Below are 127132 nucleotides of genomic sequence, written 5' to 3'. Positions count from 1 at the left end.
GGTGATCCATTTGTTCATTAAAACTGGAGAGCCATAGGTAGAAGGGATTACTGTTCTTAACTATTCATTTAGTTATGTACGAAATAAGAGGTTTCAGTATAACATCTTTGTAGAGCATATCTTGTCTCTTGCTCTTATCTGCCAACCTCGCTGCCTTCTTCCATCTTCTCCTCCCGCTCATCTCTTTTCTTCATTTAAATGGTCTCCTTTCTTCACTCTTTGCCACATATGTATGTGTTTATATGCAATACAATGTACATTAAATATAATATATTATATATATATCAGATATATACATATACACACACACACACACACACACACACATATATATAATATATATATATATATATATTCTTTAAGTCCACACTCTGCACAAGAGAAAACACATAAATAGCCTTTCTTGCCCCTATCTCTCTCTCTTGTTCCCCTCTCCCATCTCTCTCAGACCTAAGAGGACTATAGAAATGGAGCAGAGAAGCAATTGGGGAATCACTACCAACACAATTCTCTGACACGAATTCAGTCTCTTGACCACGTATTAAGACCGTCCCCCCACCAGACTCCCAGAGAGTTGGCTTACAGCAAGGCTTGAAAGCTTACATTGATGTGGCCCTGTGGATTATTATTTTTGACACTCACACTTACTTCAAAGTTTATTTCAGTACCGAATACTTTTTTTTTTTTTTTTTTTTTTTTTTTTTTTGGTTTTTTCGAGACAGGGTTTCTCTGTGTAGTCCTGGCTGTCCTGGAACTCACTCTGTAGACCAGGCTGGCCTCAAACTCAGAAATCCGCCTGCCTCTGCCACCCAAGTGCTGGGATTAAAGGCGTACACCACCACCGCCCGGCCAGTAGCAAATACTTAAAAAGAGTAGAGTTCACAGAGTGAAAGAAAAGAACTGAATTTCTAGCTTCTCACAAATCATATAAGAACTGGCTTTCTAGGGCCTACAGCCATGATGGCAAGCAGCTGGTCAACAGGTCTTGTTTAGTCATTTATTTACCTGCCCTGATGGAAGATAGAAGGCCTCAGAGGATATGTATGTATGTATGTATGTGTATGTATACGTATACATACATATATATATATATATATATATATATATATATATATTTAAGTGACTTGTCACTTAATTTGCTGCACAGTGCTTCTTATGTGCAGTAACAAGGACAGTGGATGTCAGCATTTGAATGGATGTGGAGAATAGCTCCTTTAATTAATTATCAGCACATAATCTCTTCTGTAAAATCTCATCGGTCCTTTTAAAGACTGTTTTCATCGTCTTCATTTTTGCATGTGTGTGTAGTATGTATGCATGTTCAGTCGTGTGTGCATGCAGGTATACATGCATGTATGAATACGTGAATGTGAAGACCCGAGTTTGATGCAGACTATCTCCCCACCTCTTCCGAATTGTTCTCTGCCTAATATACTGAGGCAGGGACTCTCACTTGAAGGCAGAGATGGCTGATTTGAAGAGCTAGCTTGTCTTACGGCCTCTCTCTCTCTCTCTCTCTCTCTCTCTCTCTCTCTCTCTCTCTCTCCATTTCTCTCTTCCTCTCCCTCCCCCCCCCCCACTCTCGGCCTTCTAAGTATAGACATTATAGGCAGCTGTCACACCCACCCAACAAGTACACAGGTGTTGGAGATGTGCTGGAGATGTGAACTCCAGTCCTCTAACCTACATTGCAGTTTTAAACCAGCTGAACCATCTCCAAGCCCCCTTACCCCAAATCATTTTGTTCTCTGTACTTTGAGATAAGCTTTAGATTTGCCATATACATTTCTTGGAGAATTCATCTTTTGAGCTTGCATAAATATGTAAAATATGCAGAAGATGTAAACTTGCAAATACAGGTTAAAGAATTTTAATTTGAATCCTGCCAAGCCTGGATTCAAATTCTTCTCTGTTGAATACTTTGGAAACCTGGCCAATAAAGACTCTGTCTAAACTTTTTTACTTATGATAGACAACCCATGGACAATGCTCAGGATGGAATGAAATAGTACAGGCAAGCATCTGCCGCATCTGGCACACCCTCTAGTTCTAGTGCCATACTTATTATTATTATTATTATTATTATTATTATTATTATTTGTATAATATATTAAATATATATATTGCATATTTATTATATATAAGTACTATAATATATAGTATTTATCTAGAGATATATAATTCATAAAATTGAGACTGAATGTCATTATGTAGCCCTGGCTGTCTAGGAGCTCTCTATGTAGACCAGGCTGGCCTTGAACTCACAGAGATCCTCCTGCCTCTACCTCTCTGCCTCTACCTCTCTGCCTCTACCTCTCTGCCTCTCTCTCTGCCTCTCTGCCTCTCTGCCTCTCTGCCTCTCTGCCTCTCTGCCTCTCTGCCTCTCTGCCTCTCTGCCTCTCTGCCTCTCTGCCTCTCTGCCTCTCTGCCTCTCTGCCTCTCTGCCTCTCTGCCTCTCTCTCTGCCTCTCTGCCTCTCTCTCTGCCTCTCTGCCTCTCTCTCTGCCTCTCTGCCTCTCTCTCTGCCTCTCTGCCTCTCTCTCTGCCTCTCTGCCTCTCTGCCTCTCTGCCTCTCTGCCTCTCTGCCTCTCTGCCTCTCTGCCTCTCTCTCTGCCTCTCTGCCTCTCTGCCTCTCTGCCTCTCTGCCTCTCTGCCTCTCTGCCTCTCTGCCTCTCTGCCTCTCTGCCTCTCTGCCTCTCTGCCTCTCTGCCTCTCTGCCTCTCTGCCTCTCTGCCTCTCTGCCTCTCTGCCTCTCTGCCTCTCTGCCTCTCTGCCTCTCTGCCTCTCTGCCTCTCTGCCTCTCTGCCTCTCCTCTGCCTCTCTGCCTTCATGACAACCTCCTAAATGCTGTTTGTAAAATGTGCTGAAGTCCAGAACCCTTCCTTTCTTTGTGGTAACTTCCGTAGTTATTCCTATGAAAAGATAAGCCCAGTGTTTGACACCCTCACTCACATGATCATTCGAATACTTGGATTTCCTAATGTATGTTCTATGCCCTCGTGGCTAATATCTTAGAAATGTAAAATATAACTATAAAAAAATGTACCTTTTCTTAATGGGATGCAAATAGTTAGCCATGCCCACTGAAAAAAATTGATGACCTGGTGTATATCTTGACAAATAATCATATTTGGAATATAACAAGAAAACGATTTAAACAGGGATCCTGCATGGTTTGTTTTGGTCAGGCTTCTCACCTATTTAAACATATGAGCATGTGTATACACTAAGGCACAAGACCTGTCTTGTGAATAATAAATGTATCGGACAGAAGAAAAATTGAGCCAACTTAACCTCCAAAATTCTGTAGTTCTGTATAGTTTATGTCAGATGACAATCAGTGGTCATCTTATCCTTTTTTGTGCATTTGTACTGATTGTAGAAAGATGGGTCTGGTGAACGTTTGTCTTTTTATCTTTGTACGTGCATTTGAGACATTTTTTTTAATCTTAGGAGTGAGCCATCTCTTCCTTCTTCTGTCTCCTCTGAGAACAATACAGTGGACGCCATGCATGAAATTACATAGTTGTAGAATACAAGAGTGCTCGCTGGATCCCTGTGCCCGTGATGTTCATTCTGCCAGCAACACATGCCTGTATAAGATCTAGAAGGCTGGGCTCTCCGACAACTTGCAATGAATGGATAATAGGGCCTTTTTTAGTTTTCATAATTTTAACACAATAATTCAACGGTCCCTATTTGGAAACAATGACCAAAAACCCAAAATCTAATAATGTTAATACAACTCTTTTCTAGAATTCAAACTCTGACTCCACTTCCTATAATCCAGGCTATTATAACAGGGAAATCAATGCCGTTTAGACATCCCTTCTGTAATATTATAAGGGGAAAGGCGATACTGTTCTGAGAAACAAGATAGGGAAGTTCGTCTTACAGTAGAGCCTGTCACCGATCTAGCTTTAGAACTGAAAATCAGAAAAGCCTACCGGAAACAGCTCAGAGACAGGTGGAAACAAAGACTCGGAGGTAGGCAGAAATAACGACTCCCGGAGACAGGTGAACTCAGATGAGGCCCCTTTCCGTTTTCCTCTGGGCAAAACCAAGGAGCAAAAAAGCAAGTTAACCAATTGGTACAGAACTGGAGGCTGACTTCAAAGCACAAACATGGCCTCCTCCTGACTCAGAATGTTGCCAAGGTGACACTGAGTCGCACCCTTCTCCCATGGTGTTCTACCTCAACAGAGGCCTGATCGATGGAACTTTCTGAAATCTCCCCTGCTTTCCCATCTCAGTGATGAAAAGCTAGAATAAGGATACTTGCCCTTGAGAACCAGTCACTCCTGACTAATTCTGAGAGGATCAACAACCTTAACACAGTCAAATTTAGAAACCGAGGACATCCGGATGGCTCTGCTCCGATCAAATCGTCAAAGGGATATCTGGACTAGGATGGCAGAGTCTTTGTGTGTTTGAAACTACATTCCAAGCGTGGAGCTGACCGAACTATTGTTCCTTCAGCTACACTTTTATGCCATCTGCTTTGCCAGACTTGCGCAGTTAGTGGACGGAAGGTAAGCTAAGAAAACAGAAAGCATCATGGATTAGGAAAGAAAGATCGAAGTGACGTGGAGTATGGGTGAGCAGATCATCTCTACCCTCCATGACCACTCACAAGCCAAACAGTACTGTGCGGACCTCCTCCGCTGTGCCACCTTCCCAGTCAGCTGGAAAGCCCCAGCTCCGTTGCTAAAGTGTCCTATGAGGAGGTAGGCACGGGCTTTGATCTTATAATCCTCATAACATTCACAGAATTAGTCATTTAAAACTTTCTTCCAAGCAAAGGAGCCTGTAAGAGTAAAAGTCCCGCTCAACATACTGAACATTGAGAACCCATCGGGACAATCTCGGTTCCATGGCTCGTGATCAGCACAGCATGTGCAAACACGCAGTTTTCATTCAAGCGTCCTGGAATTTGACACACCAAAACTTAAAGCCATAACCATTTGAAAAGTACAACGCGGATTTGGGAGGCCGGCTAAACATTCGGGAACTTCGTTTCTATTCTGTCTTGCTCTGCCTTTCCATTCTGATGCACGGCCAGCTATCTGGCCTCTCTATCATGCTCTTCTGTGTTCAGAAGTGATGCGTCTATAAAGACTGCCTGTATCCTTTTGCATGTGTGCAAGTGTGACGAGATATTGATTGCTCAGCCAGCAGGGCTTTTTTTTTTTCCACCCAGCGATTGTAGAGATGCGCTCCTTGGGTTTATAGCTATTGTAGCATCTAGTAGCCTGTTACTGTTTATGGCTCTGGGCTCTTCACCTTGTATGCTACCTGACACCCTCACTCCTAACAAGTGACCTACTTTTTCACTTCATGATCCTGAGCTGCAGGTTCCTGGCGTTTTATAGCCAGGCTGCCTCATCTGAAAGCTTACCTCTGAGTATCCTCATAACACCTCCTCTGCCTGCAGCACTTGGCTCTGCTTCAGTTCCTCAGACACTGACACCAGGGGATTCTGTTGTCAGAACCAAGGCCACAGGCACTGGTGAAACTCAGACTTCTCCGAATCCCTAAATATCTTAGAACAACCTGTCACAAGACTTAAATTCCTTAACTCCTGAGACACTAGCAATTTAAATCCAAACTTAAGAGATTAAAAGTTCCCATGAATCATACATGGAAACAATAAACATTATATAGTAGCAGACATTTAATATAGTATATAGCATGCATATTGTATAGTATATAGCATGCATATTGTATAGTATATAGCATGCATATTGTATAGTATATAGAATAAGCCTAATATACTAATAAATATAATTATCTGTTAGAGTCCCCCAAACATGTGTGAGATTCTTTCTTTGTTTTGTTTTTGTTTTTGTTTTTGTTTTTCGAGACAGGGTTTCTCTGTATAGCCCTGGCTGTCCTGGAACTCACTCTGTAGACCAGGCTGGCCTCGAACTCAGAAATCCGCCTGCCTCTGCCTCCCAAGTGCTGGGATTAAAGGCATGCGCCACCACCGCCCGGCTAGAAGATTCATTTTTGTCCCCATTTTGCAAAGGAAAAAGCTGAGGCTTCTAAAAGAGGTAAGTTTTTCTTTTCTTTTTCTTTCTTTTTTTTTTTTTTTTTCTGAACCCTACATCTTACAAGTGACAGGGTGAGATTTGAACCCAGGAGTATGTGAACCCAGAGCCAAGGTCATTACCCTGAACATTAATAATATATCAAAAACAACCTTGATCAGGCCTTCACTTCCAGCACATGGGGTGGGGGTGGGAGGCGGAGTGTATTAAAAGTTTGATGAATCAGTGAGCAAGTGCCTTGCTGTGAATTAGTCTACTGGATTGGTTTTCAATTACCTGGTGTCCTAGTTTGCTTCCTGTTGCTGTGATAAAACACTGACCAAAAGCATGTGGCTGGCCTGGGTGTTTCATCTTATACTTCCAGGTAACAGGTCTTCACTAAGTGAAGTCAGGCAGAAACACAAGGCCAGAATCTGGAGGTAGGAGCCGAAGCAGAAACCTCAGAGGAGGCTTGTGAATTACATTGTCATCTATAGCTCACTCTGCTGGCTTTCTTAGACACCCCAGGACCACCTGCCCCAAAGTGGCACCGCCCACACTTGGGTGGCCACTCCCACGTCAACCATTAACCTAGAGAATTCCCCAGAGATAAGCCTACAGGCTAGTCTAATTCCTCGGGTGAGGTTGCTTCTTCCTCCTATTTGTGGAATGTCAGTGTAAGGTAGATCTGTGAGGCTCTGACCTGGTTAGTTGGATTAGTGTGGGGGAGGGGTGGAGGTGGGCGTGGTACAGGAGCAGAAGATAAAGCACCAGTGGGCCTTGCTGAGACACAACGCAGAGAAGCCAAGAGATCAACAAAAGCCTCAAAAGTGTCAGCTTGGTCAAAGCATGGTGGTGATGTGAACAGAAAATAAATGACCTGGCAACGACACAGCACCAAAAATAAGGGGCGCAATACTGTCACCTGCTACCTTGGCCCCTTCTCCTGTTTACCATCTCTCATGCAGCATTACACAACTAGGCAGCCTCAAAAATGACACTAGGAGCCCAGAGATTTTTCTCACCAGGAACTACTGCCTTCTGAAGGCACGCACACTCAAGTCTTGAATGTGCGACATAACGCGCTCAGAGCCGTAACGCGCTCAGAGCTGTATATTTCTCACGAACATCACTTACTGCTTCAAGTGTTCTTTGTGTTCCAGACCTGACCCATAGAACAGACCATGTTGCACTTTAAGGAGTTCTTTATTTCATCTCCTTTCTCAGCATCCAAAATTCGTGCAACAGTGTGAATACACTGCAGAACCCACTGGGGATCTCACCCTCCTGTTCTCTTTCACAATAGCGCAGTGGAAAATACCAGGTCATGGACAATGGCCACCTAAGAAAAAAAGGGTTAGGGGGAGGGAGGAAGCAGCGGGGAGAGAGGAAAAACAAGACTGAGCGAGGTGAAACAAGTGGATCCTTCTCTGACCTGAGTCAGGGAAAGTAAGCTATGGTTACTTGGATATCTGTTCTCCTCTGTGGAAAAGCAGTGTCGGGAGAGACATCAGCCAATGATCTAACACCTTGAAATGAGCTGCTCTGAGGAGTGCGATGAACCATGAAGAGCAAAATGGACGGAGGATCAGGTGGTTGGCTCAGGAGGTTGGCTGATCAGAGAGCAGCCTCCAGGGTAGCCTGGGGAGACACAATACAGAACTCTACCTTGAGTCCTGGTATCAGACCCAATCTAAAACTGGTCAGAATTCTCAAAGATTGGGGACTAGTCCTACACCAGGAGACAAGATGCATCTGGGCAAATCTGAACTTGGGAAACCCTTGCCAGAGAGTGTAGGTGACTGCCCCAAAGGGCTCCCTGTTTCTTTGCACTAGTCATTGGTTTTCACGGGACTCTTCCCTGGAAGGACTTCTGCTCTCTCTATTTTCTTTTCAATTTGATTTTGTTTTGAGACAGCATTTCAAATTAGCCTAGGCTGCCCTGGAACTCACTGTGTAGAACAGGCTGGCCTCAAATTTGTGGTATTCCTCCCGCCTCTAACTCCAGTGTGCTGGGGCCATGGCCTTAAACCTTTGTACTCAGCTGTCACTTACTGTAGCAAATACTAGATACCCAGTGCTCGTTGGAAACTTTGTTGCCCCACAGAGAACACAGAGGAAAAAAAGGCGGACAAACGTGCCTCTGTGGAGGTTTGGGGCTTGTCCCAGTCTACCCTTCAATGACCTCGATTCTCCACGGATACTAGGTCACCCACAATGGACATGAAACAGCAGACAGATGCTGTTTCCCCAAAAGGAGAAAACCATTTAGGATCTGTCTCTGAGAACTCAGAACAGACACACCAGTGTCATTTCTGAGCCCTTAAGTAACAAAAGACAAACCAGAACTGTAAATTCTGGGGAAAGGGTGGATTTCTGCCCATATGTTAGTCAGTTTTTCCACAAAGTAGTCATCAAGGAGAATTTAAAACCTTTCAAGATAATGAAGACTTTATGATTTCTTACATAATCTTACAATGCATCAATATTTAAGAAAATGTAATTCAGAAAAAAATATATATCATAATACTTTCAGTTATCTTAGATGCAAATCACATTAAGGACTGAAAATTCATTTTTAAAAGACATGATAGTTGAATTGGGGGTGGGGAGCATTTGAAAGATGAAGGAATCAAAACGGGGAGTAATAGGGGTAGATTTGATAAAGACACATACTATAATGAAACCCGTTATTATACATAATTAATACAGTGTAATGAGACATTTAAACTAATACTAAATACACTTAAAATAAGCCTCTAAAGGATAAAGGGGTGTTTATGTCTTGAAGGACCTACAGTATTTAAAAAACAGCTCTCACTTAGCTGCATTTCTGCAAAGGAACACTTCCTGGGTCTGGCTGATTTACCTCTCTGGCAGAGCTAGAGGGAACATTTGCCCACTCTCGTTCCCTACAGAGAATATAATACCAACTAACTTTAATTTTACCATTAAAATTATCTGTGCCTCTCTCTGCTGCCCAAATTCTTACAAACTGTGGTCTAAACTTCAGAAGCCAAATGGATTGTATAACGCAGGGGCCCCCAGTGAGTAGTCTGCTTCACATGTTCTCTCTTGAGTCACTAAAGAACTGGGAAATGAAGAATACTCCTATATAACTGTTAAAGCAAAATGCCTTACTGACATATTTGTCTCTGAAAACTGAGGCCAGAAACAATGGTTTAAATAGAAGTTACTTTCTTAAAGAACTAAGCATAGACATAGCCATGCCACAGTACAAGGTCTGTCACAGAACCCACAGTCATCCTTGCCCCGGTTTCTTTCCATTTGGTGTGTTTACCACCAAATGTATAGCTTTGTGTTATTTTCTGTTATTTTGCTCTTTTTGAGACAGGATCTCTTGTAGCCTGGGATGTCCTTAAACTCTCTGTGTAGTTGAACATGATCTGGGACTTCTGGTCCTCCTATCCTCCCAAAGGTGGGATTACAGGTATGAGTCACCACCTCCAAGGCATCAGGAAATCAAACCCCAGAGCTTCCTGCAGGACCCGCAAGCACTCTGGCTACTGAGCTACATCCCCAGCCCCTGTTTTGTTTTTGGTCTGTTTGTTTGTGTGAGGTAAAGATTCATGTAACCAAGGCTGGCCTTTTACTCACTGTGTAGCTAAGGATGACCTTAAACTCTTCATTCTGTGTATATCACCCAGATGCCACCCTGCTGGAGCACTGCTGTTACTAATAACATAACTGTTAACTGTTAAGTCTTTCACTGGCATGTCCCCAAACAAAGGCCACTGTTCTAGCCTACTTCCAAAAACAAAGGACACATCACAATCTTCTGATAAAGCCCTACTTATTAGAAGAACCTAGTAGGAAAGGCAAATCCATTTTACATCCTATAGGAATGCTTCAGTTCTCAGGCAGCTTAGAATGGACATGAAACAATTTTATCTTCTCAATGTTGTTGAATGTTGCTTCGGCCCCTCCCATTGATATCTCTCCTCCTCCTCCTCCTCCTCCTCCTCCTCCTCCTCCTCCTCCTCCTCCTCCTCCTCCTCTTCCTCCTCTTCCTCTTCCTCCTCCTCTTCCTCCTCTTCTTCTTTTCTTCCTCCTCCTCCTTCCTCTTCTTTCTCTTCTTCTTCCCCTTGTTTCGCTTCTTCTTTCCCTCCTTCCTCTCCTCCTTTTACTCCTCCTCCTCCCTCTCCTCCTCCCCCTCCTCCTCCTTCTCCTCTTCCTCCTCCTCCCTCTTCCTAAATTGTTCTTTTAAGACACAACTCCTACCAAGCATGGTGGCCCAGGCTTTTAATCCAAGCACTCAGGAGGCAGAGGCAGGAGCATCTCTGTGAGTTTGAGGCCAGCCTGGTCTACAAAGTAAGTCCAGGACTGTCAGGGCTAGTTACACTGAGGAAACCCTATCTCAAAAAACAAAAGACAAAAACGAACAAACAAACAAACAAACAAAGACACACCTCAGTAAAAATGGACAAACAAAACCCTGTTATACAAACTTGGCTTGTATTTTTCCCCCCATACTATCTCCAGGACAGATTGCAAATTCTGAGCCCCAAATTCTTCATGCATGGACATGCAGAAGTCCATTATAATCTTCAAAATGCTTAAAGACAAAAAGAAAAAGAAAAGAAGAGAAAAGAAAAGAAGCTGTCCGGCTGTTCCCACAGTGGACTGATAGTGGACTGATTATTAGGGAATGTCTCTTCCACTCCTCCACACACCATTTAAACATCAGCAGGACGTTGTTAGTTAGCAACATTTAAAAAGACAGAAGAACACTTTGTGTTCAGAATGGTTCCCAAGTATTCACACTAGCCGTTTAAACCAACCCTGCCCACTGCTCAGGACGGTTAGAGACTATGAAAAGAGATTCAGAATGCTGTTGCTGAGATAAACAACATGGTGGGAATCCCACTAATAATCGCCTCTATGATTCCATCTATGATTCCACCTATAATCTCATATATAATCACATACGTAATCACATATATGATCCTAAATATAATACATTAAACCCATTGTGGCTGTGTGTCTTCTCACACTTTGATTCCCATGTGCACATTTTTCATGATCAACAGCTCTTTTGAAGCAAATGCCTCCCATTTCTTTCATGAGGAAGGTACCTATCACCTATTAGGGGCTCACCAGGGAGAGCAACATAGATATCGTTGCCTTGAAGTGGTTGGTATTCTCCAACCAAACATCTTCTGTTTGTTCTGTCTTTTCAATGGCTGTTTCAAAGACTGCAGAACCTGACTGGAACGAACGTATCTCATTTCTCTAAAGTGTTTATGGTCGCTTGATGTCTACTGTGGAACATTAGGAGTTATAATTACATGCAAATGATGAAAGTTACTTAATGTTTTTTCTTCATTTTATGGCTCAGTGAGTAATTTTTATTATTCAATGCTTTATGAGTCTAACTGTGTTATATAAGACACAGTAATAGTGTGGTTTTATGAACACACTAAAAAATCAGACTTGGATAATTGCTCTTGTTTAGAAATTCTATTTTGTTGGCTTCATTTCTTTATTTACTTATTCATTCGACAAGGTCTTATGCAGCTGAAGCTGGCTTGGAGCTCCCTATGTAGCTCTGTGGACCTTGAACTTTGGATCCTCTGCCCCCACCTCCTGAGTGCTTGGGTTGCAGATTTATACCACGAACCCCAGTGAGCACGGGGGTGGGGTGGGGGGGGGACTTAACCCAAGGTCTCTGCATGTGCAGCAAGCACCCTGCAAACTCAGATACACCCACATCCTCTTGGTTCTATTCTTTTTTTTTTTTTTTTTGAAACATACTTGAAGTGGAATTGTATGGTTTCTTTGGAAACTCCAAGCCTATACATAACATATAATAATATATTGTACTGGACCTGATGCTAATTTGCATAATGAAACCCAACCCATGTGGACACATCCTCTCTCACCCGGTTTCCATGAGCACATCAAGACATCAAGATTGCTATGTGGCAAGAGCATAAAGTAAGCACAGAGAGATTAAATAATTTTGTTCAAGGCCACACAGTGTCTATCGGGCTTTTAACCCACACTGGTGGGGTTTCCCTAACAAAGCCTAAAGCAAGGAATGCAACAACTTATTGTATAATTATTTAACACAGAAAGTAAAAAAGAATTCTCTTTTAATGAGTTTTCCATCAGAGAAACAGTGAGAAGTGTGTGTGGCTCACACTGACGCTGTGCTTGCTCATCATGTTCTGTTCTATTGTATACGGAATTTACAGGTGCTCTGATTTGTTAAAGTGTCTTTATCTGACAATGGACCAGACAGGAGAGGTCAAAGTCCTCTAACAGTCAAAAGTCCTAATCTACTAATTGGATATATATATCCAATTACATATATACATTGTATATGTATATACAATATACATATATATGTATATATATCCAATTAGTATATGTATATCCAATTAATATGTGTATATATTATATATACACACACATATATATATACATATCAATTGGTCAAATTTGCATATATATAAATATATCAATAGGCCAACAGCCAAATATGACATATATGACATATATATGATATATATATGATATATGACATATATATATCATATATATATATATATACACATATACATACACACATACATACACACACCAATTGGTCAACAGCCAAATATGACATACACATTTTATACATATCATTCTTTTTTTTTTGTTATACTTTTAAAATTGAAGTGGAGGTTTGTTTGTTTGTGTTTTGAAGAAAGTCTAATTTCTGACATTTGGAAACTGAATGTCATCCTGAGCCTGACGTTCCACTGTGACATCAGTGAGCCAGAGCTGAACCATAGATACTTCTTTTAAATAGAGCAGACCTGCATGCATTTGGGTTTGTGACTTCAAATGCTTAGTTCTAACTACCAACTAAACCAGATCTTAAGTCTGTTTTTCAAGCCTGAGATCCTTCTCTGCTTTCTTGGAAGACGCTGTGGCCTTGAGATCCCTCTCTGTTTTGGTGGCTCTCAAGCTTTTGTGGCCTGAGGAAAGCAACAGTCTGGCCAGTGCAGTTTTGCATACACTTTCTCCTAGGAATGTGAAACTCAGGCTTAAAGAAACAATTTAATCTCATTTGCAACTAAATTACTTCACAGGGTCTCAGTCTAAAAGAGAAAAGTCTTCTGAAATATATTTAGAAGGAAGTTCAAGGAAATCTTATTAGAGTTTGAGAGAAAAATAACAAGGCAGGCAAGTCGTAAATTTCAGTCATTGCCAAGACAGACAAGGAAAAGGAGAGCTATGATTTTGGGTCACAGTTATGTCCACAAGCAGCTTCAGGAGGGTGACAGTGTGGGGGACCTACAGATGGGCAACTCTCCATCATCTGACCCACAGACACTGAAAGAAAAAAGGAAAAAAAAAAAAAAAAAAAAAGAACCTGAAAGTTTTCCTCCTTTGAGCCTTGCCTAAATGTAATTCGGAGGATGGGAAAGTGGTCGAACTGACAGCCATAGAGTTGTTTTTCTGGAGGAGAGAGGCACTCATTGCCAGTTTAAGGGTTTCCTGATTCTGCTTGCACACAAAAGTTGCAAATGCAGGCTTTCAAGCAATTGTTCCTCCTTCCCAAGCCTAGATGACCTCAAGTTAGACAAAGTTAAAGCCAGAGAGTCAGTCCTGCTAACTTGATCTCTTTGATCCCACTGCCTGCCACATGCCCAGGATCTTATAGAATTTAAAGGTAGCAGATTGTTTCCCCTCTGACAGCACTCTGAGGAAGGAGAGGGTGTTTTTTTGTCAACACTTCTCAGTCCCCATTCTCCCTGCACAGTCCTGAAGCGATCAGACTCATCTGGACACAATTATAAGGTTCTGAGAAGGACAAATGTTCTCAGTCTAGCCTGATGTCACTGGACTCAACTATGAGCCTCCAAATAATTTGGTAAATGTGCTTTTTAATGTTGTGGTGTTTCATGATGTTAAGAAAAAAATGTGGATTTTCTTTTTTTTTCTTTTTCTTTTCTCTTTTCTTTTTTTTTTTTTTTGAGAATGGGAAAGGTGAATAGAAAGCTAACAAGCCTAAGAAGTTCAAGAAAGAGAAGTAGCACAGTTGTCCCTCAGGCCCTTGTAGACTTTACAGAAACTACTGTGTCTGCAGAAAGAAAAAGCAAGGACTTCCTGGAGGATAACAGGCAGGGTCCAAACCTAATTGGACTCTCTTCTTCTCAGGCGAAACACACAATGGTCCTTTCTAAACATGGATATAGAAGTTATTTTTTAAAAATTTCATCAGTATGTTTTTTTTTAACAGTGTCAGCTTCTGTAATCAACAGAACATGAATCAGCTAAAAACCCTGCAAGTGAACCCTACAATTTTCCCTTTGTGTAACAACAGTACAGTTAAAACTGGTAAATCAGGATAGACCATTATGCCGGGAAGAACTTGTTGGAATGAAACACCTCCCAAGGAAGTCCCTAAACTCAGATTTTATGAGGCTAATCCATGGGTGTGAAGATCTATTAAAGAAACAGTGTCACAAGTTATGTGCTAGATCACAAGTCCTAGCACATAACTTTCGTGTGTGTGTGTGTGTGTGTGTGTGTGTGTGTGTGTGTGTTCTCCACAAAGAAAAGCAGTTGCTGGCCTACTTAGTGGCTTATTTAAAATGGATTATACTAGAAGAGGGACTCCATACCTTGTCATTATATCATTTGCCTGAATAGCATTTGTATTTTAGTGTATTATAATTTTATATGTTTATTAGTCCAAGGCTTTAAAATCAAGACCTACCTAGCTTTCTACTTATGAAGCAGTAGAAAGTGCACATAAAAATGAGCAATAGAATTAATTTCCACAGGGGAATGCATGCTGATAAAAGCCTACAGTGAGGAAGAACGTCAACGCTTACCTGCTGTTTCCATAGAAATGTATTCCAGGTAACTACGAACACACATTTGATTTGAAGCAATAAAAGGCTAACCTGAAGCAAAGCTCCGTTAATGATTTTCAGGGGTAGAACTGACCACAGAGAGATATTCAGGTCAGGCTCAGTAGCTCAGTAGTTTCATACTCAGTTCTTCTGGGGAACCAGAGAAAGGACAATGAGGTCTCTTAAAGTGCTATGAGCCTCAATTTCCAGAAGAAAAAAAGCTACCCCACACCTGTTAAAGACCTAAGAAGGTTGCCTGACTGATCAGAACTGCCCGATTGTGTAGGATTGTGATATTGTAGGTCCCAAGACAAATTATCTTGGGCCATCCCATGGCCACTTCTGAGTCTGACCTAACATCCATCCTTGGAAATGTGCAGACCACCTAGCTTCTCCCATTGAAAGCCTAAAGATGTCCTCTTCAGGTAATATCTGAACCACTGGCAGAAATTTTCCCCACTTTGGGTTTAACCCCATATCCCCACCAAATATATTTTAAAGATGATTTGTGATTTTCTTTTTTTCTGCTACTAACAAAAAAAAAAAAAAAAAACATTTCATAAATCTGTTACCAAGTTGGAACATAATACTTGGGTTTCGGTGTCACCTGAATTTGTGCCCTCTCCCCTGATAGTAGGGCACATATTTGGGGGGGAGGTGAGAACAGTGGTTTTGTGGGATAGTGACCAATAGAAAAGTGAACAGCTTAGACTCAAGTCACGGGTTAAATGATGGGGAACTCTACAGTCTCTTATTTTAAAGTGGGCCAGGAGTGATCTTGAACCCCATCTTGCTTTGCAAATGTTTAGCTGCTTTATCTTTCGCCTTAAAATGGCCTTTTCTTTACAGCAAAGGGTATGTCTTTTACGTAGAAAGCGTTTGTTTGGGGAAATGGCCATTTCCCCTCTACTGCATTTTGCGGCGCGGGGTCGATGTGGTGTGTGGTGGACACACTGTACACCGCCACAAGGTGCATCTTGGTGAGGCACAGCAGCAGAGAGGCGGGGAGCAAGAGGCAGGGTCATTGCCGGGAAAGGGCGGGGCCAAGGCCTGGAGGGGGCGGAGATTGTGATGACAGGGAGGGTAGCCAGTGAAAGAAGTGGGAGCGAAATCCTGGGCGGGACCTACGCCGCGCAGGAGAACGGGGCTGGTGCTGGGGGCGGGACTGAGGGTCGCGGGCCGATGACGCGCAGGCGGAGCCGCTACTTCCTGGATCCGCCGGCCGGGGCCGCTGCCGCACCCTGCGCGGGAGCCGGGAACCCGGGACCGCCGCCATGTCCCACCAGACCGGCATCCAAGGTAACGGCGCCACGGGGCAGGGGCTCCCGGGAGGCTGCGGGCCCGAGCGCTGGAGGCGCGGACGGCATTGGAGCTGCTTTGGGTGCGACGGCCCGACTGTGTCCCTCGCGGCCCTAGCCGGCGGCCGCCACGTATCAGGCCGGTAGCTGCCAGAGAGCGGAGACAGGAGGATGCACGGGGCGACCCTGCTGCATCCCGGCACCCTTGCCGAGAGCAGGAAGATCCGAAGCTGACCAGGCTCCTTCCGCCGGCCAGCTGAGCGACTTTTCCTCAGGACCAGCCAAAGGAGATTGTTTCAGCGCTCATATCGTTTGAACACCAAACAGATCCTACCGCTGTAGGGTGCCTCCCGAACTCCCCGGATTTTCTCCCAGAACGCGGGTGTGCCTTCCTTTTGGAGAAATCCTGAGTAGGAAGTGTTTTTCCATCTTTGGCTGCTTGCTCCGCAGGCAGCTGAAAAGTCTGATCTGTGTGGCTGCACCTCATCACCCCGTGGAGACAGTTGAATGTGCAGTTTGCTTGTGTGTCTTACTCGCCATTATTATTTCCTGGTTTGAAAATAGGCAACTTGGACGTACTCAACCTCCTCGGAATCAAATAATATATCCAGAGGTTATTTAACGAGTTCCAGTATAAACTAGAGCACTTCCTGGAATAGTTAACTGAGTCCTCCCGGTGACTACTTGATAACTTGTTTTGTGTTTAAGGGTATTTGACACTACCACTTAATTCCGTACACACGCAGGCAGAAATAGTCTCAGATCTAAAAACATTGAATTTTTCCCCAGTGTAACTTTTGACATTTAAGTATGTCAAAATTGTTTAATGTTTGAGCTTTTTATCTAGCAAGACATAAATAGTAGTCTTGCTCGGCAGTCAACAACACAAGACCGAATTTGAAGCAGTAATGACTACACATTAAGTGTTTATTTGCTCGATGGCTCCTATAACTTTTTGACAAAAGAGATACAAGAAAAATAGAATCATTGTAAGATCTAGTGTTTTACAAGTTTTTTCTTTAATCAGTATATGAGAATTGATCCTGTTGTTTTTGATGGACAGAGACAGGAAATGATTTGATGAAGGGGCTATCACAAACTTAAAATTGGACGATAGAAGCGACTTTTCAACGTTTTCAGACACGAAGCAGTTTGTCCATTACTGGGTTTGACCTAAAATATTCACCCTAGTGTTACTTCTGCTTCAGAGTTCTGTAGTGAAAATGTTAAAGTTCCTGTACTTTCTAAATGTTAGTATTTACTTTTTACTCATAGCCAAGGCTTGTATCTTATGCTTCTGTTTTATAATAACAAGAAGGGGCATATGCTCCACATTTAATTTATGTTTTTCTTAGGTAAATACAAACTAAACTACTTCTAAGTTTAAACAGTCTTTTTCCTTTCTCATTTTTCCACAGCAAGTGAAGATGTTAAAGAGATCTTTGCCAGAGCCAGGAACGGGAAATACAGACTTCTGAAAATATCTATTGAAAATGGTTAGTTAACATTTCTAAGAGACTATGTGCCCTTGGAGTATTAGCTGTTACAGTTTCAGATTTCCAAGCCTTATTAGTAATTTGAACTATTAATCAGCGTGAAGCAAGTTCAGAGTTTGCCTTTCAGCCTGTTTTCCTTTTAAATTGGGGGTGGATGTTGGGGAAACAGCAGAAGCTTTCTGGTGTGGTAGCTTCACCTGTGTGCCTTTCTGCAGCACAATCCATGTCTAACATGGAAAAAGGTATCCTTTTCTAGAATGAAAATCAGTAACTAGGCAATTATTGAAACCAAAACTAATTATTTTGTGAGTTATTCAATGAACTGTGTTTTAAAGTAGAAACATTTGAGATATTTATTTATTGCCTGATTGGACCGTAGAGAGATCCTATCTCTCTGTGTTTGAAAACATTCTAAGAACAGGGCAAATTATAAATTGACTCCTTAACGATAAATGTGTGAGCAGAAAAACTGGCTGAGAGGCTACATCTGACATAGATGGAATTAAAGAAACTGTTCATACTTTTATGTTGGAATGACTATGCCGAGAGTACTCTGCTGGCCTCCTCAAATACCCTAACACATTTTGTTTTGGAAAAATAACTTGTAGTGGAAATAAACCAAGTTTGTTTTCTATTTTCTGCTTATATATTTAAATGTGAAACTACTTTAGAAAATCGTAACTTCTGTAGGAACAAATGTATATACTTCAGCTAAATGTGAATGTCCGTAAGCAAAATGGGAAGATAAAAATGTATCTAACTCATATTTTAGGAAGAAAATTTCTTGTTTCCTAAATATTTTCAAGGTTTTTTTTAATCTTAAGAAAAATATTAAATTAGGAAATTTTAGAGAATGAAAAAAGTCAATACCCACTTCTTAAATTAATGACCTAGTATTTTATAGTTTGCTCCAGACCTTTTTAATTGTTACTGTTTTTCTAATGAAGGCTATCTTTTGACAGCTGTACTTGTTCCCCCCTTGGAGCAGCTGCAGTTGGAAAGCTGTACATATATAAATGATCCATCCTCTTTAGCACATAATGCTGTTTTAAGTTCCTATAAACTGCATATTGTTTTATTTTTGATCTTCACTTCTGGGATTTCTGGGGGTTTGTGTTGCCAGCCTATGATTGTTTTAAACCATGAACAGTGTTTTTATCCAACTGTACCACGACATGTTTTCTTCTGAGGAAGGTGGAAGCTGTCATAGGTTTGCCCTGTTGCTGTGCACTACTGATGGATGTACTGTCTGTGGGTACAGGTGACTCTGGGAATACTCCCTTCATAACCTTACTTAGTTCTACAAGACAGCACTTAGAACTGGGCGACTCCCAGTTCTAGTTCGCGTGCTTAGGCAACATTTAAACCAACAGTGATGTCACATAGGAGCTAAAGCTTGCTTCATAATTCTTTACAATTAAATATTAATTTTAAGAATTATAGTTTTGAGTTGTAAATGAAGTTGTATATATGGTATAATATATTATATATCTATATACAGTAAGTTCACATTTTAAGAAAAGAACTCTAATTGACCTTTACTTGAACATTTAACTCAGCTATTACTAGAGTAAGTTATTCTAAAGTCATTCTTGTCTTCATCACATTGGTACTTGGTACTACACACCATCATTCGTTTCACATTCTCCTTTTGTAGAGCAACTGGTGGTCGGGTCCTGTAGTCCGCCTTCAGATTCCTGGGAACAGGATTACGAGTCCTTTGTCTTGCCCCTGCTGGAGGACAAGCAACCGTGCTATGTATTATTCAGGTTAGATTCTCAGAATGCCCAGGGATATGAATGGATATTCATTGCATGGTCTCCAGATCATTCTCATGTGAGTAATTTTTTGTAGTTTTTGTTTTGTTTGTTTTGCTTGTTTGTTTGGCATTAAATGCTAGGAAGAATTTTTTTTTTTTTTTCTGAAGTATTTGCAGGCTAAAGGAAGGGTAAGAAGCAACAATCTTTTCCCATAGAGGGATAAACGTCTCCCCAAACAAACAAAAAAAAGCTGATAGTAAACTAAGATAGAGTGAAAGGTGGAATTGGATGTAAACATTGCCCAGTGTTTTAAACAATGTGGGGATTCTTATAAGAAGCTAATTTTTAGTGCTATCTAGATTTTCTCAAAAGATTACCCATTTTTAATTCTGTCTGGAAGAAATAGCAGATTTCACTATTTAGAATTATGAAATTCTTTGTGTTGATGAATGGTATTCCCTGAGAGCTGCTGAAGCTCTTACTACTAGACTGCATGTCTCTATCCCAGGGTGCTCCTCTAATGCATCTGCCGTCCCGTAGTCCCGGAATATCTGATTCTCACCGAGTAATGTCTAATCCAGCTTTGAGTAGACTATCACTGCAAAAGTTACTTTGGCCTGATCTCCCCCCTCATATTTTAAAATAGTACTTTAGGTTATTTTTTGTTCTTGCAACTAATTTTGCACTTTGTAAAGGTAGGAACTTATTTTGTATTTTAAACAGCATACTACATAATTTAAGACCGACTGTAATAGTCATTAATGGATTAGACTCCCATTTTACAGCTGTCAGTGTCAGCCTGATCTGTTTAAATACTAGAGATTTTAATATAGTCTTTTATAATGGTATATTTTATAAAGTTAATACTGTTAACATGTAAAACCTTCACAACTATAGGTTCGTCAGAAAATGCTGTATGCGGCAACCAGAGCAACTCTGAAAAAAGAATTTGGAGGTGGCCACATTAAAGATGAAGTGTTCGGAACAGTAAAGGTGCAAAACTTAACATTTATAAAAAAGTGTACATTTATTTTATTTTATTTTTTTTATGTTTTAAAAACAAAAATAAAACAAAACATAAACCAAAGCTGGTGAAGCCAGGCATGGTGGGCCGAACCTGTAATGACAGCGTGTGGGAGGGAGGGGGCATGCTCTCTGAGGGTGACACCAGCCTAGTCTATGTACCGCGTTCCAGGACAGTCAGGGCTACACAGTAAGGTCCTGTCTCAGAGTAACAAACACAAAGAGGTGAAAGAAGATGATTGATAGGAATTTCAGTGTCTCAGTCTATAAGCGTGAGACGGTTATTGTTCTCGCTTGTGATGTGCAAGTTTGTGCTAATGAACGTACTTGTATCTAATGTTGAGAATAAATGCTATTGAAATACACTTACCCTTTAATTTGTGTGGTACATTGATGCATTTATGATTATATTAATGAATTAAGATGGTTAGAATATACTTTTGAACAGCTGGCTTATGGTTCAGTTTCAGAAGATGACACGCTTTAGCCAGTAGAAGAGGTGTTTTCTCTCCCCTGTGAACCAGGAGGAGGGCTGGCCTCGCAGCTTTTCACTGGCAGCTGTCCAAGAGCGGCATCTTATGAGTCCTCCTCTTTGACATGCCTTGTGTGTGCTGACTACTTCTGCAGATACGATAGAAGTGGCTTTAATCTAGAATTTAGACTGAGTAAATTACTCAGAGCAGCTGCGGGACAGTTTTCTGCACACGGTGAGTTTCAGGTGTCCTGGAGGCTTGGTCAGTTTGTTACTTGACTGACCAAACTTAGACAGGAGATTTAGTGATGATGAAGAGGATACACTTGTTCTGAAGCCTGCGACATAGAGGATTCAGGACGGCTAGAGGAAAGCCTTCTGCTGTGTGCTCTCCCTTGATCTTCTTTTCTAATGTAACCTCACCATGCTTGTATTTCTGGGAAATAATAGTTTATTTCTTTGCGTACAGGAGGATGTATCACTACATGGATATAAGAAGTATCTGCTGTCCCAGTCATCCCCTGCCCCGCTGACTGCAGCTGAGGAAGAATTACGGCAGATTAAAATCAGTGAGGTAGGTCACAACCTAAACATGGTTCACGGTTTCCATTGTGTCAAAGTAGCGTGTTTAATGCAGGTAACTGAAAAATCAGAAGTTGGGTTCGTTAGCTTTATTCTGTTTAGGTTAAAATAGATCTCTGTGCTTTACGTGTTTTCAGAAAAAAAAAATTAAAACATCCATATTAAAGTAATCGCAGTTGAAGGGCTGTCCCTGAGATACACATTAAAACAAACTTCCTGCTAGAAGCTCTGCGCCGTGAGAAATTTTTAAAGAGAAAAGTATGTTACCCAATGATTGCAAAGAGCTTTATATCTACTACAACTGCATAAAGAAAATTTTTTTAAAAATATATTACTTCAGGGACTGGTGTTTACTAAAGAGAATAGAATTAAGATGTCAGAGAGTGCTTAGGATCTTTGATTTCTGTGACCTTGGATGGAGGCCTGCACGGAAGGCCGAGTATCTGTCATGCATACTGAGGCCAGGAGACTTGGAGCCATGATGCTAATGCTTTCTCTGCCATCTTAATTGGCTTTTCTAACCACTCTTTTTCTACTGAAACTTCACAGAGAAGAACAAAGTGCCCCAAACTTCTGTTTAGTGTTTTTCATACTAGCTTGGACCAGGCTGGAAATGGCTCAGTACCTTTACTATTACCTTGGTAGCAAGGATCTAGCACATATTTTAAACTAACGTTGAGTAGTGCTTTTTATGGTGACTTTTTTTTTTTTTTAACAAGTTTGATAGTCTGTTTTATTCCTTGCAATGAGAACCCAGAGGACTACATTGGGGTATGCACTTGCATATGTTCTCTGATGTTCTCATTATCAGTGTCATGCTGTAGATTCGCCATTCATTTCTTAGTGAAGTTTGTATTCAACTTTCTGCTGCAGTATTGCAAATGAGACCCTATACTAGGTGTCATTTATCAAGTAGAAAATCATTATGCATGCGCACTGAAAAGCTTTCTTGAAGTACCTCCTTCCATCATCTTAGTAAAGAAAGCCCCACATCTGGAATGTGCACAGTTGGAGCTTGTTGAGCTGTGTGTTTTGTCTGTGCCCTGTGTCCTTCTCAGTTCAATGCATGAAGTATGTGTTCTATTTTATGTCCAGTAGAACAGAGTAGAGGCCTGTGAATATGGTAGACATTTTACTGTTCAGAAATTCTAGCAAGAAACGTTTGTGCTTACAGAGGTAATCTGATGATACTTTTGAGTATCTGTAGCTACTTGAACTGTGCCAACCTGAGCTAGGTACACACCTCCAGAGCCCTATAACTGCCGTTCAGGCACCCCATCCCCAATTGTTCAAAACCGTGTGCCACGCGCTCTGCATGTCCACGGTACACTAGCAGGACAGGAGACCAGTGTGAGAAATGATTTGCCTTCTAAGTTAAAAATGTTTTAAGAATTTGAACCATATGCTGGGACAGGGTAAATGAGATTTATATGTTTTTTAAAGTGGAGTTTTCTTCTTTGTGCCCGTGGACACTGCTGAATACTGAAGCATCCTCAGTCAATTGTATCTGTCATACTTAGGTACAAACTGACGTGAGTGTGGACACAAAGCATCAGACACTACAAGGAGTAGCGTTTCCTATTTCTCGAGAAGCCTTCCAGGCTTTGGAAAAACTGAGTCGCAAACAGCTCAACTATGTGCAGTTGGTAAGAGACACAATGCCTGTATATGCAAAGTCAGATAACCCACTGCTGGGACTTGCTGGCTGGAAAGGGTTGAAGGGCACAGCGTGCAGGCAGAGATTGATGGCCTCTGGCCTGTTAGCTCTCTGTTCTGTGCTTCAGTAAGAGATGTAAAACTTAGGTCCTATTTACTCTATAAACTTAATACATAATTCTCTGGCAGTTATGCAGCTGGGAATTCAGTAGAGGACTTACTGCTAGTGTTCCTTTCTCTGGTGAGTCAGCCAGAAGCCTCTCGCTGGCCAGGAAGCTTGTTAACTTTTTTTTGAACCAGAGAGAAAAGGGAAAGATGTCATTCACACAGACGTACACACCCAATAAAGTAGAAAATGGCTGTGCTGCCTTTTGTTACTGCTTTCAGCCTTTTATATCCGTAACACAAAAAGTTCTCTGTGTGAGAAAAACTTAGCTGGTAGATAAAATGTTACATAAAGGGGAAAAACAGGATATCGGTAACAAGTTCAAAGCAGTGTTTCAGTCTGTAAATTCATTATAAGTTCAAAGCAACAGTTTTTACATGACCTTGTCTTAGTGCACACCTACGGCTTCATCCTTGGACCTAAATGTTTTTTCTTGAACACAAATTTGTCCCAAGGCTATTACTCTTTTTAGTGTAATTATGAAAGCTCATTGTATTTATTATGCAGCCTTTACTGTTATGAGAAATGGGCACATTCTATTCTTAATTCTAATATTATTACATCTTTTTAGAAAAACAACCATCTCTTAAAACTTTATTCCTAAGATTATTTGAATCAAATCAGAAAGTTTATGAAATCATTAATTCATCTAAATAGCATTAATTCATGAAAGTTCATCTTTATGTTGATCTGCAGGAAATCTACTCAGTAGGATAGGCTAATGCCTAGGGATTATTATATTAATATAATGACAGGAAAGACATTTCAGCTGCAAGAAGCAATCCTGAGATGAAGTCTCTTTGGAACCTTGCCTCTCAGAGCTCTCCCATCTTAGTCCATGCAAAAAGTCTGGCCACCTCCAGGAAGGCCTTGGTCTTTCCTAGGTGGCCCATGACAAGCCACGACTGTGTGCATCATCTTTGACTCTTGTTTAATTTAATATATGTTCTACCTGTTTCATAAATGCTATTTCTTTTTGATAGGAAATAGATATAAAAAATGAAACAATAATTTTGGCCAACACAGAAAATACAGAACTAAAAGATTTGCCAAAGAGGATTCCCAAGGATTCAGCACGTTACCACTTCTTTCTGTATAAGCACTCCCATGAAGGAGACTACTTAGAGTCCGTAGGTATGGGACACCTTACCTTCAACATGGTACCTTCAGTTTCAGCACTGTGTGCTTCTGGATTTCTTGCCAGGAGCTTAGATGCAATTTTAGGAAGTTTATAGACTTGCTTTAGTTGATATTTCTAATTGTTGTTATTTTAACTTACAGTGTTTATTTATTCAATGCCTGGATACACGTGCAGCATAAGAGAGCGGATGCTGTATTCCAGCTGCAAGAGCCCTCTGCTAGAGATTGTAGAGAGGCAGCTGCAGATGGAAGTGATCAGAAAGGTGGGCCTTGCTATTTCAACATACTGAAGTTGTTCAGGTCAGCTTGTCTTTTCCATCTGGTACAGTGTGGTGCCTCTCCAGGTGCTATGGCTTATACATGAGAATACTAATCTGACTGTTGTCATCCTCAGACCTTAGAGCCTGCCAAGTGCCTAGGGATGGCCTGGCATGAGCCCATCCTTTAGATACGTGCTAAGTAGTATGGTAACTACGAGCCACGGGTGGCTGTAAGTGGAAACTTGTGTAAAATATAAAGTTTAGTTTCTTAGTAACACTGATAGTTGCAAGTGCTCATTGGCCATCTGTATAACATTAGGATTGCAGCGTATTTAGAACATTCCTGTCAGTTTACACAGTGGGGTGTTGCTACCAGGTCTCCATATACATTCTGAAATGCAGATAGGGTCTAAGCAAAGATACTTCCTTTTAAACTGCTTCTGTTGGGGTTCTGAGCCTGGGGCAGTTTCGATTCTGTCACTCAGTGTGTGCCAGCACCTTTCACAAAGGGTCAGCTGACACTGCACAAGACCAGACAGTAAATATCTTAGGCTTTGCCAGCTGACATGGGTGTCTTTCCCGTGTTGTTATTGTTTTTGAAGCCTCCTAAAGTGTGAATTGCTCTAAAGTTGGGCTAGAGATTTGGTCTGTGGGCCATCATTGGCCTACCCCTGTCTCAGAGCGATTCCAGGTAGCACAGTGGATGAAGGAGCAGGTGCAGTGTTTGAATTTATTAGGCAGGGTAGCTGGAGGACGCAGTGCTCACCGCTGCTGGCAAACATTACGAACATGGAGCTGTGAGAGGCAGCAGACTAGCAGGTGACTGGCCGACTGTTTAAGCCAGTGCTTTAGTGTCTCCCAGAAGGGCTGGAAAGGACCCTTGCTTGTTCTCCATGGAAGGTGTGTGGTACACTCCTGGAGGCGCCCGTCCGTACCTGGGAGCCGGCTCACAGTGCGTCAGTTCTGAATGCTCCCTGCTTTCCATTGTTTCTCACTGCTGACTTCCTCTGTTGCAGATCGAGATAGACAACGGGGATGAGCTGACTGCAGATTTCCTTTACGATGAAGTCCATCCCAAGCAGCACGCACATAAGCAGAGTTTTGCTAAACCAAAAGGTCCCGCGGGAAAGAGAGGGATCCGAAGATTGATTAGGGGGCCAGCGGAAGCAGAAGCCACTACTGATTAAATTTGTCTTATTAAATGTTGCAATATAGTTTTGTAAAATTTCCAGCTTTTAGTACAAGGAGAACTGAAATCATTCCATGTTGATATAGTTGGGAGGAAAATTGTACTTTTTGAAAAATAGCACTTTTCACTTCTATGTATTTTTTAAATTAATGCTATAGAAGATTCATGATTTTTATTTTTTAGTTAAAGCTAGACAAGGTTTCAACATAGTAATGTTTGGTTTTATCACACTGTTTTCATAGCGTGTTGATTCCACACTTTCACATAATCTTCAATATTTTCCACAGGTGGGCCAGTTACACAAAGCAAAAGGACTTGCTTTTTAGAACTCTGTAGTGAGTTCTGTTTCCCTATAAAGAGAAGCGGACAGCCCTGAGATACTTGCACTTCCTGAGTATTGTTAAGGAGCCTGGGAAGAGGCAGGCAGCTGCTCACTGTGAGCATGCTCAGGTGGGGCTGTCTGCCGTGATGGAGAATGGCGCACTGCAGCAGGGCTTCCTGCCCCACCTTTCCATTGTAGTACCATTCAGATCTCAGAAACACAGTTCATGCGCAAGCTCAAGAGGTACCAGATATCCAGGCTTTCTCATGGCACTGGAAGACTAGTCTTGTGAGGTCTTTGCACAGCTTTTGAATTGTCTGTTTCCAAAGTGACTCCATAAGCACTGTGAAGCCAGTTCATGTTCAGATCAGAATTCAAGTATTAGTCAAAAAGAAACAAACCTAAAGTAAAAATGTTTGAAGTTTCAAGTTTTTTTTCTCTTTGAAACCATGCGTCTTAAAGCAAATTGTCATATTGCTTGTGAGCAAGTTTTCAGATACAAAATTATTGATTTCTAGTACTTAGTAGGCTACCACAGGTAATACGTATTCTTAGGATCTTGTTTCAGTTAATAATGTCTCTCAGAACACAGGTTTTCTGAAGCTTTGTGTTTTCACTTACAACCTAGAGAGTTTTGAGCCTCAAGAGCTCTTTGTTACTTGAAATAGAGGGAGTTAGAACACTTGGTATTTAATCTGCTAAGCCTGCTGCAGAGCCATAACTGAGAAGTTTTTAAGTGGACTGTCGTGTCCAGGATTTGGAAGTCCTTGACCTGAACTTCTTCATGCTGCACAAGATGTCAGTAATGTACATTTCATGGTATGAAATATGAAGCGCTCATGCAAAGCCTTATTACCTAAAGTAATACACGCGCCTTTCAGAAATTCAGTGTGTATTCACGTACACCATAAGAGGAATTACGGGCTGATGGAAATTTTTAAAAATAGATTTGAATATTGTGTGTTTTGTTTGTTTACAAATATGTAGACTTTACTACTTAAATATGCAGGACAGTTGACAGTGATGTCGCACTTGTTTACGCGAGGTAAACTTTAGTTGTGCGTGTGTATATGTCAGTTGCACGCACCGTAGAGTGCTGCAGTGAGGTCCCGTGTTGCAGACCATCACCAGAGCTGCCATTTCAAGCAGAGGGAATACTATGTGTCCTGGATCCATAACCAGCGGGGACTTTTCCGAAGCATCGTGTGCAATTATGCTCTGAAGTCTATTACACTACATCAAAGTCAATGCACATTCCAGAATATAGATGTGATCTTGTAACCTTACTAATAATTAAACCAATGATTGCTGAGAATCACGTATGCGTTCGTTTTAGGGTATAACTCATTGTTTACAGTATGTTTTAGGCGACAATAGATGTGAATAACATTCCCAATAAATTTATATAGCAGTGAAAAATTACATGTCTTCTGTGGACATTTTATAAGTGCATTTTATATCAATAAAATTTTTCTCTTTGAGTTGTGTATGTTGGCTTTCTAGTGCATTTTAAACACTTGGATGACTTTGCACAATCCCATGCCTGGCGATTCTGTGTGATGATCTCATTAGTCTGCTTAAATTCAAAACTTTTTAGGCAGTTGAAGACCTGGGCAAGAACAGTTCTGAGCACAGGGTGCTTCATGGAGATGAAAATTACGCTACAGAAATGTAGCAAGAATGAAAACACATGTAGTTGCTGAGTTCCCTCCGTGATAAAAAGCACTGCCTTGAGGTGGTGGTGGGTGCCTAAACTTCCAGCACGTCTAGAACAGCTTTAGGTACACAGACCCTGTCTCACACCCACACCCCCAGAACAATAGGTGTCCAGTGTGCTTGGCAGGGGTTTTAAAGAATTGCTTATTTCGCAGATGTAGAGCTAGGGAGCTCCAGATGAAGGTGCAGCTGTGCTCTCTGTGTGAAAGACTGGTCCAGCCTTCTCAATTCACTCAGCATTTCAGTATGAAGTCCTTTGAGGGGCATGATACACAGCAGATGTTTTTGGTAGCAATTTTGAAAACATCTTAAAGAGCCGATTTAGGGCAGTGAGATTGTACAGCAAGTAAAGGCACTTCCCACCAATCCCAAGATGGATCCCCAGGGCTTACCACACAGAGAATTCACTCCAAGTGCTCTGACCAGCGTTTGTTCACTGATACGCATGCCTACGCACTACATTCCGCAAAGCATCTTTTTGTTTGGAGAACTAAGATGCTTGGCCCACGGCGTGCACTGTGCCGACTGTTGGAAATCATTTCCTTTGCGTATACAGTGTGTGGGTAGCAGGTTCGTTTTCTGTCCTGGGCTCTTATTCAGAGGTTCTGCTGTAGTCATTGAGCCTAGCAATCAAATAGCTCCACGGGTGATGGGAACACTGCCTTAAATGACATTGTGGCTAGAAAGCTGTGTGGTGGTATATAGTGGTGGTGGTAGTGGTGTGATCCCGAATAAGCCTCTGCTGTTTACTAGCTTCTGCATCATGTGACTCAAGACTTCCTAATTTCATCACTTGGCTCAATTGTCTGCAAACTATGACCTCAGAAACATCCTTATCCTGGATCACTCTAACCAGTTAGATGCATGTCCTTTCTCCCCGTCCAAAGCAGGTCTCCTCATGTTCAGTCTCCCTGGCCTCCAGTTTCTGCATTTCGGCCTCTACTTGCTGTATTTATTTTTATTTTTTTCTTAGCACCTAGGCAATGTGTCAGTCAGGGTTGTGTCAGTGTAATGAAATATCTGAGAGAAATGAGCTTAAGTTGGGAAAGATAAGGGTTTTTCCGGTACAAGGGCATCCTGGCCGCTGGGAGCCAAGAAATATCAGAAACTCAAACCATGTAACCAACTTCACAGATTTATTGGGAACAAAATGGCAGCTGCCTCTGAATGGGAAGAGAGCAGAGGGCTGAGGGAAGGGGTGGGGTTTTATAGGGTCTTTGGAGCATGCCCAGTGAGCTAGTGGAAAGGGAAAAGTGCAGCCCGAAGTATTGCTTGGCATTTAACTCTGAAACATTGTTTGGCCCTTAAAGCTGAGTCGTGGCTGGAGATTTCCAAGTGTCAGAGCTTGGGTAGGATGGGGGTAGGGTAATTTGCCACTGACCTGTTACCCTATAAAAGATTTATTTTGGCTCAGGGTTTCAGAGTGTCGCGTCTGTGGTCACTAGGCTTCATTGTGATTGGGTTTGAGAGGCAGGACACCATAACCTTTATCATTTTACTGTGACTGGGAAGCAAAATGAAGGTGTAAGGAGAGAATTGTCTGAATCCAAGCATCTCAGGGACAACTTCTCCATCTTGCTGGCAGGGTCAAACTGAGTTCATGGTCCCAGGCCCAGGAACCAACTCTTTTGTTCCTTTATTACTCTGAGATCTGGGTCCAAATGTCTAGGAGGATTAGCTAAGGGCCTTGAAACCAGGTGCCCTGGATAAGACCCGGTCTCCACCGGATAACCTCTTGCTTTTAACTCTTAATGTCAAAATACTATTGGATAACTCTGAAGCTCACCCCAGCCCCCCTTTGCCCTGGCTTTACGGTTTCACTCTTTAAATATGCTGTGCGACTTCCCTGCAGGGATGCAGTCAGCTCCCAAGTCTGTGCTGTTGCCCCTGACTGGTCAGTTTTTGCTGCCTAATTCAAATGAAGTTCTTGCTTTTGCTGGACTCCCGTGCCTCCTTGGGTTGTTTTGGTTTTTCTGACCCTAACAAAGGAAGTTTGGTTTTGTACCAAAGCCTCATAGAACCCAAACTAATATTAACCCATTCTTGAGTGGCACCTTACCAGTGGCTATGTCACTAAAGATGTTTCTCCCTCTTCTAGAAATCATTAAATTCCCTGTAGATAGGAAGGGTGGGGTCTTGTAATCCACTCCCCCACCACTTCCCAGTCTAGTTACCACTGACTGATTAAGAGAGAGGTAGGAGGATCCTTTGAGTCCATGTGTCTTCCATAGCTTGGTTGACAGGCCGGATCTTGTGCAGGTCTGCACAAGGTAATTATAGCTGCTGTGACTTCAAGAGAACTCACAGGCTGGGGAGATGGCTCAGCAGGCAAAGGAGGTAGCCACACAAGCCTGACAACTGAGTTTGATTGCTAGAACCCACTAAGAAGGCAGATGTGGTGGCACCCATTGTAATTTTGTCTCTCCTGTGGCAAGCTGGGAGACAGAAACAGCTGCCTTAATAAGACAGCCTATTGAGCCAGTTGTCTCAATAAGGCTGAAGGCAACAACCGACTCCTGAGATAGCCATTGACTTCCGCATATGCTCCACAGTATGCTCACACCTGCACGCAACTCAGAATAACTTCAGGAAGTCCCAGAAACCGAGTAGATTCACTAGAATGAACAAGAAAGACTGTTAGGAGTCACTTTCAGAGATGCAAAGCTGCAAAGAAAACTCTGAGACCAGACAGGCTGAGGGAAGAAGCCAAAACCAGCTCAGCTGCCTGGAAGAGGCTGAGACCAACTGAGTCACTTGGAAAGGACAGCCTTCAACCTGTTGAGCTGCCTGCAGGCTATGCAGTGTGCTCCACATCCCCAGCTTTTGTGAGCTGTCAACCATGCCGGGGAAGGCTTTGGTAATACAGCTGTCTTTGAGCCATTTCTGCCCCCGTGAGTAACCCCTCACCCATATTCCTATGAGTAACACCAGTAAAACTTACTTGTTCACCAAATTGACCTTGGTGATATTCATGCATTGGTCTGTCGGAGTATCCCTATTTGCAGTGAGTAAACAAGTGTGTCCTTTCTGTCACCCCCAGGAAAAAATTACTTTGTAAGAAACATACACTTCCTGCCAAGTTACTCTGTAGCAAACATAACACTCAGGAACCACCTCAGAGTAAGACAATTGATCGCAATTCTCAGTAGGGAAGAAACACTTAGTGAGTTCCAGCTTAATTGCTTTGTGTCCAGTGACCAGAATGTATGGTGCCATCAGCAATGTGGTATTACCTTCTAGTGCTGGTGAGCAGTTAACAGGAGTGGCAATTTCTGAATTGTTTAGGGGTCTCAGAGACTGTAGACCAAAAACTTACCGGAAGGTAGCCTGACTCTTGCCACTGGGATTTTCTTTTGACCTTAGGATTCTGGAAAGTAGCTTTTATCCACCTGTGCAGGGTACCACCGTTCATTTAATTTTATTTTTTAATTGGATTACCAAGTATCAGATTTCCTTATGGTATTTTCTTAGGACCTAGTTTTGATCGACCCTTCTGTCCAGCTCCTATTCCATCTCCCCACCCCCATCCTACTTAACCCTTCCACTCCCAGTACTTCCTCTCTCCTTGCTTGTTAAAGATAATACTTTTTATTTTAATCATGCGTATATGTGTATGCATATAAACACAGTGCCTGTGAAGGCCAGAGGAGAGCGTCAGATCCCTGAGAGCTAGAGTTACAGGCCGTTGTGAGCTGCCCAGTATGGGCTTTGGAAACCAAGCTCAGGTCCTCTACAGAGCGGCACACACTCTTGACAGTCATCTCTCCTGCCCTGTCCCCTCAACTTACCCATTACATGTGTTTACTACCCCCCCCAACCTGAAATCCACATTCCACGGCCTCTTGTGGACCCCTTTCTAGTTTCCTGGGCTCTTTTCACACTCCCAAAGAGATGCAAACAGAGCAAAATTAGAAATTAGAACCCACCGAGGAGAGAAAATATTGCAGATCCATCTTTTTGAGCCAGAGCTGTCTCAATATACTTCCCACCTCTATCCCTTCTTCTACAGATTGTGTTTTTCTTTATGTCTGAATAAAATGCCATATTTTCATTATCCATTCATCTGTCAGTGACATCTAGTCTGATTACATTTCTTTACTATTGTGAGAGAAGAGGCTACAGACATGAATGCACAAGTATCTTTGAGCCCTTTAGGTCTACGCCCAGGCTTGACACCTGGGTTACATGGTATTTCCATTTTTAGGTTTTTGTGGCATCACTACATTAATTTCCACAGAGGCAGTGCCAGTTTTCACTCCCAACAGCAATGAAAAGTGAAAAGGCTCCCTTTTCTCTGCATCCTTGTCAATCAGCATTTGTTTTACACACACACACACATACACAAACACACACATATATGAGTATGTGTGCATGTATATATGTATACATATATGTGTATATATACATATATGTGTATCTGTATATATATATATGTACATATGTGTATATATGTATATATACATACATGTGTGTATATGTATATATGCATACATGTGTGTATATGTATATATACATACATGTGTATATGTATATATACATGCATGTGTATATGTATATATATAAATACATGTGTGTATATGTATATATACATACATTTTTGTGTATGTATATATACATACATGTGTATATGTATATATATAAATACATGTGTGTATGTATATATATATACATACATTTTTGTGTATGTATATATACATACATGTGTGTATATGTATATATACATACATGTGTGTATATGTATATATCCATACATAAATACATACACACATCTATGTATATCATTGCAACTGGGATAAGATAGAACCTTAGACTGGTTTTAATTTGCATTTCTAAAGATGTTGAACATTTGTAAAAATAATGTCTTACTTTTTGGGAGCTACCTATTTAGGTCCTTAGCTCTGTGTGTGAGAGTTGTTTCTGTCTTTCTACTATTTGGGTCCCAGAGATCAAACCTAGGTTCCTAGCCTCAGTAGTTAGCCCGTTTTGTTAGTGGGGCTATCTCATTGACCCAGAGGAGTTTGCATCAGTGTTCTTCACGGACATTCAGCTGTAACTTTTGTTGTTCCTTTATCTGGTTTTGATTTCAGGGCAGTGGTGGCTCTGTAACAGAAGTTTGGAGGTACTCCATGCTTTGCTGTTTCATGAAGTGATTTTGGAAGGATTGGTGCTGGTTTTGAAAGTCTGCAGTGAGTCTGACTTAACTCTCCCTGTGTCAGCATCATTGCTTGCCGCAGATGTATTTTAAATGTTTATCTCATTTTGCTATGTAGAGCATATGGGTTTATAAATTCACCCGTTTCTTGTTAGCTTCTCCAATTTGGTGGGATATAGGTTTTTCAAGTGTATCCTTATGATTTTCTGAATGTCACTGGTACCTCAAGTTATATCTCTCTTTTCTTTCTCATTTTATTAATCTGAATGTCTGTTGCCTCTCTTCTGGTTACTTTGACTAAGAGTTTGTTAATCTTGTTTATTTATTTTTTTTAAAGAGCCACCTGTTTACATAGAGATTTTTGGTAGATCACATGTTTCTATCTTATTACTTTCTGCCCTGATCTTGTGGTTTTCTCTTGTCTACTTCTTTTTTTTTCATTAATTAATTTATTCACTTTACATCCCAATCACAGCCCCCTCCCTCTTCTCTTCCCAGGCCTACCCCCAAACCTCCATCACCATTACTCTCTCCCCTTCTCAGAGGAGAAGGGTGTCCCCTTCTTGCGGTGTCCCCTGTCTGAGAAGGGAAGTCCCTCCCACCATCAAGTCCTCAGCAGGATTAGGTACATTCTCTGTCACTGAAGCCAAACAAGGCAGCCCAGCTAGGGAAATGGGATCCCAAGGGAGGCAAGAGAGTCAGAGGCAGCCTTTCTGCAGAGGGGCAGGACCTCTGAGGGCTACCATAGCAACCAACTGCCGGTTGATTTCAGAAATCAGTATTATGGGGATGTTAAGGAAAAATGAGAGTGTGGTCCAATGTACCATGAATAAAAATCCCATTTCTTCTGTCAGTTACTTTCTCAAAAACCTAATGCTGACTCCAGCTGCATGAATAGAAGCTACTTCCTTAGTTACCTGCCACTATCCACAATCATTTCTTCCTGATAGAGTGTGAAACAGCAGAGGTGATATGCTTTCCCACTTGCCCCAGGCTCAATGGGGGTTGGGCTGGCTCTGGTTGCATTGGACTGGCTCAGGGCCTAGAGGAAACTCAACCATATGGAACCTGCTGTGACCAACACTCTCCATGGAGCTAATTGTCTCTGGGCCAGGCTGTGAATGGTCACCCTCTCTCCTTTGGCTACAGCTTGCTACTGAGAGGTCTCTAGGTTGGGCAGACACTTGCCGCTTTCAGCAGAGGAGTATACATAGAGTACTCTGGTTGGAGATGGGTGTGACATTACCATCTCGGGGACAAATATATTTTGTGCTGATATTGTGGACATTTATATATTAAACTTTTGCTCTAGTCCTTAAAGCTTCCCAGAGGTTCAAGAGCAATGGTTTTTGCTCTCATTTCTTCCTAAGGAGCTCTGGCTTGACACCATCTGGTACAATGAACTAGGCATGCGACACTGCCCCTCTCAGGCCTGATTATTTTCATAACATCTGTCCTTCCTCTACTGTCCTTAGTTCCTAATAGTCAGGGGACTCTCAGCTGGAGAAAACTATGCATCCATGATAGTTCCTGTGAGCCACCAATCAGAGCCTGATTTCCCTCACGTTGTCTTGGAGGATATAACTTTGGTCATAAACAGGGATGGACAGTTATATTACTTTCTGTGCTTCCAAAATGTCAGGCTGATTCCATTTGTGCCCCTGTCCTACAGTTTTATGAGCAAGGCTGTGGCTGATGCTCATTTAAAAGTACCTCCCAAGTCATGGGGTTTACTGGCACAGTATTGCACGATTATCGTGCTGGGTCATTCTTAAGGTCCTGGTACACCGTGGATTTTTTTTCCTTCCTCTGCATCAAAGATGGTGCCTGAGGGATATCTGAGGGTTATCTTTCATTTCTCCTTCCTCCTCCTCAATGTAAAGTTGTCCCTGTCAATTCCAGGATTGGGGATCCCAAGGAGGGCTACTTAGCATACACATAATTGTTACTTTCTTTAAGTCTTCTCCTCCCAGGCAGGAAATGGTAAGCTAGCACATCCATCTTGGGTCAGGTAGAATGCACTAATAATAAACTCAGTTACCAATAACGTGTTGGTGTTGCATGAAGGACAGAAATCAACACAGCACTTCCCTTTGGTGTCCTTGAACAACAGTGAGCCCAGATGTGAGTTCTGTTCTCTACTTTGCTGGTCTCTACTTTGCTGTCTTGTCTCTTCCATCATCCTGGTCTGCCTGTTGTCTGAATCAGTGTCTGCCTAAATGCAGTTGTCCCTGTCCTATGCCTGTATTTCTCTCCCCCTCCCTCCCTCCCTCCCTCCCTCCCTCCCCCTCCCCCTCCCTCTCCCTCTCCCTCTCTGTGTGTGTGTGCTCCAGAAATCGTTAACAGAGTTTTACAAGGGATTAAGTCACTGACTCCAACTGGTCCCAGCTGACTCTGATAATAAGCAGTTTTACACATATCCCTGTTTATTGAGCTATACCCATGTGTTGTCTTCAGTGGCTGCGGATGTTCGTTGTGTAAGATTGCTTTTAACCTACATTTGCCGTTTTCAGCAAATGATTACCGTAACACACGCAAGGCATACACACACACACACACACACACACACACACACACACACACACACACACACACTGCTCTAAGGTCAGGGGCCATGGAAGAACAAAGAGAAGATTCAAGCTGCTCATTAGCTTTGGTTGGGAATCCGAGGCACGTAAGGTTGATTACTACATTGTTCTCTTGAAGGCAGGTTAAGCAGGCTGCGCACACAGTCGGATAGCAGTCTTAAGTGACCTCTGACCTTGGAGTACATTATTAACTGGCTGTGAGGTCTAGAAGAAGCTCCAGTCTCTCTTGAATGTAAGTGACGTTAATCATTCTGCATTGCCACACCACTTTTTTAAGAGCAAGAGTGTGAGAGAGCTAGAGAGAGGGGGAGATAACTATGTAGCTGGCCTCAAATTCACAGAGATCTGCCTCCCAAGTGTTGGGATGAAAGGCATGTGTCACCAAACTCAGTCTCCCTCTCTCTCTTTTACTTTCGAATACAGAATACAGAGGATAGTGCAGAAGATATGTTAGTATTCTGTCTAAACTCCACCTCCCCAGTTAGCTGGCAACAGCCAGGTATGCTCCTCCCCACAGTTACCTGGCAACCGCCAGGTAGGCCGATCCACTATAAAAGGGGCTGCTTGCCCCCTCCTCTTACTCTCTTATTCTATTACTCTCTCTCACCCTCTTGCCTCTCTGTCCCCTCCCCCACCTTCCTCTCTCTCCACGTGATCATGGCCGGCCTCTACTTCTCTCTTATCTCTTCCACCTCCCTCTCTCCACCTTTGCCCTTCCCCCTGAATAAACCTCCTCTCCCTTGGAACCGCGTGGTCCCGAGTGGTCTATTCTGAACTGCGGTTGGATTTCTTATAATCTGCATCTTTCTCTGATTGTAATTCCCTTCTTAAACAGGCAAGCTGGGACAGACAGCTCAGCTTTAGTGGCATGTCTTAGTGATGCCACAGGGTGCTTACCCCATCGTATATGTGCTGCCTTCAAGCACTGTAGTACAGAATGGCTGATTCCGTTCATTAAAGAGGCATGTCATTGCCCACTGATAGAGGAAGATGGCCTCTCTGGAACTTTCCTTACAGACACTCTCCTGCAGGTGGAGTGGCTCTGTGGGAGTTACACGTCTTTCTACTTCAGCAGGATCGGTACAATGACTATACAGCCAGGGAGCCTCCCATTGTTGCCACATGGGAAAGGATGATGTCGGAATTGCCCCCTTAAATTCTCCCCCCTCAGACAGCTTGGCCTCAGTTACATGTCTCATCACCCATTGCAGAGACAATGCAAGATCCCCTCCCCACCCGCAAACACACCATTGGTTCCATCATGCCCCACATATAGTACCAAATATGTGATTTTTTTTTTTTCTGGACGAGACAAACAAATATCTGTTCATTCAAAAGAGGCCCCCATAACAGACTGAAGAATAGATTTCACTCATGTTTACACTGTTGAACCAATGAGTTTAGTTAGAGTTATAGGAGCAGTGGGAAAAGGTCCCTTATAGGAACCTAGAAGAGGAGCTATTTACAGAAGCATGGAGTTCATAACAAAAGATGAAAGCCAGCACTAAGGCTTAAAATAGCTAAGAGCGGATCCAAAGCTTTACAGGAAATCACTAGTGGGGTCTGCCGAGCTTCAAAACCACGATTCCAGGCTGGACGGTGGTGGCACACACCTTTAATCCCAAGACGCAGTAGGCAGAGATGGGCAGATTGCAGAGTTCAAGGCCAGCCTGGTCTACAGAGCAAGTTTCAGGACATCCAGGGATACACAGAGGAAACCATCACACTCCCCGAATACCCAAAATAACCCTAGTGTTCCTGTATAGCACAGTGCTGCTTTCCTGAATCTGGAGTTCACTGTAGTTTGGTGATGTTGCTGTGGAAAATGAGCGCTGCCGGGCAGTGGTGGCACACGCCTTTAATCCCAGCACTTGGGAGGCAGAGGCAGGTGGATTACTGAGTTTGAGGCCAGCCTGGTCTACGGAGTAAGTTCCAGGATAGCCAGGGCTACACAGAGAAACCCTGTCTCCAAAAACCAAAAAAAAAAAAAAAAAAAAAGAGCGCCATACTAGGTAGGCGGGGCCAAGTGCTACCACTCAACTGTCACTTTTGTTGCATGCCAACACATCCATCGACTAACCAGTAGTACATTGCACCATGCTGCCTTGGTAAAAACAAAGCACATTTAGGAAAATGAAAACAACAGGCAGGTGAAGTAGCTCAGTGTCAAAGTGCTTTTCTTGTCTTCAGGTAAAAAAAAAAAAAAAAGATGTTTACTTCATTAGCTTTAAGCAGACACCTCTTGTAGCAGCTGTTGAACCTTTCAAAAGGAAAGAGAACAAAAGAACCAAGTTACGGGTGGGTGGCTTGAAATGGATACTTAGTAAAGGGTAACGCAACACACCCCTTCTCTGTGTATGTGGATTCAGAAGTGAATACCTTTGCAATGTCTGGCCGTCTGTTTTTCTTCTCATGCAGACACTGACTAGCGGCAGAGTACATGGCTTCTATGGAAGCAGGGTCTGCATCGCTCATCTTCTCGTCGGTGTAATCTTCAATAGTCTTCTCTTCATCTTCAATCTCTTCTTTAATATCCAGCTTGAAAACGATATTAAAACTTGGTTAAAGGCTTCAAAGGTAGAGAAATCAGAATATACATTTAAATTATTTCTCTCTCTCTCTCTCTCTCTCTCTCTCTCTCTCTCTCTCTCTTGCCTCATTTGCGATTGGAGCCGTACAGGTCAGATGTTACGTAAGGAAATGCATACATAGGCACACATTACAGATTTACTGGCTTCATTCACATGTGCGCCTGCCCATCTGCTTTATAATTCTTGTCTTTCTGGGATGAGCTAACTGCTCGAATTCTTGTTGACAGCGTTTGCCAGTTCAGGGTCATCAGTTTCTTGATGTATGTCTGAAAATGGAATTCCACCTTCTGAACCCAGGCACCCTGTCTTTATCTAGAGGGACTCAGATGGATGAATGGAAAACAAGGACCGGGAGATTGGGAGATAAATGAGGAGGAGACGGCGCTGTGGGTTGAATGGTAGGTTGAGGGGTGGCTCCAGAAACATGGATCTGTGTATGTCTGCCTCCTGGTTCCTGGAGTCCATAAATATTGACCTCATGTGGAAAAAAAAAATCTCTGTAGATCTCTGAAACGGGAGGTCATCTTGAGTGTAGTGCTTTGAACTAAATATTCGCATAGGTTCTTGGTTTTCAATTGGTGGTGCTCTCTGGGGGATGTGTGTGTGGCCTTGGTGGAGGAAGTACATCACTGGGGGCGGGCTTTGAGAGCTCAAGGCCTTACTTACTCCATTCCCAGTTCACTCTATGCTTTGTGTGTGTGGTTTAAGATGCAAGTCATCAGCTTCCTGCTCCTACAACCATGCCCGCCACTTGCTACCTTATCTCCCTGCCACAAAAGACTCTGGAACCAGAAGTCTTGATATACCCTTTCTTCTGTGTGTTGCCTGGATCATGGTGTTTTATCAGTGCAACAAAACAGTGACTAAGACACTGGGTTATCCAACTATGCTCTAACTTCGATGCCAAGTGCATGCATATATGTGAGACGAAAAGAAAAAGACCCAGGAGAAAAATGTGACCAGCAGCAGCAGAGACCACATCGACTGTTCTATAAGCCAAAGCTACTAGAAGCCACTAGAACCTGTAAGAGGCGACGAATAGTCTCCGCTGGACCCTCAAGAGGGACTCATGGTCTTACCAAACTTTGACTGCCGACTTCTACCAAGAGACTATTTCTCTTTTACTTAAGGAGACCCGGTTCGTGGTATATTTTGTAGTAGCTCAAGGAAACTTGTATTGAAAGAAAGGCTTATAAGTGAGGGGTGGTGTATACTATTCCAAAACTCTTCCCAAAAGGATGGATTGTGAAACCACACAGGCGATGGTGAAAGGCTCCCTGACAGACCACTCTTAGCTGGGTTTACGTCACAATCTTAGCGCCTTCTAGCCACACTGCACTCAAAGGCATAATGCTTCCTGATTTCTATACGTCTGCTATTAAATGATGCTGTGCAAACTTGTGAGTCACAGAGATCGTGTGTTTCACTCTTATTCGAGCCAAAGTGGTGGCTTTTATACATTCTAAAGGGGAGAGAGATCTAGGTAGATGTAGGTAGGCCTTTCTATGGCAAGCTTGCCTGAAACAGAAGCCCAGTTTGGTGAGGCGTGGGTTATCACCCCAACCCCGTATCTCTCTCCTTGTCCTGGGAGGCTTTGTTTGTTTTGCTTTTTTTGGTATTAGGGATCCAGTAGAGGGACTTGTGCAAGCCAGGCAAGAGTTCTGCCAACCAACCCGCACCTCTAAATACTTCCTATAAGAAAGTAACTTTACATTTATTTATTTGTTTGTTTGTTTGTTTATTTATTTATTTATTTGGGGATGGGTGGAGGTCAGAGGACAACTTGAAAGAATCAGTCTCAGGTCAAAAGACTGAACTGAGGGCAGGCTAGGCGGCAACACCTTTACGTGTTGAACATCTCACTGGCTTCTGTATTTCTCATGTTCATGGTTTTAATCCACTCCCCACCCTGAACTTTATCTACATTTTTATACGAATAGCTCAAACACGAACATCTCTGGCTCAGGCCTCTCTCTTGACCTCCAGCAACTGATGGGACAGAGAATTTTATATTTCTGGTTAATGTAATATTTTACTTTTTAATTTGCTGTTTAAAAAAATTGAATACCGTTAGAATATTCTCATAAATATCTTCCAATGTAAATATTTTACACACACTATTTTAACATTACATTTCCAGCAGACCATGGACATCTTTGTTTTCTGGTGGATGTTTGTAACAATCTCACACACTCAGATTAGTGATGGCACTAAGACATTTGGTGTCATTTCCAAGTTCTACTTTAATTGTCTTTTTGTATCTCTGTGTGTCTTTATGTGGGCATGTGCACAAGTATGCAGGTGCCTGTGGAGGTCAGAGGCATCAGCCCCTTGAGCTCGGGTGACAGGAAGTTGTAAGACACCTAACATGGATGCCGGGAACTAAACTTTGGCCTCCAGTAAAGCCCTGTGAGCTCCTGGCTGCTGAGCCATCTCTCCAGCCCTGCTGCCAAGACTGAAAAAGGAAGTCAAACCTTCTGATGGTCTGCCCTAATTCTGGGACACGATCTAGCATATATCTACTGTCTGAATTATTCATAGTGTTCTGCTCTATTTCGGCCTGTAAATCAATTAGAATAAAAGGAATATAGTTGTTAATTTTGAGAAACATATATATACATATACATATATATGATATGTATCTAGATATTTTTAAAGATATATATGTGACATAGCATAATTTATCTGTAGTTTACTTACCACTTAGCTCATCTACTTATAAATTATCAATCGAATGTTCAATAGAAAAATTAGAAGGCTGGAAACGGTAGTGCAGAAGGGAAGTGTTTTAATTTTGCAAGTAAAACACTCCACAACAAAATACAGAGCCTTTACTGGCATTTACGTATGTATGCAGATACAAACAGAAGCTATGTTTGTTTTGCCCTCTCACGACCTGAAAGTAGTCTCACCACCCAGGGCCTGTACACTACAGATCGTAATAAACTGGAAAGTAATAAACTCCAGGTAAACGAGCTTTCTTCTCATTTTGCCCACAAAGACACTGGGACAAGGACTATAAGAATGACATTTTCAGGCATCACAGACACAGTCCAGCAAACCCAGGACTGGAAATACATCATGCTCTGTCAGCCTGTCAATACATATAGCCAGTATTATGTCAGAAAATGCCATTCCTGTGTGCCAGAGTTACCCACACACATTTAAGACCATAAAGGCGAGAGAGGAGAAGACGGGCAGAGAGGAGTTAGTTACTAACTAGTAGTTGAGGTTCACGGTTTTCATCCACAGCCGCAAGTCCGGTTATCAGCTCTAACAAAACCTAGGAAGCCAAACGGATCCATTAGAAAAACACTGGAGACTTCAAGTTGAAATTAAAAGAAACATGGACTGAGCCCAGGGACTTGAACCAGCTAAGCTAAGCTTTCTTGCACCACCACCAGTGGCCTGAAGCACAGAGACTGATGGGATATAAGGATCAAAGAAGTTCTACTAACATCTGTTGTGGGAACTCCGTGCTCTTTTGTCTTACGGGGCCCTCAGGAGCACCTTAATTTTCTAACCAGTAGCCACATTTTGCAACCCCATGCTTTAGCATTATGGTGGAGTGAAATTCCCATAAATGAAACCTATTTGGAGAACGAAGATGAAGACGAAGCCTCATTAATCTTAACCCGTCTTCCCCGCCTTTGGCTGTTAGACTATAAAATGACAGAAAAGGGGAGAGAAAAGAAGCCGACATTATGTGACATGATTGGACTGTGTGCTGGCTCAGCTTAAGCTTCACTTGGATTCATGGTGAGACAATATTTTCTTGCAGTCGTTAAAAAGAAATCAACTCAAATCTTTTCCATAGTAGGGAATCGCTCATAAACTTTCTGGTGTAACTAGAGGGCAACGTGAATAGTTTATATATTTATATAAGGGAGGAAAATAAAGACACATGCACTAAAATATTCTGATTTAATTCACGATTTAAAAAGAATGGTCTTGGGTCAGAAAGACGGTTTAGCAAAGTAAAGGCGCTTGTCACCAAGCCTGGCGACCTGCATCTGATCCTCAGAACCGACGTGGTGGAAGGAGAGAACTGGCTCCCTTTAAAAGCTACCCTCAGGTCTTTGGTGTGTGTGTGCTGTGGTATGTGCACATACACACACTATAAAAATACATGCAGCCCAATAGAGACAACGCTCACATACCACACCGAAGCTGTAGATGTCAGATTTGGGTGTTATTTCTCCTCGCAAAGCTTCGGGTGCCATATAAGCCGTTGTGCCCACAATTCTGCTGGTCATGACTGTCTGTGCAAGCTTCGCTGAAGCCCGTGCAAGCCCAAAGTCAGATATTTTGGCAGTAAAGTCTTTGTCTAGTAAGATATTTGCACTGGAAAACAAATTAAATTTGAAGGTGGAAAACATTCTTCTTACCTAGGATGTCCAGCAGGTTCTTAGGAAGAGGTATATGTAATATATATTGTATATTATACATTGCATATTATAATTGTATGTTTTATGTTATATATTATACATTACATATTAAACATTACATCTATACACACATATGTAGTCACATTGTGTGTCATTTTATATACGCAGTAGAGAAGAATGAAATATATTCATATCAGTCAATTATTCAGATGACAGCAAGAGAAAAATAATTGTTCTCCGTTCTTATCTTGGAGATGTTTAAGGGAATAAAAACATAATAAAATTTCCCCTTAAGGGAGGTGCATTTTCAGTATGTCACAGATAGGTGTTCACTAGCAACAGCACACAAAGCCTCTTAAATGGCACTGTCTTTTAAATAAATTTTTTAAAATGATTCTGGTGACTAAATACTCCACAGTTTCACTGAAGCTAGACAGTGGCTTTACTACAGAGCGATATCCCTAAGTCAAGGCATCATTTTTGGGAAATAATTTAACTTTCATTTTTTTTTAATTTTAAATACAACATTTTCAGATATTTACTTGCTCTGAAGAGTAAAAAGTAAACAATCACTATATACTGCAACATATAATAAAATGCCATCTGCCAAAATAACTTTATCATTTAACAAAACAAAGCACCACCTAAAAGTGGTTCTTTGTATAATTCAACTTTCCAGTGGGGTCTATTTGCCTGTCTTACGTAGTACATCGTGGCAGTTCAGTCATGTCCATAGTGTGTAAGAGTCATACGGGCCTTGGAAGCATGTCAGCCCCTACAGCCACCAGCCATTTTTATGTGCTGGGATTGTGTGTTCTCACAGTCACACACAGAGACCTCGCAGCCTGTCTTAGCCTATAGTTCTGCTGAGCGGAGGAAGACTCAGGAGCCATGGCTCAACCTTAATGACAGTTCTGTGTCCCCTCCTGACCTCCCTGTCCCTACCCAACACTCCTGCATTCCCAAGTATCCTAGGATCAGTTCCTAGGAATGAGTGAGAACATGCGACATTTGTCTTTCTGTGTCGGGGTTTGAGATGAGTCACAGGTAACTTCTTAACTCCTTTCCTACCATCTCTCAGTACATTCAGGAACAAACCTCAAACCAAACCACTGCAGTCTTCCACCTGTCCTTCCAGTGTACACCCTGGGATGTGTGTGTGTGTGTGTGTGTGTGTGTGTGTGTGTGTGTGTGTGGTGTATGGGATGTTTGTGTGTGTGGCGTAAGGGATGTGTGTGTGTGTGGGATGTATGTGTGTATATATATTATATGTATTAGATATATATGAGAAGACTGAAATATATTCAAATCCGTCAATTATTTAGGTAATGAGAAAAATAATTATTTATTATTGTATTATTTATATATAAAAATAATTGTATTACTTATATACACACACACTTATGTATGCACACACATATGTATGGACACACACACACAGATTTTTGAGACAGGGTCTCACTATGTAGCTCTGGCTGTCCTGGAAATCACTATGTAGACCAGGCTGGCCTTGAACTCACAGAGGTCTACCTGCATCTGCCCCATTAGTGCTAGGATAAAAGATATGTGCCATCATGCCCAGCCGCCGTACTCTGTGGAATCTTAAAGAAAAGTTATACACAGCAAGGTCTTCATCCATTTACCACATGCGTTCATTTGTACGCATTTTCTTCCTGAGAGCTCCTACAGTTCGGTGCACAAGGCTGAGAAGGTGGTTCTGATTAGGTGAACTGAGGAAGGTCCTAGAGAGCGGGTGAGAAGCCTTCTTAGTCTAAAGAGTATTAGATCAGAAGTGGATGGTTCTAGGAGGGAAGAAAGACATTCAGCAGGCGAGCGGATGACTGAGATAGTTAAAGCATAGCATATGCGGTGCTTACGGTCACTCAGGAAACCAGTGACCGTGGACCACATAGAGGAAATCTGGACTTTACACTGAGCACTGGGACACCCCTCAGGTTTCACATTGGGTGACTGTAGCTGCTTGTATTACAAATGCTAATTGTGTTCCCCAAAAACTGTTTGTATGAGGGTGTCTGCATGTAGCTTCTGGCCCGCCCCCAGTTGGTTCTGATTGTTAAATAAAGATGCTAACAGCCAATAGCTGGGTAGGCCTGACAGAGGTGGGATGTTAGAATTCCCAGGCTTGGGACCAGGAGGAGGGAGAGGAGGAAGAGATCCCCTTTAACCAGGAGAGTATGGAGGAGAGGAGAGAGCCGTGCCTGAGAAGAGTGCAGGACGGAGAGGCATGGCTGCCATGTGAAGGAGTCAGGAGTGCGCAGTCCTGAGTGTGGCCCAGTTGGCAGCCCTGTTGTCAGCCCTCTGGGTCCAGAGCGGCCAAGATAGAACACAGAATTAGTAGTAATAACGTGGGGTTAACCACATGGAGGTTAGGCAGTGGTCCAGCTATTGAGATGTCTAAGGCGCATTAAAATATAAAGACTGTGTGTGTGTGTGTGTGTGTGTGTGTGTCTTCATTCAGGAGCATAGAGCCTTGAGGTGGGTCTCGAACCTGCCGCAGGGATTTCACAATATCTATTTCAACAGGCAACTGGTGTTATCAAATATGCTTCTTAGGACAATAACCAGGCCGTGTGGTAGTGAACGGCTGAGGCCTGGTACAAACTCGTTCTATCGGGAAGGAGGGCTTGAAATAAAGTTGATCAAAGTTAACAAATGCCTAAATGGGTAGAATCTTGGGGATAGATGGGAGGTGCAGACTTTCAGGCACACCTGGTAAACCTTGCATTGGTAAGACAGAATACACAGGAAGAACAAAAGACTGTGAGCAAATTCCCAGCACATAAGAGACGGGATAGTCTCCGAACCAGCCCACTCCTCTGTGGCTCCTTGTTTTCTCTAAGACCTTCATTTATGGATTGTCTTGTTTTTCCTCTATTGTATCCTTTTGCTACCTGTAGGTCCTTCTCATGGCCCTGTAAGCACTCACTGGTCTTGGCCACCCTAAAGGTTTCCTAAATGACCTATCTGCTTTAGGTGTCACTCTACCATAAGACAGCATAAAACGCCTGTTTACATCTCCTCCCGGCTTCCTTCCACTCTCCCCTCCACACAACCTGGCTTCTGACTCAGTTCCTAACTGGAAACCGTTCTCCATAAGTCACCACTGACCTGCATGCGTGGTATTAACCCGATGGGTTCACTTTCTTCTGACCACCCCCCTAGGTAAACTTTATTTTATTTTGGAGACAGTGCATTCCAGCACTACATGTACAGACTTCCATCTACCTATGTGTCCATATCGTTTATTAGGTGTCTTTTGGGGACTGTTGTCCTCCCTTTGTTTGGGGATTATGTCTTAGGAGCCCTTGGGATTTAATCCTGGGCCCTTGTGCTGTATCTTTCCCTAATTGCGTGATAACTCTTCAAGTATCAGGAACATGCAAGTGCCATACATGTTTACATGTTCAGCTCAGACTGTATGTAGCATACTGTCTGCTAAGCCTCTGTGCTTCCGTATCTTAAAAGAATTTCAAACTCAGCATACATACCTCTCCTAAGCACACCCCAGCCTAGACCCCTTCCAGTCCTTTCTATTCAAGTGAGTCATGCCACAGTCATTTCCCTAATGCAACTATGGATGCTGTGACTTCAACGGTCCTTACTGAAAACCCCCCTTTCCTCGACCCTCTACAGCTCAGATAAAAACATGCCACCTTCATTGTTCACATCTGCTCACTTCTGCTCATGGGAACTTTGTCTCCCAAGGTGTCTATAGCAATCTAATTACTTACCCCTGGTTTTAAACTGCACCACCCTAGACGTGACTTGCCAGACTTGAATATGATGCTGTTGTCATACAGCTTTCAACAGCATCCTGTTGCATTTACGGTCAGACCCTTGCCTTCGTTGGCCAGGTGCTATAGGACCAGGGGCCTCAGTCATCTATTTAAATTCCTCTCATGTCTTCTACCCGCTACTTCCCGCACACCAGTCACGATGGATGTAATCATTTCACTTCCTGTGATTCACCACGCCTTCCCATTCCTTCTTACTGTTCACCCTATACGCTTATTCTTTCCAGAATATTCTCCTTATTTTGGATACAGCAACCCTCAACGTGTGTTTTCTTATTTCCTGCTCATTGTTCAGGTCTCAGCATAAACATTGCTTCTTTCAAGATCCTTCCTTTATACCAATACTGAGCGCTACAGTAAACACTTGCAACTCATTGTTTTCATGATTATCTGATTGATGGTGAACTCTGTTCTAAGCTACATCTGCTGACCTTATCATGTACAATGTGTAGCATATGGCAGGTAAATATTTAACTAGGTAAATAACATGAGTGGGGAGGCTGAAGGTGATTCAGGAAGAGCAGGTCATGGTGCTTGGACCGGGGACCATAGGTGTCTGCCCGCAGAGAGAGAGCTCTCCAGTGAAAGGGGAGACTCCAGTCACTGTATGTCAAGACACACGTGCAAATGGAGAGAGAGAAAATTATTCATTAGAGATGGCTTTCCGGCAATTCTGACGCTATCCTTACCTTTTAATATCTCTATGAATGTGATGATTTTCATGTAAAAAACTGATGCCACTTGCTGCACCCCGAGCAATCTTGCATCTCATGTGCCAGGAAAGTGGTGGAGTACCATCCTTGTGAAGAAACAAACTGATTTTAAACAATGGTTTAGGTGGGGGAAAAAAAAAAAAGAAATCCAGAGAAAACGCATAACAGTATTTTTGTTTTTGTTTTTTGTTTTTGTCAGCCGATAAAAGAGATGCATCACTAAGAGTTTAGGGTTATAATTTTTAAAGTCTGAAAAAAATATCTCAAACAAGATTAAATGGACTCTGAACATCTTGCTTGAATATAAAAACACACCAGAATATCCTCAGAATCTAGCCTTGACTGACACTTTTGCATCTTAACTGTGCAATAGCGGGCAACACATGAACTACGTCGTTTTGCAGAACGAGAAAATACTAGTTTAATGTGGTTTTAAAGTCCTGACCAGATGTGAACATTAGCAATTCAATATAGGAACAGAAAGTGAGATCACCGGTCCCAAGTGTCTTACCAGGCAGGACAGTCTGTCTAGCAAGGAACCATTGGGCATGTAAGCATACACTAAGCACAGGTTGTCACTGTCACTAGAGAAGCCGAGCAGCTCCACCAGGTTTTCGTGCTGACACCTGTGACAAGAGACATGCCGTGCACACTGTTATAATAATAAATGTTTGTAGGAGTTGCTCAATTTAAGAGTTTTAGTGGAAAGATCTCGGAGAGACCTGCCTGTATCTATTTATCTATACACATATATATCGTATGCAACATGGTGGATACTCATAACCTGCTAACATTCTCATCGGAACTGTCCATTCTTTCCTATAAATGGTTTGGTTTCAGTGACACTGACCCACGGCCTGATCAGATCAGTGGAACCTGAGACAGGTTAGTTGAGGACGAGGACGATGCCCATCTTTTGTTCAGGGCATTTGCAAGATCTGGAAACTTGTAACATGGATGAATCCTCTAACGTAACACAACTCTAACGGCCCCAAGGCACTGCTTTGTAGGAATGAGCTTCACTCACATTTAACGTCATTCTTTGCGATCTTTAACCACAGGCTTGTCTACAGTCTAGGATTTTTGGTACACTTGAGAAATGAATACAAAAGTCATGGAATAACAAAGCCCCAGGCTTCATCAGAAAGCACAGTGTTGCCACCTACTGGACATATGGCACATGGCACGATAACAACCTCAGCTTCAGGCTTTCCTGCATACTACAGGCTTACAGTATCATGTGACACGGATGCTGTGAGAATTACTGAATACCTGGAGCACACATGGCGCGTGAGAGATGTTCCATTATTCACTTTGCTCATTCCAAGCCATCTGTAATTCTGTGTATCCTTATATAAAAGGAATACTCAGAAGAGTAAGTTGAATCGGTAAATTCTTCATTTCCACTGAATTTTAGAGTCGCGAGAAACTTGGATTAGGTCACTCTGCAGCAGTGTACTCTTAACATTTTTTCATATGGTATTTCCCTAGATTTCTATGAGTTTTAACTCTCGGAGGGTCTGTCATTTTATAAATAATTATATTTATTTATTTATTTTTGAGACAGGGTCTTCCTACATAGTTCAGGCTGTCTTGGAATTTGCAATGCACCACAGGGTGTCCTTGAACTCCCAATCCTCCTACCTGAATCTCCCAAGTACTGGCATTACAGGAGTGTACCATCATTCTTGGATATATATATATATATATATATATATATATATATATATATATTTTTTTTTTTTTTTTTTTTCTTTCTTAAATCGCTACAACTGATCTCTCAGGAATTCTTAGACTGGAAACTCTGGTAGTGGAAAAACACTTTGAATCCTATGTAACTCTTTCATGATTTAGAAAACTGACTGCCTTCAATCTGCAGGCATTTGAGGATATGTGATCATGTAATCAGAGAATCAACAGCGTTTGCCTCAACCCTGTACCTTTACACATTTGAATCTGCACTTTATGGAGAAACCAGGTCTCTTGCCCTATGCTATGCTCTCGCCCCAGGCCACGCTGGAAAATCAATACTTACTTTGCCATTACTTTAATTTCTTGATCAAACTGTTGCTTTAGTTCTTCAGTACTGATTTCAACCATCTATGAACATAAAAAAATATATATCTTAACATAGTACAATAGCCTTGTGACTGGAGAGAGTTCGAGGGAGATTCCTCAGCTGATTTGCTTTATTTATTTATTTGTTTATTTATTTATTTATTTATTTATTTTTTGCAACAGGGTTTTTCTGTGTAGCCCTGGCTGTCCTGGAACTCACTCTATAGACCAGGCTGGCCTCGAACTCAGAAATCCACCTGCCTCTGCCTCCCAGGTGCTGGGATTAAAGGCGTGCGCCACCACTGCCCGGCCAATTTGCTTACTTTAAAACCACATGGTGAACCAGGTCTGGTGGGGTAGAAGTGTACTTCCACATATGTGGGAGGCTGTGGCCTGAGGACCTCAAGTTCAAGGCCTGCCTGGCTCTCAGAGTGTGTTCAAGGGTGGCCTCTGAAACTCCATCTTTGCTCCAAGCGAGACATTAAGAGGCTGGGGTGTAGCTCAGTGGTCAAGTTCTGGCCTAACATATACAAGGCCAGGGGTTTAATAACAGTACAGTAAAAGAAATAGAAATAGTGTCTTGCCATGGTTTGCATGCTTGATCCTGGCAATCTGACAGGAGATTAAGAAGGACAGACATAAGTAAGATGAAGGTGGGATTGGGTGAGATGGAGCCACACCAGCAACCCAGATACTCAGTGTGTTTATTATTCATAGCAACACCTCGGATGCCAGTGAGCTAATCTTGGTAAGGGACAGTCTCTGTAGGGGAGCAGGGGTCTCTGTCTGCAGTCACCAGGGATGAGGAAACAGAGGTTGGGACACCTTTTATGTGAACTGGTTTTAGTTAAAGCCCATTTTCCAACGTCCAGACTCAGACCAGAGGAAGGCCTTGCTCTTCCTGTGAAGTAGAGAACTTCATCACGGAGAAATTTTAAAAAGATGTCTATGTAACCAGATGGAAGCAGATGCGAGCAGAGAAAGAGAATCAAATCCATCGAAAGCCCCCGCAACAGAAGTGACAAGGGAGGCCTATATTGTCTACACATGCGTGATATTGACATTTGAAAGATAGAACGACAGACTGATAATATAATTAATCAATATTTACAAGTAAACTGGTCTACAGCGTGAGTTCCAGGACAGCCTGGGCTACACAGAGAAACCCTATCTTGAAAAACCAAATAATAATAATAATAATAATAATAATAATAATAATAATAATAATAATCCCTTATAAAATGGGAACCAAATAGATATTTTTAAAAAAATTATTATTTTTACCAGGCATGGTGGTGCACACCTTTAATCCCAGCACTTGGGAGGCAGAGGCAGGAGGATCTCTGTGAGTTCCAGGTTAGCCTGGTCTTCAGAATGAGTTCCAGGACAGACAAGATTATAGAGAAACACTGTCTCAAATATATACCATATAATATATATATGGTTTTTCGAGACAGGGTTTCTCTGTGTAGCCCTGGCTGTCCTGGAACTCATTCTGTAGACCAGGCTGGCCTCGAACACAGAAATCCGCCTGCCTCTGCCTCCCAAGTGTTGGGATTAAAGGCGTGTGCCACCACCGCCCAGCACCATATAATTTTTTAAATTACATTTATTTAGTGTGTGTGCACACACGTGAACAACAACGTGTAAGAGCCAGTTCTCTTCTTGTACTGTGTGGGTCCCAGGGAGTAAACTCAGGTTATCTAACTCGCTTTACCCACTGAGCTGTCTCACTGCCACCTCAGTCATATTTTTAGATGGGACAGGTCATACAAAAGTATTCAGATAACATTTTCTCAGTATCTTATTCTTTTCTTTGTTTGTTTGGGTTTTGTTTGTTTGTTTGTTTGTTTTGTTTTGTTTTGTTTATTTTTTTGAGACAGGGTTTCTCTGTGTAGCCCTGGCTGTCCTGGAACTCACTCTGTAGACCAGGCTGGCCTCGAACACAGAAATCCGCCTGCCTCTGCCTCCCAAGTGCTGGGATTAAAGGCGTGCGCCACCACCTCCCGGCTCAGTATCTTATTCTTAATCTAAATTATGTATGAGGCACTGTAGTGGGAGGTTTCTTAACTTCATCTTGTGAACCTTTCACCATCTCAAATGTGATTCTATGTCCGTGTCTATAAGCTTTTCTAGGGATAGGCTTCATAGCCCACCGTAGAGTCCTACGTGATAAGAGGCACCAGCTTAGGACGGCTCCACTTGGAGACAGTAGTCACTGGGATAATGAATCCTGTAAGCGTGGCTGGCAGCTTGTTCTGAGAGGAGGAAGGAAGACAACTTACCGCTCCAAGCTTCTTCACTGCTACCGTCCTGTTGCTCACACAGCCTTTGTACACCACTCCAAATCCCCCCTCTCCCATGCGGTTGCCGCCGACAGACACAGGTCGCTCATCGAAGTTATTTGTGATACTCTTCAGTTCATAAAATGAAAAACTGTGAAACCCTGTGGCATCAACAAAACAAGGAAAAGGTGCTTGTGTAAGGAAACGTGGCTTTAATAACTGACATTTTCTCAATTTAAAGATTTCACACACACACACACATATACACACATGCACACACACACATTCACAGTACGCATGCTCACATGAAATACAGACTGTAACCTTCATTACGACAATTACCCTTGGTGATTCTGTATCAAACACTCTACCCCCACCTAAATTACTTATTTGACCTTACCCAACTCCCCCAAAACTCTAGTCACACCTAACAATTATCTTCTTTATATGTTTAGTTTTGAGACATGGTATCATATAGACCAGGTTGGCCTTGAACTTGCTGTCCAGGTCAAGCTGCCCTTTCACTTGTGACCTCCCCAACACTGCCTTCCAAGGTCGGGAGCACAGGTACATAGCCCCATGCTAACTTGTTTTCTTTCTTACTTATTGTGACTGTACGAATGTCCCGTTGCTTCAAGTTACTGAAAGAATAGCAATGGATGCGAAGAAGGTGGTACTTGATAAACTTATAAGCAAAGAAACATCAAAGGACGCTGCCAGTGTGCCCCTGCTTGCTGTACAGGGAGGGGTTTACTTTAAATTACCGTAGTGGCAGATGCACCAGTGGAAAGGAATAGGCCATGTTACGTACGAGTATCGCTGAATTCTAAACTTTTATTGTCTGGACTAGAGGAGTCAGGTGGCTCGCAGCTCTGTTCTAGCTTTGGCATAGGCATTATGGGTGTGCTGTCCTTTTCATGGCAAGGCCTCTGTGTCTGTGCCACTGTTGCCGCTTCTTTAAGAGGTAGAGTGTTGACAGTTTGGGGAACAGCATCTGTTGAACAAGAAGACACAATTAGTTTCTGTGTGAGAAAGAAGTTTATGTGAAAAAACAGTGTCGTGGTTTGAGTGAAAATGGCCTCCGTAGAATCAGAGGGAGTGGCAGGCACTATTAGGAGGTGTAGCCTTCCAGGAGGAAGTGTGTCACTGGGGGGGGGGTGGTCTTTGAGGTCTCAGATGCTCAAGCCAGTCCCAGTTTTTTTCTCTCTCTCTCTCTCTCTCTCTCTCTCTCTCTCTCTCTCTCTCTCTCTCTTCCTGCTGGTCTGGATGTAGAACTCTGAGCTACCTTTCCAGGATCACATCTGCCTGTGTGTCGCCATGCTTCCAGCCATGATGATAACGGACTAAACTTCTGAACTGTAAGCCAGTACCAATTAAACGGTTTCCTTTATGTGGTCATGTTGTCTCCTTTCAGCAGTAGAAACCCTAACTACAACAAAGAGGAACTCATACACAGCTTCCAGACATTGGCCCTACATCCTCATGAAATACAGGAAGATAGATATCCCAGTAAGACAAAGTTGGTTGTGATAAAAATGAATAGACAGAGTGACACTTGTTTACAAAAGTGGTTCAGAGCCATTAGGGAATTAGGAGACACTACTCATTTAAGAATAGAAAACCAGCAGGCCTGGTGGTGCCCACCTGTGATCCCAGCACTTTGAGGTTGGAGACAGGAAGATCAAGTTCAACTTTGGTCTTGTAAGTTCAAGGTCAGTCTGGACTACATGAGATTCTGCCTCAAGAACAAACAACTGAACACATACACTGACACACGCATACTGACACAGACACACACACAGGTACATACACCGACACATACACACACAGAGACACACAGAGAGAGACATACACACTAACACACAGACACACACACACAAATGCACAGACACACTGACATACACACACAAACACACATACACTGACATACACACAGCCCCCCCAAATACATACACACAAACACACCCAGGCACACTAGTGCACACACATTGACACACACACGGACACACACACACACAAATACACTCACAAACACAGACACACTGAAACACACAGAGACACTGACAAACACACACAAACACACTAACACACACACAGGCCCACACCCAGACACGCATACACACTGACACACAAACACACACAAAGAGGTGGTGGGGGGGGAACAAAAACCATCTTAGACATTGAACTCATTGCTGTGACCCCCATTAAGGGTGTGTGGCACCGAGTCCAGGAATCTCCGAGTTCCACAGGAACTCTAGGGGATTCTTCACACAGTAATGGTTGAGATCCACTAGTACGTCAAAGGGAAATGCAGTGAGGTAATGAGGAGGGTAGACCCATCCTAACACAGTGGGATGCAGTGTAAGGAAGCCAGCATGAGTCCTGTCCAGGTGAAGCTGGATGGGTTGAGAGAATGACACATCTCAAAAGAATAAATCATTACAGGCTGTGTTCTCCATCTCTCTAAACACACTCCCTGGCAGAAGACTACCCAACTTTGATGGGGTCAGACCAATCTCTGAGTGTCTGTCACTCTAGCCTCATGTGGTATCAAGAATGTTAAAAGCTAGGGAGAGCTGAAATGTCAGGTTTGTTCATTACACGAAAGAGTAAACTAATTCTGTGTCTGCCATTCCTCACTCCAGGCACCTGTTCATGCTCTGGACACACCCATTTACCCGGCAGCAGGAGAGTGGCAGGGGCAAACAGCTCAATCTGGACCAGAAGATCCACAAGGTCGCCAACTGTGCAGTTTGTGGTGCCCCAGTCAAACAGCAGTTCACAAGTGGGGCTCTTTCCGGTCTGAAGTAAGGCCTCGAATCTCCTGAAAAGCAAGAAATAAGGCTAGTACACAAGGAGAGTTCACACAAAAATAGGCGATGATCTCTGCACCTCACATCCCCTTCTGACTGTGTCACAGGGCCTCCTAAGGACAGGGCAGGAGAGGAACTGTGAGAGATCCAGTAAAGACATCAACAAGGAGCAAAGACAGCAGAAAAGGAGCAAAAGATGGTGGTGGTGGTGGCGGTGGTGGTGGTGATGGTGGTGGTGGTGATGCTGCTGCTGCTGCTGCTGCTGCTGATGCTGATGCAAGTTAACAATTAGGGCATGAGAGATGCTCAGTGGTTAAGAGCACTGGCTGCCCTTACAGAGAACCAGGATTTTGTTCCCAGCATCCTCATGGCAGCTCACAACTACCTGCATTTCTGGTTCCAGGAGATCTCATACCATCTTCTGATCTCCACAAGTATGAAACACACATGTGATGTACACACACACACACACACACACACACACACACACACACACAGGCAAAGCTTGTATAGGCATAAAATAAAATAACTCTTTTAAAAAAGTAAGTTAGCTTTTGGGTCTGGGAGATATAGCTCAGTTGGTAATGTGCTTGCTGTGCCAGTGTGAAGTCTCCTCGGGACCTGAGTTTAGATTCCCCAGCATCCATAAAAAAGAAGCCAGTGTAGGGCACCCGCAGTAATATTGGGCTGGAGAAGCAGCTATAGGCAGAGCCCTGAAGTCCACTGGTTAGATAGTCTAGATCAATTGTTCTCAACCCATGGGTTGTGACCCCTATAGGGGTCACATATCAGATATCCTGCATACCAGATATTTTATAAATCATAACAGTAGCAAAATTACAGTTATGAAGAGGTAACAAAATAATTTTATAGCTGGGGTCACCACAACATGAGGAATTGTATTAAATGGTCACAGCCTTAGGAAGGTTGTGATCACTAGTAGAGGAATTGTAATCCAGCAATATGGCTGCTCTGGCAAGAGATCACATCCGAAGACCTACTCCTGTGTGATTTGGCTGGAATACAGACATGCCCTTAGTACACAACATTAATCCCTCCTGCAAGACTATATACCTTTATTCCCTCTGGCTGGAATATTGACATGCCCTTAGTATACACCTTTAATCCCAAACAATGAAGGTAAAGTTAGTTTGTATAAGGAAGTACCCATGTCTGAGTTGCAGACAAAGTGACAAATCAGAGAAAAATCAGACAAAATGAGTCAGAGGTAGGCTATGCCCAACTCTTCAAAGAAAAGACAGGAAAGAGAGGCTATTTAACAGAGCAACACACACACACACACACACACACACACACACACCCCACAGAGAGAGACAGAGAGACAGACAGACAGAGACAGAGAGACAGACACAGACAGACACAGACAGACACAGACAGACAGAGACAGATAGAAACTGAGAGGTTTTACTGGGACAGTTTTACAGAGACAAGTTGCAGGTGAATAACAAGTCAGAGAATGAAAAGGATCGAGAAGATTAGAACAAGTTGCTAGAGTTAGTTTGAGACCAAGCAGAGCAATTCAGTAAGAAGTCAAGAGAAGCCAGTTTGAATCAGCCAGGTTGGAGAGGAGTTTGGACTAGAACAGCTGAGTTGAACCAGCCAGCCAGAGTTCAGAAAGAGCCAGAAAGGGTGAGCTTTTTCAGCAGTAAGCCTCTGAGAGGACAATTACATCTGGAGAATGAAAATTACTTTTGCAACCACCGGTCTAGAGGAATTGGTAAACTCCGAGCTTTGTGAGATACTCTGTCTCAAAGAATAAGATGGATCCAGATGAGAAAGGCACCTGATATTGACCTCTGGCCTCCACAAGCATGTATGCTTAACATGCACATACAAACACATACACACACATGCCACTGAAACACAGCCAGTTGATATTATTTACCAAATATTTCCTGAATATTTACTCAGAGAGCTACAGGATACAACCAGCTGTAGAGACAGTCTGCGGATGTTACTAGTTTACCTTGAGACTGCTAGGCTCAGATGGGTGGAGTGGTTAGCTGTGAGCCACGCGGCACACTCAAATGTACTCAAGTTCAGATCCAGATTCAGAGCTCTTCTGACCAAAGTGTGTACTTTTAGACCACTTAGCTATACTGCAGTGTCTTACATGCACCTCACACTACATGGTCAGTCTTCCAGCTCTATAGTTTTAAATGCGTAAGTCTGTTTCCCGCAGCAGAATGTGCCTGTGCTTAGATCTTAACTATATTTAATTAGATAGATGGGAAATCATCTTTTTTTTTTTCACTTCAGTTCTTCAAAGTTTAAAATTAGCTTTGGGAAGTAATACTGAAAACTTAACCAAGACAGATCATTTGGTTTTTCTTCCAAAGCCCTTATCTGGAAAACGTTCAAACTTAATAAAAAAATTTTTTTGAAAGACTAGTACAGTGAACAACTTAGTCCCCATCTAGATTTACCAGTTGGTCAGTTGGTTAACATCTGGCTACATCTGTGCTCTTCTGAATTCTCTTTCACTCCCAACACCCTCCCTCTCTCTCAGTCTCTCTATGTCCCTCTCCCTCTCTCTTTCTCTCTCACACCCTACAGTATAGGCCAGTTATCTTGTCTGTGTCTCACCATCTCCATTTACCTGACTGCCTTTTAATTAGTAATTTCAATTATGATTAACTCTATCTATCTATCTATGTATCTATGTATCTATCTATCTATGTATCTATCTATCTATCTATTTTTTTTGTAGGAACTACACAGGAGCTAATGCATTCTTTCTGCTACATCATACCCAGAAACACAAAATGGTGGCACAAAGTTTGACCGTCTGGATAACGGAATGTGCTTCAGGTTTCTTCATGATACACGGACCCCTCTCAAGCTGGTGCACACCTGCTATCCTAGCACTTAGAAGATGGAAGGAGAAGGATCAGTTGTCCTAGGCTAGCCTTGCAAGTTTGAGGCCAGCCTTGGCTACAGGAGACCCTGTCGCTGGCAACGGTTAACTTTCTCCTCAATGTATATAGTATTTGTGGACAGAACTTTTAACTTCTGGGCCCTGATGTGCCTTGTGGGAGACTGTCTTCGCTCCTGGCTGCCTGCTGTAAACTCCATAACTTCTGCCATCCTGACAGTGTTTTGGCACTGTTCAGTTCAGAAGAGTCTTTTCTCTCTAGAATGACTGCTGCAGCAAGCCCCCTTCCATTTTTTTTATGGAAATAACAAACTATCCTTGGAAACTTGGTTTTCAAGTTTGAAAGCTGAGCTTTTGTTGGCATTTTGTCTAGGCTCCACCCCACAGTTACCTGGCAACAGCCAGGTGTGCCTGACTCACTGTAAACAGGGGCTGCTTGCCGGATCCCCTCTTTTGACTTCTTGCTCTTGTTCTCTCCTCTTGTTCCTGCTCCCCCTGTCTCCTTTTCCCCTCCCCCCCTCCATTTGCTCATGGCCAGCCTCTCCCCCCCCCCCCCCACTCCTTCCCCTTCTGCCTTTCTCTCAACTCCCCTCCTCATGCCCTAAATAAACTCTATTCTATACTAGAATGGTTGGTCCCTCAGGGGGAAGGGATGTTTCAGCATGGACCGCGGAGGCACCCCCTGTCCCTACACCAATACCGGGCCTCCATGTTATTCCTTCCTTCTTGTATCTTTTTATAAAACACAATAGTTTTCCCCTTGTACTTAATGATGCTTGCCTTCGTGGGAGCAGACATTTGCTGGAAGGTCAGTATGGGAGCCCAGGCTTTAGAGTCCTTACCAGACCGATTTAAAAAAAATTAAGAATTTATTTTTTAGTTATATGTAAGACAAAATTTCATATTGAGTTTTACTGAAAATCAAAGTGCAAAATTAAAATCCGAACTGGATTGTTTTCTAGTAAATTGAGGAGAGATGTAAGAGAGGCAATTACAGGAAGTTGTTAGAAAATCCTGGATCCAAGAATCCCGGTGAGTGAGGGTGTCTGGGCACTCATCCTTACTCACACACTGCAACGCGTAGACTCTAAAATCATAGATTCTTCTACTAGCCTTCTGTCTCTTCAGTTTGGACATGCAAAGCCCGAAGCAGAGTCAACTGTTCCTGGCCCAACAAACTAAACAAAGATGAGGAGCTGGATTCGAGCTCAAAAACACATTTGCAGCAATGTTAGCAGAAATTCTATATACAAAATCATAATTATATATTACCAATGCCACCACCATGATAGAAAGGTTCACCTTCTAAACTGTCACGATAGACAGTAGTCATGCCCGCATCCTTCTTGTGATGGGAAGGGTTTAGAAAGGAAAAATAAACACCACATTACCTTATATGAAACTGATTGTATCTGTCATCACCGGACGGCTTTTTAATAGCTACTGCTAATTTCTTCCATCCTTCCTGAGGATCAATAAAATCCGACAGCTTCCGAAGGATGCCAACATTGAGGCTGCGGACGTATGTTGATGGTGTCAAAGGCTTGTTCATCTTCTATCTGGAATATGAAAAATTCCTATTACAACTTTACAAGTCAGCTGGGTGGTTGTGGCGCATGCCCTTAATGCCGGTAGGTTGATCTTTGAGTTCTGAGTTCGAGGCCAGTCTGGTCTACAGAGTGTGTTTCAGGACAGTCAGGGCTACACAGAGAAACCCTGTCTTGAAACAAACAATAACAAAACCTTACAACAGTTTCAGAGACGGCGTCTAGAAGCTACCCATCACACACTGCTGTACTGCATGAGATGCCGGCATCTGACCATCGGAGCACAGAGCAGCTCTTTCTCCGACCCACCTCCTATTGAAGGACATCTGATCATCCTCCAGGATTCTTCTTTTCTTCCCCACAAACTAACATTGGAAAACTTCATTCTGACACTGGAATTTTTCAAGTGGAATCTATAAAAGGCAATGTGCCTATTGGGAAGAGACCTGGGGAGTGTGCTCAGGAATCAAATCTATTAACAAAAGAGACTTTATCTTTCAATTTATTTTTCTCAGTTAGTACTCACTTACTATGAAAATGTTTTTAATGGTGTATTTATTCTGTTTTATGTGTATGAGTATTTTGTGTGCATGCATGTCTGTGCATCACGTGCCTGTCTGGTGCCTGCAGAGGTCAGAGGAGGGCACCGGATCTTCTGGAACTAGAGTTCATGATTTTGAGCCACCCACCACGTGTGTGCTGGGAACTGAACCTGACTCCTCTGCACACTACCAAGAGTGCGTAACCACTGAGGCGTCTCTGCAACACCTACTATTAAAGATTTTTACCCAACAATCTTTGGCAAAAGAAAAAAAGAGATAATTTATATACCATTAAAAGACATGTCTTGCCTACCTACTTTTCATGGAGCATACAAAAAGACCTGGTTTGAGCCTGTGGGACCTGCGTGACTACTGTTTTCTGTAAGGTGGACTCCAGGGCCTGTCACTGTGGCTAGTTCCTTGATATTTGCTAGATCCTCCTGGTTCCTTGTGTTCCACCTTGGAGAGTCACAGCTACGAGACACACCCCCCACACACACACATCACTTGTTCGGTGGATTACTGCACAGACCGACGGGAACACCCCCTTCCACTGGGCCTCCGGGACTCACGTGACCTTTGACTCCTCTCTCCTTGTCTTTGGTGACCATTTCCCATGTTTACCTCTCTCTGTGCTTTCTCTGCCCCTTAGTCTCAGGAGACAATAGTCTTTCCTTCCAATTAATCAAGAGAAATAGACTCGTATTATTCTTTCAATGATTTCTTTCTATACATTTTTCATTTTTTTAAAAAAAATACAATTATTCTTGGGTACGTAAGTAATATTTCCAAATGGTACAGCACGTAAAAGCTATGGGACAGTAAAAGAGAACGCTTGTTTGTATGTAGGCTTCTATGCTAACACTCTGTCTCTCTGGCCTTCATTGTCCATCACAACTAAACAGGTTGACTTTCCCCAACCTAGTAACCATTCATCACTGCACAGTGTATTTATAAGCATACGATTAGTTGCTTGTTTACCACCTGTCTCTGCCATTAGACTTTAAGCTCCACGAACGAGTTAAGGACCAAACTCATTCTGTTCATTAATGGTGACTTATACATTATAGATACTGGTGTGGTATGGTTTGGATTAGAACGTCTCCCTAAAGCTCTTGTTTGGAAGGCCTTGTCACTATTATAGTAGTGTTGGGAGGGGGGCAGCATGTTTGGATCATGAAGGCTCTCCAGTTATCTATCGATGTATTCATCCGCAGATGGAGTCATAACTTAATGGGATGTTGGGAATTGGTGGTAATGTTAGGAAGCGAGGCCTACCTGGATGAAAAGGCTCATTAGGGGTGTGCCTTGAAGGATGTGAACCCTGTTCCCCCTCCCATCCCTTCTTTCTTCCCTCTTTCTCTCCGCCCCTCCCCATACCATGAGGGAAGCAGATTGGTTCCATCGAGTGCACGCTGCCATGATGTTCCTCATCACCACAGTCATTGAAACAACTGAACGTTTAACCTTAGTGAATAAAACTCATTTTAATCTCCAATTAAAAAAAAAACCCCGCTCATTAACTTTGCCTCCTAATGTTCCCACAAGGCTGTACAGTTATTACTTCCTGACTTAGGTTTTGAATCTTTGCGATCAGCTATGTTTTATTGTGGCTCCTGAGATAAATCACCCTCTGAGGCACCCTATGGTCCCTTCTACATCACTCGTTTTGTCACCTTGAAGCCGTTGAAATCAGCTCCCCTAGGCCCTGGAGAGCAGTTTGGATGACTTCTGGGGGAGACCAATGGGCCATCAGCCTGGATGACCTCTGACCTCTGGGGGGAGACCAATGGGCCATCAACTTAGATGACCTCTGACCTCTGGGGGAGACCAATGGCCACCCAACTCAACCTTCTCTTACCGCTCTAGACCTTGTTTCCAGGACTCAGAACCAAAGCAGCAGGGCTGACGCCTTCTCTGCATTAACCTCTCTGTCCTATCAGAGCTCAGAAAAACTTACATTTCAAATCTGCTTAACGTCCTTCAGGACCAGCTCACTTCCTTGGCTGCTGAAGTGCTCCAAAAGACTAGACCTGACGATTAGGGGTGGCCTTTGTGCCCTCCTCTGTGAACAGTGTTAGTTCAGCACAAAACAAATCCTTAATGGATTGAGATGGTGACAAAAGACACAGGGAGCCGACCAAAAAGGGGAAAAAAAAAGAAAACAACAACAACAAACACAAAACAAACAAACAACCCAGCAAGCCTCCTCCTATAGAAGAATCTTTGGTTCCTTCCCACTCTGGCCCCTCCTCTCGATCACTTCTTCCTTATGCTTTCACTCAGTCTGAACTTCGCCCTATCCCCAAACACAAATGTTCCACATAAGCTCTCCCGGTGACTCTCCCCCTGCAACTCTCCATTTATTCCCGATGCATCCACCAAAAGACCTTTCAGAGACGGAGGAGACATCCATGATTCCTAAACACCGACTTACTTCAGTGACCTCTAAAATGCTCTGGATATACTGAAATGTCTAATGTCATCCATTCACCAAACCGTGTCCTATTTGTGACAGATATAAATCCAGGTGCCTGAAAATAAAGCGTTAAGAAGAATAGAGAGAAAAAGGAGGGAAGAACACAGGGAAGTTTTATTCTAATGAAGGAAGAAGGTAGGATGCTAAGGACGCATTTTGCAGTCTGTTAAATAGTGTCTGCGGTGCTTTGAATGGGATGGACTCCATAGGTGTCCCTCATTTGAGTACTTGGTTCCTAATTGGTGACTTGTCTTAGTTTGGGTTTTCATTGCTATGAACAGATGCCATGACCAAGGCAACTCTTACAAAGGACAACATTTAATTGGGGCTGGCTTACAGGTTCAGAGGTTCAGTCCATTATCATCATGGCAGGAAGCATGGCAGGTGTCTAGGCAGGCATGGTGCTGGAGGTACTGAGAGTTCTACATCTTATTCCAAACGCAAACAGGAGAAGACTAGGAGTCTCTCATGTGGCTAGGAGAAGGGTCTCAAAGCCCATATACCCATAGTGATGCACTTCCTCCAACAAGGTCACATCTCCTAACAGTGCCACTCCTTGGGCCAAGCATATTCAAACCAGCACGTGACTGGGGGGACGGGGAAGTTATTGGAGGTGGACTTGAGGTTTCAAGACATGAGCCGGTTCCAGTGTGCTCTCTCTGCTTCCTGCTTGTTACTCAGTAAGTGAGCTCAGCTCCTGTTCCATCCCAACCATTTTGTCTGCCTGCAGGGTCCCATTGTCCTTCTCCCACGGTGCCTGCAATAGGCTCTCATCCTTCTAGACCCCTAAGCTCAAGGTTGCTGTGGCCATAGTGCTTTATCACAGTCACAGAAAAGTAAATAAGGCAGTGTCAGACAGAGAGAGAAAGGGGTTAGAAGGGGTTGTCACTCTGGAGGCCTCATGAGATCTTACTGGAAAGACACAGAATGAGAACATTCATCATTGAGGTGCCTGCTGGGAATGTTCCTGAGAAAAATGAGCAGAAGGCACAGAACTTGGAGGTGCTTCTGAATGAAAAACAGAAATGAGAGAGGTGGGGCATGGTTGCTCCTGAAACTGACCAAAGGATTGGAATAGCCAAAATGGCTGTTATATAGGGACCAGAGGAGCTGCGGGGAGCGAAGCTGGGAAGTTCAGGTTGGGAGGTGGGGTGTGCCAGCTAGGAGAGTCCTGCTGGGAGAACCTGGTAGGCAGCATCTGCTTTGCTATGTTGTTAATAGGCATCTCAGTTAGCTGTTTGTCCTGGGTTTGAGAACTAACAACCACTGACAAGCAGAGTGGTGAGGTTAGAGACAAGGGATTGTCCTCCCAGGGTCTTAAAGCTTCAGACCTGACTTTCTTCTGACTTGAGATAAATAGACAGTGAACATTCAGAGAGCAGTGAAGATGGCTCTATATTCATACCTTAAGTGGGGCTGTCTGGACAATAGGATGTGGGAATGAAGACAAAGAAGCCAAAAGATACAGCTAGAAGAGGGCTCTAAAAGTGTACGTGGATGTTCGAAGAAGCTCTCCTGTCCCGGACTCTGCAGCGCAATCAACGACAGGACTGGAAGGCTCAAGTTTGGCCAAGGTCAGTCTGGAACATGTAGGAAGCAAAAATGTTTAGCTTGAAAACAGGAGAATAAGGAAACCTGAAATCTTTGACATATATCATGAAGGATTACTCCCAGAAACGGAAAAAAAATGGATTAAAAAAATCATCTCCTGCTTTGGGGTCACTGTGGTGTTCATTTTGAAAGCTAATGGTGCTGTTGGGCTTTGCTTTTCCTTTTCTTGCTTCCAATCTACCCTGCGCTTACCTCTCCCTCTACCTGTTGATAAACTGTCTGACGTACAGCTTCCTATGCTCCCCATTGCGTGCAAGCGAAGACACCCGGCGGACCTGCGAGCAAAGGCTGTGGGGCTCCCCAAGCCTCCTCTGCTGGAATGAGCCTATTTCCTGTTTCTGGGGCGAAGCGACCGATCGCCAACCCGGCCCGGGACAGAAGACCGTGGCCAGAGATCAGCCTTCCTCACACAACCTACTTCCTCTCTGAAGTTCCTCGCTTCCTGAACAAGGCGATCGGCGCCCCGCCACGGTCCGGCGAGGACTCGGGAGTGGAGGACGCAGGGCCACGAGGAGACTTCAGACCGCCTGCGATCCGGATGATGAGGGTCCCCGGGTACCAGATTCTTCTGGGGGACAGGGAGGGCAGGTCAGCTAAGGGTGAGAGTGTAGGGGCGGAGCCAACCCGGAAGGCCACGCCCTTCCCTCTCCGAGCTCCACCCAGGGAGGAGCTACAGCAAGGGGAGCCTGTCCCTTTAAATGTCCCTGTAAGCGGCTAGGCGTCGGAATTCTGGGCATGCGCACTGTGTCACACAAAGGACTACTTTTCTCTCGGAAGTGAGGTAGAGCTGGCAGAGTCTAGTGGGATGCCGGTCACCCTTGGGTCCAAGACAGGCGGACCGGGAAAGAATACGTGGTGGCGGGCGCCGAGGAACTGGGGTGGGGTTGGGGTGGGGGTCGGGGTCCATCCGCAGCCTGCGGAGCGGAGGAGGAGCTCCTGCCACCCTCGCCCCCACGTGCCCAGTCTGCCTGCCTTTGCAGTCCGCCTCTTTACTAGCTGCTTGGGTGCTATGCCTTCTTGCTGCACTGTCTCCACTTCTAGCCTGGAAAGCCTTCCTATGATCTTTGTTTTCCTACAATCCCTAGGGTTCCTAGGACTCCTGTGGACTTGGTCAGAGCTGTCTTTAGAAACACCTCCACGGGCCAGATGCCAACCTTTGACAGAGTGTTCTCCCTATCCTCACTGCTCTGGGTCAGGGCTTCCCCTGCCCCCCAACATAGTGCCCGTTTTGATTGTACTTGCACGTCGTATTTCTGCCCCCCTTCTGTCCTTTGAACTATTTTCAAAGACGAATAGCATTTTTTTACCGTTCCTGATTATCGTAGACAACAGTTAACGCTTCCTTCTTTCTCATCACTATTACAGCTCTTACTGCGTTCTACTTGTATCTCTGTTCAATTAGTATCTACTGCAGACCTACTATGCGCTTTGCTGCTGTTCTGAATGTGGACTAGTCAGTATTGCATAAGGCAGAATTCCCGCTCATGTGGAACTGACCTGACACTTAAGTTGAAGAAGATGGACATGCTATACAGAAAATTAAACCAGTTTTTTTTCTTCTTTTTTCTTGTGTTTGTGGAAGAAAACAGGTTTCTATAGCTTATAGATGAATCCTAGAGATTAGCTTATTGGTCGGTGAAAACCTCTGAGGATGTAGATGATCAATTACTTGTAAAGTCTGGGGAATACAAGAGTTAGGCAGTGAAGCTGCTTTCCCAGGGCTCCGTGTGGTGTGAAGATAGTTGGCTGTGTGGGGACTCTGGGATTCACTCCCTATGGAATTACCCTTGGGTCATTGCTCCAAGAAAACACCATGAGGCTTTCTTTTCTCCAACGCCAGTGATTTGGTAGAAATTCCCTCTCATCAGCTCAAGAATTTTGTATCTTTCCTGTAGGAAATTTAGGAAAAGATGAAGGACTTAGGGCTGACGTATCCTACCTTGAAGTGTACAGAGAAGTTCATGTACCTATTTACTGTAGACTTTCCTTTCTTATCCTTTCTCATGATCTAACTTCCAATGTATAAAAACACTACCACAGTCTTTGAAGTTAGCTCCAGAAGATTTTGAGGTTCTGGGGATTACAGTCATTGTAAAAACAGTCCCATTTTCTTCTCTCTTCTTTGTAAGCCTAACGATACTATTTTTTAGATAAACTTGAAATTGACCCATTTTATGTTTTTTTTTTTAAAAAAAACTTTTTGTTTGTTTGTTTGTGTTGGGTTTTCTGGGACAGGGTTTCTCTGTATAGTCCTGGTTTCTGGCTGTCCCAGAACTTGTTCTGTAGACCAGGCTGGCCTTGAACTCACAAAGATCCACCTGCTTATGCTTCCCCAGGGCTAGGACCAAAGGTAGTGCCACCATAGCCTGGCAAATTTAAACATTTTAATAGGTTTATTTATTTTATCATATACATTTTGTGTATATGTATGCATGGGCATCACAGGTGTGCCTGGGGGGGAGGGCAGTGGGTGGCAGAGGTCAGAAAGGGACAATAGATGCCCAGGACCTGGAGTTAGGGATGGTTGTGAGCTGCCATGTGGGCACTGGGGAACTGAACTGGTGTCCTCTGCCAAAGCAGCATTTCTCCAGCCCCAAATTGACCCGTTTTTAGGGAACGTAGACTTGAGAGGGAGAGAATGGAGTGGATCTTGAGGACCACTTCGGTTCTTCTTGCCTGTAAGCGTTTCTGGTAGCTGAGTGCGCTGTCTCTCTTGTAGGCACCGTGAAGAATGGAAGAGAACACGGATGACGGCATCAGGTTTAGCTCCTTGTGTTTCATCAATGATCACGTTGGCTTTCAGGGCAGTATAAAAACCTCAGCCAGTGACTTCATTGTTATCGAGATCGATGAACGGGGACAATTAGTCAGTAAGGCCGCCGATGAGTCTCTCTATGAAATCAGTAAAATACAATCTGAACCGAGTAATTCTGTCAAAAAGCCAAAGCTAAATATTCAGAATGTATCCTTAGAACATGAAAATAATGAAGAAGTTGCTGACTTGCCTGGGTGTTCAGATGGTGACCAGATCCAGCCTGGGTGCTCCGATAGCGACCAGATCCAGCCTGGGTGCTCCGATGGCCACCAGATCCAGCCTGTGTGCTCCGATGGCGACCAGATCCAGCCTGGGTGCTCCGATGGCCACCAGATCCAGCCTGTATGCTCTGATGGCGACCAGAGCCATCATTCTGACTCAGAAAAAGAAAACAGTGTCAACGGTGTGACTTCTAAATGTGAAGAACAAAGTGTTGATTTATTAAATTCACTTTTAGATGAGAAAACTCACACATCGCTGGATCAGTTTGCCTGTGATGTCAAAGGGATGTGGAATTCAGAAACTGAATTAATTGAACCATCTCCTGAATTGTCCCTAGGCAGGATCCTTGACAAAAACCAAAGGGCTGTTTTGCACAGTGCTGTCAGGCAGAAATTTCCCTTTTTGATAACCAGAGGAAACAACAGCGAAGTTGTTGTAAAACCAAACCTTGAGTTTAAAGAACTCTGCCATTTGGTGTCTGAAGAAGAAGCCCTTGGCTTTTTCAAATATTTGGACGCAAAGAAAGAAAATTCCAAGTTTACCTTTAAACCGGATCCAAACAAGGATCACAGGAAGGCCGTGCACCATTTTCTCAACAAGAAGTTCGGAAACCTGGTGGAAACCAAGTCCTTTCCTGGGCAGAACTACAGCGCTGGGAACTCAAGCACAGCCATAACCGTGAGATTCCGGGAAAAAGCACACGGGAAGAGATCGCATCCGGAATGCGAGAGAAGAAAAGCTGTGTGTACAGGTAATTTAGTAACTCATCATTTTCTTGGGTACAGTTTGTGAAAGGTGAGTAATTTGAATAACTGGACCTGGTCATAGAGATATTGTAAAGAGTATGTGGACAGATTGTTTGGGGCAAGACGATGCCTTGCATATTATGCTCAATGTGAAAACAAACTATTTAAATATGCACAAAAAGACATTTATACTGAATGGTCACGAGGCGTAAAGCTGAAGCAATTGTTTTGTGCTTGATCGGTTTTGAGAGTAATGATTTTTCTGTTTTCAGAATAATGTCAACCATAATTAAGTGTTTGGAGTAAGATGGATCTATTGTCTGCTTGCGAAGGGGAGAGACGGTCTGCAATGCAAGATAGGGCCTGCATTCTTGGCTCATCAGGCAGGCGTCCTCACATTCCAGCGAGCCTTGTAACCTCTCAAGTCATTGTAACCCGTTTTCTGAGCCCTGTTTCAGTTTCAGATTCAGAAGGCTTAGAGTGGAATTTCCTCAGTTCCCCCAGGAAGCATTTCCTGCCAGTTTGGCATGGAGAATGTATCTTGGGAATTTCTGCTTTAAGGGCTATAAGGTCTTCCGAGGCTGAATGGTTCCTATTAAATGTCAGAGGACAGGTGTGGGGTTCATTGGTCTGTATATCTTACTTGAAAAATAGAAAGTGTTTCCAATGAGCATGTCTTATACATTCATCTAGCAGACATTTAACAGTATGCACACATGCATAAGGCACAGGGGGAGGACTGTGCGTGCCTCACAGGACTCTGGTGTGAGACCTTTGAATTTGAAGGGATGTGGGCTTTGGTTTTACATGGCAGCAGTTCACAAAGACATAGGTGAAATGTCAGAGCGGGATTAAAGACCTTGTACGTGCAAGGCAAGCCTTCTAACCCTGAGCCACCCCCTAGCTTTTGCTTTCCTTGAGACATGACCTCACTTAGCTGAGACTGATCTCCAACTCTGGCTTCTTAAGTGCTGGGACCGCAGGCACCATTAAACGCTTTGGACTGGGGAGATCTTTCATCGGTTTAAAGCTTAGCATCCACAAATGTGAGCATGGGAATAAACGATACTATGAATGAGTTGATCTATTTTGAAGGAAAAGTAAAAATAGGTTTACATATAGGAAGAGAATTGCTGGTTTAAGGTGATTTGCTGATTTATAGGAAGAATTGCTGACTTATAGGAAGGGGATTGCATGATTTAACTAACTCTAAGGTTTATTTGTTTCTCTGTCATATATTACATATGACTGAAGTTTCCCCTCCTTCCTCTCCCCCTAGTCTCTGACTCCCCCTTTTTTCCCAGATCCACCCCCCACCTCCCCTCAGAAAAGAGCAGGCCTCCCAGGGACATTTACCAAGCAAGGCATAATAAGCTGCAATAAGACCAGGCACATCAAAGCTGGACAAAGCAACCCAGTAGGAGGAAAAGAGTCCACAAGTAGGCAAAAGAGTCAGGGACAGGCCCCTCTCCCACCGTTAGGAGTCCTACAAGAACACCAGGCTATTCAGCCATGGCATATATGCAGTGGACCTAGGTCAGATCCCTACAGTCTGCCTGATCTCCAAGAGTCCCTATGCGTCCCTGTCAGTTCATTCTGTGGACGGTGTTCTCATGTTGTGTCCCTGGCCCCTCCTCCAATCCTTCTTCCCACTCTTCTGCATGACTCCCAAGCTTCACCTAATGTTTGGCAGTGGGACTCTGCATCTGGTCCTGTCAGTTGCAGATGAAGTCGCTATGGTCACTTTGATTCCGCTTGCTCAGTCACTCTGCAGGCAGGACAAACTGTAGGTCAAAGGCTTGGTCCCAGTCCTCCATTTGAGGCCTTTCCTAGTTACAGAAGACAGCAGGTTCAGGCTCTGTCTTCCATTACCAGAAGTCTTTGCTAGGATCACCCCATAGATTCTATGCACTTTCCATTGTACTGTGTTTCTACTTTGCCCCCAAAATGCCTCCCCAATTCCAGTCATTTCTCCCAGTATCCCCCCTCCCCAACATACACCTGATCCCTCGAGTTCCCACCCCTACCAGTCCCCAGCTCCCCCCCTCAGAATCTATTCTATTTCCCCTTCCCAGTGAGATCCTTACATCTCCTCTTAGGGCTTCTAACTTTTATACTACTTGAGATGGTATCAGTGATTTAGGATAATGAGTCAAGATCTGAGAACCTTTTTATGCATTAGTTAGTTTTACTGAAGTTAGAATTAATTAATGGTTCACTAAGAGACCAATATGATGATGATATTGGTGTCCAAAAGCAAAACAAACAATTTTGCTCAGGTGAACTTTTACAAGAATCAGAATATCACATATAAAAATATCTCTGCCTTCATGTGTTCATACACATATCTATGTACTCATGTAGTAAGTTTACTAACCTTTAACTCAGCAATTCTCAACCTCTGGCTTAGGACCACTCTGACAAACCTCCATCTCCAAAAATATTTACATTATGACTCATAACTACAGCAAAATTATAAATTATAATTATAAATTATACAACTTATAATTATAAATTATAATTATAAAGTACAATTATAAAGTAGCATTGAAAATAATCTTATGGTGTAGGGCTCACCACAACACGAGGAATCATGTTCATGGGTCCCAGCATTAAGTAGGTTGAGAACCGCTGCTTTAAATGTTTACGAAAATCCAGTAAAATGTATATTATATAAAATCTTCCATTTTATTCATTCCTGAGGGTTTTGGTGGTGAGCCTAGCCTTAATGGCTGATCTGTGTCTCCGGCCCACCATTGTCTTACCACCAACTGCCGCCATTCATTTCCTGAATTTTTACCACCTTCCTATTCTGACATCAACATCAACTCAATAGGCATGCCTTTCTTTCAGTTTCCCGCAACGACCATTTTGCTTTGTATCTCTGATTATTAATCTATTAATATAAGCACTCATGTAATGATTTGCAAAGTAACTACAGCGCTTGCTATGGAGCATTCAACCTTGGAACCTGAGGCAGAACTGCTATTGTATTCGGAAGATTGAACAGAAACGCAACAAATCAGGAGTCTTACGTGTTGGAATTTAGGATAAATGTATGAAAATGGACTGTAACTATTAGGGCTTTTCTATGCCCACCTCAGCTCCCGAATAATAACACAGAAGATTACTTATTTATGAGTTAATGCCATACAACTTCCACGTTTTGGTGGCAATTCTCCAACAGCTGCCTCCTTCCCAGAATTCCTATCTCTTTCCGGAAGTTCCGCCCACTCCTGCCTTGCTATAGGCCGTTCAGCTCTTTATTGACAGGTGATGCTTTTACACACTGTGCACAAGAGGTTTTCCCAACAATGGTCTATATGGAGACTAGAAGGTGGACCTGTAAGCCCAGGGAAAGAATGTGAACTTTAATTCACACCCTTAATGAGCCAACAAATGCTTTAAAACACACTTTTACCATTAATAATTAAGTTTATTACCCTAACCTGTTAGTTTGTGAAGAATGTAATTATGAATGATGCCATCTTTTCTGTAATCTGTAATTATTGTGTTTCAGCTTTTACCCTACAAAAGGAAAATCTGGAGATGTTCGAAGCAATTGGTTTTCTAGCCATCAAACTTGGTGTTATTCCTTCGGATTTCAGTTACGCGGGCCTTAAAGACAAGAAAGCAATCACCTATCAATCAATGGTGGTTAGAAAAGTGACTCCAGAGAGGTAATGCAGTATTGCTTTCTGGAAAGTGTAGGGTTAACACTCAAAATAATATTGGGACCACCTTATCTTTACTGTCAGTGTTAATTAACTGGTTATACACTAAACAGCACATTCTACATTAATAAAATAATTGTCTTCCATGCACGTTCGTGTGCACATATATGAAGTTTGGGCCTGACAAGATGGCTCAGGGGTTACAAACACTTCCTCTTCTTCCAGATAACCCAAGTTCAGTTCCCAGTTCTCATGTTGGGAGGCTCACACCTGCCTACAGTCCAGCTCCAAGGGATCCAGTGTCCTGTGTCCTGTTTTGGCCCCTCACACAGCATGCATTCACACAAACACACATAAATAAAAGAAAAAAAATAATCTTACAAAAATTAGGAAATTTTAGGATAGAAACAGACAAGTGGTAGATTTGTTTATAAATTGTCTGAATTGTTTAGAAATTCTGATACAATGTTCAAATATGTATGTGCATTTAGAAAAGTGTAATTGAAGACATAAGTTTATTAATCTTTTTTCCTTAATTGTTATAGTGCTTTTTATCATAAGCCCCTACGTTTAAGATATAGTCTTATTAAATAGAATGCACTGGGTTCAAATTTTACTTCTCAGTGCAATAAAGTTTTACCAGTAATCTTGCAGTTTTAAAAGAAATATGTGTTTCTCCTTGAGATTCAGAAAGCAGAGAGGGAGCAGTTCACAAATGCCCTCACTGTTCAGAAATAGCTATAGTCAACACTTCATCTGTTGTTCACAGGTGCCTTTCAGAGTGTACACATCACAGACATGAAAATCATACTACCTCTGTAGTTTATGTTTCTATAATAAAGTAATATGAGTGTTTATCCTGAGAGATTTTCAACGTAATTTTTGTAAAAGACTTAACCAGGTCTGTCCCTGTTTTTCTAAAAGCGGGGATTCGATCCAGTTTTTCTCTGTGAAATGATAGTGTGGTTAACATTCTTGTACTTTAGTCTGCAACCTTTGGATACTTCCCTTAAACTTCTAAAAGCCGAGTCGGAGTCCATCCAGTTGGCCGTGTTCTCCACGGTTTACTACTTGGCTATAAGCTATTCAGGCACGTACTATTGGCGCAGTGATGCTTTTAAGTCCTGTACACGAATAGAAGTGGTGATAATTTTGGTTTGGGGTCTAAACGATAGGAATCCAGATATCATACTGTTAAGACAAACGCTAAGTTTTAACACCAAAAGGCAATAAATATTATGATTAGTTCCTAGGGAGAGAAGGAAGATTATTTTGATTTGGTCCATGGGTGTAGAATTTCAATGACTCCTCAAGTAATAGCATCCGGCAGATCTAGAAGTCACGAGATGTACCGAGAGGGACGATAAGCACCCTGCCAAATCGCATAGGCAGTTTTAATAAACACTTTAAAAAGTGTATGTAAAGAAAATTGATACTTGCTGTTTTTTCTCTTTTTCTTTTTTTTTATATGATTCTAAAATATGTTTTTTTTTTTTTTTTTTTTTTTTTTTTTTTTTTAAAGTTTGAGTAAGGAAGTGTTCAAAGCTGAATCTCTGAGGCTGGTGGGTTTGTTGGTGGGACAGACCCTAAGAAGGAAATGGACAAGTTGGGACAGGAGGGTCAGGACCATTAGGGACACTCTACAGCTTGGATGAAGGAGACGGCAGAAAGCTTTTCCCAAAAAACATTTACATGGTTATTTATTGTGCATGGGTGTTTTGCTCACATACACGTCTGTATCTCTTGGGAACTCAAGTGCCAGTGGAGGCCAGAAGAGGGTGCTGGATCCCCCTGGAACTGGAGTTACGGATGGTTGTGAGCTGCCATATAAAGTATTGGGAATCAAACTGTGTCCTCCAGAAGAGCAGCCAGTGTTCTTAACCACTGAGCCATCTCTCCAGCCACCTTTGTACTTACATTTTGACAGGAGTTGCCTGTCGAGGTTCACTTTAAAGCTTGTATTAAATATGGAATTTGTAAACTAGGATTTAACTGATTGTATGATTTATCACTCCTAGGTTGAAAAATATTGAAGAGGAAATTAAGAAGAAGAGAATGAATGTGTTTAATATTCGGTCCGTAGGCGATTCTCTCAGACTTGGTCAGCTCAAGGGAAATCACTTTGAAATTATCATCAGAAATCTAAGAAATCAACTAAATGATTCTGCAAACCTGAGAGAGAGGATCTTGGAGGCAATAGAAAATGTTAAGGTGAGAAAACCCAACTTTGAAATTGTATTAAGTAAAATCTCTATAATCCTCACTGAGACAAAAGAATGAGGGTTTTTCTTTTTTTTTTTCATTGTGTGTGTGTATATATAATTAATTTTTAAAATGATAATTAGGTGCCAGTATATTTTGTTTTCTTGATATGTTCTATATTAAAAGAGACAGTGTGTGTCCATCCCCAACAGAGGGGGACCAGTCTCTGAAACAGGTTTTCTCTGGTGTCTTCCCTCAAGAGTGTGTGGTGATGTACCCTGTGGCCTCTATCTCTTTAATTGTTGTTACATATGTTTATACAGACTGAGAGAATGTACATATACAACCTGTCCAGCCAGTGTGCAACATTTCTTAAGATTTAAAAAAAAATATTAATCATTTTATTTGTTCATACTTCAACTGTTATCCGCTTTCCCCGTCTCCCCTCCATGAACTTGTGTAGAAGGGGCCATAGGCATGGATGCCTACAGGTGTGAGGATGGTTATATTCCAGTCGCTTATTCATAGAAGTGAGTGCTGAGCCAGATTTGACCTGTGGGCTCTAGCTGTTCCCTCATACCTGATCCAGACAAGCAGTTCTCAACCTGGGGACCTTTAAAACATTCTGACAGTTAGTTTCTAATTCTAAACCAACTTAAAAAAAAAAAAAAAAAAAAAAAAACAAAAACAGTTAGGCTTACAGCTTTGATGCTTTAAAGTAACTATTTTAAAATGGTTCTGTCCCACAGTTGAGATATACTGATTTTGATTCCTGATCGCATCTGGACTTTTAACACGATCCTACACCTCAGTGACAGGAAAACACAGAGAGGCCTGTGTTAGTTAGCAGCTTCCAACTAACGGTCTTTAAATTGTGCACTGTGGCTTAACACTCCTTAGATCGTGTATGATCTCTCCTTAAACACAGAGGGTTCTGCGAATACTGACTGATGGCATTTATAAGAAGGTCTGCTTTGGTGTTTATGAAAACAGGCTGCATATCGAGAAGTTTGCATTAGAAACGATCTTAGCTTCAGACAGCTTTATCTTCTACTTTTTTAATGTATTCAGTATTATTGTGTCTGTGTGCACGCACGCATGCACAGATGACAGCTTTTAGGAGTCAGTTCTTTCCTTCCACTGTGGCTTCTGGGGATCACAGTCAGGTCATCAGGTCTGCATGGTAAAGTCCTTGTCCACTATACCATTTTGCCAGCTAATAGACCTTTTTTAAAAAAAAAAATCTCTTAATGAGAAAAGTTGAGTGGCTTGAAAACAAGGATTTCTGAAGGTTTCTTTAGCGAGCTATAGCACTGCTTATAGACTTTCGGCTATAGTTAACAATTGTTCCAGTTATCTTAAGGTTTACCACGCTGTTTATACAAATTGGAAATAACTTTTAAAGAGGTTTAATTTAGGGAACACTTACCTTATCTGCAGTTGATTTTTACAAGTGGAAACAGCTCCCTCATGCTGTACTGATAAAAAATTATCTCAGTGTCCTTTATTGACAAACCTTGAGTTGGTGCTCAGGCACGATTATCAGCTGAGCGAATGTTTACTCCTCTCATAAAGTGTATGGAGCACTCTTAACTTTCAAGAAACTTGCTGATGCCCATGCATGTCTGTCTGTCTGTCTGTCTATCTATCTATCTATCTATCTATCTATCTATCTATCTATCTATCTTCATCTCTCTCTTTCTCTCTCTTCCCCCACCCTCCTCGTATGTTTCAAACAGACCAACATCTTCCTATTTCTTCTGAATAACCTGACATTTCAGAGGTGTGGTGTCCAGAGGTGACATCTTCATCCCTCTCCAGGAAATATCAGAGAAGGAAACCAAGGCAGAAGGAAATGTGTTAGCAAATCGTATAAAGGAGGCAGCCTGTGGGCTGGGAGAAGAAGTCCGTACATTGTTCCTGCTCTCTCCCAACAGCAGAGGACTCCAAAGCAAGAAAGAGCTGGAGAGGGGGATGAGATCCAGGTTTAGTGAGCAGTTTGTCCCAGTGTACCTCATCTCTCTTGGCTTAGGACGTCAGGTCGTGTATGCCAGGAACTCCTCAGTAATGTAAATAGCAGGGTATTTTAAAACCTTAACCATTTATCACTAAATTGCTTTTCCAAGACAGGGTCTCACATAGCCCAGGCAGGCCTTGACTCTCGGCACCTCCTCCTCCTTCTCCCCTTTGCACCCTGCCCCTGAAGGTTTATAGGCCAATTTAAACTTGCTCCCTGCTGCTTCTGGTGTGTAACTGTTTGGAATCTCTCGGACCACTTCACCCGACTCTGTCTGTATTATTGGTAATTACTGAATTTCTCAGTTAAATGGGAAGAGAAAGAATTTGATTATACTATATGTATGAAACTCTAATTTCTTATATTGTGTTATATTCATAGAATAAAGGTTTTGTGAATTACTACGGACCACAGAGATTTGGGAAAGGAAAGAAAATTCAAACGGACCGAATTGGATTGGCTCTACTGAAGAATGAAATGGTAAGAATTTTCAAAAATACCATCTTAACTTTAGTTACTCGTATTTATTACATATGCTCACTGCATGCCTACTGCACGTATGTACATGCACATACGCTCACACATGCATTATGTAGCATGCCTTGTATCACTGGAGGTTTATTAGGCAGCTACCATATTCTTGGATTCACATTACACCAGACCTGATACATGTGGGGAGGACTGTACCAGGCATAGGTACCAAGGGCATCATGGGAGGCAACTTGGAGGCCTGGTCCTGTAGCTGGCACACCACATATTCTTTCTTGGCTTACGGCAGTACCTCCCTAATCTTTACATTCTGTGAGTCAACTTAAATGGCCTCTAATTTTGTGATCTGGGACTTCTCATCTTGTTATATTTTGTTTTGACTATCTGTTTGACATTGCTCAGTCTTTAATACCCATGTGAGACCCCACACAGTCCTCAGCCTGTCATGGAGGCTCAGTATTTGCTTGGATGTCATCTTAGTTTGCTTCTTACTGCTGTGACAGTGCACCATGACCACCAGCAACCCGGGGAGGAAAGGGTTTGTTTGGCTTTCAAGCATCATCCATCACCAGGGGAAACTAAGGCAGGAGCTCATGGCAGGAAGCTGGAAGCGGGAACTGAAGCCGGGGTCATGGAGGAATGCTGCTCACTGGCTTGCTCCCTCAGCTTGCTCCTCTTGTTCTAAGACCCTCTTGCCTAAGAGTGGCACCATTTACAGCGAGACAGGCCCCTCCCACATTATTCATTAAATCAAGAAGATGTTCGACAGACTTGTCCACAGGCCAATCTGATGAGGACATTCCCTCAGTTGAGGCTTCCTCTTCCCAGGAGACCTGGGCATGTGTCAAGTTGACAGACAATCACCAGGCACCGGATGCTTTAGCCTTTTATGAACATTGGTTGGGATCAATGCTGTAGAAGATGGAATGGAAACTGGGAAATGGATGAGTCACTTTAAGTTCCTTTATACTATGAGCTAGGTTCTTAGAAAGAAGTCCTAGTGTACATACAGCAATATAGTAACAGGAACCGAGTACATGGCCTTTTCTAAATAAATAAAAAAGAAAGAAACGTCATATACATGCATGGTTTAAAATAAACTATTAAAATGTTAAATAAAAAATATTTTTTAAAGATTTATTTTGTGTGTATGACTACACTGTAGCTGTCTTCAGACACACCAGAAGAGGGCATCAGGTCCCATTACAGATGGTTGTGAGACACCATGTGGTTGCTGGGAATTGAACTCAGGACCTCTGGAAGAGCAGTCAGTGCTCTTAACTCTCCAGCCCTAAATAAAACATCTAAGTTGACACTTTCTATTATATTTTGCCAGTGTGGAGGACAGCTTGCCAATGTCAGTTTCTTTCCATTTGTCTCCTGGGAACTGAACTCAGGTCATCAGGCTTGGTGGCACATGCCTTTATATATCAAATCATCTTGCCAGCCATAACTTGTTTTGTAAGACCCAAAATGTCAAAGAATTTGAGGATATAGGTGAAACCAGTGGCTTTGGTATTCTTGCTTCCTTCGATGTTTTCATCCCATGTTGGCCAAGTCCGAGTGTTTATGTCATGCCTTTATGTTCATGTTCTTATTTTAGCTGAATACAGAACGACAGAAATGGGAGATACTCAAATACATAAAATTAAAAAAGAAAAAAAAAAAAGAAAAAAATGTCAGAAATGTAATTGCAGAAGTGCTTGAGGAGGGGGCTTTTCCAGTGTAATATTTTGGTTGTTACTTTGTATGTTACTTTGTATCGAAGAATATCTCTACATGTGAAACGAAGTATGCTAAGATAAAGGAGGAAATTGCAACATTTTCAGTCCTCTAAGGATGCCCAAGAATTTTTTTTTTTTTTTTTTTTAAGTAATTGGTCAGTTTCTTTTATAAAAAACATCTTTACTTGGTTAATTTCTCCAGGTGAAGGCCATAAAATTATTTCTTACACCAGAAGACATGGATGATCCTGTCAATAAAGCAAAGAAATACTTTCTTCAAACTGGTACGTAGGTTTCTTTACTGATCTGTAGTAGTTCAGGCACACACAAATGCCCTGCACCGGCCTCTCCTCAAAAGTGCACACACTAAGAAATAGCAGAAATGGCTGAGCGGGAAGGCAGTGAGACAGACTGGAGACGGATAGCAGTACATTGTGTTTCCAGTCATTTTAGTGCCTGACTCGGGTACTTCATTTTGGCCAACTTACTTGGGGTTTTGTCTGTCCTAACTACCTCAGGGGTAAGGAGAGGCAGGGAATACATCCTTAGTTTCCCTTCAATATAGAAAGTCCTAGAGGGGGTGATAGGATAAACAGCAAGCGAGGAGTGGGGCAGCTTTGGCAAGCTGTGCCAAGCAAGGTACCCCTTAGAATTTATGCCAGGCAACAGATCTGGTGTAAGAGGTTTGTTGGGGGAGGGGAGAGCCAAAGAGGACTTGGTGGAACATGGTTGGGGAGAGAGAGACAGACAAGAAGATGGAGGGGGAGGAGAGGGCAGAGAGAGACAGAGAGAGAGAGAGAGAGAGAGAGAGAGAGAGAGAGAGAGAGAGAGAGAGATGGGAGAAGGCAGAGAGGAACCTGGGGTGGCTGGAGGCCTTTTTATGTGAGGCACACACCTGGTGCACCTGGTGGCAGCAGGTAATGACATAGTAGCTTTTAGGTCCCCGGGAGCAGGCCAGTGGGATAGCCCACTGCTAACAGGAGGTCCAGTTCACACTGCCTCAGATGGTAGTAGGGCCCCAGCAAGTATCGAAGCCTTGCCTGAGTCTGTGATCTCAGGTTTCTTACAATTTCTTCTGACGGGCTGTCATGTATTCCTGACTACACTTTGAACGCTTCAGTCTGGTGTGTATATACAGAATTGTTCACAGGTCAGTCTGGTGTGTGTGTGTATATACAGAATTGTTCACAGGTGCACATAAGCAATGTGGTTCTCGTGTCAAGGATTCTGAAGCTTCAGCACACCCAAGAAGTACCCAGTACCTTCATCAAATACCGGCTGCAAGGCCCTCCATGAATAAGTGTGTATGGAGCTCAACATTTTACATTTTACAAAGCATCCTATTAGCTAGGCTACAGATTGCTGCTGGTGATTCTGCTGGGGTTCTATTGGATGTCCATATCTCTTCTTTAGACACTCCCAGACCCCTGCAGCTCTCCAGCTTATTAGATCCTTGGTGATAGGTTCTTTTTGTTTAGCAGTCTTCTGAATTAGGTTAACTCTGTTCTAAAGGAAGGGGGTCTGGTCAGCCATTCCTATTGCTGGGTTCATTTGTTCTTTCTTATTTTTCAAGGAAAATAAAAGCTTAAAAAAAAAGCGAGCCTTTTCTAGTGTAATTGGGTTTGACTGGTCTCCATAAAGGATTGCCTTTCATTTAGACTGCTAGAAAAGGCATCCCGCAGACAGCTCTTCAGTGGAAGTACCTATGGGCTGATTTGTTCTTCATTTCAGAGGATGCTAAAGGGACGCTTTCACTGATGCCTGAGTTCCGGGTTCGAGAGCGGGCGCTGCTGGAGTCGTTGCATCGCTTCGGCTTGACGGAGGAAGGCTGCATCCAGGCCTGGTTCTCCTTCCCCCATTCCATGCGCATATTCTACATCCACGCATACAGTAGCAGGGTTTGGAACGAGGCAGTGTCTTACAGACTGGCAGCCTACGGACCCAAGGTGGTGGAAGGGGACCTGATCTGCTTGGATGAAGATGCGAATGAGCATTTCCCAAGCAGTAAAGTGAGTACCCGCCATGGAGGTGACTCGCCACACCAGAGACAGTCGATCCGTTTGCTCATCTCCCGCTTGACTCTTCTGACAGCTGAGAATCAACACGTTGCTAAGCAAAGAAAAACAGTCAGTGGTACAGAGTGAAAGGTGGTAAAGATGCCCCTAAAGAGCACACTTACACACACACACACACACACACACACACACCTGTATGTGTAGTGCACAGGGTGGTCCTCTTAAAAACAAGAATGAACCGTCCAAAGCTGGCTCGCCCACACACCCGAATTAGGTGCTCTCTCTCTCTCCCTCGCCTCCACCGCCAGCAAGTGTCCTCCATCTCTCTCTCTGCTTTCCCTTAAAGAAAGTTCTGTAATGATGCTACAAGGCTATGGGATGCTATAAAACCTTCGTTTCCCATTTCTTCCCTGTCCAGCAGGCATTTTTCTCTCTGTGAGTTTCAACTAAGTAGTGAAGCTGAATCCTGTATGTCTCGTTAGACAGTTCAAATAATAGTATAAATCGAAAAGAACAAAAAAACTTTTCTCTGACATTATATCAAAACGTGGTTAAAAAACAGGAACGAGGCCCTTGGCCTCCTGTACGTTGTAAAATTGTGAGGTTCCTGCAGTACTTCATCCTGTATACTGTAAAGTCATTAGGTTTTAGTGAAGTAAAGGATATCAGATATTCTCGGTCCTTTAACTCCCATTCTATAGAAACGAGAGCTGAGGCTCAGATGGGAAAGGAAAAATTCAGAATCGCCAATGTGGTGTGCCTAAAAAGACCCAGGAGTCTAAGAGGATCTGGAGGAACCAGCGTGTAGATCTAGGAGTCAGCCGATAGAGATACATCGAGACCCAGCACTTCAAAACTAGAGGAAAGGTCAACTCTGAGCTTTGCCTAAAGAAAGCTTCACCTGGATTAATGCTGGACTCCATCTATACAAATAGTTTCAAGTAATAGAAATCTTCCCCAGACTAATTAACAGAGAACCCAGCATGAATGTATTGGCCCTTTTCTGAAACTCATGATTTATTCAGGCACGCCTTGTCTCTAGCACCGACCTCTGCAAGAGTGGCAGGTGCTCCCTCCTCACAGCCGAGCACCTCTCCAGCCCAGAACGAAGCTGTGAGCAAAGTTTCCCGAGTGTAGCATGTCACACACTTCCTTCCCTTCCTGTCTCTGATGCCTACAACCACTCTCTGGAACAAATATTGACAAACAGCGTGATGAAGTCTCTATGATCACTTTGATTTTGCTTGCTTGGTCCTGGAACACTCTGCAGGCAGGACAAACTGTAGGTCAAAGGTTTCGTGGCTGGGTTGGTGTCCCAGTCCCTCCATTTGAGCCCTTGCCTTAGAGAAGACAACAGGTTCAGGCGCTGTGTCTCCCATTACTAGTTGTCTTTGCTAGGGTCACCCTGGGGTGACTGAAGGGAGGGGCTGGCTCTGCAGATGTTCAGTTTGGCATAATTTGTTGGTGAGGGAGGAAAGTCACGGCTATAGCTCACCTGCTTCAGCAGTGTGTAGTCAATGCAGAAAGGACTGGTCTCTTTTTATGGAGTGGGCTTGTCTGCAGACAAGTGATGATAAAGAGGTCGTGTTTAAGCATATATGTATTCAGTGTGTGAATCAGGGTCAGGGAACACTGAGGTAGTCTGAGCATTTGGGAACCACTCATTTCCACTGTATTTTATAAAACTAGGTTCATCTGGTGACCAAAGAAGAGGAATCAGCCAACACATATGCACTGCACCAGGTAAATGCAAGTTACCATCACTTAGATTTACATAAGCCTTGTCCACTAGAGTCAAATCTGACCCGCCCTTCTTAGGTAACTTTTAGATTAAGTAATGATTTATATCCTAATAATTTATGCTTCTTTAATAAATTTATGCTTACAATAAATTTATTATGCTATCATTTAGTTCCTAATAATTTAATTTATGCTTGCTTTTGATAAACGTATTTAGTCATGGGAATACAGAAATTTAGTAAGAGCACTTCATGTCTCCCTCAGATTTTCCCAAAGTTCATGTCTCCCTCCAGCCTTTCCCAGAGCCTGACCGTTAATCCTGTTTCCAGGGTTGCACTAATCCTATCTCACAAGAATCACTGATTTACTTTTTATCTTATCTTACGGTGCTCCACCCTTGGAAAAATATGTCACCTGAATAGTGTCACTCGGTATCTACGTGGCCTTTGTTGAGCCATCCTGTATCCCAGCTTCCAAGTCTGTAGGCTGTGACCTCCACGGCGGAACGTGTGAAAGCTTCCGTAGTAGCGTGAGGTTTCCGAGTGCATATGGACAGAAAGTTAGCCGAGAACCAAGGGCGTAACGCTCCCTGGGTGGTTGTAGAAGCATTCTCCGGTGTCGCATCATGTGACCTCACTGCAGGCCAGGTTCTGCATCGTAACACATGCGCTTTGCACCGTTAGTACTTCCTGCTCAGCCGTGCAGATGGTGATGATGATGACAACGATGATGGTGATGATGGTAATGATGTTGAGGATAGTAATGGTGATGATGGTGATGGTGGTGGTGGTGATGATGATGATGGTGTCACCTGAAACGCCTCAGCTCAGATTTCAGACGATTACATATTAGCCGTTGTAGGTTTTACTGCACGTACAAAAATTTTCTGTTTTTAAAAAACAAATGGCTTACTTCTGAAAAACAGAGACGTAATATTTTTCTACCATCATCCATCAGCATGTAAATATCAAGTTATGCATGGGTTGCATTGCATTAGAATACCTGATTTTAAAAATTGTCATTTTGGTTGCCGACTTTTAAGAACAATAGTTAGCTGAGTTTTGCTCTGGGATTAGGATGGAGTTTTTCAACAGTTTCTGAAATGGCTCTAAGTATACTTCTGCCATCTTGTGCTATGTGTCTACGTGAAGCAATACTCTTGGCAGTGAGGATTACTGAATCCAAATACCTGTCAACTCTGGAATACACCAAAGATGCTTTCTGTCCTACAGTTTCAAATATTCAGCCAAGATTTAATGCCTCAGATGAAAATAAACAGTACCTAATCTTATTAGCATGTAAATTTGATTTAATAATTTAATAATTAAATTGTCTTTAATAAAGATAGAATTATACATATAACAAAGAATCATCCTGAAATACTTCTTATATGATTTATTATCAGCCAATTTCTGGCTTTTATACCAATTTCATAGAGTTACATGCCTAGGGTTATGTATAAATTTCTTGGATAAAAGGGTTACAAGTGAATCATGTTTCAGACGCCAGCTATAGCCCAGGCTAGATTCTAACTCATACATACCCTGCTTCAGCCTTCTACATGCTGACCTAAACCCTAAAGTGCCTGGCTTCTTTGAGATTCGTTTATACATTTGATGCCTTTTTGTCCATTTTTCTAAATACATTTTAGCATTGAATCGTACTGTCCAGCAGTTCGCAAAGGAGCAATCCTTAAGGAGCATGGCCTTACTCACAAGCATGCAGCTGATAAAAATAAAAATACTCGCTGTCACCTGTTTGCTTTTTAATAAAAAAGGAATCTAAGACTGTCATGCAAGATAGCAGGGTTAGCAGTAGGGACTATACTGCATGTCACCAAGACTCCACTTGTAGAATTCCCTGCTGTCAGAGAGTTGGTCTTCACTGAATATGTAAACGAACCTTTATTTTTGAATTATGGTTTGCCCAGTGATGCCTGATGTAAGCTGATTACCACAGCTCTCCCGACTCTTTGGTTTTAGCTAGCTCTTTTCTTTATCAGATAACGTTATAGCTGGCCTAGGTAATACCCAAAACATGTCTCATATTTATAACCTGACACTGTTTTTTTTTTTTTTGTTTTGTTTTTTTGTTTTTGTTTTTTGTTTTTTTTTTTAACAAAGCTGGGTTCCAGTCATATAGGTGAGATATGGTCGAATATCTTTCGAAAGCTAATCCATAAGCTGTCGTTTCTCTCTGTCCTCCCAGGTGGTTCTGCCTGTGCTTGGATACAACATTCAGTACCCAGAGAACAAAGTAGGGCGGTGGTACCAAGGAGTCCTCAGCAGGGATGGACTGCAGGCCTGTAGGTTCAGGGTGCCCGCCCTAAAGCTGAATGTACCCGGATGCTACAGGCACATCGTGAAACACCCCCACAACTTGTCACATCGACTAGTCCATCCTGATGCCGCTGAGATTCAAGTGGAAGGGCCCCACGATGATGTTACAGCCTCATCACTGTCCTTGTCCTTTGACCTCGACGCTTCCTGTTATGCTACCGTTTGTCTGCGGGAAATGATGAAGGGCGGCGACATTTAAACCCACACCCTGATGCAGCCGTGTGCCCTGTGTTTGGAAGCAAGGGTAGCTGTGGTTCCTAAGACTCCACCTTGAGCTTCACGGTTGCTGTTCGTTGGTTTTCACGGTATCCTGAGAGGCTGGGTGTGGTGTATTAACGTAAGCATCAGTGTCTAAGTTTAAAGCTGTGTGACCGAGGTCTTTAAGGTCATGCATCAGGATTTTTGCTCCGGTCATGAAAGTTCCAGGTCTTTGGAGCATGTCTCTGAGCACTGGCTACTGTGCATCACGCATAAGAGGTGGAGAGAGAACACTGTCCACACTGCTTAGAAAGGTAAAGCCAGGTGACAGTGAAACCATGGTGATAGGACCAGAGAAGCTTTTCTCCATCACTGCCATCCTTTCCGGCATGAAGTGGCTGGTGTAACCCCATGCAAAGGCAGTGTCTGTTCTCATAATGTATTTATGAGATCATCTTTGAGGAAGACTGAAGATTTTAATTAAATTTTCTATACTAAATTTTTACCTGTTCCCCTAACTTTTTGTTTTGTTTTCTGTCACCTAAACTCAGATTTTAGACTGTTGTCTGTATCCACGCTCTGTTTCTGACCCATACGAATGACACTGGATATGGTACTGATTCTTTTTGAAAATACAGTCCTGATTTCCTGAGTTACCACTGAATTGTCTGTATGTTTTATACTGTGAAAAGAAAACCTATTGTCCATTTGGAAATCTCAAGTGTTGATTTAATTGCCCTGCACCAAGAGTCATCTTTAACAGTGTTACGTCATTTAAGTCTGAGTAGAGAGAGGTGACTTATTTATCAGGAAGCCCTTCTCCAATATTCATCTCATTGCCAGTAACATATAGTGATGAAATTAAAAAATCCATGTGGAATATTGCAGACCAGCAATGATGGGTTTTTGTAAGGCTATGCTAAATTCTACCTACTTAAGGAATATTAAAACCAGGAAATAAAGTCCAAAAGAAGCAAAACTTTTGCATGGAATGCAAAATGTGCTTTTTGTTGCATGTTCAGTGGGACTTAACCTGTGGGTCATGATCCCTTTGGGGGTCAAATATCAGATATCCTGCATCTCAGATGTTTATGTTATGATTCATAACAATAGCAAAATTACGAAGTAGCAACAAAGTGACTGTGGTTGGGGGTGGGTCACCGCAGCATGAGGAACTGTATTAAAGGGTCATGGAGTTAGGAAGGCTGAGGACCCTGCTCTGTATACTATAGAGCAGATCAGATGTCAGTTCTAAGTCCACCGGTAAATAACATAAGGAAGATGAGTCGAGTCAGAGAGTTAGCAAACATGTAGTCACTAAAGTTGTTGATGGAAACTTAGTAGCATTAGAAAATGTTTTACAGGAGCAACACACGTATTTTACACATGCCATGCTCGCCCGTGAGAAGCAGATTTTAATGAAGCTTAGTTCCAGGCCATTGCATATGTTAAGCAAACACGATCTCCAAGCTATACTTGTAGCTCTTTAAGCATACTTTAAAGTTAAAAAAAAAATGTAATAAAGAATGTTTAAAAAAAAAAACCCACAGCACTGGGGACCAACTGCCCCAGCTCGAGCCTTGGCTTTACTGTTTATTCAAGATCCTGTGCTTCCTGCTTAACAGTCACAGAGGAGACATTAACACAGAGACTACTGAAGGTCTAATGTGAGACTGTCATTAGGTAATGTAAGTACAGTGTGTTGAAGAGGGGCCTGGCACTTCACAGCTGTTACATGTCTGCAGGTGCAACATGAAAGACAAGAAAAGAAAATGACATTCTACTGAGATGATGAGTATTCAGTTTAAAAAAATTATATATATATATATATGTATATGTAGTGTATGTGTAATATAATGACTATATATACATATATGTATACATATATAAATAATTTTGTATGTGTCATATAATGACTAAATATATATGTTATGGCTATATATATGATAGGCTATTATATGATATGTCATGATATTTTACATATCATCTTAGTTAACTTTCTCTTCCTGCAATGAAAAACCTTAACAAAAGCAATTTAAAGGTGAAAGGGTTTATTCTGGCTCCCAGGTCCAAGGTGAAATCTGTCATGGCAAAGAAGTCATGGCAATAGGGTCCCTGAGGGTGCTGGTGACCACAGTCATGAAGTAGGGAACAGTGGAAACTTTTCACTCACATTCTCCTTTTTTATACAGTTCAGGATCCAAGCTCTGGGAATGGCGCCGCCTGTTGTGGGTGATGCTTCCTGCCCCAATCACTCTAAACAGGATAATCCCTTACATGTGTGTCAAGTGTGATTGTTTTCCAGGTGATTCTAATCTCTTCAAGTTGACAATCAAGATTACCCATCACAGATGCTTCAGCAATCTCAAAACACAAATAAAGTTGGATATTATAGTACTGTTAGATTTTAAAACTGCCTTCACAGTTTTAGCAGTGATTGAAAATAAAGTGATTCTCTATTAAGTTGTAAAACTTGGGAGGGGAGGGATATTTTAATTTCCTCAGAAAAGTTATATTTTATGAATTAAAAAGAGGATGGAGGGGGGAGGATTGGGGAACATGATCTGGTATTGGGTGGGGGAAAAGGACTGAAGGCCTGAGGGCCAGCAGAAAGAATGGAAACAGGCAACCTTGGGAGGAAAGAGGTTGGGGGGAACCCTCCAGAATGTACCAGAGACCTGGGAGGTGAAAGACTCTCAAAGGGAGGAACCTTAGATGAGATGCCCTACAGTAGGGAGAGGGAACTTGTAGAGCCCACCTTCAGCAGAAAGACAGGGCATCAAGTGAGGGAGGGGGTTGTTATCCCAGTCAAAACTCTGATCCATAACTTCTGGGATGGAAATGGAGAGGAGCCTGGGAGAAGAAGGTCCAGTGACAGGCTCAAAGTGGGATCCAGCTCAAGGGGAGGCCCCAAGGCCTGACACTGATAGAGCACTCACAAAAAGGAACCTATCATGACTGCCCTCCAAAAGACCCAACAAGCAGCCGAAATAGATGCTGATATTTGCACTCAACCAATGGACAGAAGCTGCTGACCCCTGTAGTTGAATTAGGGAAAAACTGGAAGAAACTGAGGAGGAGGGCAACCCTGTAGGAGAACCAGCAGTCTCAACCTGGATTCCCGAGATCTCTCAGACACTGGATCACCAACCAGGCAGCATTCACCAGCTAATATGAGGCCCCCAACACAAATACAGCAGAGGACTGCCGGGTTTGGGTTCAGTTAGAGAAGATGCACCTAACCCTCAAGAGACTAGAAGCCCCAGGGAGTTTAAAGGTCTGGTGGGGTGGTGGCAGGTGGGGACATCCTCATGGAAACAGAGAGGCAAGGAGGAGGTATGGGATGTGTAACAGTCGGAGGGTGGACCGAGAGGGGAATAAAATCTGGAATGTAAAAATAAAATAAAATTTAAAAAGAAAGAAAGAAAGAAAAGAAACCAAAACAAAAACCCCCAAACAAAAACCCCAAACCAAAAACGTGTTGTCATTAATATTCTTCTCTTGGCCTATAGGTGGTACTGTAAGCTTAGAGTTCTCATACAGTAACCGAAGCCAGAGAAAAGCTTACCTTAGGTATCCATCATTACTATAACATTTAGCTGTTACTCATACTGAAAGTCTTTCCATATAACAGTATTTGATATGGTAATTTTTGTAATTCAAGGACCTTATGATGCCTTGAGAACCAACTGATGACGTCTTTAATGAAATGACTTTGGTAGTAACATGTATTTCCATGACGCCAGTACTACAGTCTTCGGAGTCACAGCAAGAGACACAGAATTACATCCGTAGTTACTATGAATGCCAACATTTCAGGCAGTAATTTCTGTTACATGGCAAACAAGATCAAGAATGCAACCATCAAACAAAAGAGACCCATAGCTTCAGACAAGGCAAACCCCAGGATAGCATATGAGCAGCTGCTGCTTCAGTGGAGGGTTTCTGGCATAACCAATGATAAGACTGCCAAAGACTGTTCCAATACCAGCACCAGAACTAGCAACTCCTACTGTTTCAGCACCTGCACCAATGAATTTGGCAACAGTATCAATGTCTCTACTGACTACACTCGTCTGAAACTCCCTCCGGATCAGCTGACACATACCATTCTGGGTCCCATTAAATACTGTAGAGCCCTCTCCAGTCCTAGTTTCTGGTCGAGATAACACTGATGCAGAAATTGGTCTATATGCAACTCTGGATCGGGCTCGGATCAGAGCAGGGGTGCAGTCGAGCTTGGGGCAGGCAAGGATATAGGTGACAGGCAACTTGGGCTCCTCTCCCGCTTCCTCTCTCAGAAGGGCGGCAGAGATCGAAGCAGTGGGGTTTGAGTTACAGGTTTTATGGGGCAGTTCCTAGCTCCACAAGCATAATCTTTGCTCTAATTTTAATTACTAAGGTTATATTTGAGAGTAATCGCGCGTAAGGACCAGGAAAATGAATAGTTTTAAACTTTGAGGTGTTTTGTCGTGTTATCACGGTGAGGGGGTGTGAGCCCCTTCCCCCTTGCTCACACTAAGCAAGTGCTCTGCCCACTGAGCTGAGAGCTGCCCACTTCCGTTCTTTTTATCAAGATACAATTGTCTTGTTTTTGTTTGTTTTGTTTTGTAAGTTGTAACAGCTGAAATATCACTAACTTTAGACCCAGTTAACATTTTTTAGCGTTATAAAAGTATCTCTCAAATTAGTCCATACCCCCCACCCGCATTGGGAATGCAATGTTTTCTGCTTTCAGCAGTTTGGAAGCATATCTGAGTGATCTAAGATCAGACAAGATACAGTATGGAATTGAACTTGATCATGCTTCCTAGGTGTCTTAGATAAGGTTACTGTTGCTGTGATGAAGCACCAGGACCAAAAGCAAGTTGGGGAGGAAAGGGTTTATTTCACTCAGAGTTCCCTAGAACAGTTCATCATCAAAACCCCTGAGGACCGGGAACTCACAAAGGGCAGGAACCTGGAGGCAGGAGCTGATGCAGAGGCCATGGAGGAGTGCTGCTTACTGGTTTGCTCCCCATGCCTTGCTCAGCCTGCTTTCTTATAGAACCCAGGACCACCAGCCCAGGGATGGCACCATCCACAATGGGCTGGGCCCTCCCTCATTGATTACTAATTGAGAAAATGCCTTACAGCTGGATCTCATGAAGGCATTTCCTCAATTGAGGTGCCCTCCTTTTGATGACTTTAGCTGCTTTCAAGTTGACACAAGACATACTGGCTTTCACCAGTGTGTGCCTTCTGAGAGCAAGCTCTGGGGTAATAATTCCTGTGTCTACAAACTTAATATTGTCTTCTGCTGTTGTGCAGGCACATGGGGGATGTCTTGAGGGAGAAGTAATATTCTTTCTGAGATGCCCAACTAAATAGATGATCCCAATAGTTCTGGAGTCATTCACATACTAGAGTGGGTACCACAGGAATATATTAAAATCGTTAGAGCTTATAGGAAACCAAGTTGATGCCTGAGGTGATTCCAAATGTCACAGGAAAAGCTTAGTGACAAAGTTTAGTCCTTATTCAGAGCTAGCTTCTCTAGTCCTTCTATCAGGCGTTCTGCTTAAAGAAGAAGCAAGCCCACTGATCCTTTTTGTATGCATGACTGGCATTTGCTGGTTCACTTTTATTATTATTTGTACTGGCTGGTTCTGTGTGTCAACTTGACACAAGCTGGAGTTATCACAGAGAAAGGAGCCTCCCTTGAGGAAATGCCTCCATGAGATCCAGCTGTAAGGCATTTTCTCAATTAGTGATCTAGGGTGGGAGGGTCCATTGTGGGTGGTGCCATCCCTGGGCTGGTAGTCTGGGGTTCTATAAGAAAGCAAGCTGAGCAAGCCAGGGGAAGCAAGCCAGTAAGTAACATCCCTCCATAGCCTCTGCATCAGCTCCTGCTTGCTGCCCCGTGTGAGTTCCAGTCCTGACTTCCTTTGGTGATGAACAGCAGTGTGGAAGTGTAAGCTGAATAAACCCTTTCCTCCCCAACTTGCTTCTTGGCCATGATGTTTGTGCAGAAATAGAAACCCTGACTAAGGCCATTTATCTTCTTCTTCTTCTTCTTCTTTTCTTTTTCTTCTTCTTCTTCTTTTCTCCTTCTCCTTCTCCTTTTCTCCTTCTCCTTCTCCTTCTTCTCCTTTCTCCTTCTCCTTCTCCTTTTCTTCTTTCTCCTTTCTTTCTTCTTTCTTCTTCTCTCATAAAATATATCCAAACCAGTTTCCCCTCTCTCCACTTCTCCCAGTCCCCCTTCCCCTCTCCCTCTGTTTCCCTTCAGAAAAAAGCAGGCCTCCCAGGGATATCAACCAAACACAGCATAACAAGCTACACTAGGACTAGGCACAAACACTCATATTGGGGCCAGGCGAGGCAAGCTAGTGGGAGGAAAAGGGTCCCAAGAGCAAACAAAGGGGTCCAGAGACAATCCCACTTCCCTATTAGGAATCTCACAAAACCCCCAAGGCTAACAACCACAACATATGCAGAGGACCTAGTGCTGTCCCACACAGGCTTCAACAGTTCTCCCTCAGTCTCTGAGCTCTTCTTAGTTGGTTCTGTGGGCTGTGTTCTGGTGTCCTGGACTGCTCTGGCTCATGCAGTCCTTCCTCTGCTCTGCCACAGGGTTTTTCCTGAGCTCCGAGGGGAGGAACCTGAAGTCAGGCTCACCTTTTCAACAGAAGCTACAGGCCACCTGCTTAGTTACAGCACCAGCAGTTAGACCATCAGCAAGCTACAGCATCCAGAGCGGAACGAGAGTGTTCCTTTATTGGACTTACTTTCCTCACCTAGAAGACTGGCAGTTCCTTGGTGTTGGTGTGTAACTGTAGCAATCCACCAGACGTCTCTGTTGCCATAGCCTCAGGTTTAAAGCAACCTCAGTCACCAGTTTTTTCTCAGTCCTGGATATATTGTATCATATAAATCTGTGAAAAACACAAATTTAAGATGTTATTATGTTACAAAAGAGGCATTAATGGTACATAATGAAGAGCTCCAAACTCCGGAGACCCTTCCTCAAGTCTTAGGACATTGCGGCCACCCAAAAATCACAAGAAACCATACCTGGATGCAACCAGCAGAGGTTTATTAGGGGAGGAGCCAGCGGTCAAAACGACAAGCTCTTTAGCTCCAAGATCAGGGTTTTGGCCCCGAGTGGTGGGTTAAAGGGTCTTATATAGCATGGGGTGGGGGGAGGAAGGCATTTTCGCGCGCTTACACATGATTGGTTGTTTTACAAATTTTGAACATAGCACTGGGAAGACCAAGGGAGGGGTAACCAAGAACAGTGGAACATTTCAGAGAATCTAGCCCAAATGATCTAGAGTCATGTGAGATCACTCTGCACACTCATTCTTCTGTAGAGTGAAAAATTATAAAGGCCATTTTATGAAATATGTGTAGATTTTTCGCCTTACAGAACTCGGAACTGAAAATAAGATTTCAGGCCTTCACATTCCAGGTGAAGGACACTTGCTGGATTACATTCCCCAAGCCTCGCCCAAGGCAGGAAGGCATTCCTCACTACAGATAAAGATGCTATCATCTTTAGATATCTTTAGATAAAGATGCTATCATCTTCATCTACAGATAAAGATGCTATCATCTTTTCTTGGCAAATCATCTGTGTGTTAGCTGTTAATCTACTGTGTTAAACATCTTGAATTAAAAATAGGTAACATGATTGCCGGCAGAGACAGGAATGAAGCCGCCAGTACAAGAATACAGCTGCAGAAAGGCGGGCAGGTCCTTTAATAAGGGGCAGCTACCTCGGTTTGTGCTCGCGGTTCCTGTTCCTACAGCCCGCCTACCGCATGTAGGGTATGCTTCAGGTAACAGCACTTGGCGGGCGACAACTCGTGCTTCCCCAGCACAGCCACAGCGTGCAACAGCTACCTAGTTTGGTATTCCTGGCTGTACTGGGTACCTTGAGGTCACTAGTGCAACAAATCGGCGTTTTCCACCTGCCGCCTATGAAGATAGATGAGAACCCAGGTGATAAAAAAAAAAAAAAAAGAAAAAGAAAAAAACCCCGGCAGTGGAGCCAGGGCAGCTAGACAAACAGCCACAGCAAGATTGTTCACCTGAGAGTTAATTATTTTTTAAAAAGAGAAAAGAACTGGTTAAAACTGCTTACTTAATTTAGTTTAAAACTTACTTGTGAGGCTGTCTTGATTTACACAAGAAAAACTGATAATTCGCCCTGCTCTGTGGCCAGGAGAAGGGCACCAGCAGAAAAAGAAAGTTGATAATGATTTTTCCCAGTTTAATAAGTAAAGGAGTGCTTTTTCTAAAATTACAGCTTAAAAGTTACAGGCTGTCCTGAGTCAGAAAAAAAAATACATATATATATATCCTTCAGTTTTGATGGATTTTCTAACCATTACTGTTTGAGTCAATTTCATTATTTATATGAGATTTTCATTAAGATTTGGTTCAAAGATGAGAGTTTTGACAAGATAAAATTGAAGAAGTGGTGAAGACTTGTGCTCTTATGTTAGACATAAAAATGTTTACTTTATTGTTCTTGTTGTAATCAGAAATAACTCTTTAAAAGGTTTTTATAGAACTATGACCAAAGTTTCTATTTTGTTAAAAGTTAAATTCAAATATGTGTCAAATGTAACTTAAGTTGCCTTTTAAAAAATTGTTAATAACTGTGTGAACCTGCAACATCTTAATAGTCCTTACTGTGAGATGCTATAGATAAGGCTATTCATTCTGATTTGGTTTCTTTCTTAGAGCTTCAGAGATGAGCTCACATTACATCTGTGGACAAGGTACTGTTTGCAGACTGAATTAGGTTATGGTCTCTAGTGTGATGTGAACAGCAGTCATGCAGCCTCACAAATGCGTCAGTCTACACAGAGTTCAAAGCAATAAATAAGGTAAAAGCCTTTTCTCCACAAGACCCTTGTAGGTTCTGGTCTTCAGAAGTGAAGCCTCAGACATGGGGACCCCATCAATTGATCAGGACGTGGTCAGCAGCAGGTCAATTCGGACCAGATGTGACTGAGACCTTCATGTGACAGAAGGTAAGGGACACCCAAAGGCCCACGCCAGATCCCGCTGATAGATCTTGAGAGAGAGGGTTACATGAAACCCCACTAATTTTGATCAGGACACAAGAGGTTAAGCAGAGATCAGATAAGTTACCCACAGCCTTTCTAGACTAGCTCATAGAGACATTCTGTCAGTGTAGACAAGGCTCCAGAGGCTACAGAGACTACAAGATAAGTAATTGAAAGATTTAGGAAGTATACTACATATTAAAATTATTGATGGTAATAGCAAGTGAGAGAAGATTTTACAGAAAGGAATAGAGAAGAGGAATAGAGAAGGTTTAGTGTAAGTCTAGAAGAAAAGAGTAGAGAAGAAGAATAGAGATAAGTTGCTGTGAGTCCAGAGGAATAGAGAGGAATAGAGGAGACTAGAGAGAGGTGAAGAAAGAGAAAGGTGACAGGAAAGAATTTACAGAAAGCAGAAAAAAGGGACTCCAATCAAAGAGAGATAAAACTCTTTGAAAAAGACCAGTGTGCACATTGCAAGTAAAGGAGCCAGCTTCAGGGTCCAAGAGGGCCCTAACAAATAGAAGCCAGGGCCAGAAAATCCTGGGCCTCGAAAAACACCCCAAGTGGCGAAGATAACAGCTCTGTGTGAAGAAACACAGGGGCTTCCTCCAGGCCAATGGGTCAAAAGGTATTCATGGACTACCCGAAAATGGTGGACTAAGAGATGGGCTGGGTATCCCATTCATTTATGGTCATCCTAGGCTGCTCCTATCCCCTGTCTGGTTGAGGGGATACCCCCTAGGATGGACATCCAGATACAACACTTCCTGGGCTGCAACAAGCTGACAAGAATTCAACGGATAGAAGACTGACTTCAGCCAGGAGCCAAGGTAACCTGCTTTACAGATGGGAGCAGTTTTCTTCATGCTGGTCAGAGACAAGCCAGCGCTACTGTGGTGGACACATGTCATCTGGACTGAGATCATTGGTGCAGAGAGCAACCTTGGAACCTGGGGTCGACAAGCAGGTATGCTTTTGCCACAGCCCATGCCCGCAAGGCTATATGCCAAGAGAGGAAAACCCTGATGAAACCAGAAGCTGTAAATATTTGTTGCCCAGGACACCAAGGGAGGAGACTCCCCGGCCTGAGGCAATAACTGGACAAATCAAGTGTCTTGATATGGGAGCCTGTTCCAGTTGTGGGCCTAAGAGATGGCCTCACTTAAAGCACAGAATAAGAGAAAGAACTCAGATTGCTAGCCATCCTGCCAGATACTATCTAGAGAAAAAGAGAAAATGGTGCACACAAGAAGGGAGAACTATACTCCCCAGAAAGCAAAGGATTTACCAGGCTAAATACACAGATGGACTCTTAAGATATGAGTGCAACCAAGCAGCCAAGAGACTTAAAGCGTATAAGGGACCTTAGGTTTTGAGCCAGAGAAATAATAAGACTTAGAGTAAATAAGAAATACCTAGGAGAAAACAGCCTAGAATAGGGACCTTCCCGAGGTTTCAAGTGTCCTAGGTAATTAGATCAGATAGCAGTTTTAAGGTAAGTCAGGAATTGAAGATCCACTGTTTATATTGTCTCCAAAGCTCAGGACAGGTAGAGAGAATATACAGGACCCTAAAATTAAACTACCCTTGGGAACTGGCGCTGGCTAGAGTGTCCCTTGTCCTTGCTCCATACCCAGAATGTCCATTTTGTGTGAGAAATGATTTTTCAGGCTACTAAAAGACTGTTCCTGGTGCTGTGGACCATCCGACCTCCTTGAAGTTCACCATCACCACCTGTGACTGATGCCAACTGGAGAAGATCCAGATGCCTGAACAACCCCCTACTCTTTAGCCCCAGGTCTTCTGCTATTCTACAAGGCTAAAGAGCAGCAGGCCTTAACTCCTGAGACCACCCCAGAGGCACAGGGAAAATGCTGCCTTGGAGGGTGGGACTTAGTGTGTGTACACCCAAGGTTAAATGACAGCTTGTGATTACAAGATTGAAGTTGAAATGTGAATCTAGAGTTATATAGATTTGTTCCTTTTGCAATTTCTCTTTATTATATATGTGATTTTATGTGTATGTAGACAGCTATGTGCCACAAAATGTGGAAAAGTCAGAAGACAACTTTGAAAGTGTGTTACAAAGAAAAGGAAATGTTTTGAAACCCCTAGTCAATAGGATAGAGCCCAAGAACCCCTGCTAACAGATACTTAGTGCCTAAAATTGATAAATGGTAGACTTACAGCTCCGGGTTAACACCATGTGTTTCCACTTCTATCTTTGATGAGAACAAAGATTATTATATACTTGTCCAGCTAGTTCCCGCAGGTACTCTTGAGCTGAGTTTGAGATACACCCTAGATGATTCTGCAGAGAGCCTATTTTCCTTGACTCTAGCTGTTACATTGTGACTAGGAGTGGCCATAGGTATAGAGACAGGTGTGGCTACATTGATACAGACACCTCATTATTTTCATCAGCTGAGAGCTGCCACTGATGTAGATTTGAGAGCCCTAGAAGAGTCAGTAACAAAGTTAAGTTGTTACTAGACTTGCTGTTTCTTAAAGGAGAAAGTCTGTGTGCTGCTCTAAGAAAAAATGTTACTATTATGTAGACCATTCAAGAGTGACCAGAGAGTAAATTCAGAAAAAGGTTAGACCAGAGACAAGATAGAGAGGCACAGCAACGTTGATTTGAGAGTTGGTTCAATCCTCCCTTGCTGAACCCCTTGTGATTTTACTTTTGCTTTTAACCATAGGCCCCTACATTTTAAATAGATTAGTAACTTTTGTTAGAGAAAGGATAAATGCTGTTCAGCTTTTTGTGTTGCGCCACCAATATAAGACTTTGGGTCAAGAAAATGGTAATTATTATGACACTGGAGTTTAAACTTTTCTAAAGATCCTAATTGGAAGAAGTGGGGTGAGAATAGACTTATTAATAATTGAGTTTTTATGATTAAAAACAAGCAAATTGGAAGAAGTGGGGATGTAGAGTGAAAAATTATAAAGGCCATTTTATGAAATATGTGTAGATTTTTCACCTTACAGAACTCGGAACTGAAAATAAGATTTCAGGCCTTCACATTCCAGGTGAAGGACACTTGCTGGATTACATTCCCCAAGCCTCGCCCAAGGCAGGAAGGCATTCCTCACTACAGATAAAGATGCTATCATTTGGGCTAGATTCTCTGAAATGTTCCACTGTTCTTGGTTACCCCTCCCTTGGTCTTCCCAGTGCTATGTTCAAAATTTGTAAAACAACCAATCATGTGTAAGCGCGCGAAAATGCCTTCTTCCCCCCACCCCATGCTATAAAAGACCCTTTAACCCACCACAGGTGGCCAAAACCCCTGCTCTTGGAGCTAAAGAGCTTGTCGTTTTTGACCGCCGGCTCCTCCCCTAATAAACCTCTGCTGATTGCATCCAGGTATGGTTTCTTGTGATTTTTGGGTGGTCGAGATTCCGGAGGCTTGAGGAAGGGTCTCCCGAGTATGGGGGTCTTCACTTCTCAAAAATGTGGTTTTCACCATGCTATTGTGTCCTATCCTGCCATTTAAGATTACTATCTTTACTTTTTCCGGCTATAGGGCTATGGCCCCACCTAGGTGGTAGCATCTTTATCTGTAGTCAGGAATGCCTTCCTGCCTTGGGCGAGGCTTGGGGAATGTAATCCAGCAAGTGTCCTTCACCTGGAATGTGAAGGCCTGAAATCTTATTTTCAGTTCCGAGTTCTGTAAGGTGAAAAATCTACACATATTTCATAAAATGGCCTTTATAATTTTTCACTCTACAATACCTCTTGTCTTGAAGTGTTACCAATAAGATCTTCATAGAAAATCTTAAAAGACAATCAAAGAGGTGTCATGCCCAGAAAATTCTCAGAAAATTCCAGCCAGTGTTCCTAAAGTTGATACCACCTCACTGTGTTCTCTGAAATAGTTTTTTTTTTCAGTAGACTAGTTGCTTTTCATTGAGATCTGAGCTGATTCTGTCTCAATATATGTTGTTGTATAATATTTAATAACTCTATTAGTTCTTATTATGACCTGGCTAGCCCCCCCCCCAATAATCAAGTCAGAGTCTTATTGATTTATGTAACCTGCGTTAGCACAATTATTGAGCAATTACCCTTAAACTATTTTTCTGTGCTAGACCAGCTCTTTCCCAGTTGCATTCCCCAAGTTACTTGCCCAGGTTATTTCTTCTCCATTGGTCTGTCCTCAGGAACCACTTCTCTTAGGTCTCATGCTCCCAGTCCACTCCATCTAATGGAGGCCTTCTGTTCTCTCTTCTCTCTGTGTCTGTGTCTATGTCTCTCTGTCTCTCTCTCTGTTTTGCAGTCTCTACCTACTCCCCACCCACCCCCCCAAAGACTGGTAACTGAAACCCCGCCTATTTCTATTCTCCCCAGTAATTGGCTGTAACCAATTGCCACTTTTATTTAACAAGTAAGAGAATAAAAAATGAGCAGAGTTTGTGCAACATCATTTGGTGTATGTGAGAAAGTGCTTGTCTAGACTGCAACCAAATCTTGGGGGCCAGTATTTAGCATTTGAATACATAGCAGCACCTGGCTAAACCCCACTAAATACGAACTATAATTTAAACTTTTAGGGCCTGGGAAGGGAGTTTAGTGAATGAAGAAAGCCCTTCCCACATAAGCCCACAGATTGCAGCATCTACATAAAAGCCAGACAGGCATGGTGGCTCTGCTGTAATTCTATCCTTGGAGCAGGCTGGCTACTGTAGCTGAATCAACATTTTCTGAGTTAGTGAGACTCTGCCTCAGGACATTAAATGGAATACAATTGAGGAAGATGCCTGTGATGCTTTGTATAGGTTTGGCCCAGGGAGTGGCACTATTTGGTGGTGTGGCCCTGATAGAGTAGGTGTGACCCTGTTGGAATAGGTGTGTCACTGTGGGTGTGAGCTTTAAGACCCTCATTTTAGCTGCCTGGAAGTCAGTATTCTGCTAGCAGCCTCATCAGATGAAGATGTAGAACTCTCAGTTCTTCCCGCACCGTGCCTGCCTGCATGCTGCCATGTTCCCACCTTGATGATAATGGACTGAACCCCTGAACCTGTAAACTAGCCCTAATTAAATGTTGTCTTTATAAGAGTTGTCTGTTTACAGCGGTAAAACCCTAACTAAGACAAGACCCAACACCAACGCCTGGCCTCCACACATACATGCACCCACACATGCAAATTTGAGTGTACATTTGCATATTTCACACATATACGCCTCCAACAGGGAAAGTTTTAAGTGGAAAGGAGTTTTTAAATACCCTGCTTCAAAAGTCTGTCCAAGTTAGGATCAGTAAGAATTATTTGGGTTGATATTCTTTGATGCTAAGAGGCCAGAAGGAAAAATAAACTCTAGTCTTACAGGATTTAAGGGTTGAGAACAAGCTGGAAGAGAGCACGGTAAGGTAGGAAACTAGAAAGGCCCCTCCATTCATCTCTGAAACGTTTGACATTTTACATCTATTTATGCATTTGCTCTGTAGTTAAAAGCCTTGGAGACTACTTTTGAGAGAGGAGGGCAAGGGAAGCGACAGATTGCAGATGTGTTTGCTTAGAATAGTTCTTGCAGTCCTAGAGAGAAGTGCCTGAGAGTGTCACACACCCCAGCAGCACCAGGGGCGGCAGATGCAAGCGTTGCAGTTTCAACATTGCCGTTGTCAATGGATTTCGCTGTCAAATAGATTGTTTGATCCCTCATGCATCCGTTTGATTCTGAAGACCCCTGCTTTAACGTATTTTTGATGGTCCACCAGTACCGAGTATATGATGTAACAATCAACACACACTTGAGTGGTTCCAAGTTGATGGCTTTCTGGAGATGACGTAGGAAAGAAGATGACATCCTGCTTGGGGGTGGGGGCGGGGGTGGGGGGACATTAACAGTGCTGCATGCTTTCCATTTTTTGTTTGATAACGGCAAGGAGGAAAGCAAGCCCAGGCTTCCAGTGGATTTCCGGCTCCCACGTGACCAGTGGTGTGTTCCTTGCCTCTCCCAGCACCCCCCTCTAAATCCTTAAATGAAACTTGTATTATCATTTCTTTTTTTTTCTTTTCTTTTCTTTCTTTCTTTCTTTTTTTTTGTTTTTGTTTTTTGTTTGTTTGTTTGTTTGTTTTGTTTTGTTTTTTGTTTTTCGAGACAGTGTTTCTCTGTGTAGTTCTGGCCGTCCTGGAACTCACTCTGTAGAGCAGGCTGGCCTCGAACTCAGAAATCCGCCTGCCTCTGCCTCCCAAGTGCTGGGATTAAAGGCGTGCGCCACCATCGCCCGGCTGTATTATCATTTCTAAGAGTTTTGAAAGGTCTTCTTAAAAATGTGCTTGAAGTAGTCATGGTAAGGCCGCTTCCTAAGAGTGAGCCAGTTTAAAGAACAGGAAGTGGCCTTAATGGATTTGATCTCCTGTAATTCCGGTCAGGAATACCTCTAAGTAAAGAAAATGACTCTAATCTTCTTAGGCAATTTGTTTTCTCATTTGAGGCAGAAGGTAATTTACTCTGCATGTGAGAATGGGCCTTCCCTTACTGAGAAATGTCACAATTACGAGAAAGGTTGAAAATAGACATGGATTTAAAAATTTAGGTATTAGAAAATGTGAAATACAAAATAAGCGATACGTTTTCTTAATAAATATCCAAGTCAACTACTAATATAGAAATAAAAATCCAAGTTATAGGGTGAGAATTGACCATGAACCCAAAGCAAGAGCTCTTGGGTTTAAAAGGGAAGGGACCAAAGAGCTGGTCTCCCCAGCTGAGGCGGACAGGCAACAGGGCAGGGCGGTGCGTGGATCGGTGTAGAGAACAATTCTTTATGCTTTTATACCAAGTCAACCGATTCTCAGAAGCCTTTTTGGTGTTTTCCTAGAGTAGGTAAGTCAGGACTGGAGTTCTCAGTACAACAAGATTTTAATTTTAGCTTTGGTTGTCCCTTGCGGAACCACCCCTCCCCTCACGCCCCCGCTCAGATTGTAAATGACTCGTGGTTTTTCTCTTTGGTTGTTGTTGATTTTTCCTCCTGAAATGCAAAGAGAAACATTTTTTTAAAAATCTATAAATAAAAATCTTTATGATTCTCTGCAGTAATAATATATTGGATTTTTGCATACGATTTTCACAAAAAGCAAATTCTAATTGCTTTAAGGGAGCGACATTTTTGTGCTGAAAAAAAAAATGGTGCCATTTTCACCCGTAGGAACCAGTAGCAAATCTCCTCTCTGCTAATGGCACCGAGTTCAAGGAGCAATCTCCAACAGGTTGAGCTGAGTTCATTAAAAAAGAATTATTTTCCGGGGGCAGCGCATGGCATGAGTGTGGAGGTCAGAGGCTAGCCTGCAGCGGTTGTTGGTTCTCCAGACAATACCGTATGGTTTCGCTTGTACATGGAGCTTCAAAGGTTGATTATGGAAGCAGAGAGTAAGCGATGGTCACCAGAGGCTTGCTGACAGCAGACTCGGACGATGTTGGTCAGAATGCAAAACTTCAGTTAGACTCAGAGAGTTAGTTCAAAATACCTGCTTTATAGCAAATATGGAGACTGTAGTTAACAACAGTCCAGACCTGGAAATTGTAATAGGTTTTTTTCCTCGATACAAACCAAAGATTCAGTTATGAGAATATTGGCTTGGTTTAACTGTTCCACAATGTGTATGTGTATATAAAACATGCTATATACCCTAAATATGTAATTTGTAAATTAACAAAAATAATGAAATGAAAAAAACCTATGAAAACAATTTTACAAATGAACATAATTTTAAATGTTTTATTAACATATATTAAATATACACAAAACTGTTTCAGTATGACACTTCCCATGCATGTAGACAGTGTATTGCAAATACATTTACCCATCATTACTTTGTTTTGTCTCCTCGTATAATTACTGGTTCATTTTCTTCCTTTTCCCCTTTCTGAGAGAGAGAGAGAGAGAGAGAGAGAGAGATATGAGAGAGAGAATATGACCTAATCACCTAATCAGTATACATACATTGGCTTATAGTAGCATGGTTGAGGGGTTGATTCAGTGCTGTGAGCACCATGCTAATATCTACACGACTGAAGAGAATCTTTCTCTCACATTAACAGTAATTACCTAGATACATCTTTAAGGAGGGATGGGCCCCATAAGCTCCTCTCTTTTCCATGACAGGATATTGATGGACCCAGTCTGGTGCAAGCAGTCACCTTGAGGGGTGACTTGAGGGGTGTGACCACTTTGTCACACCTGTAAGAGTTTAATTTTCCTGTTTGTGTAAGTAAGTTAATGTTCTAACTTGAAATGATACAGTGTAACAGGCCCACAGACCTTGGCATAACTGATGCCAAGTCAGAGGCTCCATTCCATGTTAAAACTGTCACATAGGCCCCACACCTGCCAAAATAAACACAGAGACTTAATCTATAGTTTTGGCTTCTGTAGTTCTGCTTCTTGCTAACTACAGTGTCACGACCAGGATGTGACTTTTGTGCCTAAAAGACAAAGGGCTGTAAGGCTCGGGGCAGCATGTTTGGGTAAGTTCCCAAGCAGCTGCCAGCTAGCAACACTGTCCTTTTGGCTTTCGCAGTGTCCACGTGGTGGTCCCTGCTAGGCTTCCCTCACAACAATGGTCGTTCACTTCAGTACTGTGTGCAGATGCCATGCTGTTTGTGTGACACTCAAGGGACAGCTCGAGCCAAGGGACACTCAAGGGACTGAGTTCTCCTTCCAGCATGTGGGTCCCTGGGAAGGAACTCAGCTGTCAGTTGGGTGGTAAGTGCCTTTACTGACCCAGCTGTCTTGTGGCCTGAATGACATTGTAATTTTGAATGAATGAATCAGTGTAAGACGTTCCTCAGTTAATGACCAAAATAATAAGTAGCACTAACCACTATCCATTCCTCATTAGGCTTATGGGATCTTGAGAAGAAACTTCTGCGGTCAACTTTACAGAGCAGAATGCACTGCCGTATGTGTGGTGTTTGTGTGTTAAACACTATGAGCAAGGAACTGGGGTACACTGTCATTTATCCTGTAAGGAGGATCCAGGATGAAGCAGAACTCCTAATTTTGAACCTTGAACTATAACTGCCTCTGACTTCATTCCCTAAAAGCACCAGATCCCACCCCAGTGTTACTAAAAGTATCCTGCATTGTGTTAAGGGATTAGTGGCCTCAGACCAACTGAAAACACCTTGCATATTATATACATTAAGTTGTTTGTTACACACAGCCAGAGAGAGTGGAAAAGTGTATGAAGACGAAGCATCTCAGTGCCTTAGACCATGCTGCACTTTCAGGATATATTAAAAACGTACATTGGGGCTGGAGAGATGACTCAGCACTGACTGCTCTCCTAGAGGACCTGAGTTCAGTTCCCAGCAACCACATGGTGGCTCATCTGTAGTGGGATACGATGCCTTCTTCTGGTCTGCAGGCACACAGGGAGACAGAATACTGTGTACATAATATATAAATAAATCTTTAAAAAAGCACATGTAAAACAGGGAATCAATCTATATAAAACTATACATTTATCTCACCCCCTCATCCTAGCTATGGCACTGGAAGAGCTGAGAGCTCTACCTCTTGTTCCGAAGGCCACTAGGAGAACACTGGCTTTAGGCAGCTAGGATGAGGGTCTTAAAGCCTACACCTATACTGACACACTTCCTCCAACAAGGCCACACCTACTCTAACAAGGCCACACCTCCTAATAGTGCCACTCCCTGGACCAAGCATATTCACACTCTGCCCCATTGCTGGAACACATTGGCTAATCTACTGCTCTGATGATCCTATTCTTGGGTCTTCAGATTGTGGCTGGAATTTATGTCATCAGCTGTCAGGATTTCACCTGCTTTGGTCACTTTTCTGGGTCTCTGAATCACTCAGGTAGATGGAAAGATTTCTCAGCCTCCTTAATTGTGTGAGTCCAAGCCATGAAATAGTTTCTTTCTGCAAAATGGCCCATTCATTCTGTCCTAACTTTTTGGAGAACCCTGACTGATACCTCAATAGTCAATGGAGCACAGTCAGTATGTCAGTGGGTCAGAAGGCCCAGAAACAACGAGATGCATTCAGAAATTGAATAAACTAAAAAGACACCATCTCAAGGCAAATGCGGGAAAGTACAAATTCAAAGAAAAGTTGTGGGGCAATTAGTTACTATTTGGAGAAATAAAGTTGTATCCATGCCACATACAGTATAGGACAGGTATCAGGCAAAGATTTAAATGTGAAAACACAGGTATATTTAAGCAAAGAAGACATGGAGGAGTTAATTCCCGTGTCATACTGGTATGGAAAAGGCCTGGTTCTGAATCCTCAAAAGCAAATATACATACATTAGCATATTAGAAATGAAACCTAGATGATAAAACTCCTGTGTGATTCTGCCAAAATGTAAACCATAAATGGTGTGAGACATAAAAAACACACTGGGAAACAATATATGAAAATTGTGTTACAGACAAAACCAGTTTAACTTTCTCAAATATATGCAGAACCTGTAAGTTGGTGAGGTAGAAATCAACGAGATGCAAAGAAAAAAGTCATAAAGTGTGAAGCATGTTTAAGCATATGGATGAACAATTTATAGAAAACGATATGTAAGTGGGTTGAACGCATTAAAAAAATGCTAAATGTTACTGGTACAGAGGCTATAAATGTTAAAACAATTTTCTTAATTAGTCCACACAAATTTCAAGAGCATCGTTAGACTCCGTTGGTAGCTCTGTGGGGGCTGGGGGTGGAGGGGGAATGGTTGTCCCTTCATACACTTCTTGCAAAATGATACAGTTTCAATTATCAAAGTCATTTAGCAAGGTCTGTAAAATACAGACACATTTACTTCTCAGCAGGAGCTCTGCTTCCGGAAATGTATCCTACGAAAACATTTGCACCTATGAGAGACGAGAAATGATAAGTACTTACTCTCAGCTGCAAAGACACTAGAAGCAGCAAAAAAAAAAAAAAAAAAAAAAAAGGAAATATGCATCTCTATAAAGTCGTTTGAACTATGACACACATAATACAGAATGCTGTGTTGTCACCAATATGAAGAAATTGTGTTCTACTAAAGAAAATATAACATAGTGACCAAAAAGATAGGAGATGCCAACAGTATACATAATTGTTGTTCACTTATTTACTTTTAAGTTTACATACATTATATTAAACATAATATATATATTATATATAAATAAAAATAAGTATACTAATTTAAATATGGTTTTTTCAAGCCAAGTATGTCTTAGTAGATATTCCATCCCCCATCTCCCCTACCTTTTCTCTTCTTTGGAACATTCCCAGTGTCTTTGCTTCTTTCCTGTTATACATGTCATTTTGCCTTCCATCTCCACAATCTCAGCACCGATCTTTTCTTTTTTTTTTTTTTTTGGCACACTACTCACATTTATGCACCTGTGCACACGGGTGTGCACACACTCACACACGGATGAAAATTTCATTTCGGGAGACAACAGTAAGAATATGCATTCCATTTGTATCCACGTCACACACATGCAATAAAGCTGAAAAGTCACACAAGAAATTATTATTAATAATAATTAATTATTACAATTATAATTAATATTACATGAACATACAACACAATATAATACATTAATATAATATTTATAATTGATAATTATTATAATAATATTATTAATATTATTGTATTGGCTGGTTTTGTGTGTCAACTTGACACAAGCTGGAGTTATCACAGAGAAAGGAGCCTCCCTTGAGGAAATGCCTCCATGAGATCCAGCTGTCAGGCATTTTCTTAATTAGTGATCAAGGGTGGGAGGGCTCATTGTAGACTGTGTTATCCCTGGGCTGGTTGTCCTGGGTTCTATAAGAAAGCAAGCTGAGCAAGCCAGGGGAAGCAAGCCAGTAACATCCCTCCATAGCCTTTGCATCAGCTCCTGCTTGCTGACCTGCTTCAGTTCCAGTCCTGACTTCCTTTGGTGATGAACAGCAGTGTGGAAGTGTAAGCTGAATAAACCCGTTCCTCCTCAACTTGTTTCTTTGTCATGATGTTTTGTGCAGGAATAGAAACCGTAAGACAATTATCAATTACTATTAAGTATTATTAATGAATAATAGCCTATGTGGACTGGAACTGGAAACTGGGGGGTTAGTAGTCAAGAGCAGGTAGGGAATCTTCCGCACATTACATGTAAATGTTGATGTTTTTGAGAAAAGATGAGTGAGAATAAGAAGGAAGGAGGGGGAGCAAATAGAAACCTGAGAACAAATGAGTGTTTTCCTAGTGTCCATAGGTCAATACATTCATATAGAATTGATTTGAAAACATTGTGTAATTGAGCTGTAGATGTTATATCATCGACACATGCACATACAGAATATGCTCTCAAATGGAACAGTGTGTCTATTCCCCTTGTGGTGGTTTGAGTGAGAATGACCCATAGGCTCAGATGTTTCAAAGCTTGGTCCCAGGAGAGTGGAACTGTTTGGGAAGGATCAGGAGGTGTGGCCTTGATGAAGTGTGTCACTGGGAGTGGGCTTTGAGGTCTCAAAGATCTATGCTATTCCCAGTTAGCTCTCTTTGCCTCATGCATGTTGATCTATTTGTGACCTCAAGTGCCACGCTGCTTGCCTGCTACCATGCTGTCTACCATGATAGCATGGACTTTAACCCTCTGCAACCATGGGACCCAAATTAAACTCTTTATTTTATAAGTTGGTCATGGTGTTTCGCCAAAGCAATTAAAAAGTAGCTAAGACACACTTTGTCTAGGAACATAAGATACTTTGAGCGAAGGATATCCTGGTAATGGTAATAAGGTATAAGCTGTATAAAATTTGATGGTTCCTTCTGATCCAGGAAACGTCAAGTCTTCTAGAGATTTTATTCTTAGATGTTTCTCAAAGTTCCTGCATCTTCAGAGTTCATATCTACATGTCTGTTTGTGAAAGACTTTAAATTTTTACAAAACATTTCCAGGTAGGAAAAAGACACAATTTAAAGCTCCCATGTAAACCAGAAAGGCCACCACAACAATGTTTATTATGAGAAGATATTCATAGTAGATGTCTTCCTCTTCAATTCATGTCTTCCTACAGAACTTTCAGGGATTTCCTGCAAATTACTAAGGTGGAAATGTTCAAGTCACAGGAAGGAATGCCAGTACAGTAGAGTTATATACTCCAGGAATATGTATATTGTATATAGTATACATAGTCATACACATATCCAAATAGTATCCAATGTGCTAGATAAAGCAATATTTTCACCCAAAACATCAGTGTCTTTTTCTCTCTTATTGGATGGTGGTTTCAGTTCCTAAATAAACTTGTTAGTCCCTTGAACATCAAAGGAGTTATGAGAGACAAACAATTCAAAAGAGAAAATATTCATTTTGACGGCAGAATGGAATATTCCACATCTTTGTGACTTCAAAGACAATCAGTGAACCTGAGGGCAGAAAGTCAGAAAGAATTACCCCGAAAACAAATATTTGAACATGTGAGTTGTTCTGTAGTTAATCTAATTTAGTAAATCTATGCATGTGAGCCCAAATTACAATTTTCCTTTGTTTCTTATCCAGCTCCTACTTTGGAAATAATTTTCTTTAATAACCAAGCTATATGTTTTGTCTGAGAAATATTTTAACATCTGATTTAAGCAGTTGTGTATGATAATTTCCAACACAATCATTATCCATTCCTGAGCACTTGTCTCACCTGCAACTTTATCTTTCTTTCAGTGATTATTAATGTGTTTCTCATCATACTGAGATCCTATGCAAGCAGGGGTTGCATGGTTGGTTGGTTAGTTATTTTTAACACAGCACCTAAATAGGTACTCAGTAATTCTTGTGGATGCCTCGGTCCTACTTAGAAAGAGTAAAAAAATATTCAAGGGAGCAAATATGGAGACAAAGTGTGGGACAGAAACTGAAGGAGGGGCCGTATGGAGACCATTCCACCTGGGTATCCATCCCATGTGCAGTCACCAAAGGTAGACGCTGATGTGGATGTCAGGAAGTGCATGCTGACAGGAGCCTGATATAGCTGTCTCCTTTGAGGTCTGCCAGAGTCTGATATATTCAGAGACAGATGCTCACAGCTAACCATTGATCTGTTCAAGGGGTTCCCAATAGAGGAGTTAGAGAGAAGACTGAAGGAACTGAAAGGGTTTGAGGCCCCATAGGGAGAGCAACAATACCAACCAACTAGAGCTTCTCAGGGTCTAAACCACCATCCTGGGAGCACATAGAGAGGGACCCATGACTCCATCTGTATATGTAGGGGAGGATGGCCTTGTTGGGCATAGGTGGGAGACTCCTCTCCCACCTATGGAGATCCTTGGTCCTATGAAGGCTGAACACCGAGTGGGAGGGAATTCGAGGGTGGGGAGATGGGAGTGAGGGGGGTGGGTGGAGGCATAGCCTCATAGAAGCAGGAGGAGGGGGATGGGATAGGGGGTTCCTGGGTGGTGGGGGAATGGCGTAAGGGGATAAAATCTGAAATGTAAATATAATATCCAATAAAAAAAGGTGTAAAAAAACGAGGATAAAATACAGCTATACTGATGTTATTGCTTAAGAACTACTATAACTGAATTTATTCCATCTAGATAAAAGAATTACTGAAGGTAGGGATATCCTGAGATCACTGACTGACTCACTCATTCAGTAAATATCTCTTTACACTGCAGAAACTGTTCTAAAACATAGTAAACAGGCTAAGGCATGTAGACAGATGGAGAGACTGTTCCTGTGCCCAAGAATGAGCTAACCATCTGGTAGTAGCCATGTAGGAATATAGCCACCCTTAATATCTGATATTCTATGCATAAGTTTAATTTGTGATTATAATGGTTACTATACCTAGGGTTCATGCTTTATCTTTTCTTATTCTAGCCTCTATTTATCACACAAAGAAGCACCCGTAAAGCAATCATGCTTTGACCTTTGCTCAATGATTATTTATTCAATGCCCACTATGGGGTGGCAACTTTTCTTGCAGCTCAAGGCACAGAAATAGATGTGACAAAGAAAGAGCATTTATGGAGGTGGCAAACAAGAAATGAGTGAAAATCAAACCAGAAGTTAACACTGGGGTCTGGAGAGATAGCTCAGTTGCAGAGCAAGCATTACAAGCTGGGTTCAACCCAACAAAAAAACCCAGCATGTGGAGTGTGTTTCTAATCTCAGAGCTGTCGAAGGAGAGACAGATGCATCCATGGGTCTCATTGGCTAGCTTGCCTAGCCTGCTCAACGAGTCTCAGGCCAGTGAGAGACTCTGTCTTTATATACAAAGTGGGTAACACCTGAGAAAAGATCTAAGATTGACTTCTGGAAAATTTAAGTACATGGAAATTCAGGACTGTAGAGAGAAAATTCAGGGAGGGTGATGAATTAGAAGAAGCCATTGGAAAAATAATGGTGGTCCTCTGAAGGAGCATTGGTTCCAAGGCAACAGGTAAGATGTGACCTTCACGTAGACAAGAGTGATGAGGAGGGTGGATGGTGCCCAGGAAGGAGATTGTATGGAATATGATTCATAAAGACCATTTCTTACTCACAGTCAATGGAGAGTTCACACAACTTCAACCGAATTTAGAGATGAAGACTGCTCCATTGTAAATATAAAATAAGCAAAGGGTACTTGTGCTTGATTCAAAGGTAGAATCAACTAAGTCCATGGAGAAGGTGAAAATAATTATTTTCCAAACAGCTGGGCAATTCCTTCAGACAAACACATCACCTTGGAGACACCGAAGGTGGAAGGAGGGACAGTAATGTAGAGATTCTGAGAGTATCAGTCAAGGAGATACCTTGTCAAAATCTGAAACAAAACAAAACATAAATGACAAAACAAAAATGAAAACAAACAAACAACCCCCCCCCCCGAAAACCCAACCCAACCCAAACCAACCCAAACCAAAAAACCAAAACCACAAATTAGAGCTCTGAGTTTTAAGAGACGACTATTGGATGTGAAAACATCCTAGATCGTAAAGGAGAACAGGAAGATGGCTATGCTGGGTATTTAGTTGTTAACCTGGTAAAGAATGAGAGATTGCCTAATTAAGCATAGAAGCAACTGTAGTAAAGTGTATCCACGGGTGAGGGCACGCATAGTTTCTCTATGACTGGCAGCAGCTGACACAAGGCTCTGTCACAAATGGATATGCACAGTCACTCAGACCATTGAACCATTTCCCAGCATTCCTGTCCCTCAGAAGAAACAAATAATGACAAAATTGTCTCACTCTCTGCTTGAGTGAACAGGACAGAGCAAGCTTCTCTTCCTGGTCACGTCAAGGATTTTGGAGTTTTCAGGGGAAAGGCAAAGCCCAAAAGGATGTGTGGAAATCACTACTAAAATGATAGATCAGTGTTAGCAGTGAAGTGTGTGTGTATGTGTGTGTGTCTGTGTGTGTGTGTTTGTATGTCTGTGTGTCTGTTTGTGTGTGTGTTGATATTATGTCTTCCACAAGTTTATATACCAATCTGTCTGTAAGTATTCAAAAAGCAACCAGTCTCAAAATTGTTTATTTTTGGAAAGAATATGGGGAGGCATTTGTTCCCAATTTACCCCCATGCTTTCTATAATTCCATCTTCAACTCTGGGTCATATCCTTGGGTCAAAACCTGCACTAAGTTGTCTACAACTTTGAAGCACTCAGCAAACAACAACAAAGCTATCTTTACAAAGGGGCATCTGATTTTCATGACAAATTTGGAAATGATGTATTGGATCGTGGACGAACTTTCTCTATCCCTGGATTACGTACTCTGCAATAGAATGAACTCCTGTTAGCAGAGTCACCTTAAAGGAATGAGGAGGCCAGTAGGGATGCCAGAACACACACAAACAGTTGTATGAAATAAGGAAACAGATGTGGGACACGGTATCGAAAGAAGTTACAAAAAGAAAGAAAAGAAATATTGTATTGTATAATCTCTTTTTACAGGAAATTAGAAAATGCTAAACTGAAATTTGACCTGGCACTGTGAGCTCAAAATATCCGATTAGATTTTTATTGTTTAGAATTAAGTCTAGCAACATTTTAATCTGCTTCTAGGGAGCATAGGTTTGAAGCTCACCCCGACTTCCTGCATCTCCAGGCACCCTTCTTTCCTCTCTTGGCTCAGCAGTGTCCACTGGGAATACTGCCCGTGTTCTGCCAGGAGCAACAAATGCCATGCAGGGTGGCTTCTGAACAGCTTTTGGATGACTATCACCCAAATGGTCCTCCATTAAAGCATTTCTTATAAAGAAGCAGGCAGTCGCTGGCAAGAGTAATGCATTTCATTATCAAACTGATTAACATTCATTACCAGCGTAGCTATCTATTTTTCTGGCATGACCTATTCCCCATGGTGCATATTTATGGAAAGTTAGGTAAGCAACTGGCTTAATTTATGTATTGTTCAGACCTACAAGCAACAGCAGCCAAAGCTGGGTAACTTCAGCCAAGGCAAATACTGTATGACAACTGGTATTTGTAGTATAGGGAACTGTGACACCAGAGACTCTCGCCATGGCCATTACAAAACCAAGATAGTTCTTAGTGAGTAGCATATTCGTTTTTGGGGATTGGATTAGCCACTAGTTGTTTCTGAAACACAATTTTTAAAAAATAACAAACAACAAAAACAAAACCAACCAACCAACCAAACAACCAACCAACCAAACAAACAAAAAAGACGTGTTGATCTGGGGCTAGTAAAGTCATGGATCTTGAATGAGTACCCACGACGATTGCATTACTAAATCAACACAACCCCCACCTACATTCTGAATATTTATCCTTATACCCACAGATAATTGTAGTTTCATCCTTCCATGAGGAAACTTCCCCTTGAAACAGAGACCATTACAGAAAATCACAATTAACCAAACTGCAGTTGTGGAGCTCAGTCCCACCTGATGCCTCTACAGCGCAACTCCTACACCTAAGGCCCAGGGCTCGCCGCAAAATGTGGGCTGGAAAATGGTAAGAGCCAGAGGAACAGTGAGTTTTTTGTGAGGTTGTGTCTCCTAGAAAATACAGGGAAGCTACACAGATAAAGTCTAACCACCACAGCTGCTTAAACAAGACCTGAACAATGATGGCACCACTAGACAATGCTAACACGGAAGGAGGAAAGAAAGCTCATGGAGCCTCAACCCTAAACAAAGAACCACAGGCAACCAAGGTATGCTGAGAGAAGAGGCTTTTCCAGGAAAGTTCACACCAACTGCTTATCCAATACCAAAGGGTGAGCCCTGAATACCTATATATATGTAAGTAACGTGTTATGGACTGGAAAGATTGTACTTACATATTTAGGATTTTACGTATACACACACACACACACACACACACACACACACACACACACGCGCGCGCGCGCACGCGCACGTGCACGCGCACGCACGTACGCATGCACGCACACATACAAAGAAAAAGATGCCATAAATTTGAAAGAAAGCAAGAGGTACACGGGAGGGGCTGGAGGAAGGAAGGGGAGGGGGGATGACGTAGTTATATCATAATCTCAAAAGACTGTAAAAAATCTAATCTGAAAATTTATTTTCTAGAATTTACTTTATTTGTAGTTTGCTGTTTATTTGTAGCTTTATTCTGTTGCAGTTGAATGGGATGAAAGAAGTTATTTCAGTTTTCACATAGTTGTTGAGACTTGTTTTATGGCTTAATCTGTGGTCCACTTTAGAGAAAGCTACATAGGCTTCTGAGAAGAATATTTTGCAGTGTTTGGGTGGAGTGTTCTGTAGATATCTGCTGAGTCCAATTTTATCTAAGATGTCATTTAACTCTGCTCTCTCTCTCTCTCTCTCTCTCTCTCTCTCTCTCTCTCTCTCTCTCTGTGTGTGTGTGTGTGTGTGTGTGTGACTTGGAAGTTGATGAGGTTTCAAGTACAAGTACTGAATCCATATTGGGGCTAGTCTATAAGTACTAAATATAACTCTAGAGGTATTCATTTTATGAAACTGGATGCACCTATGCTCAGTGTACATCTGTTTGGAATTGTAGCAGCCTTTGATGGATTGTTGCCTTAATTAGAATGCAGTGACTGACCCTCCTCTCTCTGTCTTTATTAGGGCTTTACTGCTATGAACAGACACCATGACCAAGGCAACTCTTATAAGGACAACATTTAATTGGGGCTGGCTTACAGGTTCAGAGGTTCAGTCCATTATCATCAAGGCAGGAACATGGCAACATCCAGGCAGGCATGGTGCAGGAGGAGCTGAGAGTTCTATGTCTTCATCAGAAGGCTGCTAGCAGAATGCTGGCTTCCAGGTAGCTAGGATGAGGGTCTTAAAGCCCACACAAATCAGATAGTCTTAACAATTAGCTGTGGATGGAGAAGAAACTACCAGGTTCCTACCACTGACTGTTTTTAGCTAACAGACTTTAGAAGAGAAAACAAAAGCATACACTCATCTGCGTGCCTAGTGAGCTCAGCAGGTTCTAATGGATAACTCCAAAACCCATGGTCACACAGGCTGCCTTGGTTAAGCTCTGTAGGACACAAATCAAAATGCAGAGTCATGAACATAAGAAAGAGAGTTGTGAAGAAGAAGGGGGTTGGTAGGGAGGAATGGATAGGGAGGGAGGGATGGGTAGGGAGGCTTGGATAGGGAGGGGTTGGGAGGAAAATGAGAGAGTGTAGGACAGTGTCCACACTGTACATGCATAAAATTGTCTGAGAACAAAATTTCTCACTCCTGAACATTTTAAACAGGAAAAGAAAACTACCCTAAAACAACAACAGCAACCCCCCTAAAATAAGCATTAATCTTTATTTTACAATAATAATAAACATATATGTGGTACATTACCACACTCATTGGATTTAATCCTGATTCTATCCAGTTTATGTTATCCCCATTTTGTTGTATGAAAATATTTATTTATTTATTTATTTATGCCAAAAAGCCAAGATCTTGGCAGAAGATATTACTGCTGGCCATGGAGAAAAGGCTGGAGTCTGGGTCCTTTTCCCTTCAATTCACAGGCCACATCTTAAATTAGGTGACCAATGCTTTTTGAAATCTTTTTGAGTTGAACATTCTGATTTAGTAACTATCAACGTCTTTGGACTTCTGTTTCTCTGCAGACTCCCCTCTTCTTATCTGGAGAATTTTTTGAGTACAGGAGGGTCAACTATGTATCAGTTGTCATTTACTATGTCTAGTTAAACTCTGAAATCAACTTGAAATCAACTGGAAATTCTCCACTTGCCTTGGAGTCTCCATCCCCCTCGTTCTGTGCTCTCTATCGCCCCCCGCTGACCACTCTTCTGTGATTGCGTGGCTAAGTCGCTCTGTCCGGTTCATGCCCACGTCCTTTGACGCCATAAGCCATTGCATCTGTCCTTCCTTACAAAATATGTTTCTTGTTGCATGGATCTGCTTTTAATTCAAGTCTTCAATCATCCTACACTGCTTGGAGTACTTGCAGCATGTCCAAGGGCCTATTTGCAATTTCACCCCTTCCCCCTCCTCCCTTCCCTTTCTCTTTTTTATTTGCCTTTTATGAGTCTAGGTCTCTGATCACTCTACAGCTTCACAGTGTGTGTGGGGAGGGGACCTTATTTCTGCTCCTTTTTGTCGATTAATTTTAAAATCTAGAATTTTATATTTTTGACGGTAGAATTCTGGAAAGTAGGTAATTTTGGATAAGGTTTTTTGTTTTGTTTCTTTGTTTTTTGTTTTGTGCGAAATCTGGTCGGCTTCAAGCCTATTGAGATAAACAAACAGATTTTAATGTGAGTGTGGGCCAAGGGCCCAGTGTCTTCATGTGCTGTTGCAGGAGCTGGGAGGTCACCTGGCTCCCGTTTGATGATAGTTTTGTCATCAGACTGTCTGTTACGACTCAAGATTACTCAGCTTCCAGGGTGAGGGAATGTCCCCTCAGACAGGCCAACTCCACTCTTATATTTGAAATCAACTGTCTTAGTTTAATTTTCTAGCAAAAATTTAGATTTACGTGTTATCCTTTTGAAGACATGGGAGGAGTCAGCATGCTACTTTATCTAAATTAGAATGTCGGATCTATCTTTCCTAAATAATTGGCCTACCCCTTATTTTAAAAACAATTTAAGGGGCTGACAAAATCGCTCAGAGGTTACAAGCACTTACTGCTTTTCTAGAGGACCAGAGGTGCTGATTCTCGGCATCTACATTGTGACCCATAACTCCAGTTACAGAGGGTGTGACACCCACTACTGACATCCCTATATATATAGTACACATATATACACATAGGCATGCTCACATATACATATAAAAAAGCATGGACATACAGATATATATTGGATACATTGATATCATTTCTTTTGGGTGTATATCCAGAGGGTGATAGCTATTCACATAGTTTTTTTTGTTTGTTTGTTTGTTTTTTTTTTTTTTTTTTTTTTGTCTTGAGGAAGCTCCAGTCTGTTCTACAAAGAGGCTTCAACTGTTACATTCCCAACAACAGTGTATGGGAGATCTTCTTTTTATATATATTATGAAGGTGTTGGTTTGGTCTTTTTTAGTACTAGCTTTTTCCTAAATTAAAAATTTAAAACCATTTTATGTGTATATATTTTTCTGTATATATGTCTGTATATTATATTACCTGCAGTGCCCACAGTGACCACAAGAGGTCACAAGATGCAGCGTGATTGGAGTTACAGAGGGTTACTAGCTGCCATGCGAGTGTGGGAATTGAACTTGGGTCCTCAGTAAGAGAGCAGCCAATGCTCTTAACTTGCCTAGTCATCTCTCCAGCCCCGAGTTTCTTCTTTTGAGAAATGTCTGCTCATATGTGCTTTTCTTATTTTCAAATTGGGCTGTTCCTTTTCTTTTGTTATCAAAAATTTTGAAGTTCCTTAAATAACAGGGATGTCAACCTCAGGTCACTTGAGTAGTTTGTCTCTGTCTTGTAGACTGTCTCTTGAGCCTGCTGATTTTTTTTTTTTTTTTTTTTTTTTTGCTGGGCAAAAGTTGCTTGATCTGACATATTCCCATCTGTTAAATTTTATGTTTCTTTTTGTTTCTAGTTGTCTTGAGGCCTCATCTGAAATACAAACACTGGCGCCTTAGAGGCTCTCTCCTGCCTTTTCTAGTAGATCTGTGGTCTGAAAATGTAAATCTGGGGCTTTGGTCCATCTTGAGCTTATTTTTGTATAGGGTGAGAGATAGGGATCTCACTTCAAGCTTTTGTGTTTAAATGCCAATGTTTTCAGCAATGTTTATGAAAGGTGTTGTCCTTGATGGAATATATATTTTTAATTGTCAGCGTATGAGATTTTCCTGGGCTATCTCACCTACTTAACTGATGTATGCATTTATTTTTACAGCACAACCTGTTTTGGCTATCTGTTGCATGCTTTAATTTCTGATACTGTGATGACTCTAGCTTTGCAACTTTTGCTCAAAATTGCTTTATATACCCCTGGGCTTTTTTCTCCTTGCATGTGAAGTCTTTTTGCAAAATCTCTGCCTTTTTGCTGTGTTTCTTGGCCACATTATACATTGTTTTCCTAGTCCCATTACTCTATTGGTGTGATTTTGAATCTCATTCTGCTTTTTAAAACAGTCACCCCTCGGAACTACATATGAGGTTTTCGTCAGCTTCAGTTTTCCAGGGGATCTGCTGTTAATTTATTGTGTTCTTCTGGGTCAGCATGTTGTGTTCTTTTCTTGTGACCCTGCGTGGAGAACTTTGTATATGATGGACCAACAGTCCTTACCCCTTTATCAAGTGGTGTTACTAATGAAAGGGTCTGTTTCTTTGTTTGTTTAGGCTGTTATCGTTCACACCTCTGGCTTTGTTGGCTTTGTTGGCTTTGGTTCCAGGAACTGTAGGAAGTCAACAGGACTGTGTAGTAATGGACTTGGCTCAGTGTGTGCTATGAGAGTTGAGGTCATGGATCCGGTGGCCATGTGAACCCAGGCACACTGTAGCTGAGGTGGATGTGGCATACACAAGTGTAGGTGTGAGGAGCTCACTGTGTGGTTACTCAGACAGCCGGAGTGGGCTACATCTTTATCTTCACAGGATCCCAACTTGACAACTTTGCAGTCCTGTATTTTATAAAGATCCTATGATTTTTAACTCAAAAAGTCTAATGGATCTAGAATTTGGATACTTGGGTCAAAATTACGATTCATTCTGATACTCTTTCTTAGCCGAGGGTATCTGAAATTTGACATAAATTCTTGCTATGACACTAATTCTCTCTCAGGTCTTAATATTAAAAAAAATCTCTATAGATGCACTGACTCTTTGCTAGTAGAAAATGCCATTTTGTTTTTCTATTGCTGTCCCCAAAGCAATAGAAACCTGTCTGGAACCTGAGCTGCCAGTGCACTTTGACTTGAGTTTGTTGTTCAGAACCTGTGGTCTTTGTTCTCTGTCTCCTAGCATGGCTTCAAGTCCTAGATCTGTGGTTCTCAAACAGTGGGTTGAGTCCCCTTTGCAGGGTGGTGGTGGTGGTGGGGTGTGTGAACAATCCTATCACAGGGATTGCCTAAGACCTTTAGAAAACATAGATATTTATGATATACAGTAGCAAAATTATAGTTGTGAAATAGCAACGAAAATAATTTGTGAGGTCACCAGAAACACGAGGAGCTATGTTTAAGGTTGCAGTGTTAGGAAGGTTGAAAAACATGGCACTAGATGGATTACCTACCTGGTTTCTAATCAGGAGTCAAGTTGCTTGCCTCCCCAGAATAGCCCATCGCTAGTGACAGCCTTAATGCTTAGCCTTCTTCATTTAATGCCTAGTTCTGGCCCTGTAGCCTTTGCCATGTTGTATTTTACTGCAAACGCTAAGCAGCCTCGATATGCTGTTCCATCTCAGCATCGCTCGGCAGATCCTGGAGATGCTGATGCACATTTAGCTGTAACTTTAGAGGCAGGTATGACAGCGACACAATCGCTTATACTTAAGTATCAAGATAGGCTCCTGGCATGAACGTGAGCATAGCAAACAGCACAGAAAGGTTTGATGAATATTCATTAAATAAATAAATGGCAAGCCCATTTAGTCACACTCTTGTTTACATGCTTTCAATCTAATCTTTTTTTTTTTTTTTTTTTTTTCATTTCTATCGGCCGTCTTCCCTCAGTGGTTACCATGGAATCAACTTATCTGACAGCTCGTGACAAAGCGGTTTCAGAAGCCACACTTCATCATACTCCCAGGAGCAGAAGTCGATCTTCAAAAGAGCCAGACGAGCACTTCTCACCGGCTGTCTTTGCTGTTTTCTTTCTGTCTGTAACAGTGGTAAATTCAGCAGTGCTTCTTAAACGCAGCATGTAAATGTCAAGGCAATGATATTATAAGTCTTATAAGCAGAAAATGATCGTCCCTACGGAAACCCAGTGTAGGACACACATGCTGGTGAGGGGTGTGTGAGACTCTTATCTGAAGAAATGATCTGCTCCAGTCAGGTCTCAGGTACAGTGAAGCTTTTCTGCCAGCAATGGAAACTCACGAGGATGGCAGTTAAGTGGTAGAGTGATTTATTTCGCTCCAAGCAAAAGTCCAGAGAGGGAACGAAACGGACTAGTTTCTGCTGATCATGTTCAATAACACAGGTTTCATTCCTGAGGTACTCAAGGCCCAAGTTCAAAACAACTATATTCAACCAATCGATCAGAAAGGCAAGTGGACCAGAAACTAGACAAGTAATGTAATATTGTACTGGTTGGTTTTATGTCAACTTGACACAAGCTAAAGTTATCAGAGAGGAAGAAGCCTCAATTGAGAAAATGCCTCCATAGGGTCCAGCTGTAAGGCATTCTCTTAATTAATGATTGATGGGGAGGGCCCAGCCCATTGGGGGTTCCATCCCTTGGCTGGTGATCTGCTGGGGAACCCAGGGCGCCTCAGGCCACACTGTGGTAGTTGGTTGGGATCGCTCTGGGTTCCTCCAGCTGGAAGTTAGGCCCGGTTGCTCACTAAAGGCCTCTCCACGGTTTCTCACAACACGGCCCCAACACATGAGAAAGTCCTTGAACTTCCAAAACCGGTTTATTGGCATGAGGGATGGTGGATGGATCTGGATGCACACCCCCAAAAACCCAGGGCAGACCTGAGTTAAATAGGGAGGGCAAGAGGCTGGAGGGACTAGGGAGGAAGACCCTCTGGCCTTCAGGTACCTCATTAGTATGTAAATCTCTCTAGGGCCTGGGGCCTGTTCACACCCTCCACCTGTGTACATGACTGAAGGGTGAAGGTTGAATGGAGATTAGACCTAGTGTCAGGCCTTGGGTTCTAAGCAAGCCACAAGGAGCAAGCCAGTAAGTAGCACCCCTTCCTAGCCTCTGTATCAGCTCCTGCCTCCAGGTTCCAGCCCTGCTTCAGTTCCTATCCTGACATTCTTTGGTGCTGATCAACAATGTGGAAATTGCTTTTTGGTCATGGTGTTTCATTGCAGCAATAGAAACCCCAACTAAGACGGGTGTAAAGAAAGGCTTTGGGCTGGTGAGATAGTGCAGTTGGTAAAGGGGCTCTCTGATAAGCCTGATGACCCAAGTCCCATGCCTGAATATAGGTAGCAGAAGGAGAGAACCAACTCCTGCAAGTTGCTTTTTGACCTCTACACAAGAAGTTTGGCACACACACACACACACACACACACACACACACACACACAGAGGCTCAAGTAAATTTTATCCTAAACTTCACTTTTATCCTACATACAAAGGAGGCTAGGAAATGCTCCTATCCAACATCCATATTGACTAGCTTTCTATGACTAAAATCAAATACTTGAGAAAACTCCCTTATAAAGAGAAACAATTAGTCTTGGCTCACCATTTTACAGGTTGCAGTCATGGCTGGGTAGATCCTTTGTTTTTTAGTCTTATGGTGAGGAGACTGTGTAGTTGGAAGTCTGTTGCTAAACACGTTGGTCCTTAGAGTTAGGAATCAGAAGAGGTAGAGAATTGAGGTCTCCTGCAACCCTGTCTGAGGGCATCCTACAATGAGCTAAGGGCAATTCTTTGGGGCCCACCTCTAAACACTCCTCCAGTTCCAGGTGGCATCACCAAACATTTACCACAAGAGCCTCCATATCTGAACCAGAGGAACATCTATGAGTGTAACCAGCAGGCAAGATGTTCTTTAATTTTGAATGAAGAAAGGAAGTATTACTGGAAGCTCTAAAGCATTGGTTCTCAACCTTCCTAATATAGTTCCTTATGTTGTGGTGACCTCCAACCATAAAATTATTTTTCATTGCTACTTCATAACTGTAATTTTGTTGTCCTTAGAATCATAATGTAAGTATCTGAAATGCAGGGTATCTGACATGCAACTCCTGTGAAAGGGTTGGTCAACCCACAAAAGGGTTATGACCCACAGGTTGAGAACCATTGCTCTAAGCAATCTCCATATGACATGTCAAGTTACTTTAGGGCAAGGATACTTGGAATTACACTTTCTTTGGCAACAGAGACCAGGATCCTAGGTCAGCCTTGAGTTCAATGATCCTCTTCAGCTTTACTACTTTACTAAGAGCTGAGACGGTAAATATTTGCCACTATTCCCAACTGAAAGTGAACATTGTTTTATATTTCTTTGTGAAATCATTATCATTTTAAAATTCGAGGGTAGGGGCTGGAGCAATGACTCAGGAGTTAAAAAGGTCCTTCTCTTGCTGAGGACCCAGGTTCAGTTTCCAGCTGAGCGATGGCTCACAACCATCCATGACACACAATAACCATGTGACACTCCAATTCCAGGGGATCTGATGCCCTTTTCTGAACTCAATGGGATTAGGTCTCATACCTAGAGCAAGTAACATATGATAAATAAATAAATCTAAGCAGAAATGTAAACATCTCATTGTGTATGTTCACGTAAACATGTTGTTACATTAGACCATACTCACATGAGCAATGCATGTTGAGATTCTTTACTCTACACCCCTTCCTCCTCATCTCTCACCTCCCCAACCCTGTTAGTCCCCTTAATTCCTCTTGACAGTTTGCCTCTACTTTTATGTCATATCCATACGTCGTTATATGTATCTGTATAAAAACTAAGAATCACAAATGAGAGAAAAACGTCATATTTTTCTACCCAAAAGTAGCTTATGTTCCAGTCTTCAGTTGCATCCATTTTCCTGCCCATGATCTAACGTCATTAGTCTTTACAGGTGAAACAAATTTGATTGTGTATGCATACCACATTCTCTTTATCTATTATTCTGTTGATGGACAACATAGTTTCAATAATTTAGCTGCTGTAAGCCGTGCTACAGATATGAAACCTATCTGTGATGTATTGAGTTGGAGTTCTTTGAGTAAAAAAGCCAGGAGTGGCACAGCTGGGTCATAAGATAAATCTATAAAAATTGAAATATTTGATTAGTCACTTCGGAAATCTCAGGATGGCCATTATAATATTTTGATATAATAATCACCACATGTTTCCATCTTATTGCCTACCATGGGTCTCTTTAGTTGAAACAATTAAGTATTATTTGAATCAAGAATAGAAAAATAAGTAAATAACAACAATAAAATATTAGCTTGTACGGTCCACTTGCCCACTTACCAGGTACAATGGTTATGAATTCCTCAAAACATCCCGAGGTTTAAATAGCTCTTTTTAAATGAGATAGCGTTCAGTCGGTTTTGTATTTTTGTGTCACTGCCTACAGCGTGACGAAAAGAGCTCTCACTAATCGTTAATACTGTGAGCACAGAGTGTCTACACGATAGAGGGCTAGAGTGGGGATGGCAAGTACCTGGGCTCTTGATCACAAATCAGGCAGATAGTCTATCTAGAAGGAAGAAGTCTCACGAAGGGAGGAGAAGGGTACATTTAGAAGGTTGAAAAGTGTCCCACCTAGAGATCCATCCCATTTGCAGACAAGAAGTGCTTGCTGACAGGAGCCTGAGAGGTTCTACCAGCACCTGCCCAATACAGATGCAGATACTCACATGTAGCAGGATATATTCCCACTACATTTGTATAAAGCTTGGTGATTAGGCTGTATGAGAGATAGGCAGAGTGAGTAGTCGGGAGGAGGGAAGAAGAAGGAAGAGGAGGAACTGGAGGAAGAGGAGACGAGCAGCCATGGAGAATTATGCATGGGTCCTTACCATTGAAATTTGTACATTAACCATGTGAACATTCACAAATACACAAACTGTAACTTGACTCTTGAATCTCTCCCAAATACCTGAGTGTGTTGGAGGTTTGGTGTATACCCTGTGGTACAGCCTAGAAGGGGTGGGAGCTTCAAGGTGTGAGATTTAGTAGAAGGATGCCATTGAAGGCAAGCCATTGGAGGGAACATTGGGATCCCAGCCCGCATCTTCCTGGCTTTGTAAAGGGAACTTTCTTCACTGATCATTTCCCATTCAAAAAAGAGGCCACGTGGTCTCTTGATTCCAAGGAAACAAATGGACATCTCCATGTTCCTGATCCTGCTGTGGACAGGCTCCAATGGTATAATGAGAAGCCTGGGCCATACTATCTAATTTCATTTGGTAAAGACAATCTTAGCTCAAAGAAGTCCAGGTCATAGTTAAGCTTTAGTCATCAGCTTGACACACCTGGAAGAAGGAACCTCACCCGGGGAACTTCCTCCATCAGATTAACCTGCGGTTCCTCCATCAGATTGTCTTGTGGACAAACCTGTGGGGCATTTTCTTGATTACTAATTAATGCAAGAAGGCTCAGCCTATTATGGGCTATGCTATCCACGAGCAAGTGGGCCTGGTTGTGTAAGGAAGGTAGCTGAATATGGTAGTTTGAGTAGGAATGGCCCCATAGACTCATATGTTTGAATGCTTATTCCCCAGTTGGTGGAACTATTTGGGAAGGATTAGGAGGTGTGGCTTTGTAAGAGGAGGTGCATCACTGGAGATGGGTTTTCAACTCCACCCCCATTCCCAGTTAGCTATCCATCTACCTCCTACTTCTGGATAGGGATGTTAGCTCTCAGCTAACATCTCAGTTAACATCTCAGGACCATGTCTGTCAGCCTGCTGTCATACTTCCTACCATGATGATCATGGACTCACCCTCTGAAACTGAAATTCCTCAGTAAACTTTTCCTTCTATAAGTTGCCTTGGCTGTGGAGTTTTCTGACAGCAATAAAGAATAGCCAAGATATGTAGAGAGAGTGTCTTGTGCTCTATGTGGAAGCATCAGCTGTCAGTTGAAAAGCTGTTGGCATATTAACTTAGGTAGGAAGTAAGAGATGGAAGTCCCAGCAGGGAGAGAGGATTCTGGGATTGAGTCAGGTGCAGGAGAAATTTGCCCCAACACTGATGGAGACAGATGTATGAAACTGAGAAGAGGTAACCAGCCATGTGGTGCTCATAGAAAAGAATAAAGGGGTCAAGTTAGGAGCTAGTTTGGGAACAAACCTTAGCTATGGCCCCGGCATTTATTCGGAAATAGTTCAGAGCCATTATTTCGGGAACTTGGGTGTGGGTGGAAAGCTCTCTTGGTTACAAAGATGCAGAATAAGCAGCACTCTTCAGTGCTTCCTGCCTCTGATCTTGCTTGAGTTTGCATCCTGACTTCCTTCAGTGATCAAATGTAATAGGTACCAGTTAGCCAAGTGAAGCCTTTCTTTCTTCTACAGGTTCCTTTTGTGTTTACCACAGGTTCCTGCTGTGTTTACCACAGCAGTAAAAGGCAAACTAGGCCAGCATGGGAAGTCTGAAGAGAGGACTACATAACATTGTACAAATCTTCAAAACCTACATGAATACCATGGGCCAGAGGCAGACACTCCCCGTGATGCTCAAAGCCCCAGAGCCTTGCACTTGCATAAGCCTCCCCCAGGGGCCTTCCCCAGGAGACTACAAGGGCATTTTTTATAACCTTGTCAAAATGTGACATAGCCTTACAAGGGGAGCCTCCTCTCTCAAATTGCTTGTTTCTGACCTCCCATAACTTGAATCTATCCTGATTTTCTTTCTTTCTTTCTTTCTTTTTTTTTTTTTTATTAATCACCGTATTCGTTTACATTTCAAATGATATTACCCTTCCAGGTTACCCCTACACAATGCCCCCCTCATGCCATCCCCCCTCCTTCATTTTGCCTCTATGAGGGTGCTCTTCCACCCACTCACCCACTCCCACTGTACCCTCTAGCATGCCCCTACGCTGGGGCATCAAGCCTCCCTCCTCTCCAACTGATGTCAGATAAGGCCATATCGAAGTTTTCGTTATGGGTTAGCGAACTATAAAATTCATAGGATGGCCACACAATAGCAATGTGTACTAGAATCTCCTGTGTACCAAGTGCTGTGCCCTCTCCCACCCCTCATTTAATCCTCACGATAGCTTGCTAAGATGGTTAATATGATTAATATTGACTGTCAACTTGACAGGATCTAGAACCACTCAGGAGATAAACTCCACGTTTTTGACGAATTTTTCTAGGTTGCATTAATTGACGTGAGAGGACCCATCCTAACTGTCAGACTACGTAAAAAGGAAAAAGTAAGCTGACTTACAAGATTCTTCCCTCAGCTTCTCAACTGTCATGCTCTCAAGGGACATGCTGTCTCAGGCTCCTTCTGTCGTGACTTCTCTGCTGTGATAGACTGTGCTGCTGTCAAACTACAAAACTAAATAAAGCCACTCATCCTCAAAACACTATAGAATTCAACTGTACAAAATAAACAAGTAACTAGTATACTCGATGGAACTGTATTCATCTTGTTTATAGATTTGGAAAGATAACTTGCCGACTATATGAAGTAGAAGAGGTGGGATTTGAACCTGTGCAGGTAGAAGAGGTGGGGTTTGGTCCTGTGCAGTTAGACTCCTAACCCAAGTGCTTGGCCACCATGTGTTATTTTCACAGTGCTTCTTGTCAAGTTTGAATAACCATTATTTCTGAAACATCAGAATTATAATGTGATTTGAAGTTTTTGTTATTAAAATTATATTATTAATATGCTATTACATATTGCATATTCATATTAAAATTATATTATTAATGTTGTGCTATTACATATTGCATATTCATATTGTGAATGTAGCAAATTTTACCCATTGGTATGTTCAGACTTTGTCTATTTTTTTTTTCAAGACTTCTTATCCACACAGCAAGAATATGAATTCTTTAGCTGTATGGCTCAGGCCTAAGTGGCTTCCACAGATTGTCACCACATTGCATGTTCCTTCTCAGTTGCAGCTCGCCAGTTATCCTCTCTTCTTCCTGAAGCACATCTAACAGTGAAATAGTTCCTGAACTCTTAGGCTGAAATCGTTTTCCAGTAGACAAATGAAACGTCTTCCCCTTCTCTGCTTACAAGCCCACACTTAGTGGTTCAAAATCTATTTACCGCAACAGAAGGTTAATTACACATTCTAATAGAAGGCGAGTTTATGTTTCTTGTCAACCTTACTTGCTTTTGAGACTGGTACACCAAATATTTGGGAAGTAATACAGATGCCCATTTGATAGAATGTACCAAAAGTTTAGTGTGTGTGTTTGTGTGCATGAAATCAAACCTCATCATTACAAGTAGCCTTGCTAACCAATGGGCCCTGGGATCTGCTCTCTGTCCTGCCCCAGTGCTGGGCTTGCTTTTATGTCGGTCTGGGGATGTGACATCAGGCCCTCATGCTTGTGTAGCATGCAATTCACCCTGAGCCATTTCCCCAGCCCAAACTCAGTTTTAAATCTCAGTCATTTCAGTTCCATATTTTAAAAATTAAAAAAAAAAAGGACAGATGAACAAAATTGTGGCTAATAACTAGCTTGCTACATCACCCTGATAATAACGAAAGGAAATCACAACCATGTACATTTCTAGTAAGAAATTAAATAAGTTGTGGTAAAACAGTGAAATTTTATATAGCAACTAAAATTATTTGCGTGTGCACGTGCCCATAAAATGCTTTAGAACGGGGAGTTATTTTGTTAGTAGTGGTAATAATAATCACACTCATGGAGTATATACCTTTTGTTATAATAGTGTGTGTGTTCTAGAATGCTCTCCTCTGAGAGTTACAGCTGCCATCTTCAAGAGAGATGTGAGAAGTGGCCAGAGAACTCTGGGACAGCATTGGCTTACTGTCGGTGCTCTATGCTAGAGGTAAGAGCAGGGAGGGTCACTAGTCGGGGAGGGTCACTAGTTGGGGAGGGTCACTAGGCGGGGAGGGTCACTGGACTCCCAGCTGTGACTCTGGAAGCTCCCCTCTCCCTTCCTAGCTATTTGTTTGTAATTCTGTCCTAATTGCACATGGCCTCATGGTCCAGGAAGTGTTAGGGGATAAGGACCGTGCAGGTCAATTGAAGATAGCACTCACCCTGCCCAACTGTGGGAAAGTTATCTTCGTTGCTGGGGTGAGACCTCTAGAGGTGCAGCTGTTTCAGGGTCACTCACTCTCCAGTGAATCTCTTCACTCATACTTTTTGGGTACAATAAACTCATTCTTCCCCAAGTTGGACCTTGGTGGAATCTTACTTTGGTTTGCTGTTTGTGTCCTGTAAGGAGGAATAGACATTTGTTTACATGTCTTCAGGCAGAGAGAGAATACTTGCAATATATGGAATAAAAATAGTTTATTAGGACATATCTACATGGGCTGGAGAGATGTCTCAGTGGTTAAGAACACCGACTGCTTTTCTAGAGGTCCGGAGTTCAATTCCCAGCAACCACACGGTGGCTCACAACCATCTGTAATGGGATCTGATTCCTTTTTCTGGTGTGTCTGAAGACAGCTCCATTGTACTTATATAAATAAAATAAAGACATATCTATACAGAAAATTGTCTGGGAAAATATGTAACACATTATTCTAAACAAGAATTGTCTTATTAGGGTAACGCATAGTGTTCCCTTTGGCTTGTGTATTCCCTAGAGTAAACATGGGCGTGCAACAGGAATTATACAATGTGACACAGATTTAGTTTTTCAGAAGCTGGAAGTCATGTGTGGGTTTCTAATTGATGAGGTGGTTAATGTTGCATTATGTATAATCATACAAGAAAATCGATTGTCTTGGTGATTTATGAAGATATTTTAAAGACATTTCCTTAAGGATAGTCTTCAGAATTCTGCGTAAGAGCTATGTGGTTGCAATGAAGTATAATTACCACAGGATGACTATTTTAAAACAATCAAACACAACTATTTGTTCTGTGTGTGTATGCGTGTGGGCACACATACGGTAAATAGCTCATGGGAGCCAGACACTAACTTGCAGGAGGCCGTTCTTTTCTTCCATATTGGTTCTAGGGATCAAACTTAGGTCATGAGGCTTAGCAGCAAGCCCCTCCACCCACTGAGCCATCTCACTGGCCCAGGATTGCTCTGAAATCACAGCAGTGATTGCAATAAATAAATTTCCTATGTTTGTTAAAAGATGTATATTCATTTTTTTCTGACCGTTGTTATTCTCCTCTGCTGAATTTGATGGGAGTGTAATCTTGTTTTCTCACTCCTTGAGAAAGCTGTCTGCCTGAGCTTGCTCTGCTGTGTGGATGTGTGTGTTGATGGTCTTCAGCTTCCCTGGGGTGCTGCTTGTCTGTACTCCACAGCATTGGGTAGGCAAAATTTCCCTTTTCACTTAAAACTTTGTTATTTCCTCCTTCATTTTTCCCCGAGCTGTGCATTTCTCACAAGTACTCTGTTTTGTTTTTGCAGATTTGCATAGTTCCCAAAGTTTGCCTTGTTACTGATTTCTGAGTGTTCTTGCATATAGGATAAAAAGAGATATGATATAATTTCAATTTTGATGGAGTGTGTGCTCAGTGTACTTTTTCTTTTGTTGTCTGTTCTTTTGTTGTCAGACATGAAAACCAATGATTTTCTCCAAGGTCGAACTTGGCAGCTACATTTCCTCTGGAATTTCATAGCTAGTGTTTCCATTTACTTCTCTGAGGCTCTTGGAGTTAGGCAGTGTGGGATTGGTGACCTCTTTGGCTGATATCCGCTTGACCCACATGGCTTTCTGAGAAAGGTAACTCTTTCCCTCATTGGCTTCCTGCCCTTGCCACAACACAGCATGAGTATGGTTTTATTGAGGGACCATTTCCATTTCCTTGAGCTATGCATATATGTTTATACTAGTACCACATTGTTTTAATTACAGTGGCTTTGCTGTTAGATTTAAAATACAAAGCAATGGAGTGTGGAGATGACTCAGCCAAGAGTGCTTGATGCTCTTTCTGAGGACTTGGTTTTGGTTCCCAGCACCATCCATACTAAGCAGCATACAGCAGCCTATAACTCCAGATCCAGGGATCCAACATTTTATTGTGGACACCTGTATAAACCTGTATAAACCTGTACATACATACATGTCAAGGCAAAAATAAGTAAATAAATAAAGTGAGATCCCCTCCCTCCCCCACCTTTGTTCTTTGTAAGGTTGTTTGGACTGTTTCAGGTCCCCCGCTCTCTCATCCACATACTAGAATCAGTTCCTTTATTTCTTCAAAAGAATTGTGCGAAATTTTATGGAGGATTCCACTGAATTTGTAGGTCACTTGCATCTAAG

The 127132-nt window shown here is 42.4% G+C and overlaps 4 protein-coding genes and 1 pseudogene across 11 annotated transcripts in view; 2 read left to right on the top strand and 3 right to left on the bottom strand.

The window, feature by feature from the left end:
* The window catches only part of Tmem117 (transmembrane protein 117), a 467221-nt gene extending 463079 nt beyond the window's left edge, over positions 1-4142 (bottom strand). The window contains exon 1 of the mRNA XM_076911950.1: positions 3947-4142. The gene's annotated coding sequence lies outside the window, so the exon portion shown is untranslated. The remainder of the gene's footprint in view (positions 1-3946) is intronic.
* An 11839-nt stretch (positions 4143-15981) lies between these two features.
* Twf1 (twinfilin actin binding protein 1) lies at positions 15982-27749 on the top strand. Of its 2 annotated transcripts, none has more exons than XM_034516834.1 (9): positions 15982-16203; positions 17621-17698; positions 19356-19534; positions 20356-20451; positions 21423-21527; positions 23056-23181; positions 24341-24491; positions 24639-24760; positions 25774-27749. In XM_034516834.1, the coding sequence occupies exons 1-9, from the start codon at positions 16179-16181 to the stop codon at positions 25942-25944; spliced, it is 1053 nt and encodes a 350-aa protein (XP_034372725.1). In that variant the 5' UTR covers positions 15982-16178; the 3' UTR covers positions 25945-27749. The 2 variants fall into 2 exon arrangements, with proteins under 2 accessions (XP_034372725.1, XP_076768064.1); XM_076911949.1 differs by lacking the exon at positions 15982-16203 and adding an exon at positions 16302-16584.
* A 9352-nt stretch (positions 27750-37101) lies between these two features.
* Positions 37102-64032, bottom strand: Irak4 (interleukin 1 receptor associated kinase 4). 4 transcript variants are annotated; one of them, XM_076911946.1, is made up of 13 exons: positions 63881-64025; positions 63257-63431; positions 58675-58842; positions 54253-54398; positions 52386-52568; positions 51575-51735; positions 49267-49331; positions 47743-47857; positions 47208-47317; positions 42476-42659; positions 41536-41598; positions 38104-38262; positions 37102-37984 (listed from the first exon to the last, which is right to left on the bottom strand). In XM_076911946.1, exons 3-13 carry the CDS (start codon positions 58833-58835, stop codon positions 37952-37954), a joined length of 1380 nt encoding a protein of 459 aa, XP_076768061.1. In that variant the 5' UTR covers positions 58836-58842; positions 63257-63431; positions 63881-64025; the 3' UTR covers positions 37102-37951. The 4 variants fall into 4 exon arrangements, with proteins under 4 accessions (XP_076768061.1, XP_076768062.1, XP_034371855.1 ...); XM_076911947.1 differs by lacking the exon at positions 63881-64025 and adding an exon at positions 63655-63834; XM_034515964.2 differs by lacking the exon at positions 63257-63431 and having other exon boundaries at positions 63881-64032.
* Positions 63884-85188, top strand: Pus7l (pseudouridine synthase 7 like). Of its 4 annotated transcripts, none has more exons than XM_076911944.1 (9): positions 63884-64017; positions 66182-67250; positions 70766-70925; positions 72938-73130; positions 75520-75618; positions 77554-77635; positions 79083-79360; positions 81056-81109; positions 83315-85188. In XM_076911944.1, the coding sequence occupies exons 2-9, from the start codon at positions 66194-66196 to the stop codon at positions 83642-83644; spliced, it is 2253 nt and encodes a 750-aa protein (XP_076768059.1). In that variant the 5' UTR covers positions 63884-64017; positions 66182-66193; the 3' UTR covers positions 83645-85188. The 4 variants fall into 4 exon arrangements, with proteins under 4 accessions (XP_076768059.1, XP_034373261.1, XP_076768058.1 ...); XM_034517370.2 differs by lacking the exon at positions 63884-64017 and adding an exon at positions 64133-64243; XM_076911943.1 differs by lacking the exon at positions 63884-64017 and adding an exon at positions 64186-64340.
* Positions 85189-87397: 2209 nt separating this feature from the next.
* On the bottom strand, positions 87398-122073 carry LOC143434251 (ATP synthase F(0) complex subunit C3, mitochondrial pseudogene; annotated as a pseudogene).
* Between the last annotated feature and the right edge of the window lie 5059 nt (positions 122074-127132).

This window comes from Arvicanthis niloticus, chromosome 13 (genome assembly GCF_011762505.2).
Source record: "Arvicanthis niloticus isolate mArvNil1 chromosome 13, mArvNil1.pat.X, whole genome shotgun sequence".
Classification (NCBI taxonomy): domain Eukaryota; kingdom Metazoa; phylum Chordata; class Mammalia; order Rodentia; family Muridae; genus Arvicanthis; species Arvicanthis niloticus.
The sequence above is the reverse complement of the archived record's forward strand: the minus strand, read 5'-3'. Positions and strand labels throughout refer to the sequence as shown.

Bases quoted from the DNA above. Each gene is read 5' to 3' on its own strand.
- Twf1 (XM_034516834.1), top strand. From the start codon at position 16,179: ATGTCCCACCAGACCGGCATCCAAG. The intron at 20,452-21,422 runs GTGCAAAACTTA...CTTTGCGTACAG, and splicing joins AAGTGTTCGGAACAGTAAAG to GAGGATGTATCACTACATGG. The intron at 24,492-24,638 runs GTATGGGACACC...TTTAACTTACAG, and splicing joins AGACTACTTAGAGTCCGTAG to TGTTTATTTATTCAATGCCT.
- Irak4 (XM_034515964.2), bottom strand. From the start codon at position 58,835: ATGAACAAGCCTTTGACACCATCAACATACGTCCGCAGCCTCAATGTT. The intron at 47,318-47,742 runs GTAAGACACTTG...TTTCTTCACAAG, and splicing joins TAGACAGACTGTCCTGCCTG to GATGGTACTCCACCACTTTC. The intron at 41,599-42,475 runs GTATGTGAGCGT...TTGGCTTCCTAG, and splicing joins ACATCTACAGCTTCGGTGTG to GTTTTGTTAGAGCTGATAAC.
- Pus7l (XM_076911944.1), top strand. From the start codon at position 66,194: ATGGAAGAGAACACGGATGACGGCATCAGGTTTAGCTCCTTGTGTTTC. The intron at 70,926-72,937 runs GTAATGCAGTAT...TATCACTCCTAG, and splicing joins AGAAAAGTGACTCCAGAGAG to GTTGAAAAATATTGAAGAGG. The intron at 75,619-77,553 runs GTAAGAATTTTC...TAATTTCTCCAG, and splicing joins CTCTACTGAAGAATGAAATG to GTGAAGGCCATAAAATTATT.